This window comes from Amblyomma americanum, chromosome 9 (assembly GCF_052857255.1).
Source record: "Amblyomma americanum isolate KBUSLIRL-KWMA chromosome 9, ASM5285725v1, whole genome shotgun sequence".
NCBI classification, from domain to species: domain Eukaryota; kingdom Metazoa; phylum Arthropoda; class Arachnida; order Ixodida; family Ixodidae; genus Amblyomma; species Amblyomma americanum.
Window position 1 is genome coordinate 132,674,396 of NC_135505.1, and position 144,179 is coordinate 132,818,574.

At 44.8% G+C, this 144,179-nt stretch overlaps 4 protein-coding genes across 4 annotated transcripts; 3 read left to right on the forward strand and 1 right to left on the reverse strand.

Moving 5' to 3' along the window:
- The first annotated feature begins 7,038 nt into the window (after positions 1-7,038).
- Positions 7,039-12,739, forward strand: LOC144104414 (uncharacterized). The gene is made up of 4 exons (XM_077637399.1): positions 7,039-7,202; positions 8,572-8,755; positions 11,638-11,785; positions 12,452-12,739. Exons 1-4 carry the CDS (start codon positions 7,109-7,111, stop codon positions 12,539-12,541), a joined length of 516 nt encoding a protein of 171 aa, XP_077493525.1. The 5' UTR covers positions 7,039-7,108; the 3' UTR covers positions 12,542-12,739.
- Positions 12,740-13,307: 568 nt separating this feature from the next.
- LOC144104415 (ATP-binding cassette sub-family C member 3-like) lies at positions 13,308-68,924 on the reverse strand. The gene is made up of 28 exons (XM_077637400.1): positions 68,752-68,924; positions 57,929-58,105; positions 56,733-56,861; positions 56,017-56,187; positions 54,824-54,955; positions 50,746-50,951; positions 47,301-47,579; positions 44,971-45,145; positions 43,924-44,178; positions 41,726-41,929; positions 41,016-41,162; positions 40,401-40,482; positions 39,434-39,630; positions 37,081-37,257; positions 36,263-36,430; positions 34,759-35,000; positions 31,453-31,741; positions 30,574-30,790; positions 29,706-29,860; positions 27,300-27,455; positions 26,134-26,333; positions 24,264-24,390; positions 23,393-23,494; positions 23,058-23,204; positions 19,491-19,649; positions 17,579-17,745; positions 16,645-16,839; positions 13,308-15,386 (listed from the first exon to the last, which is right to left on the reverse strand). Exons 1-28 carry the CDS (start codon positions 68,803-68,805, stop codon positions 15,275-15,277), a joined length of 4,821 nt encoding a protein of 1,606 aa, XP_077493526.1. The 5' UTR covers positions 68,806-68,924; the 3' UTR covers positions 13,308-15,274.
- A 25,647-nt stretch (positions 68,925-94,571) lies between these two features.
- On the forward strand, positions 94,572-107,898 carry LOC144104417 (uncharacterized). The gene is made up of 4 exons (XM_077637401.1): positions 94,572-94,899; positions 96,606-96,759; positions 99,139-99,271; positions 107,479-107,898. Exons 1-4 carry the CDS (start codon positions 94,755-94,757, stop codon positions 107,551-107,553), a joined length of 507 nt encoding a protein of 168 aa, XP_077493527.1. The 5' UTR covers positions 94,572-94,754; the 3' UTR covers positions 107,554-107,898.
- A 16,370-nt stretch (positions 107,899-124,268) lies between these two features.
- LOC144105545 (uncharacterized) lies at positions 124,269-134,892 on the forward strand. Its single transcript, XM_077638666.1, has 4 exons — positions 124,269-124,492; positions 126,620-126,812; positions 131,410-131,551; positions 134,599-134,892. The coding sequence occupies exons 1-4, from the start codon at positions 124,354-124,356 to the stop codon at positions 134,683-134,685; spliced, it is 561 nt and encodes a 186-aa protein (XP_077494792.1). The 5' UTR covers positions 124,269-124,353; the 3' UTR covers positions 134,686-134,892.
- The last annotated feature ends 9,287 nt before the right edge of the window (positions 134,893-144,179 follow it).

The window sequence follows — 144,179 nt, forward strand, 5'->3', positions numbered from 1 at the left end:
ACATTTATACTCCTGGAGACGGAGAGTCCAGCACTAGAGGCGACCGAAGAGGTTCTTACGACAACCAACCTTAAGGCGTGATGGTCAGTGACGACGGTGAACTGGCGGCCGTACGAATAGGGGCGACGTTTCTGAACGGCCCAGACAACAGCGAGGCACTCTTGTTCAGTGATCGCATACTTCCGTTCCCCTGCAGTCAGCGTACGATTTGCGTGGGCAGTTCCTTGCTCGGTAGACGAGTGCTGGGGCTGTAAAAGAACGGCACCAATGTTGTGTCCACTGGCATTCGTGTGCGGAATTGTTTTGACGTTGTCATCGCAATGGGTCAGTATAGAACCAGATGTGAGAGCCTGCTTTAGGGTCGTAAAGGCGGCCTCGCGGGCTTCAGACCAAACGAAGACAGGGCTGGCGCCAAGACGCTTTTGCAAAGCGGCCGCGATGGAGGAGAAACTGCGGACGAATCGACGGAAGTATGATGCCAGTCATAGAAAACCGCACAGGTCTTTAACCCGCTATGGGCGGGGAAAACGTTGGAGGGAAGCAACATTGCCAGGATGGGCTTTATACCTGTCTGGCTATGACGTGGGTAAGGACTTTGATAGAATTGGAAGCAAAACAGCATTTGCTCGTGTTTAACTAATGTCCGGCCTCGGAAATGCACCCAAAACTTCATCGAGGCAAGCCAGGTGCTCAGAAAAAATCGACGACAAAATTTCTGTCTTCCACGTAACTGGCCCAACTTTTTTTATTGCAGGCCGCGTAGGACGGTGTCAATTATGCGTTCGAACGTGGCAAGAGCATTGGACAGGCGGAACGGCATAACGTTTAATTCGTACAAGCCAGCCGGTGTGGCGTAACCTGTCTTTTCTTAGTCTTCTTCATGCATCGTTATCTGCCAGTATCCTGACCTTAGGTCGAAACTAGAGAAAAATTCAGCACCTTGGAGATAGCCCAGGTCATCGTCAATCCATGGCAGTGGATAATCCTTTCGAGTGATTTTATTTAGGGCGCGATAGTCGACGCAAAAGCCTACTGAACCATTTTCTTTTGAACCAGCACAGCATGCGAAGGCCAAGAACTTGAAGAGGGTCGTATGATTTGGCGTTTTATCAGGTCGGCTGCATTACCTTGAGTAATTTTGAGCTCACTAGGAGAAACGCGATACTCGTGATGGCAAATGATGCTGAAACCATCTGTATGGATGCGACGCGAAACCGCGATGCTTGAGCCCAAAACTTTTGTGTGGCTATCGAAGGAAGGGGCCCGCTTGGTCAAAACGGCAAGGGACTCTTTTCGGGTCGGGTAGACATCACAACTGATCGTAGCTGAAATAGGTGCAGGGGAGAAGGGGAGAAGCATAAGACTGAGTGGCGTAGCTTGATGAGAAAGAGGAAAGAACTGTGACAGGTTGAACAATGCCCACAGAAGCGACGGTAGTCCTTTCGCGCTGAGGAATGAGCTCCGACGTAATGCTGAAGGCAGTGAGAAGTGAAGTTCCACTGGTGAAGCGAAGCAGGGAAGCGACCAGAAAAACCCCTAAGGGAAGTCGAGGGCTAGGTGTGACGAAAACTGACTCGGCGGTTACATGGGCGCCGGAGCCCTTCACTACGGCACCTCGCTCTTCCTTTCTTCTTTCACTCCCTCCTTTATTCCTTCCCTTACGGCGCGGTTCAGGTGTCACCGAGATGTGAGGCAGATACTAGGCCATTTATTTTCCCCCAAAACCAATTAATATTACTATTACCTTTATTATTATTATTATTACATAGAAGAAAGCAACAAAGAGGTTATCTTCGCTTCCTGGATAAAGTGCATGGTCAGTGGTGGTAACGGAGTGAAGAGAAGACAGTAGAGAAGCGTCGAAAAGCTCTGAATCCAGACCACGCACCTCAACCACTTGTTAGACTGAGGCCGCAAGGAGCTTTATTTGCACTGGCAAATATGGCGGCCACTTTACCGAAGAGGAAGATGAGCGATGATTAATATTTTCAGATGAAAGCTAAAGTCCCCCACTGTGCTTGCAATATAGTGGACGTTTCACCTAAGTTTTTTTCACGATTTTTAAAAATGGAGTTTTTGTGTTAGAAGAGCACTTCTTTCGGCATAGCATTGCCAGTGACGTAGTGCATCAGAATACAGCTAAAACATGCTGACTAGCGGGCTGGTAAACTAACATTGAATAGCTAACTTTTTACCTATTACTGTCATGCTCCTTAATTATTGGGAGACATGCTGCCTACAGTATTTGATATCTATATCAGTTCCTAAAATTTCTAAAGCGCGGTTACCCTCGGCGCTGTGGCCCAACAAATTTTGGCTGCTTCGACGCACTGGAGAGGTTGCTTTGCCTGCAAGCTTCTTGAAAGTACATGTATTTTCCCATGTATGTCCCCACACTCCATCTATAGTTCACGTTAATTCTGCATTAGGTGGAACACATCAAGGACATCAGACTTTTACTGCTAAAACCGAATTCTGGAAAAGGAATTCGGCGAACATTCAGTTTTTTTTTTCACTTATGCCGTAAACGTGAAACCTCTTAAATCTACTGCCGTCAATTTATTTCCTGCTGACTTACTCATTTCGAACTTTTTTTTATAAAAAGCCGCCGCACTAGCTAATGATTTCGCCCTGGTCGAATTTCGACCAGGGCGAAATGCTAGAGGCCCGTTTAATGTGCGATGTTAGTGCACGTCAAAGAACCCCAGATGATCGAAATTTCCGGAGCCCTGCACTGCGGCCTCCCTTATCGCCTGAGTTACTTTGGGACATTGAAACCTCATAGATCAAACCATGAACCAAACGTATTGAAAAATATCAATGTAATATGCCTTGTGGTTAGGCTGCTCTTTAGGTGCTGTTCGCTTGATGATTCATCACTATATATGACAGCACTATATATGTAAAATTAGACTCGTTAACCACCCCTTTGTTCACCCACCCTTAAGGTCCTATTAGCCCTCACCAATGATGAACGCTTTGCCAAAACGAAACTTTGTCTAACACCCTGAAGCTCCCCCTCCCTCGCTAACTTTGTTTTTGTTGTCTAGAAACAAACCTTCCTGTTCTCGCTCTACACTGGACTCCTCAGCTGCTGCCGGTCAAGTTTCCCTTTGATGTACGTAAAATACTTCTATCTTACGAGGCGGCCAACTTAGTTTTACGGGCCTCAACAAAGAATAAAACGCGTTTTCCAACGTCTCCCGAAGTATATGACATCTGCTCTTTATTTTTTCTCCTTTTCGCAGCGAAATGAAGATCTGCAACGGCACCACGGAGTTCGAGAAGACACTAAGTGCAGACTGGGACAACAAATGTCCTGTCCAGCCGGGCACTTACACGGCGCTCTTGACCACCGTACTCCTCGACGTCCAGGCAATCAAAGACTACCTTGGGGTGAGTTCAAACGTCAATAAACTGCCGTTGCCATCGACAACGGCCGCAGGATATATGCGACTGTCCCACTAGTTGCGGCATTTAGGGATGTCGGAAAGGAAACACTGATATCCAACAGCAGCCTACATCATGATATTAGATACCATAGTGGATTTAATTCGCGCAGCCGTCTGGACTGCTTTGATGCTATCAGGCTGACCGTGAGGGTCATTCTTTCACGCACGTGTCGAAGCGTTGGCAAGATTTTATTCATCTTCGCTACCCATACGGAGTGCTAACTAATTATTATTTACGTAATGAAAGAAGAAAAGGCGAAATTTTGAGCGGCAGAAAACCAATTATTGCTAAACATAGGCATGTAAGTTTCGGTTTTATTCCAGAGCCTATAAAAGCGGAATAAGGCTCGCACGAATCCAGTTCTCTTTTTTTCACGTCTGCTTGAGATGTCATTTGCAATATTTAGAGGTTTTTTTCAGTTATGCTACCTTTCGTTAATTCCATCGAACGCTGTTATCCAAAAGCAGGATGCCCAGATTTGCAGTACCTTCATAGTCCTTTACGAACCTTTGAGACCTCAACTCCAGGCATCAAACTAGGTTTAGGAGAACGACACATATTCTCTAACACTTATATTGCGACCCGAGGCTTTTCATCGTCACCTTGGCTACTTTTTCTTTATTTTTCTAGGACGGCAATATTGTAGTCACACTGAACGTTGTAGGCAACGGCCAAGTTCTGGAATGTGTGTCCTTCCCTGTAACCATTGACGTCGAGTAGAAGGCAACAGCTTAAACTTTAGTGGAAGAACGTCACATGCGGGGAGCTACCTGTCTACAAGCGTAGCCTCTCACTTCACATGCTTCACTGCTACGTATCTACTATTGTCTGTTCATTTTGCGCAACTCTGCCAATAAATATGCTGCGCTTACAGAACGTGTTTTTTGCTAGTTTGAATAGTCTCTTACGCTAATTCATCACGCTGAACTACTTCAAGTCAATACAATGCTCTTGAGAGGTTTCTGTGTACATAGGCAGCATGTAGATCACAGGAAGAAATCCTAATCTTCAGGGTGGCTACAAAAAAAAAAGGAGGAGGGTTAACACGGGAGGAGGATGGGATGACGTGTGTGAGGCATACGCAAACGGAGGGTGGTTGGCAAGGAAACTTCCCTAAGGATGCTTACCGTGCAAGGAGAGTACCGCAAGAGGGGAGTGCGAAACCGGGAGGTGGTTACTGTGGGTACCATCTGGAGGGTGGTTACCACGGGGTGGGGAAGGTATGGCGAGAGAGGAGGAATGCGGAATCGGAGGTTGGTTGGCAAGGAAACATCCCTTCGGATGCTTACTGTGCAAGGAGAGTACCGCAAGAGAGGAGTGCGAAACCGGGAGGTGGTTACTGTGTGTACCATATGGAGGGTGGTTACCGCGGGGTGAGGAAGGTATGGCGAGAGAGGAGGAATGCGGAAACAAAGGCTGGTTGCCACTGAAAGATCTCGGAACAGAAGGAGGAGAGAGAGCAATACCTCAATTGCTATTGCTGGGTCTCCCTTTACCGAGTGGTAACCGTCCTTTTATTATTTTATTCTTTTCATACCCAACAATTGCTCATAGGAGCATTTTTGATTGGAAAACGGTTTATGAACACAATTTTTTCATATATTTGAAGATTTGACTAAAACAATCAACAAATCCGCAGATCTCCCGTCGGCAGGCTTGCATTTTTTGTTTTGCTATTAACGCTTTTGCTATCGTCAAAGGCGCGCGCCCCCCATTGGTTTCCCATGGTAGTCGTTAACTGCTCGATGCGAGGAATGGAAAAACTTTAAAAGAAGGATTTTGCTACGCATCGGAAGATTTGGCCATTACTTTCAATATTTCCATACCAGTAACTAATAATTTTGAATATTCAGTATTTTTGTCCCGGACTCCTGGACATGGATACAGTTCAAGTTCTTTCCGGTGTGCCTCCGGGCACTGTTTTAGCTCCGCTCCTCCTCTTGGTATTTATAAATGACATAGTAAATGAAGTTGACGTTAAAATTCAGTTGTTCGCAAATGACTCCGTGCTTCACCAAGTGTTCTACGACACTTAATTATATTTGCTAATGCTCTAAAGAAAGACGCCCAGTCATGTGACAATTGGCAGATTGTATTTAATTCAGAAAAATAGTAACAATGTGTGTTAAAGACAGAAAGTAGGTTTTTTCATACTCGCTTAACAACACCGTAGTATGCGGCGCTACTAAAGACCAATATCTGGGAGTAATATTTTTTTAACTTGACCTGGACAGCGCTAGCGCGGAAAATAACCACCACAGCAATGCAGAAGGTGTTCTTAAAAGAACCTTTCGACACGCCTTGTGGGCATCACATTTATCCGATCAACGTCGGAAGATGCAAATACCTTTTTGTTCCCGCACACGAAAGGTAATATCTGCACTATCGACATGGTCCAAATAAAGGCGCAACACTTTCTTTATAATCCATACAAGCACAGTGACTCCACCCACTAAACTTTTTCACTGCGCAGGTCTTCACACGTTTACCAGTCGTGCAAAACAGCTACGATTAAAATTTCTGTACTTACTACTTTACAACTCGATCAAGCTAAATTCTTCGAGTTTTATAGACAACAAACATACGAGAGAAACCATACGTATGCTCCCAAATAGGCTACAGGAATTCTCCTGCACTAACAGCTCATTCTGGCATTCTTATTTTCCGCATACGGTACGTGAATGGAATCGACTAGAACCATGTATTACAAGCCATCCAACATTTTCAAAAGTTGCAGAACTTGCAGAGAAGGCAGTTCTTTCTTTTATGCACTGTTCATAATAATTGTTTATTAGCAGTTGTATTATGTCCCTACGACCACATTTTGTAGCGGTTTCAAGATAACAGCCACATAAAAAGTGGTATACATCAGTCACCTCTTCCAACCCACTCTGGAAGAACCCCTTTGAGGTTGACAGTAAACCAAAAATAAATAAATAAATAAGCCTCTTTACATTCTAGCAGTTATTATTCCTTTCTTCTGATTAGCTTAAATAACTCATTACTCAACAAACAAATGATCATAAAGTTATTCACAATAAACGCTGGCTCCAATTACTTATTCTTTCTCATGTTTTGTCATTTTTGAGACCAGTCGACACTGATGTGCCTGCTGCTCGATCGGAAGAATTGAGCTATGATATGAAACGTCCCAGCGGAGAACATAACATCAGGTTTAAGCTGAAACAACGACTGCATTCCATAAATCTTTGCACGTGGACTGCAGAGGGAGTTCTGAATTCCCAGAATGACCTCAGGGGAACCCGAAACAATATTAAACAATGGGCTTGAAGAGCGGAAAGACAAAGCACAGCTCGACATCCGTTTTCAGGTCGTAATATTCAGGACTGCAGAAAGAATACAGGTGGCATGAGTTCTATTCGAAACATCCGGCGCTCTTCGTGCTTAAGGAGGTTTTATGGCAGGCAGTTAAACAGCATGGAGCATGCTGGTGAACTGGCTTCTGCTGTCCAGATGGTAGACGTTCTACGTGAGTCTCTTTATAGACCGGTAAAGTTTTCAGAAAAACATTGTTAACAAAAACACAGCTAGCTCTATCGTGAACATTTTCCGCCTATGCATGTTTCCGTTCAGGTCGCCTTTAAAAAGGACTCTCTGGTGCACGCTGAAACAATCCAGCTTTTTCTTCGGAAATATGATCGCCATCACCCTTGTCGGCTTTCTTGCAGCAATAAACCTCGCAGCTGGCTCGTCTCAAAACGAAACGCCGACTTTGACTCCATGCCCTGGTAAGCGGATATTCTGAGTTTTTTTTTTGGGTGTGTGAGCTTTTAGTGGCGTTGTGCACTTGGTGTAATATGCTAAAATCACACAAGACTTCGGGCTGAATTGAAAACAGGGTTTCTGTTCTGCCTTCGTAAAATTGAAGCCCATTTTTCCATGGCGCACTCTAAAAAAATCGGTGCTGAGATGGCCGACTAGAACCAGTTCATTACCATGGATCTTTCTTACAATAAGTGTGGTCAACAACAAGTGAGCAGATAACTTTAAAAGCTCGGCACATTCTAGTACTGTGCACATCACCACAATGAATTCACAATGATGCAGTCATGCGTGACGATGGTTGTGAGAATATAGACGTCTTGCTGATAATAATCTTACGTCTGTAGCGGTCTTCATTCATTGTGCACAAAGATCACGAAGATTGCAGCTGATGCATCGAAATCACTTGGGTTCATCAGACGGCACCTCAGTTTCTCCCCTCCCTCTATTCGCAATCTAGCTTACAAAACTTTCGTCCGAACCAAACTAGAATTTGGCTCCCCAATTTGGAATCCACATCAGGCTTACCTAATCGATAGCCTAGAAGCCATTCAAAACCGTGCAGCCCGATATATTTCCTCCAACTACGACACCTACTCCAGTGTTACCAATATAAAATTATCGCTTGACATGGAGCCTCTGACGCATAGACAGAAAATCGCCTGTTTGTCATTATTTCATAAGCTATACTTCTGTTTTCCTTCGCTTCGGGATTCTCTTCTGCTTCCACCTTTCCGAACATCACGCCGCCTCTTCAACTCCATGAGCATTCTACGTCTGCACGGCTCTTCAAACGCATTCAACAAGTCATTCCTGCCTCTTGCCATTGAAGAATGGAATTCATTACCAGACTATATTGTAATAGAACGCGATCCATATAAGTTTAGGCAGTTGCTGACATCCCATTTGAAAACATGATGTGGATAATTTCTTGCCTGCTTCTGTTTGCCTCTGTTTTTTCTTTACTGTTGCTGTTTTTATATTTTGTTAATGCTTATTTAAAGGTGTTGCATATATCCTGCTGATCACTGATTGTGTCAATGTTTGACAGTGATCTACTTTGTTGTTTTCGATGTTCCGCCCCCCTTATGTAATGCCCCTTCCAGGGGTCTTTAAGGGCCAATAAATGATGATGATGATGATTTCTTCTTCGCATAACTGATTCTTTCTATGCTCTGATGCAATAATCACCACTTAGAAAACAATATACATGACCCATGGCATACGTCCTGGCGGAAAAACACAGTGACAAAAAAATCCGAGGCAGATATGTGTTCCGTAGCTGTTTATTTTCAAATATCTGCTGCATCCTACATACTGACTGTTCTATCACAGGCGAAAGTGACCCCATCTTAGTGATCCAGAACATAACCATCATGAACGCTGAACTCGGCAAGAAGGTGAAATTGAAAGCTGATATCCAAGTCACGGCTCCCTTGGACTCCGATCCTACTCTCTACGTCTCTTTCTCGCGGCCAAACGGCACAGAGCTCGCCTGCCCCGACTACATCTCGAACTGGTAAGCAGACTGAATTTGCAAACTTCACCATGAAGAAACTGACTAAGTGAGCTTGTTAGTGTACTGGAAATAGTTCACCCTACCTCTTTCCAGTCATTCGACCTGTGCCCAATCCGTCTCCCTTCAACCAGGCGCACCTGGCTGTAGTCTCCCCGACGGGGCGATAAACTAGCCTTTGTGCTCTAAGCTAAGGACATGCTGGTGGTTTAGTGTGCGACTGATATAAAGAGGCGGGAAATATTATTTTCGTTTCTTTTTATTTTGGCAACACTGCTTTATCTCTGCGCAAGAACCCGTAGTGCCAACTTTTGGTGCAGACAGGGCACTTTTTCTTTATTTTTTTTCCTGCCCAAAATAATCTCTGTCAGCTAAAGAGAGCTTGTTGCTCTTTATGCGGTGCGTACTGGACAATTTTCTTTTTATTTCTATTTTTCTGCCCATGGCAATTTATGTCACAAAAAGACAAAGTGATGGAAGGTAGGGGGGTTAACTAGGCAATGCCTTGTTTGCTACATTGCACGAGTAGAAGGAGATGAAGGGAAGGAAAGAAAGAGGTGACATGAATGGAATACAAGATCACACTATGCAGAGTGTCCGTGGCGGCCATCGCATCGTTTATATAAACACAGGAGGCACACAGAGTTCTAAATAGTATAGTTCCTTGCGTCCTGTCCTCATCAACTCTGGTAAAGCGAAAGCAGCCGGAATGGGTTAATAAATATATTGAATTAAGGGATAATTAGAAATTCGACACATAAATAATCCAATAAAGCAGTAACTGCATGAAGCGATGCACGATGGTAACGGCCATCGCCTATCGCTGTCGCTGATACACCCGCACGAAGTGACGACATTTGGCGACAAAGCGGTGCGTTTCGCCAGTGTTACTCGAATGCGTCCCCTTCAGCGTTCCGTCCTATCGCGTTCCCACAACAGCATAACTGCGCTAGTATCATTTTTATGACTTTAACAAGTCTGGAACACAACACATGCAATGCAGAAAATCTTTGTTTGGTTAGGGCACAGCGTGACTGAGACTTCGTTCATGTCTCAGTCGCACTGTGCCTTCACAAAAGAAACATGCTCTTCATTTTAAAGAAGACCGACACAGATATCTTTCACCCTGTCTCAGTCGCACTGTGCCTTTAACTGCTGAACATGTACCGACTAGCTCAAGAAAGTACCGTTTTGCAATACGTTTTCTTTAATAATACATTGCGTTTTGAACATAATGTATGGACAAGAGCAACAGTGCAAAGTGGCCCCTACTACTGCCTTTCTCATGCGCTGAAACCTATAACGAGTGAGAGGCACACCAGCAGCACCCTTTTCTTTTTTACAACAAATACCAGGCTATCCCCGAGGTGTTCCGGTCATGGTTGATGACGGAATGATCGCTGGAAATTCCTTCGCTCAAAGCGTGCCAGAAAAGCCAACCTGGCTAGAAAAATAGATCGCAATTCACGTACCTGCAGAGCCCTCTGTTACTGGATCCGCTTCGGGGCAATGGGTGAAAATTTCAGTGAACCCAGACGTTTAGTGACGCGATGAGTGAAAAAATTGTTCAGGGACCTTCAGCTCATCACGCGTAGCCATCTCGCAGCATGTCGCCGCTAAGTAACACATCATGCTATTATTGCTTAAATTTTTCATCATTGTAAGTTACCTCCCTTAGCAAACGGACCAGCTGCCGATTTTTGTCAAAGGACATTTAGTTCTTGATGGGCGTTCTATAACTTGGGCTGGCCAGCAAATCCTTTCGGTCAGAATGCCTTAAATTCCAAAGCGACAATTTCACACAACGCAATACTAGGCGATCTTCACAAAGAGCTAGCGCCCTTGAATTTCACCCAAGCAGCGGCCTTGTCAAAAACGGTTGTTTTACAGCAAAACCCCGTATGACGCACGTATTCGATGGCTGGCATCAGATAACACCATCTATTATATTCGATTCAATTGGTAAGCACTTAAAATGTGTTCATGCGAAAGGAGCGTGCTCCAGTCAAGGACGCCAGTGCGTCGCGACCGCCATCGAACCAATTAAAAACTGTGTACTCAGTTGCCATTCCGTCAGTGTGCGCAAGGTCTTGGGTCCAGAGCGGACACCGCGCAACCGCTGGTTCTAGGCATGCAGACCTTCATTTCTAACAAAGAATATACTTGCGCAAAGAACACAGGACACAACCAAGTAACACATACGACAGGTACAGACCGCAACTTCCAACTAGTTTATTAAGAGCAGGCAACCAGTGTTGGCCAACAGAAAGATTACAAAGCCAAAAGAAAGATATGCCATGTGGGCAGTTCATACCAGCATGCCGCCGCCAAGGGGGCTACCGGATATCATTATGTCCAACGGATATGATACTTCAAACATAACAAGCTAAACATAATGCCAAAAAAGAAACTGAAGATTCATGAGGTGAACAATGAAAACAGGGGATATGACATATCTTAGCAAAGTAGTGTCCAAGATGCCAAAACAAAAGTCAAACATGATAGTGATACCTGTCAACGGGTAAACTATCCTCGTTGCAAAAGCAGTGTCAATAAAGCAAGTGTGAAACGCTAAAAACACTAAGCCACAGAAATAACAGCAGACCATCATTGTCAATAAATAGTGTGAATAAAGCAATGTCAATGAAGCAGTGTCAATAAAGCAAGTGTGAAACGCTAAATACACTAAGCCACAGAAATAACGGCAGACCTTCATTGGCTAACTCCTCTGAATAGTCATATGCTCAACGATTTACATTTTCTGCGGCACCCCAAGCACACAATACGAGACAGCCAACCTATGTCGACGTCAAAGCTCGTGGTCACTGCAATCGCTTGCGTAAGAGTTTTGCTCCATGTGGCTCTTTTTTTACGTAAATTCACAGCGTACTGAAGCTCTGTGGAGGCACAAAGATCGATGAGATACTGCTTAACCGTGACTGGGACAACAAGTGTCCCATCGAGCCTGGTACATACACCGCTATGGTGGCCGTGCGGATCAACGATGACGAAGAAGCCGAGGAGTTCATTGGGGTGAGTTCAAAATTGCGTAATAACCTACTCTCGCCGCCAAGCTAGACGCCGCTGCCCTACGCGGACAGTTTGCCGACAGTCAGCCTTTGTGTCGTTCTTTATAGAGTTTTTAATGCTTCAAACCAAGTTTTCTTACAACTGTAGAAGGGCAGAAGTTAGTAGCGCAATAACTAGTCAACTTATTTATCTCAGTTTGCTCGGGACTTATTACCTGTAACTGGTAAAGCATGACTTAAACCGATTCAAGATTGCACACCAAGACACGACATTAAGTTTGCAAATCTATATCGCTGTGACAATAACGGTAGTCATTACGTCCCAGGCTTTATGGAAAGCTTTCTTCATTAATGAGAAGTTAGTAGCATGCTGTTGTCCACGTAACCTGTTTCAAACGACATGTGTCACTTCAAGGACCAGTGCTAACAGAGATCCTAGATTATATCATGATTTGTTCGGAAAACGATCTCCAGCAGTGAAGAACAAAGTAAATTATTGGACGTTGACGGGGTACTGATGGGAATGTCAATGTTCTCAAGGATAATATGCTCTCTGAAGATTTCACGACAAAAAGAAATGCAGACTGGAGAGAAAAACAGGCGCTGGTGTTGTTGCCAAAGTATTGCCGTCAGCCGGCAGATGATCAGAGCTTGTTCGTTTAAATTGCAGGATGGAAACCTCGTCGTCACGCTGCTCATCGAAAACGGTGGAAGCACGGCTGACTGTGTGTCGTTTCCTGTTTACGTAGAGAAGGACTGAAACGCAACGTGACGTCGCTGCCTACGTGGCAGTTCTCCGCAAAGTAATTTCAGCGTTATATCGAACACACCTGATCACATGCAAATGTTCCTCTTAGCGGTGTGCATTTGCTCAATGTCACGACTTTTTTCTTACATAAATAAAGCAACCTTTTGTGGGACTGCTGGGCAGACATACTGCTCATGCTCGCAGACGCGAGAGGCCTTTGCGGTGTGTTCTGAATGACATTGTTGACCCATCTATTTCCTCACTGCACTTTTTCCCTTAACGTATCTATACAGTCTCTCCAAAAAACATGTGACAGAAGTTCTGAGTGAGACGTTAGTTCCTCTACTGGTGTGCTGACAGCCTTACCTCGCCTTTCTAAACAACGTTGTATTAAATCGTGTGCAAACGGTTTGTGCTGAATCTACCGCAAAGACTTTCTTTTTTAAACTTTACACGCCGATTTCACTTGTAAAAAAGTGGCTTCGTGCTAAGGGTGTGTTTTGCCTACGTCAGTGAACTCCCACCTGCGTCAGCAGCCACAGTTTATTCATCATTGCTTTATGCTTTGTTGTGAGGCCGTGTTTTCTTGGGCGGGCATACTTCAACGGATCCTTAAAAAGGACATTGAGGTCACGCCTTATACTAAAGATTTTTGCCTACAGTGCAAGATTCTAAGGTTTCATGAGAACTTTTTGTGCTCATGTGACTGTTTAGACTGTGTATGAGCCACATGATTGATCGCCACGCAGAGCCCCCCCCCCCCCCCTTAACCGAAGTCTCTATACAGAGAGCAGTATGCTTTGATGTGGAGTGTACATGCTGTGTAAGGTCAACCTGCCTGCCTGGCTGCCTTTACCTGATGCACGTGTGTCTCATGGAAATGTTATGCGCAGGCAGAGTGACGACCGGCTGCTGGTTTGACTATGTAGGATGGGTTAGTGGGTTAGGTTAGCTTAAGTAATGTTTGAAGCCTGGCAGTGTTGCACTTTCGTACAATAAAAGAAAAAAAGAAGTGGCTCGGTGACCTGGTGGTAACGTGTCTGAGTCGGGATCTAAAGGGCATAGGTGCGATTCCCATCCCATCCCAATTTAAGTGATAAACCGCTCATACGGTCGCCAACACTGACAAAGAATTTTGTCCATCCGATCTTCAGTCCATACCTGACCGCGACGCCATGTTAAGCTAAAGAAGCACAACACGTTGATATCTCCAAATTTGGCCAGCCAACCACAAATTTCACTGTTGCCAACAAAATGGTGACCTCCAAATTTAGTCCTGGCCAATTCCAAAATTTAACCCGGGCCACTCCTGAAATTTGGCCTCGATCGATTTGACCCATAATTGATGCACAACCCTAATTGCCCACGTCAAACACGATGGTAGCCTCCAAATTCGGACTTGGTCATTTCCAAAAATTTTTCCGGGCCAACGTTAAAATTTGACCATGACTGATTTGCACCAAAATCGATATGCAACTATAGTCGACCATGCTAAACTCGATCGTGACCTCTAAACTTGGCCCGAGCATTTTCTAATATTCAACCTTGGCCACCCCAAAAGTTTACCTTGGCAGATTTGCCCAAAAACCAATGTCTAACGCTAACTGACCATGCGCAACCCAATGGTGACCTCCAAGTTTGGCACAGGCCATTTCCAAAATTTGGCCTGTCACCATTACTCCCGATTTTTCACTCTAAATCTCAGTCTTAAAGCCTTCGCCTCTTTTCCGAAAATGTCTACCAAGTCTTGAAGCCATCTCGCGCCGTCAGCTAAAACAGCGATGTCATCATAATGTATCAATCCTGGTACGCGAATTCCTGGCCCCTTCACCACCACTATTCTGTAAACAGGGCCACCTGGGGAGCTTTTTCACAGCATAACAGGAGGATTTCACAGCTTAAAGGCCTTCCCCATACATTGTGGTAAAGATGAGTACGTGATGAACTTCAGCAGATCTCACGAGGATTTTTAATAAATATTGCATTCAAGCACCCACTAAGCATTGAGTCTTAGGCTTTGCAACAGCGCCGTTTGAGGACATCTCTCGTTTTCAAGTTTATAATATAAATCCAAACCCTTTTGCACACGAATCTGCAAGGAGTCAACATAAACTTATATAGGCTTTTGTAAAAGCTGTTTTGGAAACGGCCCGATGTTTTAAGCACCGGAGCAACGCGACACATCTTTTCCAAGGTGGTACACATTAAACTCTTGAATGATATATGTTCGTCGCAACTACTAGCTTAAAGTTTGATTCTTATACTATAACAATTAATTCAGTACAAATTGTGAAGCACTCGCATCATGAGATTCTTAGAACACGATGTCTCGTTCCCTGCATAAACTACAAGTATTTTAAAAGATGGAATTGTAGGCATTGCAAGTCTTCGCAAGATGAAATTAGGAGAAAAACACATTCAATATCTGCTGTTCTGTTGAGAATAGAAACATTGGTGAGGAGGAAAAGGGACAGGAGTCACCTGTACCCTAATTTCTATGACGTGAAACATCTCACGAACTCAAACAGTTCAAGAGAGACTCACAGGAACCCGTTCTCAAGGAGAAAAAAAAACAGCGCGTATGATTGGTGAACAGGAATCGTCATACGTTATTAAAAGGCACAGGTGTGTCCACAAAATATCTGGCGAAATGGGAAGGGGTGCATTGGAGATGAAAAAAATAGGGGTTCTAAAGAGTAGTGGTTGGCGACCATGAACGATGTACTTATAACATAGGATGTTGTGCTAGGCCAAGCCCGCATCCTTGGCCATGCCGTGAAAGATGGAGTTCTCGGCAGTCAGGAGACTGGCTGGACTGCCGAACTCAGCCACCCTTCCCTGCTCCAGCACCAGAATCCTGCGTAGTTACGATACGAGGCCTTTAAATCATGAAAGTCATCATGCAATGCCGGAGTTCGCGTTGAAACAAAAAAGGACCTCCGCCAGACATGCTGTGAATCGGAGGATTACTAGCAAAAAAAAAAACTAACTATTGCACATAAGGTCTTTATTTAGAAACGTAAGCCACAAAATGAGATTTCTAACACAACTTACTGTGATATATACTACGCATTCGTGAATACGTTTCTGGCTAGTTTAGAGAAAGCTATGACTACTTTTAAGACTGACAGATGCACCAAATCATCTTCGTCACTGGGTCAATTATCATACTGCCTACTGTCCTATGACAAGAGGGGAATAAAAGTCAACGAAGCCAAATTTAAATTTTCTAGTGTTTCCTTGAGATTAATTGAATGTACGAAACAACTTCTATCGTTATGTACAGATACCATGCCGCGTCAAACCGCATGACATCAGTGAAAATACTTTCTATGAAGGCACAATGTAGCACTCTGACTATGAAGCCCCATTCTGCGGCCCTATTGCTCCTCTGAAACTGGTCGACTGATCCAACTACTCCATCAGCAAATGAATGAATGCATTAAATGAGCAACTGTTCTCAAAACACAGATTTTCACACACTGCAACCCTGCACCACTACACTTCTGCCATACTGCATGCCCACTTCAGCACCCCTTCTCGCTCACTACCACCCCGAACTTTTCATTTTGAAACAGAACCAATGCCATAACGATGTCAGCGAAAAGTATACAGCGAGAAGAAACAGTTAATGCGGTGAGGAGGTACAACAAAAAATGTTCATGACAATAAACATTCTCAATGTCATGTTCATACTCTGTCAAGAGTATACCAGCGATGTTACATACCATACTAAAAATTTCTTCAGACAAAAAAAATGCTTATTTCCGATCCTTTTTCTTCGCAATAGCCAATAAACACGCCCAGTATGAAAAAAACTGAGGCTATTTTAGTTCTTAAAGTTTCGTAAATCTCGGCAACACTTTCCTTGCAAAACTTTACTCCTAAAAAAATTCTCAGAACGAAACAACACCGCAGTCAACACGCACGAACCACTTGTTGATATCAGTGCTAGGCGACTACGACACGAAGTAATGCTGCAATAAATTTGTTCTCGAGTGCGCATATTCTGCGAACTTTTGCTGCCCACTGTACACCTGAAGAGTATTCTAGCAAGACGACTTTTCATGCTAAGTCGACACTCCTGCACAAACAGAGGAGACACTGGAGCTTACCTGTCGTAGTCCATGATGGTATTGAGACGATGGGCGATGGTGAGAATGGTGGAGCCCGCAAACTCCCGCCGGATAGTCTGCTGGATTAGCGCATCTGTCTCAAGGTCCACGGCCGCCGTCGCCTCGTCCAGCACAAGCACCTTGGACTTGCGCAGTAGCGCCCGCGCCAGGCAGAGGAGCTGTCGCAGACCCACACTGTGCAAGGAACACATTGAGAATTTGTGGAAAACACGTTAAGAATACACTAAAAACGCATTTAGAATTTGTTGAGAAATCAATGAAAATAAATTGAAGACACAAGAGTACGTTCAGCCCGTTGAAAATACATTAAAAACATTAAGAATGCATTCGAGGTAAGTTGAGAGTACGTGGAAAATTGAGGCATGAGCATGCTGAGGATATTCGAAAAACCGTGAAAAACGCCAAGAATGCCCAGAGAATATGTTGAGGACATGCTTAAAGCAACATTAACAATGGAATAAAAATATACTTTGAATTAGTTGCCGTAGTTCATGATGCTGGATAAACGTTCTTAATAGCTGCACCTTCAGCTGTTATGAGGGGTAGAATTCAGGTTACAAAAATTTAATCCAGTGCGGGGATAAAAACGTGAGAGAAAAATGTAAAAACTAAAATTTACGGCAGGACTACAGGCCCTTCCCTGTGAGTAGAGCGTTTGAATTGACCCAGAGGTTCCTGAGCATAATGGAATAAACTGAATAGAGGAACTCATTTACCATGCTAACACTACAGCCACATAAACAACAGAGGGGTAAAATTTGAGAACAGAAAATAAAAGCGAATTCAACTGAAGCAAAAAAAAATTGAGGCAAATGTAACAGTGACAAACTAAAGAGCAAACAACGCAGTGACTCTCAACTGAAAAAATAAAAAATCAGAAAGCAGTTGTGAAATGGAGAGCAACACGGCAGACCTGAAATTCTCTCCGCCCTCTTGGACTTCGTGCTCGAGGCCCTTGTCGAGGCCAGAGATGAACGCCTTCAAGTGGGACAACTCCAGGGCTTCCCAGATATCCTCGTCACTCTTGGTCTTGAATGGGTCCAGATTGGTGCGCACGGTGCCCGAAAAAAGCACCGGGTCCTAGGAGAACAGTCAGCAGAACAAGGAATGACGACAACGCGCTATAGATCTAGCTTTGTTCGCCGATGACCCTAGATGAGTGGTGTGCCATACCGAAATTTTCCCTATCTAATCGAATACGGTGAATAAGAAATGCCTTTGAATAAGAAATCGAATATCGGATATCTGTGCAGGCTAAAAAAACTCGGAAAAGCATAATTAAACAAGAGTAGACTCACACAGACTGAGCCTCACACGTATAGAAAACATGATATGGACAGAAAACGATCCGAAGCCCTATGGGGAAGCTCCACGGCACAACGAAAAACTCGTGACCAGTGCCCTGTTCTGGCGTGCTTAACCGCGAAGCAAGAACAACGCCGGAACAAACGAGAGGAACGCCCAGTGGCATTGGAACGGCGAGACTGCACACTAAACAATTTCTCACCCTTAAGGGTGTAAATCAGCTGTCCCCAGACGAGCACCCTTCTCCTATTGTTCGCTGCCAGAAAAGTGTGCAGAGATCAGCACCCTTAAAGAAGGGTGCACTTCATGATACTTTAGAGGATGCAATGGTTGCACCATCATTAAAGGGTACTATTTTTCCATAACACCTCTACAAATTCATGTTGGAAGGGTGCTCCACATTGATCCACCCATGAAAAAAAATCCTTCGACTGATGCGCACCCTCTAAACTTTCATTCCGTGCACCCTTTCTTAAGGGTGCTGATCTCTGCATCCTTTTTAACTCCCAAAAGGGTTTTCGTCTGGGGACAGCTGATTTGCACCCTTAAGGGTCAGAATTTGTTTAGTGTGTGCTTCTTAAAAAAACGATGAGCGATGCGCTAGTCGGGGCCCGAAAGCGGCGCACAGCTGGGTTCGGATGGTTGGCGAAAGCGTGGCCATTAGCCGCTTTCAACGCCGGATGGCGGCGAAGCTCGGATACCTAAACTACGCTGAATGGCCATATTTTGGCTTAGGAAGAGGAGCCCTACTACCGTCATCACGCCTGCCGTTACACGCACGTCAAAGATGCGCGGTTTACGATAATCGTCCAATATGCAGGGTTTTTAGTGCGTTAGTACTATCAGTGCCTTTGGTGAAAACGTCGGCGTGAAAAGGCTCGCAGTCCCTCTGGGATTGTTAAAAGCGTCTGATAGGCCATCGCCTTTTCACAAAGTGAAAGGTGTGCGAAAGCCCTTTTGTGAAATTTCGCATGAGGACCAAGCTAAGCAGTGTCCGAGTGTAAGCAGTCCACGCGATAAAACAATTTCTCCGTTCTGGTGATGTCGCTGATGACGTCATTGCCGGCTAGGCAATCGGGAGCTTTCTGGATGGCGCCGGTGTTTTCCTCCGGTGAGGCATCCATGCTATAGCGTAAATTAGATACGCGCACAATCAATCCAGAATTGTTTGAAGTAGGTGTTGATGGATGGTGGTTCTGAGCCACATACCGATGCCCTGAGCTAGACTGTGGGTGTTCAAGGTGTTGATTAAAGTGCTCCCTTCCCTAAAAATTTCTTTAATTATTTGGAGTACAGAATTTTGTAACACACGTGAAAATGATTTATTCCCGCTGTCAGTGCCTTCTGCTACATTATTCCCTTGTTTGAACAGAGATGACGTATGCCCACAGCTTCACAATGCCATGCAAAAACAAGAGAAAAGCAACAAAAAGAGTTTCTCAGTTGTGCATGCATTTATTAAGAGCCTGCGTAAACAGCAGGAAACCTGCCTGCCCCCAATAAAGAGATGCGAATCATACCTGCGGTATGATGGTCAGCTTGGAGCGCAGGTCGTGCAGGCCGATCTTGGTGATGTCGATGCCATCAATCAGAATCGTGCCCTGGGCGGGCTCCACGATGCGGAAGAGTGACTGCATCAACGAGCTCTTGCCCGCACCCGTCCGGCCCACAATTCCAACCTGCAGGACGCAGTAAAACAGTCATCCATATGCACAGCAGAAAAACACTGGCAGTGGCTTAACTTGGCTAACCCTGGAATTCAGCGAAAAGCTTCTGCACACATGGTTGCTTATCACGTGGCGTCACATCACCCCATCGGGTGTTCTTAAGGTCAAAGGTAAACTCACAGGTCACCCAACGTCGAAGATTAAACGTCAAATAAGAGTGATGGGTCAAGGTCTGGGGTCAAGGATTCGACACCATAACTGTAGCACATATGGTCATACACGGCTACCCTTGGTTGGGCTGGAGGTCGTTCAAGGTCATTCTGCCGCCTTCCCGAAGACTGCTTTACCTAGAGTAGTGAGGCTTTTGGCTTCAAAAACAGCTGAAGGAGCATTAATGTAACGGTCATGAGCTTTAGCGTCAGCAATTTATGCCTGGGGATAGTGAAAAAAGAATTTGGCAAAAAAATGTGTCACACACTCGCCCCTTGAGATCTCATGGTCGTCATTGGCAGTAATTACTCACAAAAGTATGGCCAATGCATTGCGTGACCCTTGGATAATGTGGTTAAGATAGATCCCTGTGAGCACATGACAAGCATAAGACCAAGAACGAGAAAAGGGTTGTAACAGCTGACGCCGTAATAGGGTGTGTAAGAATAAAGGATGCAGCAGGTCACAGGACCTACCCCTAAAATCAGAGGTGTACAAAAAAGTTAAGCCTGCAATCGCCTCCCAATTTGGTACAAATTACAGTATTTACACATTTATAACGAGACAACGGATATAAGGAGAAGGCAGAGTTTTAAACCGTACGAAAATTTTCAATTGGCGGCACCTGGTCGTGCGTAGCTCATGCGCTATTCTGGAAGAAAACATACTGACACACAGCGCGCCAGATGAGCTTTAGAGAAATAAATCTGTTCGGAAGGTGTAGACTTACCGGGAGGTCGCGTCTTAAGTGTTTTGCTTTTATGCGACCAATGTATTTATATGTTACAATTACAATTCGTTTTCAGCCTGTTCAATATAACTACTGCAAGGTATGAAAAAAATGGTCACGACGAACAGAAATACGGAAGCTACCATTACGTGGATACTATAAAAGCCATAGCACATCAAAAAATGTGGGCGATGTCATCGAGCGCAGCAAATCCTCCTGTGCGTGAAATTAGAAAGCACTCGCTCACGCTCCAGCGGCTGGTGTCGCTGGCATGCTACTGCTGTTTATTGCTGACAAGTCCCTTTACCTTCTACACTAAACTCTCTCAGAGGTCTAATTCTGTTTCTAAACGGCTTGCGCAGCATTCTTTCCTCGTCCATAGCCACCTTCTACTTTCCCCGTGAGTGCCGCGCGGTCCAAAGATCATCACTAAGTAAGCTAGCTCCTGACAAATTTTTATCCTTGTGAAGGTTGCTGCAGCTTTCTTTAGCAGCGAACAACTAAACCGTGCTATATTCGCACCATGGTCCTGATTATAAAGCGAGATACGTTCTCAAACCTACGAAGTCAGGTTAAAGCGCATTATATTTGTGTAAATACGGTACACTTCTGGGTATGCCGATGATGATAAGCGCTATCTAGCTGTCCTTGTGGTTCTGCAGTTTTTGCATGCAGTTTGGATGCTGCTACACCCAGGCAGCTGACGATTGTGTTTTGGTTTTGGGAGGGATACATCGAGTGCCTTGTGCAGTGTGAAATATATGTTGTGTTGCTGTGTTGTATTGGGTTTCATGGCACATAAGCCACTAAGACCACCATGCGCCAAGCTCAAGGTATGAGATAAATTTCCTGAACAGTTCTTTAGAAATGGTAAAAATCATCAGTGGCCACCTAAAACGTTGTTACTACCTAGTGATGACCACGGAATATTTAGGAAATGGCTATTAAAAAAGCTTTCTGGTGGGTCGGGTAACCTCAGCAGCCATCCTTGCCTGAACAAGGATCTCGAGGCTCCCAACCACAACAGTGCAAAATGCATTGGCACGGACGTGTGCATCTTATCGAGCAACTCAGTTGCATGCAGTGTTCCTAGAGCGTCCTTCCTATGTCCGACATGCTTGAGGCTCTGGCTGCCCGCATACATGCAGTGCACAGAGCATGTCACTACACCTCGATTCCACCCACGGCCATCTCGCAACGCAACTGATGTGCGGCACCACAAGTGGCGGCTTAATCCTAACTGCTGCGGCTGCTGCAATGCAGGCGCGAAAGGATGCCGCACCGTGCTGTCGTTTCAGTTGTGAACTTCAGCGGCGTCTCAAGCCGCTTGGCGCAGTCATATGCCCCAGTTGATAATGAAAATGTTGGCACCGGGATGTACATAAGGTGGTCACCTGACCACTGAAGCGTTTTGGCAACCAGCACCATTCGCCGGGAGGCTTCACCCTCAATGGCCAGCGCTGTAAAGCTCAGCCGAGTGGCCCATAAAAGTGACTACGCAATAAGTACATGAATATCCACTACTATCTGAGCATAAATCTGTTTGAACATTCATGCATAAAAATTGTGCATGCCATCCAGAGAGCTTTGCCAACAGGTGAGGTGAAGAAGGCACCCACTTTTGTGAACTCGCAACGTCATACGAGCGGTAGCGAAATGCATCTTGTGGAGGAGACAGTCGCAAAATGCACTAACAAGCTGGGAAACGAGCTCCAACTACAGCAGAAAAATTTGGAGGATGCTTAAGCTTTGGCTTTAAGAGCAGGACGCGACAGCGTGTTGCAGCATTGCCAAGGAAATCCACGGAACGCCATCGTCCTTCGGACCCCTTGCCCGGACAATTTAAGAAAAGGAAACATATCTTGGTGGACACCCGAACCACACCGTAAGGCAAGGAAAATGAAAATAACTTTTTTAAGGAAAGGAAAGGACGCCTGTATCACATATCTCAGTGGACACCCGAACCAGGCTGTAAGGGAAGGAAATTGAAATGAAAATTGGTTTTAAGGAAAGGAATGACGCCTGTCTCACAATTCTCGCTGGACACCCGTACTGCGCTACTGCGCCGTAAGGGAAGGAAAACCCCGTCCCTTACGGCGCGGTTCAGGTGTCCACCGACATGCGCCATTTTTCGCTGGCGACCAAAGACATGGACGACACCGGCTCTTCTGCGACACGGGCTCCTTAAGGCTGTCGCGTAAAAAGGACAACCAATGAGGAACTAACGAAAGCGGAAAAGGCAGAGAGATCGGCCTGAGGAACGAAATGATGGGAATACAGTTAAATAGAGCATGGCGCAATATGAGCCTAGAATGCGGAAGGGCACAGAGAAACACTCGTGTTTCGCTCAGCCTTTATATGCTCTTTTACTTTTGTGCTGTGATCTATTTGACAATAAAAACCAATTCAGCCTACACTATTACTGTGGAATTGGGGCTGACTTTAACAGGCTAACTTTTCGGCAAGAGTCAAAAGAACACCTTCTCGCCCGGGTGGACAGAGACCGTGATGTCCTTGATGGTGAGCTCCAGACCATCACGGTAGCGCGTGGAATAGTCCCGGAACTGCACCTCGCCACCCTGGGGCCACTCTTCGGGGAGCTTGGCCTCCGGAATTTTCCAAGCAGCCTGCGTACAGCGTCACCGCCGGAGACATTTGACAATTCAATATACAAAGGAAAAGCTGTTACTAGTTACGCGTGGCAGGTATAGAACTCTCTTAGGTCAACACCATGAGGAAGAGCACAAAAAAGGCATGTTAACATGTGCTGTTAATGCGGTGTAACATGAAAAGAAAAACAACGTGCACTACTCACCTCGGTGGGTGACAGGGAGTACTCCATGATCCTCTCGACCGCCACAATGTTGGTCTCAAACTCGCAGCTCATGCGCACCATCCAGTTCATGGTGGCTGTGATCTGGGAACGACAGAGATGGCCCATGATTCAGAAAAAGCATTCGTATGCACAGTTCAACCCAAACCAATTCATTGTGTAACCTAACACCCAGCGTGTAGTCTCGGGCAAAATAAAAAATAGAGAGTCGATATCTATGTGCAACTGAAAAAGTGCTACCATAAGGCTAGTTCCGCGTACGGTTAGCATCCGTCAATAAAACTAGGCACACATTGACATTCTTAGCAGCGGGTAGCAGTTTCGTTCTCTTCTCGGGCAGTGTTGTACCATTCGAGGAATTTCTCCTTTTTCAGGCAATACAAGGGGCAAAATTTTTGAAAAGAGAACATTTTTCCGAAGTTTCCGTGAAATTTATGACCCAGAATTGCCTCCATTTTTCAAAAAGCGACGAGGTTTTCTAGCTTATGTAGTGAAGAAGGGCCAGAAATAGACTTTTGACCTAATCGAATGAATTTTTGGTTACGGTATGAAACATCACCTATCGCATGCAATCCTTATCAGTGTTATATCAACATTTTATGAAAAAACAGAAGTAGATGCTAAAATTATGCTAGGACGGTGCCTCTCCCATGTTCTACAAAGTGCGCACAACGCTAATCTGATTCATGGGTGCTCACACAAAGAATAGTTGTTCCTTTTCTTTACTTCGAAAGATGTCGATTCAATGTAAGCACAACGGTCTCAACCAACGACATAGAGTTTTGGTTTCATTACCACTTGCAACGGTGGTTCAAATTATTAGTTTCTTGCTTGATGATCAAATAAAACTCACTGAGAGTGCGTAGGAGAGAGACAGACCGACTAGGCCACCGTCCAGGTGTTCTCTGCCAAAAACAGCAAACAGTGCCGCAGACAACACAATCAGGTTGCCACAGAACTCGAGCCGCACGGCAAGCCACCTTGAAAGAGAGAGAAAGAAAAACAAGAAAAATATGAAGAGATGCATAGCTCCTCCTCTCGTGGTTCCTTGATGCAAAACTTCACGCGTTTTTTCATGGCCAGATTTATTAAGAAAAGAAACAGTGCAGGCGGCCACATTAGTGTGTGAAAGAGCAGCGCCATTCAAGAATGCTATGTTTCTTCTGACTTGGTATGCAAAGTGCACCCTACTTTTTTTTCTTTCAACTTTGTGTTGCGTTCACATTTCAAGCATGTGAACATCTTAACGCTTGAAACATTGCATGAATGAGAAATTTTAAATATTGAAACTAAAGCTTGAACTACATTACAGTCACCAGATGAGCAACTGCCTTTTCTGATGAACTAGTCATGCTTCCCTGGGACATCATCAGTGAATAGAAAATTTGTATATCAGAAAGAAGCTTATCTGAGCCAAATAAAAGAATAGACAGATCTTGCATTTATGCAACTAGTTCCCCTCAATCGTTTTTTTTTATGTTCAGAAAAAAATAAAGCCTGAAGGGCAACTCGGGGTATTTTCCTGATATCTTTGTCTAATTATTGCGTCACATTAACTCAATTATTGTGCCTCCGGCGCGACAAACCGCTTTTCTAAATACCCAATGAACACATTATAAAACAGCGAGAACAGCAAACCGGACCTGAAATTGTGTCCGTGGCCATGCACGTTGCTCCTCTTGACGCAGCCATGATGCAGAAACATTATTAGAAAAACACTCATACGCGCATTCAATGGCTGAAATTACTTCAGTGGTGGAAATGAAGTCAATGTTCATAAAATGCTTACGGCGACTATCACTCAGCCCATAACGTTTGCGCTAGATTTCATGCTACATTGAAAATTATTGTGATGCGGTAGAAGCGTTACCTTCCAAGAAAACGTTCGACGGTCTACTTTTCGAAGTGGCTTTCACTAAGAAGCGCCTTCTTAACCGTCAACTTTCTGGAGGGATTTTCGCCTTTTCTAAAGAGTTATTCGAGACACTATACGGCACAACAATGAGGAGAAATTCAGGTCTCTTCCGCGTCGTTTTTAAACCGGCTGTATGTATTCTTTTCTTCATATCTACTATAAAGCACTGCGCCTGTTCCGAACTGTGCTGCGCTACAGCTGACGGAAACAGACGAAGATAAAGCACCTTTGTCTCGTATCTTCAGAGTTTCAATTCTGATTCATCTTTCCTGTCTAATAACAGCCCACAAAAGAAAGTAACGTTCTGAGTAAAAGCTAAGGTGAGTGAAAAGCCAAATGCAAACTCGACGAGCAACAGACGACCCACACCCGAACGCCGTCTGGAAAACAGCAGCTCCATTTTTTTTCCTTCGTTATGCGGAGGTGTGTACAACTACGCTTTATGCCTTGTCGGTCGGCACAGCTATTCATCTAGCCACCGTAGGGTAGCAGCGTCCAATTATTGTTTGTGAGGTCGCAAACACAGTGTTTAGCGCAAAAATCGCCTTAACTGAAGCTACGGAAACGGCGATTTTTAAAGCCATTTTGCTCCGGAATGAATGGTTGTTTCACCATCAAACTTGGTGTAAATAATAGAAACGAGGTCGAAAACCTACAGGAAACATTTCATTACAATGCGAATGCCGAAATACCCCTAAAGTCGCGCTTTTACGTGGTACCCATGCCACTCTATTTACACTCCTGTCTAAAATCGCTGTCTTTCATGCAGTGCGAAAGGTGGACGAGTGACGGGTGTGTGTGGTGGCACCTGTTGGAGATAATGGACGGGTAGTAGCACATCTGGTTGCGGTCGATGAGCTGGTGCGACTCCTGCACAAAGCGCTCCTGGGCGCCGTATGCTCGGATCGTGCTGACACCCGACAGCGTCTCCGAGAAATGGGTGTAGGTGGGTGACCGCGTCACCGACTCGAGACGCTTCAGCTGCCGCGAGGTGGCCACGTAGAATGCCTGCCACCAAGAACGGAAGAGAGAGGAGTATGATTACCACAACATACATTTAGGTATGGTTACTAATGCATGACTGTAAAACTACCCAATTGTAATAACGAACAAACTCCTAACACTTACCTGAGCTACACCTGTCTCCGTTCGAAAAAAGAGAACAGTTTACTTTTCATTTCTTTAGTATCGGATAAAAAGCCATTACAATTAATACGTGAGAGTTTCCATCTCTACATGTTCGGTTCAAATCCCATGCTTGTGATTCATACTGCTTTGGCGTGCTTGGGGCTGTTTTACTCATCAGAAAGTTTACAGGCTTTGCAGCACGCAGCTTCTATTAATGTTAAGCATAACTAGGGAAATGAGGCATTAATGACTACTGTAGATTTTGTCCCGCTATACCTTCCTCAAGGGCATTGTGCTTACCGTCGGTTTATAAATTGTTGACTCCTGATTTAAAACATCTCAGTTGGTTTTTAAGGAGGTTGTAAATCAATAAAATGTGCATACTTTCTAAACAGGGAGAGAGAGAGAGAGAGGAATAACTTCTATTTGCACCCGTCAAAAATGACGGGGGAAAAGGCTTTAGTCTATACCCCCATTCATTCCCCTGACCGTCGGCCGGAATCCCTTGGCACTCGACGGCTGTCAGGGTGAGACCGATAACTTTCCGTTGCTCTTCTGCTTCGTGGTTGAGTAATAGGTCCTCCCAGTATTCTACGTTTCTATTCGGGTCGTTATAAGAACGGCAGGTTCAGACCATGTGGACTAGATATGCAATGCTATTGTAGTGTGTACATGTAGTATTAAAGACTTCCGGATGCCATTTACTGTACAGTTGAGAGTTTCTAAACACTCCGGTTTGCACTTTTCTCTACATGATTACCTCTTTTCTACTAAGCTGTTTATCCGCTATATTCTACGAAATCATCTCATTAAACAGAGGAAAAATAAACGGTCACTCCTCCTCACCTGGATGAAGTAGTAGAGGAAAAACACGGGCAACGCGACCACCAGGAAGATGGGCGTAGTCAGGGTGATGATGAACAGCACAGAGATCATTTGCAGAAAATACATCAGGCACTGCCGCACCGTCGTCGGTATTGTCAGGTCGATCGTGTCCACGTCCTGCACCACAGCAGCAACAACCAGAACGGCTGCCTTTCTGTCACCCTGCTGAACTTTGTGTTACTTATGATGTCTATTATTCCGCCTCGAAGTTTGTAGCTAGAGTTGGTGATTATTCAAACGCTGAAACGAAGACCGGCAAGAAGTTAATGGGGACAGAAGTGCAGGATACACACCATGCTGAACACGTCAACATCTGGGTTCAATGAGGAACAATGCAACGACGCGGCCAGTTTCGTCGAAACTTTTAATTTCTGTGTTTATTCTTTGCGGTACACTCGCGTCTTCAGCTATCTCACGATAAGAAATTATCGCAAAGTACTGAAAAAAAATTTATAAAATGGCTTTGTTTTTTGGGTGTGAGGTAGTTGAAAATTTTGAGAAAATTGCACTTGTGATGATGCTGGGGCATCGCGAATACCGTCGGCTTCCTACAGCTGAACACCACCGTCTTAGTATCCCATGAAGAACAGAGATCAGAGCTTTCATTTCGTGCAGCGCCGCATTTCTCTGACCAAAATCAACAGCTTACGTGATGATAAATGAGGTAACTGATTTTCCCAGTTTTCACTTTTTCTGCGAATGCTATCACTCACCCATTCGGCATTTTGTTACGAATTTGCTTTTTACGCAGTAATTTTGAGATGTTCAGTAGTGAAGTAAAACTCTCTATTGTATATCTGCACGTGCAATACATTTTAAAGGTTATTTGTCTAATAACCGTTTTCATGTAAATATGCATGCTAGAGTTTAACGTTTAGTTTCATGAGTACTGGGCATTAAAAAAAACCAATAGCTTATTACGCTAAGAAGAGCTGCAAGTCATCTTTAAAAACTGCAGTGCTGAAATCAGCACAAAATGTTAAACATTTCTGCCAAATGTGGTTACATTTCATGCGCAGCTAACAAAGAGGTTTTATTTCCCGCGCCTTCAACCACAGCTGGTCTGCCTCAAGGCTCTTCTTGAGGGAACAAAATCGCAATAAGACTGTTCACAGCCTCCCTGGATTTTCTCGGATGCTATTTGAACTGTAGCATCACATGTATTGAACACCACTTGGGCAAATATTCAACCAATTGTGGTTACTAGGAGATTTGAAGTGCTGGAAATGGGATTAACAATAATAATAATTGGTTTTGGGGGAAAGGAAATGGCGCAGTATCTGTCTCATATATCGTTGGACACCTGAACCGCGCCTTAAGGGAAGGGATAAGGAGGGAGTGAAAGAAGAAAGGAAGAATGAGGTGCCGTAGTGGAGGGCTCCGGAATAATTTCGACCACCTGGGGATCTTTAACGTGCACTGACATCGCACAGCACACGGGTGCCTTAGCGTTTTTCCTCCATAAAAACGCAGCCGCCGTGGTCGGGTTCGAACCCGGGAACTCCGGATCAGTAGTCGAGCGCCCTATCCACTGAGCCACCGCGGCGGGGCAAGGAAATGGGATTGATATCCAGAAATATTCCGGTTTGTCTGCTCCAAGGCTGTCAAGTGGAATCTTTTACTTCAGTGAAGCCTAAGTTTACATGAATTTACTGATTTTACAAACCCCTTGCCGACTCAAGCAACATAACAAACTTCAGTGCACAGATTGACACTGTGGACATTCCAACTAAAACTGCCAAGCTCTGGGCTAACCTGGAACCTGCAGCACATCTGTCCAGACCTCGCCAAAGACTGTTTTCATATTAATATTATCTTTATTGCTTTCTGTAGCCATTTGTCATCTTGAGTCAGCTGCATTACAGCCTCACACATCACAATTCCACCACGAATAGACTACATTTCTTCAAGTCTTTGTTTAAAGCAAAACCTTTTTTATTGAGCAAGAAACAACCCTTATGTGATCGTTGGCTGATCGTCTGAATGCGTTAGCTGCTTCTATTGCTGCTGATTTTGTTGTAGCTAATGCCTATATAAACTCAATTGGCCAATCTCTACTTTACATTCATAGATCACTGGGAGTGCTAATTCAACTCCTGGCGCAGTGGTGCAGTGGCCCAGTGGTCAAGCGATGTTCCACTGCTTTAGCAGATGCCTGTTTCAAACACAACCAACACTGCCACGGTGGGCAGTTTGCTAACATCCGGTGAAAGGGTTGCCATATGCCATGATGGGCAGGTTGTGATGCTGTCACAAGGTTCGCACGCGTCGCGGGTCACATGTCATGCGTCGCCCGTGAAGGCGTTCGTCATTTTCGCTCGCGCACAGACAGTTGTAATGCTAACGCATTATTAAACTGTGCCAAACCTTAGAGAAACGGTTGACGATGCGACCCAGGGGTGTGGTGTCGAAGAAGGACATGGGCGAGCGCAGGATGTTGTGCAGCAGGCCATTGTGCAGCAGCATGGCACCCTTCAGGCTGCCCAGGGAGAGCGCCAGAGAGCCTAGCAGGATTGTCACACCTACACGCGCACATCCATCAATTAGCACGGGCATGACGCCGGGAGCTCTTGAAACACTCTTGCAAGCACATCAGGTATAGGGCTAGACAGTGCAATGTAATCATGTGAGAACTGCACTCAAAAGACGAAAAAACAGGGATACAGAAACCGCGCCATCAGCTGTGAATGAACGCCATGACAGCCAACAATTGGGAAGCAATGGCGAATTCCTCTTAACGCTTTAAATTGTAAAGTTATTGCAGAACAGTGAAGCATGATGCAGTCGTCTCTTGACCATTTGAAGGGAATTAACGAGAAGAAATAAAAATGCATTTTAAACCTCGTGGTGTTCGAATCAACTGGACCCTTTTTATTGCCCTTGGTGTTTATTGTGTATTTGAACCTTGCAGTCGAACAGAGTCAGCCGGGCACTAAATTAGCGAACAAAAGCGAACTGAACATTTATGATACAAGTACGTCTACATGCTTGTTGGCTATTGTGCCAAAACGAGGGAGGCTAGGCCTTACAGCTGCCTAGTAGGTGGCGCAGCAGGCGGTCCCGCTTGCCAGACCGCTGCATACGAAAACGCTAGATACAGTCGAACATGACAGTGTTGATGCAGCAAATGCGTCAGTTCGAACAGGCTGGCAGTTCAAACGAAGAGGATTCAAGTGAAAACGTTCACTGCGTTTTTCTTCCCCAGATTTACCGCGAACCCCTGTTCTGTTCTTACCCTGCCCAAGGCCAAGTGCACCGTAGACCCCGAGCCGCAAGTTCCGCTTCGCAATGTGCTGCGATTCTTCAAGCAGGTGTGGGTCGTTGCTCCATGCGGTGAGCCAGAGGTTTGAGCCAATGAACAAAGCTTGCGAGGACAGGTTCATAACCAGAATGGGCGCCATCCAGGCCGCACCGATGGCCTCAAAGTAGGCAAAGTACACTCGCCACTTCACCTACACGAGGGAGTCAGTGGAAAAGAGGTGTTGCGTCCCACCACTCCACTACAAACGGACACCGTTATGAGACATCAAAAAAATCAAAAGAAAACAGTCGAAGAGAAAGCTGTACATTCCTTCACTAGGGCTAGTGAAAGAACTGACCAAGCAAAGAGAGCTCTCAAAACAGGCCATGTGCACCCAACAGAAGACCTGCCCATTGATACTCCCAAGATGCAGCCTCATAACTCTTAAATGACTGTGTACATGTGCGGAAGTTTGGCGTACGCATAAATTGACTTGCCTCTTTCCAATAAAATTTTATTGTAGGTTCATCGCCGCGTGTTCCTCTCCTCGCGCTCTCTGTGCTGGTTCAAAAGTGCTGTTTGAAAAAAATATGAAGAGATACGTACCAACTCGCCCCAAAAAAGGCATTCTCCTTAAATACAAAAATACCACAATACGTTTTCTCTATTGCTCTATAAACTAGGTCAGTCGTATTTCTTCAGCGTGGTCATGCACGCCCGCCAAATTCTACCTCCTTGCACCCACATATGCACCCACAAGGACTGCTCACAACACTGAAGAAAAAAACATACCAAAGGGTGTGTTGTGTGAGATAACAAACGAAATTGGTCTGCCCGGATGGTCTTTCAGGAGCAATTATGCGCAACACTTACCCGTCCAGTCTCGGTCGCCTCAGCCTGCACCAACTTTGTGCCAGCCTCCATCGATGCCTTGTGACCGGTCTCATTACGCAACGTCGACTGTGAACGCGATACCGGGTGGCCCGAAATCGACTCGAAACTGGGTCTTGAGCGGCGGTTCCCAGTATGTGCCCTTGCGGTTTGGGTTGGCACGTTCGAGTCCTGGCTATTTCTTTCAGACAGCTGCCGTGACAACTTGCGTAGGAACTCCTTGCGTTCGGACGGCGAGAGCTCCGACGTCGATGCTTGCTGCGACAGCCTTCTGGAAGTGGAAGAGAGCGAACACCCTGTGTGAGGAGCTGAGGAGTTCGCTAATCCAGCTTTTTACATGTTTGCTTGAAAATCCAGTCCCACGGACATTGCGCATAACCTGATTTTTTTTTGTTTACAATGTTTTGAACGGCATTCTAGTGTGATTCACTGGTTTATTTAAAGGATTATTGATAATTTGAATTTTGAATATGAACTGGCTAATAATCTCTGAAATAACTTCATTTAAACTTGTAATAATTAGCGCTCCTATTGTGAATAGTGACTGTCAAAAACATAACGATGAATGATCAACGTGTACATGATAGTTAAATGCTGTGATGAAGGCTGTGAATCAGTTCTGAAGTTTGTGTCTATGGCCATGCATGCTTAGCCGGATTGACAGAACATTTCGTAGTTCATTTTTCTCTCTTTGTATGTAGTAAAATCACTCCATGTGCAACGACACCTATCAATCTCCTTCCATAGCTGCCTGCGCTGTCATCAATGCAATGCGCAACTGCCGCCAGAAGTATAGGAATCAAATCGTGCTAAATTAACGTGGCAACATTGCTTTCAGGATGCGCAGTTTGTAATTTAATACTAGTGCACTATGTAATCCGCACATTCAAGAATTAGGCTGCTTGTATGTATTACACGCCGCACAAAATGGAGTGCTGAAGTTAAGTTCCTTTTTCCACCAATTCACTAGCCGACCATTTTTTCGCACTCCAATAACTCTGACTTCCGATATATTTTGGACCTCGTTGAGAAACTCTCACGTAGTACATCAAAAGAGCGTATGCACATTCGCAACCAATATTTCAGGCCATCTGAAGTCCAACAGTTCGATTTTCAGGACTAAAACAGGCGACAGCAATACTGTGGAGATCGTTTTTCGAGCGATCGTTTGGTTTTTTTCTACAATATAGATGCGAGCGAGCATAGCTGTCACAGAGAACGTGTCTTTCGGCGCCGTGATAGGCGCTGCCTTGGATGCAGACGGTGTCAGTAGGGCGAACACGCTTGTATAGGCTTGGCTATTTTTTGTTCATCGACTCGATATAATGACACGTTCTTCCCTGCCATCCAAGTGCCCTTCGAAGAAAAGCGCGCGATAGCGTTTGAAACGAGACGGCTACAGCGTTCCCCGCTTCCACCGAGTCATACGCGGTTGAGATGACGCCGTCCCCTGTGCGGGGCAGATGTTGGCCGGAGGGGGGCGGGGTGAATTCAGAGGCGCATGCTTAATGTCACACGTTTTCTCTCTCGGTCTTCGCGATTATACAGTTTCTCAATGCTACCTAGACGATAGTGTGGCGCCAAAGTTTATGCGAGTTTCTTAAAAAGCACTTCATCACCTGCGGAAATGCCGAGAAGGAGGCTTCTCACTTTGCTTGGGAAGTCTCAGAATTCAGTACTGTCACCTTTCCTCTAAAACCTATCCATACGTTTCATTCCTAGTGCCCTTCCAAAGCACGCTTCTGTTTACGCCTAAGACGACGTTGTGTGAAGAAGAGCCGATACCTGACCATCCCGCACTTCTAGGGCATTATACGAAGCACAACTCCCAACCCAAAGTTTCACCAGCCACATTCTCGCATATACAGACGGTTCCGTCACTGCAGAGTCATTACATTAGCAGCTGCATCTTATTCCACGTACCTTTCAATACCTCTCGGAGCTTGTCTACCTTTTGTCACCTCTTCTACCACCGCATAGCCAGCCGGCTAGCCGGTATCAACCTGCTGCTACCATCCTGACTCACGGTGCACTCTTCGTCAGTTCCGGGGGTCAAAAGGGGGCGCATATATATATATCCCCCAAAGTCTTCTCAAGAAACTAGATTCCCTCTCCTCTCAGGGCTGTTACCTCATCCTGTAATAAATCTTCTCACTTGGGCCTCTCAGGTAATGAGACGGCCGATCAACTCCCCAAAGACACCCATCGCCCTCGAACCCTTCTGTCTATATGCCATTCCTTTTGACGAAGCCCGTCAGCCCAGTTGCAAACACCTCTCAATCTCCCACACTGATCCCTGCGTTTCTTCTAGTTCCACCTTTTCCACTGTGGAAACGTCTTTCGCCACTTAATAAGGCGGGTTAGGTAGACGGCCCTCTTCTTGTCCTCATCATAACCAACTTCTCCTCATTATAACCCAACTTATACTTTGCATAGCTAGTTATTGATGTTGTAGTCAAGGAGTTATTGGCACGTGCCCACTGCGGGAGATCGCTCAGGACCCAGGTGGCGACTAACAGTTGCTTTAAAAAGTTTTTCAGGTCTAGTGGTGGGCCAGAAACCCCGGTCTTCTGTATCCAGATAGGCAGCTGAGCCGCGATGTTTTCCTATGGGCGCCGATGGAATGATCTAAAAGTGAGTTTTTCACATCTTCCGCAAATTTATTCTAATTTTTAGGCCAGAATGGAAACTTTCAATGCATCTGATCGATGTTTGTCGCGAGAAGAGCTTTATAGTTATGACTGAATACATATTTATTGCCACACAGTAGTCAAGACTAATACGAAACCCGATCCTCCCGTATTCCTGCGCCTCTTCATCGTGGATGAACTGCAGCGCCACCTGTTTTTCTCTAGTTAACATCGTGAAACCCTATGTTCGCGACCATCGCTGCCCTTGGACTGTTCTTGCTTTCGTCATTCGCGACATGACCTGCGGTCACATCACTCTTGTATGGTAACATGAGGTGATGCGGGAGCGACGAATGCATGACTCCCGCTCAAATAGAGTGTATTATTGTCGCTTGCAAACGGAAAGTGGGGAGTAGCCAAGTTCGTTATTTTTAAAACCCGGTTTCGCAGAAGCGTTTTTTTTTTTTGAGCGTCAACAATTGTTCGGACTCTTCGATTATTCGAGCTATTTTCCAGGTCAAGCTGAGTACGAAAAATCGATCTGTGACTAGGCGTCTTAAGTGGGTGCACTCGTGTACCTCACCCCAAAAGAGAAATTTTCAAACGAAAGAACAAGCTGAGAGAGATATGAGAGGGAGAGCGAGACAGGCTTCAGGACATGCTGATCTCGGGTGAGGCGATGTGCAGGAGCAGGTCTTCGACCACGTCGGGGTCCTCCTGAAGGATCGCTTCCTCCTGACTCTCCTCGCGGTGGAACTGCAGCAGAAGCTCGGCCAGGGCCCCCTTGCGTTCCAGCAGCTCCTGGTAGGTGCCCTGCTCCTCAATGCGCCCATCCCGCAGCACAATTATCTGGTCCACTTGCGGCAGGTACGAGATGCAGTGGGTCACAAGTAGCCGCGTCTGCATAGCCATGATCATCATTATCTTCACCTGTCCACCATGTTACCTTAGTCACCTCATCCTTTAGTCGTCACACGATCTCCATCAGGGAGATTAAAAGGTCATGTGACTGAACCCAAGCCCGCCCTCGTGTGAAGCACTTTCTACATTCCATTTCGCACGGCACTTACACAAACTAGAACCCATATTTTATAAACGCTCCTTCCACAATTTTCTGCCGACACTACTGTGTACTCTGTGTTGAACATGGGTATATAAATTTAAATATAAGCGGGTACTTTTTAAGTATTTTTGACATAGTGTGCAGAATCTTAATTTCATGAGCCTCGGCCTGGTCGGATGGGTAGTCCCCAAGAAATTGTATGTATGGTATAAAAACACAACTAAACACAATTTCATTATTTGTGTGCGTTGCGACAGTATTCGAGGCTGTTTTTGCTTTTGCCGGAAGTTAATCGTGCGGCTTGTGAAACGCAAGTTACTCTTCCCGAGCTCTTCCCGTACGTAACCTGCCACCTGCCATGTTTCGGGGGTGGAGGCTTCACCCATACAAATCCGGTGTGGTGACGTCACTTCCCTGTAGCGATTGGGCATTCTCCAGTATGATGTTACTTCCGGTCTGATTACATCACTGCCGAGCTGGTGACGCTCCATTCCTCCTACCGGTGGGATTTCTCCGCTCACGTTAGGTCATTGATGATGTCACTGCCCAGCAGCAAATGATTTTTCTGGCATACCCAACAATTGGGGACAAAAGCACTTTTGAACGGGAAAGACTTTATGAAAGCAATTTTTTCATGTACTGTAAGACCTCACTGTAACAATCAATATATCCATAGATCCCCCGTCGGAAGGCTTGCATTTTTTCTCTATTAGTGTTTTCTACCGTCAAAAGCGCTACCTATTGTTTTTTAGGGCAGTCTTAACTGCTCGATGCGAGCGATGGAAACACTACAAAAGAAATACTTTGTTACATATCAAAAGAATAGACCATTATCTTCAATATTTCTATATCAGTACCATACAGTATCCAGCATTCAAAATTTCGATCCAAGAATGTTGTACATGCTCTTCAGATAGGGTTCTATGCTCTCACATAATGGTTTCAAACTTTGATGGAAGGTTGCTGCTCCACCAGCCATATGATTAGCTTTTCGTTAACTGCTTTGTTCGTCAGCAATTTTTTTATCTCTGTCAAACAACATATATACAGTTCAAGAGCCCAAGTTCAGAAGAGAGAAGACAGGGTGGAAGTTTCACACCTTGTCCTTGAGTACGCCCTTGGGGCCGATGACATGGTCGAAGATATGATTGCTGACGTGTGAGTCGACGGCGCTGAGCGGGTCGTCCAGCAGGTAGATGTCCGCATCGCTGTACACGGCACGGGCCAGACTCACGCGCTGCTTCTGACCACCACTGATATTGATGCCCTGCAGGGGAAGGGGGGGGGGGGGGAGGCAGAAAGCACCACTACCGTCACACCGTCTCACCATCTCACCGCACGCCAAGCGTTAAATTACTAGACACCTTCAGCATACCGTGTACCGTTTTACCGTTAGCGGTAACCGGAATATCGGGAGTCCGCACGCAGCCAATGCGCATGCGCAAATCGCCTTGACGGCGCCAGATGGCACCACGTACCAGGCAGTTGCATACACGTCTGCAGCATGAACCAATGAACGCGTGCCCACCGCCTGTGAGTGGGCTGCCGGTACATCGGTAACGGTAGCATGGTACACGGTACGCTAAAGGTGTCTACTGACGGGTCCAAATCGGCACCGGGTGTTTTGCTCAACGCCAGGCTTCGAGTGCGCGCCATCTGGCGAAGATCTCCGACATGCCACCGTAAAAACGCTTCATGTATGCCGGTCTTCATTCTATCGCGTTAATAGTCAGCAGCACTTCGACGTTCGTTGGTGCCTCGTAAGTTACGCTGGTTTCTTTAATATTACTACGAATCCCCAACTAGCCCATATATATGCTTTGGCTCAACCTGACAGTTCGAACCCTCTGGCCTTCGTACAGATTGCGTTATGGAGAAAGCACGAACTGTCCTTGATGACGTTTGAAATTTCCAGACCTTCCCTCCGATTTCGGTGAGGTCTCCGCCCGGAAGAACGTCCAGGTCGGCCTGCAGGGCGCACTGGTGGAGGGTGCTGTTATAGCGGTCCCACTCCATCTTTCGCCGGAAGAGTATGTTGTCGCGCACCGTTCCGCTCTGTATCCACGCCTCCTGAGCCACATACGCCACCGAGCCCTGCACCAGACACGAGACGAAGTAGGGCCTCATTCGCATCGAGTGGTATTTTTCCGTTAACAGGACGCAGCTACGCAAAAAAAAAGTATAAACAATGTAATTTATTCTTTATTTTTATTAATCCCACAATTGGGACTCTGTCAGTTACAGAGAAGCAGAGGAAGATAAAAAAGGTAAAGAGGTAACTGACAGCCTACCGTTGCCATTGATCATGGCTTTGCCAAGCTAATCATAGATATAGCGAAATATGGGACTACTGCTCCTGCCATTCAACTGCATGCACTGTGCTTAGCAATTATTGTGCCTTCTATCTGCATTAAGAACTTTGAAAGCGTTCAATCACGAAGGGGATTCGAATTGAGTGCTTAGTGCACATTAACATCACATCCCCCAGGGAAAGACGTTGACAGCGATGTTTCGTTTTTAATGACAGCAAGGAAGCTTGGCCAATAAGCATCATCGCTATTTGTTTTTATGTTCTTAAGATGAAGTCAAACACCATTTTTTTTTGTAAATATCCTCTGGCACTAAAAAGTAAAGTTGCATAGACAACATGACTTTTAGTATTTGACAAAAAAGAGCATTACCCCCTTTCCTCACTAAGGTAATACACAGTCCTGCCTGCCTACAACGAATGTAAACGAAACACACCATTCTTTTGTTAGATTCTGATGTTCGAAGTTAGTGGGCGGGGCATAAGTGATCGGACTTTAATACGGCGGAGTTTCGCTGTTTTGTTTTCACACGATCAGCGACAGTCATCATCGGTTTGGTTAAGCTTTGGAGCCATTTGGTGCGTTTCCTTGTTTCTGATAAGTTCTTTCTCAGGTTCAAAAGCAGTAGAAGCAATGCTCGAATCGCGATCAACACGCCAATCATTATTCCGAAATGTGCCTTTAGGCCTGCCGCCAGTGAAGAGTCACTTTTATTTATGGTACCTATGTCAGACAGTCGTGCAATTTACACCCGCAAAATACAGCAATGTCTTGGTCTACACCGCTTGCCTTCTGCCAGGCCGCCGCCTTTGCAAATTGGTGATTGGCGGCACCTTTTCAGTGAAGAGCAGCAGGCAAATACGGCGCGTGGATGCAACAGTGAGATTTCGCTTACTGTAAACGCTCAGCGCCGTTCACGCTTATAGCCCAAGTCTTGGTTCACATAAAAAGCAGGGACACTCGGCAAGACTAGTGTAATATGCTGAACGATATACAGTCCTTGTGGAATGTTGTCGCTGTAGTCGGCGGCAAAAGCAAGTTGCTGCGCGGCACGACCACGCTTCTTGCAAGCGCTCGGATTTGCCGAAATAGGCGCGCATGCTTTTTTCACTTATCAGTATGTAACGTTTAGTCTGAAGGCATCGCTTATCAATCCATGCTGTACAGGTGATAAATGGTGCAACCGAACATGCTGCTCCATAGCAGGACGAGAGCTCTTTCTCAATTTTCTGGCGGTCACAAAAAAAAAAATCCTTCCCGTTCCCCATTCGAAGGTGACAATTCGTGAGTGCACTGCTCCTCTATTCAGCCACGAAACCATTCGCAACAAGCGGTTAAGCATGACCGTGACCTCGATGCGTGCGAAGAACATTTCATGCAATCTTTACGTGGTTTTCTTTTCAAACGACAAAGATGCTGAGGTTATCGTTGTTTATGTGTACATTTCCTCGCCTTCATGTTTGTGGCGCCTGCATGTTCGATGAAACGAGGTGCCGGGTCGGAGGACATTCCCTTTATATGAGACGCGGATTCATAGGACTAATATGCATCACGGCAGTCACTGTGTTTTCGTTCGTACTAAGCGATGGTTCGCTATAAGTGTGGTTTTTGTAGCAAGAAGGTTAATCGAAATCGCATCCAAGTATAGTCCCCGTGCTGCATGAAATGCTCTGCAGTAAATTCTGTACAACGCTACCTCACACTGTAGGTACCAAGCATTCCTTCAGGGTGCATTAGGTGTGTCGCACCCTGTACCACCACGCCAGGACATCCTAGCCTGCTGCATGCAAGCATCTCGGCGAAAATAAAAAAAGAAAGATTGTGTATATTATGCACACAGCATTCAATAGAACAAGACTGGCCACCTACAGCTCCTTGTCTAATAAGCTTTTCGTTCTACAAATGAGTGTCAGAAGAGAAATTTGCATTATAAGTGCAAATGAATTGATGCTTACGCCTACCTGGACATTGACAGTGCCATCGATGCGTTCCATGTCGCCGAGTAGCGTAGAAAGGAGTGATGACTTCCCGGCGCCAAGCTGGCCGACAATGGCCACCAAGGTACCCTTGGACACCTTGACGTTTACCTCACTAAGGACGGGTTTTTCGTCCTTGGTCCAAGCGAAGGAGCCGTTGTGCATCCGGATAGGAGTGTTCACTGCCAAGGAACAAAAAGTATGACAGGCACATCTTTTTATTTTTGCTCGATCACATTTCGTAAATTGGACTTACTCAAAGCAACCAAAATTGTCAAAAATTACCCAAACTCAAAACCAATTCGTTCGTTTCGAATTGTGAGCTAAACTAATCCTTTATTCGCTTGAAAACTGCAACTCTCGATGGTGGTCTGTGTTTCTTCTTGCAAATTAGCACTGCAGAGATGACATGCAAAGACTATGGTGACAGTCTGTGTGCATTCTTTTCACTGCTTTGAGGGCCTAGGAAACAACACCGCATTGTGATGGCATATTTGAGCTTCAGCCGCCTGAAAGACGGAATTGTTGTAAAAACAAGAAACCTTAGGTCAGAACTGAAAGCTGACTGTTTCCCACACCACGTGCACACATAAGCTGCCCTGCAAATGCGCAAAAACCTAACACAAATGTGCGCATATAATGCTCCATGCTGCCAATGAATTGTCGTTACATGAATTTGGGAACAATGCAAGACCAAGCCCACAGACGTTTTGAAGCAGCAAAACGCACATGCGCCCATATCTTTAGCTATAGCCACCTATTTCTACAGGAACCTGTAGCTTTACGCGCGAACAAATCACTATGCGAAGAGTGAACTTCAAAATTGCCCCATTGATAAGAATGTACACTGTGAAAGAGTCACAGCTATTCTTGCTCCCAACTTGTCACAAGGGTCTTCGGCTGACATAACAACATCCAAACCTGAAAAAAGAGAGAGTTCAATCGAGCTCACCATCGTCCTTCTCGTGTGTGACGTACTCGTCGAGCTCCTCGTGGCCCAAGTACTTGTTAATCCTTTTCACCGACACACGGGCCTGCAAGTGAAATGGTCAAATTTGTCATGACAGTAGCTACGACATAATTAAAACACAAAAACGTGCAAGGGGAATTCAAGTAACGTGTCACAAGTCCCAGTGTCAGCTTTTGAGGGGGCTATGAATAAATTGTGAGGATTACAGGTTGGTCACATGACCCGTAATTGCGACTAACAAAGATTCAAGTGTGAAATCACACACTGGTCATATTAAAGCGCCGCCTCAAGACTGCATGATGTCATCACATAGCAACATCACGTGGGCAACTGTGAGTTACGTGAGTTGCTCGACCAATAGTAGTGGGTCTCGATGCCTTGATGACATCATTGCATGCAGTTGGTTTTAGCTGGTCATGCGACTTGGGTTTGTGATGAGTGTGCTACACTGGGTTTAACATCCCAGACCGACACATGGACTGTGAGGTACGCCGCATTCAAGGGCTCTGTGTGCTGATATTGCACAGCGCACGCTTGAGGTGAGCTGGGAGTCCACCAAGTGGCCCGGTGTGTAGTTTTCATCGCTGTCACACTCACCTGGACCAGCATCGAGATGAGCATGGGCAGAATGGATAGCGGAAAGCGGAGGATGTTGAACAGTGTAAGCGAGACAAACGCCCGTTGAGGGTCGAGTACGTTCTGGTCGCTGATCAGGACGTACGCCATGAACGACGTCACCGACACCTAGATTGGAAAAATGGAAAATAAAAAGTGAACGAGCAGACATGCAACGATCAACTGCCAACAGAAATGTACTATGATGAGCGGCAATACGCAACTGTTCATGATAAATAACTGGCCATTATTATTGCTCTGCACTTGGGTGTGCTAGCTGTACACTTGGTACAAAAGTACATCTGTCATAAACACCACAACTTGCACCAATTTAAGCTAGTAAGACTAACTAAACGCTCGCGGTCATAATTACATAGCCCCCAGAGAGCCCAACTGCATGTAGTTTGAACGTCACGATTCCATTTATGTCATTCAAAAGCAAATGTGACATCCCTTTAACTGCTCCCACAAATGGAGGTGCATACATTTTCAAGCAAATTCCTCGTTTATTAGTTGGTACTTATGTCGCATGATCGTCTCCATTTCTTTCGTGCTCAAGTTTGGCACTGCATATGGAGGTGGAAACACCAGAACGAAGACCACACATAAAAACTGGCCACATTCCTCGGTGGCCCCAACCACCCTCCTAACCTACGCTGGTGGAATTCAAGGCCAATGTCGCAGCCGCTCACCAGGAAGGGGGTGGAGGTCCATAGGAAGGAGAGTACGCCCGAGACGTAGGCCATCCGGCGCAGGTTGCGCACCTCGCGGTCGCGGATGTGCTCCACATGCTCCTGGAACGATGGCTCCCAGGCGTACATCTTCAGCACCTTCATTCCGCCCAGGACCTCATTCATCACCTTGATGCGCTTATCCTTGTGCTTCATCTGTCGCGTCTAGGCGGTGGAAGAAACCGCGCGAATGAGAAGTGATTCATTAGCCATTCACTCATCATCATCGTCATCAGCATGACAACACACACTGCAAGGCAAAGGCCTCTCCCATGTCTCTCCAATTAACCCTGTCCTTTGCTAGCTGTGCCTACCCTATGCCGGCAAACTTCCTAATCTCATCCGCCCGCCGTAGCCTTCTGCCGCCCCCTGCTAGTCTTGCCTTCTCTTGGACTCCACTCCGTTACCGTTAAAGACCAGCGGTCCTTCGCAGTATTGGCCCCTCACTAGCAATCAACTGGTCATTCGTTATTTTATTACTCATTGAGGCCAATCAGAGACCTGTCAGTCATTGCCATTTCATTGAAAATTTCTTGGCCACTTTATGGTTATCAGTGATTCATTGGCGATTCGCGGGTAATGACATTTTGATTCAGGCTTTAACATTTCTCTTCAGCCGCTCCTGCATAACCAGGTGGTTTTGGAAACTGAATGAGCAAGCACAAGCTTCACATGAATGTATCCTCTGAAGTTCGACCAAAGCAAAAGAGTTTAGCAAGCAGCCCCTAGTCGACTCGTATGCTTTCCATTGTGCTAATCAAACATTCGACAATTGAACCAGAAATTAGCAGTTATGCCATATAACTGCCGTTTGGCCAAATGAGTTCAGATTACCTACTGTGAGGGTGCAGGTGCAGTTAACTGAGATTTAATCATCCTACTTGCAATTAGGCCCTCAAAATAAATTCAGCATTGGTGAAGTTGTAATTATAGTTCATAATGGAGACAAGTTTCGCAGCATGAATAAAACGCACACAGAAGACAAGGAACAAACAAGAAAGGACTGTGCTGCATTATGAACTGCAACCAACTAGCCCAAACCACCGTGTTACTTCATTGTAATTATACCATGCGAACAACTATAGTGTCTGAAATCTCCCTATAGCAAAGTGGGTTATAACGAAATAACGGGCATAATATAATAATCGCTATTCCTTTTCAATGCTCTCACACAAAACCCTTGTATTTAAAATTTCGTTTTAACAAAAAAAGATTTCACTGATCAACAGATGTAACAAACTTTTCTTTCAAAAATAAAAGCTAACAGGTCGCTTTTCTCAGAACATACTGATTTGTTTTGATGCATGACACTTTGGGGGTCTTCGATGAGGGAGTTTAGATCTGCCGCGACTGCCTCTCACCGTCTGTGACTTCAAACCAAGCCAAAGCAAGTGTGCCAATGCCCAGAATCTGTTGCACACGACCCGCTGCGGATTAGTTGGCACGCTGTGCGTTTATATTGTTTCGTATTTAGACTGCATAGCTGGCTTCAGCGGCGTACATCACTCGGCCATCTTTCTGATGCCGATCGCTGAGCTCCACCAGATGAAACTGCTACAAAAGACGAAGCTGTAGCGTCAAAAAGCTGGTGCCGTCACTAAAAGCAAAACCTCCTGTGATTACATAAGCACGAATGTCAAGACTGTGGCAACGGAGGAGTTACTGGTGACACCTTTGTGTTTGATGTTACACGGACGCATGAAGGCAGCGGCGATGAATGTGCCGACAGGACAACGACACTTCACACTGTTCGTACAACCTTCCGACACTGACTCAAGTTTTGGGCGTAAGGAACCACCTCTGCCGCTACTTCGCAAGGCACAAAGGTGGCAAAGATGGTCTTGTGATAGCTGCTGCTGCTGCTCACAACTGCATACTCTAGTTAAGGAAGGCGCAATAGCTAAGTATCACGAACTTTTGTCTATCGCGTGCCTGAAAGGCGAGGCTTAAGGCTAGTGTCGAGTGTAATAAAATCAGTAATTGTGCGTCTGATTTCAGTTTCTCAGTGTATACAACATAAGCAACGAAGAGTCGCTCTTTACTCAGAATGCAGCTGCCAGGCCGTTAGCAGGTAGCTCGGCTAGGCCTACTGTTATTTGTCCTCGGTGTCCCTTGAAAATGCAACCGCGGATTTTGTCCACAAAGTAGTCTGGTCAAACCTGAAGCTTCTTGGAGTAGGCGGCCAGGAAGGCGTTGATGGGCACCATGAGCACTATGACGCTGAGGCCCGAGAGCACGGCAACGCCCAGCTGCTGCCAGAGGAAGTAGAGCGCCAGCGCGATCTGGTAGGGTGCCGACCACAGCATGTTCAGGTACAGTATTAGCTCCATGAGGCGTTGCGCATCGTTCGACATCAGGTTTACAATCTCGCCGGTCGTCGACTCCTTCTTGGCCGCGTTCGACAGCACCAGGCTCTGCACGCGAGTCGTGAATCGAGCAGTGATTCAAGCCAAGAATCACGGGGAATAATTAAATTAACAATCGAACAAAATTGAAGTTACTAAAGAATCAGGCAAACGGCAGCCAATGGCGCAAGCAACAAGCACGTGGAGAAAGGAACCGGGGGCGAAAGGAATACGTAGCAGGAAAGCACACAGCCAACCAGCTTGAAAACTTTACTCGTACATCTACCTTGAGGCTCACCGAAGAGGCACGTGTAATGAATTAAGCTGCGCTTCATGAAACAAGGAGCCTAGCAAAAGCTTAGACTTGAAAAGAGTCTCAAAAGCTCAGTCGCACAGGCTTGCTTAGACTCACAAAAACTTGCATAGACTACCATGGGCTCGCTGCATTCTGCACGGACATGGACTCGCAGAAACACAGAATAATTTGGCTGTACAAACCGCTTCAGTTAAGACTAACTTTCAGTTGCTATACGCTATTAGAAAAACTTTAGAGAGTCCATAGACAGTCCATAGACTTTTGGCTATGAAGTATACAGACTATCTATGGTTAAGTCCTTAGACAATCATTAGACGATCTATAGATTCATGGCTATACACTTTTAGTGTACTTTTTCTATAGACTATGAATAGGCAACACTCAATATCTGTAGAAAATGGATAGAGTCTACAAAAGTCTATAGACCATTGCTTTAAGGGCAAGACCCTTAGAGCCTTGAGGCAGTATACTGAGGAGCGAGCTCTTGAACCAGTACACAGAGACTGTACAAGGAGGTGCCACCAGGGTGTGCCACCTTTCCTCACCTTGCGGTAGATGGCCGATATGAGGGAAGTACGGATGCGCATGGCGGTGATGTTCTTGAGGTAAGAGTACCGCGAATTCATCAGCGTCTGCACCGATGCCGTGACGAACAGGAGCGCCGCATAGAACACCCCTTTCCAGGCTGGCTCACCTGAGCCCTCAAATCCAATCATCAGGCTGCAAAGAAGGGCAACGTGGCCGGTTGGGAAAAGAAGGGGGGGGGGGGGGGGGTTAGAACTGACTCGCAGAGAGACTAAGCTAAAGATCTGGTGCAAAAATGTCGACCACACTGTGAAACACATGGAGAGGCACTAATGCCTGCCGCCGTGTAGTGTGAAACATCTAATTTTATAGATGCGTTAATAGCACAACGGTTACTTTCATCTACTTCTAAAAGAAAAAAATACCATAGACGTCCTCTGCTCGCAAAAGTCCACTAATATCACGGCGTGAGCTCGTCATAAGTCAAAAATTAACGATCGCTCGTGACATGAGTTGAAGTCATCCAGAGCACTTGAGTACTTAAAAAACTTATCAGCGGCGGCTGCGTTTTTATGGAGGAAAAACTCTAAAGCGCCCGTGTGCTGTGCGACGTCAGTGCACGTTAAAGATCCCCAGGTGGTCGAAATTATTCCGGAGCCCTCCACTACGGCACCACTTTCTTCCTTTCTTCTTTCACTCCCTCCTTTATCCCTTCCCTTACGGCGCGGTTCAGGTGTCCAGCGATATACGAGACAGATACTGCGCCATTTCCTTTCCCCAAAAACCAATTATTATTAATATTGTTATTATTATTCGATGTTTCACTGCATTTCATCAATCTTTGCCGCACGGCACTAATTTTTAGGCTAACTTCCCAAGCACCGAACATATTGGAGATTAAAACTGATGATCTTCCTTTCGCCCTAACTCATGCACCGACGCACCAGAAAAATAAAGAAGGCCGCAATCTATTCTGGCCACGTCACTTGAGCATGCTCAGTGAGAAGGTTCGCCCTGTGCCACAGGGGGGAGGGGCAGCTAAAAACACGCGGTGAGCTGTCACCCCAATCGGTTGCGAGCAGCAATTTTAAAAGGTCTTTGTTCATTGTAGGGTCCACGCATAGCGTTTAAATTTTACTCGAATGCTCACAAACACCACCTGTAAAGATCGGCTGCATTGGAATATGACCCTCAAGATCATTTCAGGGTTTCTTTAATTTTTTTATGCCAGGGAAATTCAACGCCGCACAGAGTTGCGTGCATAAGTAACACACCAGCTTTGTCAAAAACTGCTGCACCTTGCGGTGATTTTTTTGTGAAATAAACACCCCTGGGCTTTTATTTGACATGTCCTGGTACTATTTCGGTGCTATGGTTTTCAGCCATCATGACAAATGAGTGCAAAGAATGAACAGCTAGTGTTTTGTACTTGGAAACTCACTAAATGGCTTTCGTGAGGTATGTTAGTCTCTTTAGGCTGATAAATAATGATTCTCATCCTAGTATTGAGTAACTCCTGGAAGAGTACAAACGCACAAAAAGGGGCAGGCGATGCACTTGGCTGTAGCTAATAGGAAGAAATGAGGTAACAATTACCATTAAAATACTTCATAATGGGAAGGTCTCATTTATATCATGTCCAACATATTTAGACAAAAATTTTGAATATTATAACTTTGTTAGGCGTTATAAAACTATTGAAGTCAATGGTTCATTCTTTTGACGAGTGGCAAAATTTTTCTTTTAGAGTTTTGCCATCACTCGCATCGAGAAGTTTAGACAGCCCTTGAAAACCAATGGGGAACACTTTTGGCGACAGCAAAAATGTCTATAGGAAAAAAAATGCAAGTCTGCCGATGATAGATGTGTAGATATACTGATTGTAGTAGTGAAATCTTATAATACTTGAAAAAAGTGCATTCATAACCTGGTTCCCGTCGAAAAATGCTTTTGACCAGAATTGTTGGACAGGTACCTATTTCACATAACTGAAATAGAAGGACACGTGTCACGGACAAAGATGTTGCTGTATTTTTTTTCACTCACGGCGTATTCTAATCAGTGATCCTATGAACGTTTTCTTGCTCCACGAAACGAAAATTGTGCTTCAGTTTTAGAAATCATGAATTCTTGGCAGCTAAGACCGGTTTAATGATATTACAGAGCTCTGCACCAGATCTCTCATAAAAAAACACATTTGTTATGAAAAACAAAGTACTTTTGAGGATCACTGGAGATGCTAGCCTGATTACCTAATTAGCAGGCCACTGCACATGAGGGGGAAAAATGTGGACCAAAAGCACAAAAACATTGGCGCCACACAAACAAAATAGAAAGACTGCTTACTCACCTGAGCAACTGGGGAGACACAAACTGCAGCGTGTCTTGCACCAGCTTTAAGATACTCGCCACCACAAACATCGGCCCGTAGGTCTGAATCAGGGCCTTGACAATGCTCAGCCGCTTGCGCCGCTCTCTGCCACCACCACCCGCTGGCGAGGCCGAGGTGCCCATCTTCTTCCCGTGGAAGTCAGGCCCCGAGAATTTCACCTCTCCATCATCGAGGTTCGAATGGTTATGGTACGTGGCTGAATTTTCTCCACCCTGCACCGACGGTGAAGACACACCTCTGCACGGTGGAGAGAGAACTGCTTTCAAACTCTCTGGGTTGCTGTTTTGTGAGCTTAGCATCTGTGCACGCATTAACATTAACAAAGTGAAAGCACGGGCACAAACACCACTCTATACATACATGTGCCCTGCTAGTCACGGCATAAGGTAGTCGCATCTAGCATACCAAACTGGACGGTACCAAGGGTAACAACAGCTTAGATAACGAAATGATCCGCCAATAATAAATAAGCTTGCTCATGCCCAGTTTTACTGCATGGATTCTTATTTCTCGAAGCCATGCTTCTCAACCTAACCACACAAACGGTACACGATACGGAAGCTATTGCAGCTAACTCTCAGTTAAGTATGAAATCAAATCCCAAAACACTTCACTTTGCTCCCCCAAATGATACCAAGAAGAATATGAATAAATTGCAATACAACTCCTGCCGCCGTTCGCCCCCAACACCTAAGCCGTATAGATCGGAACATCCAAATGTAATGAAACGTAGACGAACTTAGCAACACCAATTTTTGTGATAATAAGAAATTTAAAAAGTTATGGTCGATTTGCGTACTCAATCCACATACGAGGAGGCGCGTTAGGACTTCGGTTTTAACCTCAGTTCCGGTGTTCAGATCCACTCTTGAGGGATGAAAATTGTTCGGTCAGCGATAATGGGATAATGCCTGCCCCTATATGAGGAATTCCTTATTCTCTATTTTACATCATGTATCCTTGGTGCTCCTCAAAGCAGTTTTGGCGCAGTGGTGCAGATGTTAAGCGATGCGCCACTGCCCTGCGATGGCAGGAACTGCTACCGGTGGGGTTTGTGAGACCCAAGTTTCTCTTTCCGAGAAACCTCTCGCGACCAGTCATTACCTGACCTGCCACCTGTCCCGGTGGAAATTTTGCTCACAATTCAGTGAGTAGGTGCCAGATTGCCTACCACCCGGTGGTCAGTTGGGCAGCCTGCCACAAAGCAGGCTTCAGACAAACATACAAAAATTCAACGTCTAAATGCGCACACGGGCGCCTTTTTCGTTTCCCTCCATCGACACGCAAAATACGCCCGTGTGCTGTGCGGCGTCAGTGCCCGTTAAGATCCCCAGGTGGTCGAAATTACGGCGGAGACCTCTGCTCCCGCACCTCTTTCTTATTTTCTTCTCTCACTCCCTCATTTATTCATTCCCTTACGGCGCGGGTCGGGTGTCCACCGATATATGTGAGATAGTTATTGGGGCATTTCCTTTCCTCAAAAACCAATATTCATTTTTGTTTCATTTCACTATAAGTGCCAGCGCCCTAAAAGAGCTTGGAAGATGCTGAACCAGCTCTTAAGAGTACAATGCGACAGGGTTAGAGGTCTATCCCGCGGATGTCCTCCTTGTCTCTCATAGGTTCATAGATAGCCGGGAGTCCTCATACCAATACTTGAGCAGTGGTGCAGCGGTTAAGCGATGCTGCACCACCGGGGGGCGTTATGAGACCTGGGTTGTTCTTCCTGGATTCTCAGGAGGCTATATTTCTCTCTACCAATGAGGTGACACGCAGTGCCACGGCGGGCAGGTTGCGATTGCCCTCAATTTATCACAATTATTATGGTTACCACCTTCAATAGTGGGTAGGTTGCCACCTACCCACCGTGGCATGTGGGCCACCTACTTTCAGTGCGAAAGAGGGGAAGGACCTTTCTGCCGATCTCGAAGAAGTTCTGATTTAGCAGCTGAGCAGCTGGGGCCAATGCCCCCTGCTTGTTCTTGGACCGTTTTTGCGACTCTTTGTAGTGTTTATTCGATTGTGCCACAGCTGCCCGTGAAAGCTCAGAGTATGATGCCACCAGCGTACAAGGAATGCTGTAGAACATATATGGCGCATAATTTTTTGCGCTAAGGGGATTAGAGTGACATTAAAGAGGAAAAGAGATCAAACGCTCTCTTGTGGGGTGCCTCTAATGCCAAGGGTGAATGTCAGGGATGTAATCGATCCCAGCTGCATCTACGCGGCTCTGTTGGTGAAAAAGGAAGTCACATATTTATAAGTGCAGAAACCCACGTTGAGCTCACAGCATTTGGAGAATAGCCACGTATCGCACACTGTCAAACGCTTTAGTCAGGTAAATTGAAAATGTTGCTTTTGTAAGATGAGAGCATTCGTAATTATCTGCTTATTGAGTTAAACCGTATCATCCTGGGCGGAGAGCATTGACCTGAATCTAAACATGGTAGGAGGAAAGAGATTTTTTCCGTGAGCCTTTTGAAGCGATCAAGGATTACATGCCCTATTAGCTTACCTGCACATGAAGAAGCGAGGGAAATGTAGCTCAATTTGGTTAGGCCAAGCGGCTTGCCTAATTTTGTGATAAAGGTAACCTTTGTATGTTTCCACTGGGGAGGCATGGACCATTGTTCCCAGTGTTGTTTGAGATATTCGGCTAGGGACCTAATTGATTCTGTGACAGCTTGCGTAAAGATTCCTTGCTGACGCTCTCGAGGCGGGGTGCTCAGGGGATGCGGAGCTGATGTACCTCTGCACAGACCTGTGCTTCCGTTATGGAGTTTTTTTTAATTCTGGGTTGGGGAGGCCTCAGTAGTCTCACATGAGCTAGGTTGCGTGCTGCGGTAAGTAGGTTTGAATCAGTATTTGTACTAGGTCCTGCCCCTGCTGTTCGTTGCGGTGGAGCAGGCGTGATCGTTTTGCTCTTTCCTCCTCAGTTTTATATCCTTCTAACAGGTGACGTAGGAAAACCCGCGTTTTTTTTTTGCATTGAAGGTTTCCACTGATACTTTTGCAAATCTGCTTCCATTGTTTCCAGGCATAATTAGCGTTATATTTTATAATTAGTAGAAAGCACTAATCCAGTAGCTCAGAGCCTATTAAAATCGTCTCTTGGCGATTGTATGTCTGAGAAGCGCGAGAGCTCCATCCCGCGGCTCCTGCAGTAGGTTTAGTCAGGCTAATGATGATGATCCCGGTGGCTCTGACCTCAATAAAATCGTCTCATGCAGACTGTATGTTTGAGAACCGCGAGTGCTCCATCCCGTGGCACTTCCCACTCACCGTCGTCTTCTACACGTAGCACAAATCCCTGCTTCCGCACTGATTGAAATGTTGTAAACATTGTCATTTTTTTAAGCTGTAAAAAGAGGCGAGCAGCGAGGGTGAAAAAGTAAAGGCTCACCTGTCCTTGAGGAGCTGTGCAGCGGCCAGCTGCTTCTGCCAGTGGCGTTCAAATGTCGGCACCACCTGGTCGGTGCGGTCCTTGAAGTTGAGCGTCCACAGGTCGGACGTCTCGAGGGGCCGCCGCCAGCCCTGATAGGCGAGCGAGTCGAACCACGAGAACAACAGCTGGGACAGGAAGGACGCTCCGTTCTCTGGGCACTCCTTCTGCAAGGGGAGCAGTCGTCATTCGACGTCCGCAGATGCAGTCAGAACGTGGTGGAAATTATGAGGGACCCTTGAGGCCGGAGAAACTGGAGGTTCCTGACTGCAAAGCTAAAGCTTACTTGCACTCTGGTGGGTATTGAGATACTTTGCGCTACGCTATGTTTGGAAAGCTAACGACATGCTGTCCAAATAAAGAAATGGGCATGGCCAGGGCATGCAGTCAGAAGACCAGATAATCGGCGGTCGTTAACGCAAACAGATTGGATTGCAAGAAAGGGCAAGCATAGGAAAAGGGTTCCGAAAGTTTTTACGGATTAGATGCCCGCCGCAACACATGACAGGGTTAATTGGATGGGATATGGGAGAGAGCTTTGTACTGCAGTGGGCGCAGCTAGGCTGATAATGATGGCAGTGTTGGTAACAATACATGGTCATTCTGTATTACATATCCAAACTACTTCACAGGCTCTAGTGCTGGGGTATTATATGAGGAAGCAGTGAAGTTACAGGTATCAACGAAAGCACTGATTACAGTGGCTCAATGTAACAAGAACTCACATAAACATCACATACTTGATTCACGTTCATAGTATTCCAGCGCAACAGCACATAGCCAAAGAAAAGAAGACGGTAAAGAAGGACGAACACAGCGCTGACTTACAACTGTTTAATCAGAGACGCACACACAGCTTAAATACTCTTAGACCAGCGCATGCGCACACCGTTAAAGAACATTTTTTTTTCCTTTTTTTTCCTTTTCTCCTTTTCTTCCTTTCTTCTTTTTTTCCTTTTTGGTTCTTTTACGGTGTGCACTTGCGCTGGTCTAAGAGTACTTAAGCTGTGTGTGCGTCTCTGATTAAACAGTTGTCAGTCAGCGCTGTGTTCGTCATTCTTATTTTCCATCTTCCTTTCTTTGGCTATGTGCCATTGCGCTGGAATACTATGAACGTGAATCAAGAATACCAACTAGCCCGAGAACTGACTCTACTGAATCCCATACTTCGTCGTCACAACCTAGGTGGAGGGATCATTAATCCGTTCAGAATTGAGTCACCCATAATCTGCAGTGGTGGTGAACAAATGAGTGATCTGCGTATTATTGCTGCTGCATCTAGAAGGAAGGGCAAGTCTAGAGGTTTTGTTTAAATAGACACTTTTTCTTTTTAGAGTCAGGTGGCACCATGCTGCTAAAGGTACTCGTGTATCACGACATATTCCTACTGATTCTGATATGGGCTAGGCAAACATTCATCAGGTAGTTCTGTATAAGTGAGGATATTATAATATAAATCACACGTACTGCACGCAGTTTTAGTGCAAACTAGCTGCCAATTGCGACATGCAAGAGATCGGCACCTGTCTTCATTGAAAAAGGATTGTTGGTATATGATGGGAGCTGAGCACATCACGAGCTGACGGACTAGTAAGGGTATTATTTGCAAACACATCATTTACTCCTGTAAGTGTATTATTATTTAGAATGCACCAGTGTTCCAACTAAGATCTCTCGCTAAATTTCATGAGAATTTGATAACCTGCGATGACAGTATATTTTTGAAGGAAGACAACACTCATAAGACCACTGAAATCATGTGTGAATGTTTTCATCTTTTGGTGTTTGTTATTTTGGCAGAACACCGTACCTGGAATACGAGAACGTGGTTTGGATCCCACCAACGGCATGCGGCCGTTTTTCTAGTACTCTATATTAAATTATGTTTATGGCATAAAATAATTCCACTACTAATTTCTCATTCATCAACACTACTATTTAAAACAAATTAAAAATATAGAATCCTTCCTTTATGCTTTTCATACTTTCGATTATTGTTGGCTTCCCTCATATATATGTCATTGCATTCCCCTCATTCACCTCTACTTCACTGCTCAGTGAAAGCATATTGTGATTGATTCAAATGAAGGAAGGCTGGCGGAAAAAGATTTCACATTCAGCCTTAATACTAAAGTGCTATTTTTATTTTTACACTGTTCCCACCAGGAAGAATTTCTGCAGGTAAAGGGGAGTGACTTCTGCGTTTAAAGCTGCTGACTTCAAGTTATTCAAACAAGCTTCTTGACTTCGCTCAAGCCACCTAAATTTTTCTCAATTATGTTGCACTCACAACCGAGTTGCATTATAAAATATATATAAGAGTGAAACTGCAACTTCAGCATGAGATAGCATGACTCAACGAAGAAAAAAAGGCAATAAAGTTCTTGCCCTCCACTTCAAGAGCAACAACCAAATCAAGACTTACCTATCTTTCTCACAAAGTAAAACCAGTTATGAAATAAAAGAGATTACACAGCAGTAATCCTGCGCTATGTCATCAGGCGTTCAAAGCACCACTTAAATGTAATAAATTCTTGCCTTAAACTGTCATGGAACAAAAAGGCAGATTAGGTTTCCACTCCAGAAAGTGACAGAGATGACGGCCAGTATCAGTACACTAACATAAATTCAGTCTCTTCTAACTTTTTTCGGTTGAAAGCTTCCACCACACCACTGCCCTTCTCTACTTTTTTCTCTACCCAATGGTGCAAAAAGAAATTAAAACAGGAATCTTAACACAAAATTCAATAAAAAAATTTGTACACCAGAGTCTCTAGATGGAACAAGCAAAAATCGAATGTTGTCGACCAAAGCACAATTAATCAATAACACACGGAAATTAATATTGCGAATACGGACGGACAAAACGCTACACATTCTGTCATGCTAAAAGCAACAAATATTCCTCATGGTGGCATTACCTTGCAACCAACCACGCATCAAGCGCGGCAATGCCCATTTTTAGTTAAATTCGACACAATACATCGAAACAAGTTAGCTGTTCTGGACGATGCATTAAGCTCCTTTTTAATCTAACCCAAAAGTAATCCGGCCTGTAGACAAAAGTTGCGTACCACTAGCGCAGGCATTTAAGCAAACACTCAACATGACCCTTTCAACAGAGACAGTTTTTTGTGTTGCAGCATGGGGCATCTCGTCATGCCTACGTTTATTTTCCCCATTACAGGCTGTAACCTGTATATCTGTCCTTTATTTTCCACCTTTTATACGGTATGCATTCATACTACATTCTTGAGTGTCATTCCTTTATTGCCCTCTGGAACGCATATGGCAGGTTCACTCAGATCATGAATGGCAGTTTACCAGTATTTCTCAAGAGAAAAATATACATCTCTATCTTATGGGTACTCACCTATGGGGAATATGGAGGATAAGTTAAAGACAACGCAGCAAGCTATGGAAAAAGAATGATAGGTGTAACGTTAAGAGACCGAAAGCGGGTGGAGTGGGTGAGGGAGAAAACACAGGTAATGACATCTTGGTCGAAATCAAGACGAAGATATTGGCTTGCGCAGGGCATGTAATGCAAAGGCAAGCGTAGCAGGGGGCGGCGAAGATTAGGTGGGCGGATGAGATAAAGAAGTGTGCAGGCATAGGGTGGGCGCAACTGGCAACAAACAAGGTTAATTGGAGAGACGTGGAAGAGGCCTCTGCCCTGCAGTGGGCTTAGTCAAGCTGAGGACGATGACGACGATGACGAGAATTATTATTATTATTATTATTATTATTATTATTATTATTATTATTATTATTATTATTATTATTATTATTATTATTATTATTATTATTATTATTATTATTATTATTATTATTATTATTATTATTATTATTATTATAAGCGACTTCTTCCGTGTTATGTTCAGAGGGGCACTCAGGTGTAAACAAAAGAAAAAATAATTTACAACATTGAGAAATGCGCCTCTCTGACTAGCGTAGCGAAAGAAAGCTTTCGGGGGCGATTCTTGAAAACAAAAGAAACAAACAAGCACAGAGGACAACTGGATCATCCAGAACTTGCTTCTTTGGGCGGCAGCACATCCTGCCTGTGGATGGGCCTGGAGTCGGCGAAGCAGTTAAGCAGGAACTGGATCACGACCAGAGGGTAATAGGCCATGTAGGCTCCGAAGTACAGCGGCTCCCCAATGCGCTCCTGCAAGGACAGAGCCGAGGCGTGGAGGTACAGGGAGTGAAGTGCATAATATGTTGGACGATTAACAAGGTAATCGCGTGATCCACACAGCAAGGCTCTTCGAGAAATGTCAAAACTGGCTTTACTCTACGCAGTTCCAGTCCCACGTACCTGCATGTCAGCAACGAAGTCTGCCATAATGAAGGGCGGCTAATAATTTTGACCACCTGGAATGAAGTTCGGACTCCGCAACCATAAAAGCTGTATTCTACTGCCACTCAATGGTATAACACGGAAGGCATGAGTCGTGGTCTTCTATTTATTTTCGAACCAATTTAGGGGAAACGTTGACTTTCTCTTTCAGTCTTCACTTATTTCAGGCGGTATATAACATATTCATGTCATGTACTATTGGGAGCAAAAGTCTCCAGGACGCGTACCCGCTAGAATCAAAGTCGATAGCTCTGTTATTAGGCAGTTGATCAAAGCCAAACTTGCGGAACTGATAGTCGGACTCACGCGCTCCAGTGTGGTGCAGTGAAAGCAGATGTTCGTTGGCAGGCATGACGCCTATGTGACCGAAATCGATTTTTCCACCTCCTGGAGACTTCTGTCCCAGCTAGTACAACCAACATCCAATGACCGTGAACAGGACAATTGACACATGACTACAAAAAGATAAGCCGCTGGAGAAAAAATGCAAACAGGGTCAATTGAGCCTTCCAAAGACTTTCTTTACACTACCGAGGTACAATTCAAGTGCTGTAGTGTTCACCTTCAATCAGATATGATCGTCTCATTTCCAGATCAAAACAGTTGAAACAAGAACGAGCTTCAACGGTCTTGTTCATGTTTCACTTGGTGCTGAAGGTAGGTAATATACGCGGCGCTTCAAACGCATGCTGGAATATAAGCGATGCAAATGCCACATATCTGGGACAAAACGTGACGTGACGGGCTGCTTTCCGAGTGGCTCATGCCTTCAAATCTTTTTGTGTAGTTCCCTGGTGCCACCGTTAAAGCTGGCCACCCGCACCTACATCTGTTTCGCCACTCGAGGTACACACCGTGTAGAAACCCACCTCTCTGACATAGTCGCCCGCATCGTCGTCGGGTGATGTGAGGCCGTTCCGGAGGTGGGACCGGTACGCCACTATGCCGCACACCGCGAGCAGGAACCAAAAGAAGAAGAGCATTGCTGAAGACTGGCTGCCCCTCCTGCGGCCCACCAGAAGAAGTAGGCCCGCCACCAACTGCATGTGCCGAATCCACGATCAATCATGCATTCGGTACTGGTGGGTACGTGACCGTATACTGGTTGGTTCGTAACAGAACTTTTCGATACGAGAGGTTTGTGACATAACTGGTGGGTACGGGAGAGTTCCGATCATTCCGCGGGCTGATCAACCGCTGCCAGTTCAATCCCTCTGATCACTTTGCCAGTCACACTGTTAATTGATCGATGTGAAGTCTAGGATGGGACTGCCAGCCAAGCAATGCAGGGAAGACGGAAGAAAGGAACCAGTGCTTGCAGCGGACCATCTGCACTGGCATTTTCTCACCGCCGGATGTACCACCAGCTGCTCCAGCGTGACCACTCTTAAGGCCTGGTGACCATTGTTCAGATTATATGACATCAGACAAGGTTGCGTGACCTCGCCTTGTGACATCACTGCAGCATGCTCCAGTCTAAGCCCATCTGTCTATCTTATTTAATGAGCTGCTGGAGCAAAAAGTCGAACAAACACTTAGCCCGTGAACAAATGCCGCAAGTATAAAGGATCAGAGAAGGACTCACAAATGTTGCCAGCTTGATGAAGGGCGTGCAGAAGTAGACAGACGGCAAGGCGACCGCATCCGAGAGGGCAGCATGGCCCGCATAGCTCAACTCAACCAGGGAGATCAGAGAGAGCACAACAGTGATGGCCTTGGGTGTCGAGGGAGTAACAAAAGCGGAAGTAAAATGTCAGTAGTGCGCATTGCTCAACCAGTTATTAGCTATGAACTGCCGAGTGCACCCAACGAAAAACGTACATAGAACGCAGTCACCTGCCTTACTGCGCTCAGACACGGGAAAATTCTTTAAAATTTGCCCTCTTTTACCTCTAGATGCGCCAGGAAACTCTGTGTCAAGTTTACTTTGTTTGACTAGAGTGGCAGAAAGCTTTCTTTGTAGCCAATATGTAAAGCCAAACACGAGCGTTCAAAAATTAATCGTAATGTTCAACTATATGGTCATAACTACTCCAATTCACCATACTTCCAAACGTTCACGTGAGAGTTTTGGGGACTCAGCAAGGCGTGCTTGACATCTCTGATGAAAACTCATTGTCATCGCTGAAGCTACTGCTGGTCTACCTTTTTGTCAACGGCAGGCATACGCCGCAAACCTTCGCTGTTAGTTCCATGGGCACACCTGGTGCTACAGAAAGCAAAAAAGTAGTAAGCTCAATGCCATGTGTGCCATGCAAAGAAACTAATCCCATCACGTTTGGTGCCACTACCAGTCCCCTATATTCTGCGGTTGACACACATCTTTGTAGCAGGACATGCGGCATCATCTGTCACTGAACAGTGTAAGTCTATAAGTACACTGCTTAACCCCGTCCTCTATAATTCAAAGAAATTTGTCCTGTAAACTCTGAGGTTACTGGTAAACTTCCAATAGACGAGGCTTTGCATCCAGTCACTCGACGGTGAACAGTTTAATGTTTCATGAATTTTTTTATGAAGCGGCAAGTTCTCTGCCATTATTTAGAAGGCGACTGGAACAATCCCTGGAACAAATGTACCACAACGCCGACATAGTTTTACTGTTTACTAAGATAATTCCACCCCATTCTAATCAATTCGTTCATGAACAACATGAAGTGCCGGCTCTAATACTTTCATCTGAATTCCAAACTTACACTCCATACCAAAAACACAGTTTCACATTTTTCTCAACAAAGTCTGCAGACTGCATAACAGAGATTAGGTAGCGTATTTACTAACCAGCTTGGCGAGGTTTAGCGCTGAAAGTGGAATCAGGCGGTTTTTGCTCTTCAGCAGCAGGTAGGTCTCGAATGGTGCGGCGAACCATAGGAACCCACAGGGGACCCACACAAGGACTGTGTCTTGGAAGCAGACGCTCAGGTCCGGGTCTGTTGTGTTCCACGTCTGATTGTAGTCCTACAAGAAATTTGTCCGGTACCAAGTTGAGTGTAGAAAGGACCACGCAGACTTCAATGCAAGCAGGATAAGTTTGTTCCAGAAGCCAGCAGTGAATCAAGTCAGTCCTGACAAATTTAACCCCAAAGAAATGGGATCCTAAAAAGTTAGTGTCTCTCCTTTGTATTGTTACTTTGCACAGCAAGCTCTTCCTCATCTTTGTGTCAGAGACCTTCTGAATGAAACCTGTAAAAGGGATTTTAGGGCAGATAGCCCCGGTGTCGTAGTATGTTGTTAATGAAAATTTCCACAACCACATAGTGCACAAATTCAGTTCCACAGGCAAGCCTGAGCTATTTGGAACATCGTAGTGATAGAATAAGCACTCTCGACAATCGGCATTATGTTGTCAAAAGTGTCGGCTGTTTCAACCAACAAACAACAGAATATAAATTAAAAGAAAACGATTACAAACACTAGACTAGCTTTGTGTTACACAAAGATTTAGCGGAGAAAGCTGGCTTCGAACCTGTCAGTCCTCGTTAAGGGGATTTATTGCACGTAATTTTTACCGAAGAAATACCCAAGTTAAGAATAACAAACCAGATGTCTTAATTTGCAACATAGAAGTACTAATCGTCTTGTTTATTAACAGAGTATTTGGAAACGTACACTGACACCCATCCAAATTCACAATTTATCAAATAAAAAAAGTGTGAAAGTTCCTAAGAGCACTCGCTTAATTTTAGGTTTACTGCGCAGTGGTTGGGTTTTTGATCACCATAATGAACTCTGCTCTGCAATTCAAGCTTACCTGCATATATCTACATTCCGGTTCCATTTCAACATCATCTCACCAGCATAACTCCGAAGTTGCCGCTTGTGACATGATCTGATAAATTTGCAGCCATTGCTACAGCAGCACAAAAAAAAAACTTCCCAAAGACCTCGAAAACCACGTACTGTATACGTCACATCAGCGTCGAAACGCTATACTGCTGTGTTCTTATCACAGTGCACACAACCTTAACAAAGAAAATGTTGTTACGCTTCATAAACCTTTTTGTTTGCTTTCTCGTCTGTTTATGCCTTTCAATTACTTCGCAGCTCTATCTTCACTGCAAGCTCTGTCTAGTGTTGTTCAATTAAATGTAAATGGACCAAAGCTGATAACAGCTAATGAAAGTAAACCAACAAAGAATTGAGCAAGCACAGTCTTGCCTGTCAATGCAAACTCATATATCCCATCGTTGTTTTCTGGTAACCTCCAAAACGCCCCCCGGAATATTTTTCAACAATCCTTTTATCTATTGTCAGCATCATTACACCAGTCTCTAAAGTTTCAATTAGAAAATCACCTGCTTTTTCAGCATAAATGAGCTGATGGTCAATAAATGTTAGCATGTATACAATAGCAGCACATTATCAAGATAGGCTTGTCCTAAAATAAGTTATCAACGCCTTATCACTTCTTCCTGATTTCGCAATGCCAGATTGAGGCGTGACCTTCCCACGAGAGTACTGTGCAAGTGAGCTACACTTAGGTTAATTGCACCCAACACTCGAAGGCAAAGAACAATGCAAGGACACAGTGTTAACGGAACCAGCACAGTAGGAAAGAGCATCGCAGACAGTATTACACACAAATATGCCGACCTACAGTACGGCACCCTCGAATGCATTCTTCTGGTCTCATTTTTCTGTATTTCAATGTGAGCACTCCAAAAGCTGGCTAATAATTAGCCCTTCGTTAGGTAAGTGGCTCATTCGCTCTTTCCTTGCGCTGTTTGCCCTCGCTTTATTGCTTTGCATTTGCTTTCCTCAAAGACCAAACACTATCTGCCCTTTCTCGGCTAACATTCCACCTTTGCTTAGGCAAACGCTCCCAATGGCTTTCCTCCTTACCCAGCCGCTTTTTCTCTGCATTATCTCTAGTTATACGTGAAACACGTAGGCGTGACACAGGTGAACTTGGGCAGATTGCATGAATACTGTCCAAATGAGAAATCAATGTTATCACTGTCACGCAGCTTTCGACCTGGAAGAACTTAGTACAAATGGAGTGTTGCGCAAAGCTGTTTCAATCACGATTGGGCCCGATCCTTCTTGTTCCTAAAGTACGACCAAAGAATTTGATTAAAGAGTGCAACGCAAAAAGACAAGGACAAACCAAGAAGTGCACAGGACTGGCGCTGACTTCGAACGGCACAATTTTCTTTTTGAGATGGAACGAGAGGATCCTGGCCTTGCAAGTTGAAATCCCAATAAGATTCGCGCAGGTTATGGCGGCACCTTGCTTGCTCATGGTGGGCATCATGCATGCTCATGGTGCTCATGGTGGGCTCTTTTCTTTCTGCCATGAGCAAGCAAGATGCCGCCATAACCTGCGCGCATCTTATTGCGATTTCAACTTGCAAGGCCAGAATCCTCTCGTTCCATCTCAAAAAGAAAATTGTGCCGTTCGAAGTCAGCGCCAGTCCTGTGCACTTCTTCGTTTGTCCTTGTCTTTTCGCGCTGCATTCTTTAACCATGATCACAGAACAAGACTAGACAGCCACTTTAATGTATTTCATTCCAGTCGAGCGCTGCTACACTCACGCTTAGGAAACCTTCAAATCAAACTAAAATTTGAAGGTACGGAAAGAAATTATATAAAAGCGAGAGAACTTTACATTGACATTTGGTTTAGTCAGTGAGGCTTGATTTATAGAAGTGTGCTAACATTCTCAATACCATACTCCTGCCTTTGCAGCAGTCATTACCCCTTTTTTGTTTTTATTGAGTATTGAGTACTCCACACTTTACTAGGTGGCATCTATTTATATACACTTGTTCTATATTTATGCCTCCTGCGCTGGACTACAAAACCGCAGCTGCAATGCAGAAGCCTTGACCTAGTTAGGCTTTAGTGAAAACAGCTTTCTGCCTAAGTAACCACTACAGAAATGAAGTCTGGAAGAAATTATTTGAGCTTATCGCACTTGCCCGGGCAGGTACAGTAGTTTCCTACGGCCTTTATGACGAAACATGCCACAACTGCGCAATAACCATATTTTTTTTGTCACAGTAGTAAATAGAGAGTCTACAGATAATTTTGACTGGAAGCACGGCACAGGTTATAAAAGACAGGGAACTAGACAGTAGGCAAATTTCAATGCGGCAGCATTAAAATGCACATCAGGAGCAAAATCCACCGTCCAATGTCGCGAAATTCGCTGATTGGTTGAAGGAGGTCACATGACTTTATGATATTACCACAACCTGCCCACCCCGGCAAGCGTCAACCAACCCGCCGTAGCAAGTGGCAATTAAATTAATTATTGTTCGACAGGTGTCACGTAACCATGCGACGTCCTGACAGCATGTCCACTGGGTTTCCAGCAGCCTACTTTGTAGATAGCATTGGAATTCACCCCGAGGACCGTCCTCTGTCACGAAATTCACAGATTGGTCGAGAGAGATAAGACGTCAGAAAGGTTACGTGAGCAGAAAATAGATATAACGTCAAAAGCTCACGTGATGCTGAAAGAGTTTAACAAAGCATGTAAAAATTTGAAATAAAAATCAGAAAAAATTGTTATGTATTCAAGTGTGGGCACCGTCTCAGTATAGCGGATAGCTGCTAATGCAGCTAGCAGTTCCAATATGGCGGTTGTTATCAGTGAAACTTCGCAAGAGCCCACAAGCCGCGACAGAAGATGCGACAAATGTGAAATATAATTATATTGCATTGCGCTCTTACGGTGACTTGACCATCCCCATAGTTCTTTGAAAGCCTTCAAGGCCATGCCAGGACATTTTTTATCGCAATGTGATTTACCACATGTGCATACATCACGTCGCACATTAAATGTAAGTTTCACATAAAGGCATTTCCCAAACATAACGTCATTTTTTCTTGTGCACTGCCGTGCGACAAATATTAGTATTTTTTAATGAAGGCACCGAAGACAGGTACAGTGTTACTTGAGGCCATGGGTGTATGAGAAATTGTTTTCTGAAGATGTTGTAGAAAGCAGTAATGTTGAAATAATTTTACACAAGGTTGATTATAGCTGCCATCAATAGAAAACAGTTTCAAGACGAATGTGAATGAGTTGCAGAGTTCAAGCCAGACTCGCAAGTTGGAGACTCGCAGAATTTTTGCAATACTTTTATACCGACTTCCAGCATCAAGACATCATGAAAAAATGTTTGGGTAACTTCTACAGCTTAACATTTTTATCAACGTATATACGTTTTCGGATAGACAGTTGTCTTGTAGATAAATCTAAAATGTAGCAAGTGCAATAAACAGGGTAATTCAACAAAAGAGGTAGCCAAATGAATGAATTCACAATTTTGTGCGTAAAGTTAAGGTCATGCACTAATCTTTGGCTGAGAACCTCGCGACAGCGCTTAAGCTAAGAAGTTTAAGTTAATAATAACGCAGCGAGCTGTGAAAAGTAAAATGATAGGTGTAACTTTAAGAGACCAAATTGGACGGAGTTGGTGAGGGAACAAACATAGATTAATGACATCCTAGTAAAGCGTAATGCGAAGACAATGTAACCACTGCTCCTTAAGGCTAACGGAATTGATTTGAAGAGAAGGCAACCGTAGCGGGGGCAGCATAATGGGCGGATGAGACTAATAAGCTTGCTGGGATACGGTGGCCGGAGCTGGCAAATGATAGGGTTAATTGAAGAAACGTGGGAGAGGCCTTTGCCCTGCAGCAGGCGTAATCGGGCGGATGATGATGATAATTTTTAGGGCACGGTGTTTATATTTCCTGTACTTCAACAAAATTTTCGAAAAAGCGCGTCATATATCTGCCTCATGTTCTTCTCCGTACCCTTTCATCATGAATCCAATTTAACTCGGCAATCCTCCCAACTTCATGTAGTAATTAATCTTTCATATAATGTGACACGTTTGGTTTGGTTCGGGGTTTAACGTCCCAAAGCAACTCAGGCTATGAGAGACGCCGTAGTGAAGGGCTCCGGAAATTCCGACCCCCTGGCGTTCTTTAACGTGCACTGACATCGCACAGCACACGGGCCTCTAGAATTTCGCCTCCATCGAGATTCAACCGCAGCTGCCGGAATCGAACCCGCGTCTTTCGGGCTGGCAGCCGAGCGCCATAACCACTCAGCCACCACGGCGGCTACATATGATATGATGTGACATGTTAACGATGTTCTGGTATGTTAACAATGTTCATCAAAGCGCTACAATGTCCCTGGATGCATGATAAGGCGCATATAATATGAACTGACCACTCATATTAGCCAATATTTGAGCACAATGACGCAGAGCAAACTAAAATATGACCAATGACCACTTTCACACGTTGGAGGGGAGGCCCTGTGAACTCTTTTGAGCTGATACGTGAAACACTTCTTTTTCCTCGAAATCGAACTGTGCCAATCAGAGCACGAATTCGGCTAAGCACACCAACCATGCAGTCTTGTGTGTTTTACAAGAATGAAATAGTCGCCCGTGCTTGAGCATTTGGAACATGAAATGCGCAGTGCGAAAAGCCGAGCCCAGAAGGAACGCACACATATTCAAGCTAGCGTCTTTTCTCTGTGCTTTCTATGTGCTCGTCTCTCCAAGGTTGTATTTCATGAACAACTTTCCAAGTTCTACCAACCGCTGTGCACTTCAGGAGCTCCCTCTTTCCACTCACTTCAGTGAGGCAGGTGATGTACAGTCGGGGACAAAACTCTGTGGACCACGTGTTCTTCAAACGAAGCCGATAGCTCTACCATTAACCGGTGGCTGGAGATCACAGCTGTGGAGATGAAACTCCAAATTTTGTTCTTTCATCTCCACAAGTGTTGTCTCCAGGCGCCGGCTAGAGGTACAGCAATCTGCTTCGTTCGAGGAACAAATGGTCCACAGACTTTTGTCCCCGACTGTACATATAGGGGCTGCTTCCTATAAGGACTTCGACCTACAGTGCATGATTTAATCGGCTGCTGAGAAATGGCTCTCACCTTTACAGAACTAACACTGTTGATCACTTATGCCCCTTACGGCTGTTTGCAGTTAGTTTTTGTTATGATAGTGAGCAAAATTTCAAAACGTAAGACAACTTCTGAATGATCCCCGCATTAGGAGAGACAGAAGAGAGCTCTATATTTTACCTTATTTGAGCTAAAACTCTAACTAGTTTCACGCACCACATATGCTATGCATGATGCAGTTGTACTAGCAACGGAGTTTTTCTACGTAACCAGCAGACGGCTTGCTGCATGCAATGTTGTTATACACAGTACATCTCTTGCTTGAAGAGACCACAATTTTTCATTCCTGTGAATGCAACTTAACAAAAACGCATGAAAGAATAATGTTTATTGAAAGAAAAATCGACCCCTTTCACCTGCAATTTGAGACCACTCATACAACGATTCGTTGGTAACACAAATCTTGGTAATCTATTAACTAAATGGAAACCGGCCGGGTTTCAGCAAAATATACTAGTGTAGCAAGCCCACAGATAGGCATAGACTCTCAACACCCACCGTAAGGTACCAGTAGTCAACCACCCAAGCGAGTGCTCTCATAAAGGATCACTTCTTGACCAACTCTAAGACCTGTTGCATGACAACTTGAACTGCTGTATTACATTCAAATGTATATAGATGAGTGCGCCTTAGACAGTCGCTGATAGACACAAAATTTCCACTATTTTAACAGCGCTACCTCCAAAAAGCTCGATAATATTCAAAATGCGCGCCTCCCCTCTCCACTTTCCAATTTTACGTCATGAGTATCCTGCAATAATATGGGGGAATAACTGTCTCAAGGCACATCTCCTAGAGCAAACTCCCGCATAGATATCCGACATGAACACCCAGTACAAACAGCACAGCTCCGGCACATATTTATATAATCGATTGTTCATTCACACATTCGTCTAAGTATTTATGGCATGCAACCAACTGCCAGTAAAGGCCTTCTGATTGCGACAGTCATGCACGGCTCATAAAAGCTAGCACGTGAAATTGTCTCAGTAGATCATCGCGTTTCACCGGCGTGATTGTGCAGTCGCACAAAGGGTCACTTTATCAAGACTTGATAAGTGCAGCCAACTCTTCTTGCTAAAGGCTCATATGAGGTTCTTGGATAAATTATAGCCCAAACTGGATCAGCAAGATACTACCTTCTTCTAATTATCCCCGTAAACACCTAGCTCTTTCTATAACACGAGAGAACGAGCACCCCGCCAACGTGCCCAAGCAGATATCGGCCTGTCCTGTCTTGAGTGTGCTTGTCTTCGTCTTTTAGCGCCTGTACGCTTTTTGCGTAAACCATGTCAAGATATCGGTGCTCCAACAGCTGTTGAGTGGTTGCGAAAATTAAATCTGACATGAAATTTGACATAAGAATGGAAGGAAGAGATGTACTTTGCTGCGGCATTTTCCACCGAAACATGAAACGTCTGAGCTGCGGCTAGCGGGAATAAAACGAGAGGGAGTGGGAAAGAAGAGGAAAGAAAGATAGGGATGGTAGAAAGAAATGATAGGAGTTTTCATAAGGTCACTTTCTTGATGGTGCCTCGATCCTTATCAAACGCGGCGACTGACGACGATTCTAAGTTGCCTCGCAACTGCTTGCAAACCGCATGAAAATACTGACAGCTTCATCTCTCTTATTATACGCTTAACATCTTACATTTTCCCAATAGTGCTCTCTCTGCTTACCAAATATCCCTCAGGAAAAAAGTATACAACAGCTGTATCTTACCGGTACTCACCTACGGGGCAGAAACGTGGAGGCTAACGAAAAGAGTTCAGCTTAAGTTAAGGACAACGCAGCGAGCCATGGAAAGAAAAATGATAGGCGTAACGTTAAGAAACCGGAAGCGGGCAGAGTGGGTGAGGGAACAAAGACGGGTTAGTGACATCCTAGTCGAAATAAGGATTGCGAAAAGGGCTTGGGCAGGGCATGTAATGCAAAGGCAAGATAGCCGATGGTCCTTAAGGGTAACGGAGTGGATTCCAGCAGAAGGCAAGCGTAGCAGGGGCGGCAGAAATATAGGTAGGCGGATGAGATTGAGAAGTTTGCGGGAATACGGTGGTCGCTGCTGGCAAATAATAGGGTTAATTTGAGAAACATGGGTGAGGCCTTCGCCCTACATTTGTTGTAGTCTGGCTGATGATGATGACGTAATAAATGTCCATGATTTCAAGTTACGCGCTTACTAACCTACAAAGCTCCCTGTGCCGTGATCTCCTGTGAAAATTCCGTGTGTAATGTTAGCAAAAGGAAGCGAAGTGTAGGTGGATCCTACTACGTCTGAACTTTCAGAAAAGGCGGATAGCTGAGATTAGACGAATATATTTCTACAAACGAAATTAGTAAATAATTATTAACGCTTGTATGCTGTTTAGTTGTTTTTATTTTATCATTTTCACTTTTGCCACAAAACTCACCACCAGCCACTGATTAAGCTTGGGAAGTAAAATGCAATCATGGCACAAAGGTTTCATAACACAAAGTAATGCAATCATGGCAGGCACAAAGGTTTCCCACACAACGTAATGGCACTCACAATCAGAGCTTGCTAAGTATTAACCCGCGAACTTGTGCAAGACCCACAGATTGTCATGTCCTGAAATATGTGCATATCCTGTTCCCGATTATTATGAATAGTTATAGCAGAAGAAGGATGGTTCGCTGGCGAGTTGGTAATAGTAATTCATTCTGTATGGTCCAGAGTGAGAGATAAAGGAAAAAGTGCGTTTCGTCTTTCCTTTGTTTTTCGTCCGTTTCGCGCTGCACCACCACAGTGACCTGGTTATAGCAGTTTCTAGCCAGTCAATAAACCCAAATGCGTATCGCGTTACTGTGCTCCAGCATATATGCTCTAGAGTGAGTGAGTGAAGGTATTTTTTTGTTAAGGGGGTGGCTCTAATATTTAAAGAGATAAGTAGAATGGCAAGCGGTGGTTTACAGGGGATGTAAAAGGCCCACCTCCTTGGCGAAAGGCCGAAGCGAGTTTACCGTAACGCCTTTGAACAACAATTATGCGGTCGGCCCGTTGGCCCAGTACAGGTCTCTTACGGAGGTACTAGAGTATGATCTAGATAGAGCTCCCTAGCTCTGGCGTGTGCCCGGCCTTCCCACACCAAATGGTATGTGGTGGGAATCCCAAAAAACTGATGATTTAACCCGTACTAACCTATGTATGTACTCGAATAAAGATATTTGAAAAATCAACGTGGATTTTCCGGCTGTAATTACTGACGATTGCTACCAATATGTGCTGATTACCTAGCTTGTCCTCTTCAATGTTCAAAGCTTCATGAAATCGCGATAAAAAACGCTTCGTTGTTCTGAAATCTTTATTGCACGTTTGAGAACAGCCTATGTTTCGTTGAGGGCACCCTTCAGTTATTTGCGGGCAAAATTACGAGATCATTGTGGGGTTGCTTGCATATAGGTGATTCTCAACTAAGGCTAGCGGCCAAACAAGAAGTTGCACGCGATCACGATGCGATGCGTTATATTTTTTTTACTTTCTGGAATAAAAATCGTGCATATTGACGTGTATACCATTTCCCACGGCACTGCATCAAACGTTCGAACTTGCCTGAAGTGTTAAAAGTTTGTCAGGTATTCGTTCGCCAACGTCAAATTCAACGCTTCCGAGATCAATAGCCATCAGAACCGATCGCGGTTTCACCTTCGGACAAAAATCTCAGAGCTAAAAAAATTGGTTAAACTCGGAAAAGGCCCTACTAAGCAATGGGCGTGAGCCAGCGGCTGGGCGGCGGCTGAGCCGATTAATCCAGTTCAGTTGCCTATGGTCTTCGTGGCTCCAATAGTGAGCGTCAGGTGGCATTGCTTCGCGCGCAAAAGAGTTTCGAAGCTAGCCCAGCAACTTGAGAATCAGACCTTGCTATTTCTCTCTCCGCAATAGCGCCTACTCATTTTCTCCACCGTTATTTTTCATTTTTCTCCTTTGACCCCTCTTCCTGTTTTCTTCTTTCCCTCTCCTTCTTCATCTCCTGGCCAGCGGTTTTTTTTTTTACATTTCTCACTCCCTCTCGGCAACAACATCCCTCCATTTGCGCCCCATTTTCTACCCCTTTTACCCCATCGCCACCTTCTATTTGTTATCCATCTGTTTCTCCTAGTCGCTTCGATTGGAGACCTTGGGCGGACTTCGCCCATGCGACGGCTAGGGATGCGCTCCCTGTAACGGCTCAATCCGTAACAGCGCTGTTGCAACGGATGTCGCCAAGAGCCATAATAAGTGCTCTTTATTTCAGCGCGCACGATACCCGCGTGTTTTACTGGTACACCTGCCTGTGCCGCCGCACATCATTCATTTCCGGGCATGCCAATCAGAACGCTGGAATCTTCCGGCTTACCCTCAAGCACCAAACTAATCCTGCAACACCCCTTGCACGTCACGACAGCGGACGCCATGTGGATATATGGACACACGGATATACCGATAGCATACGGATACGGACAGCATACGGGTAGCATAGTACAAAACGTTTGCTGCTGTTTTGTACTACTGCCCCTGCGCCACGTCAAGTTGCTGAGTGCAATTTTGGCCCAAGCGACCTTGAGAGTTGTGTCTGTAGCCGCTCTGAAATAAACGAATCGAACAAAACTAACTGCGGATCCTGTTGAAAGCCGATCGTACAACGGCCATTACTCACCCAGAATCGCGACCCGCAGAACGTATCCATGGCACTCATGCCAGACCATGCCATCCCTGGACACTGAAGAAGGTAGAACTCGGAAATGATTAGATTAGCGCTCGACTCGGTGTGCGACAACACGGTCTTCTCTGATCGAAGGAGCTAACTGTGACCTGAATTTATGTTCACAGTTGTGACAGACCCTGGGATAAGAGACAGCCCATTGCCGATGGCCCTCGCTATTTATGCAGGGCTGGAATGTGACACTCGCACAAAGGGTTTGTGGCATCAGGGCCGTCAGGCTCCGCCCTCCAATCACGCCGCGCCCGATAAAGCGCGCGCGGTAGCGTCCGGTGTGTGATTAAGCGTAAACATTGTTGAGAATGGACACCAAGGTCGTGCATAAAGTGAACAGGAGGAGCAATTAAGGCGTGACTAATTCGGGTTTCCCTCTAGGCGCATGAATGATGAGAATTGAGCTCTGCTACCGGTCCAATTATCTAATCTTAACACGAGCGCACACTTTTGCCTCATGAGATACAGGAAACAGTGGAAGGTGGTCACTCCGCGAACCGATTATTCTTCACCAAAAGTATCATACACAGTATACCAACCATTTTGAACATTTTCCAGAACCAGGTCCTGACTTTTATACATTTCATGTATGAGAATTACGTGAACTTTTTTCCACTCATTCTTTCTTAAATAATTGAAGGGCATTTTTTATGTGATTTGCTTTTTTGGTCGTTATTTTTCTGCACATTTCATATGAATTCAATTGCTGTGTATGCCTATTCCCTACTCAATCGTTCCTTGCATTGTAAAGGAGGCTGCTTGATTTAGTCAAGTCGCTCGCTTCTAAAGTGACTTTTACCCGCAGTCTCCTTTATCACAGATGCGAATAAAAAATATTATTATTATTATTCCCACTGAACCAGCATAATTAGCAGCGCTCGTGTATATTATAAGTTTCAACTGTCGAGTAGAAACTATTCGTGATTTTTTTCTATATACATACGTGGATACGCTGTATTTCTTTGTGTAAAGGAACGCTGATGCGAATAAATATCTGCAGTCTACACATGCGCTAAAATGCGGGGTACAGACTGAAAACATAAATGAACAACTTGGCTGCCGCGCGCGCTTCCTTTCCGCTTTTTGCCTGTAAATGTCTCCTCTTCTGAGTTCGCAGCCCTTTGATAATGGCTAAAAATAGCAGCTGGTCACATCAGCGCGTATTCAACGCGAGAAAAAGATTTCATAGTTTAAAAACACCGAATCATCACGACTGCGCTGGATAACAGAGAACAGCACCGGCCTCAGCCTGTTTCTGAAAACGTAATTGCAGGCTAGTTCATGCATTACTATGCGTAGAAAGACAGCAGAGGAAGGAACTAACTTGACAAAACAGAGCGTTCTGCTCCAATTCCGGTACTGTTTTTGAACGTTCCACGGTAACATTGTTATGTACTTTGTGAGTTAGATTCAGGTCCCTCGTTTTTTGAACTGTCTTACAATCAATGTACTTTGGGACCCAGAGATAGAGGTTTATAAATCACTGTATCCGCACATTTACTTCGCCAGTGCGTGAGTTGAGATTGTCAGCTACCGGGAGACGACGAAGGGCCGCTCCTTGTAGGGGTCACAGTAAATCTTTTCTTTTTTTAAGCCCTTTGAGCTGACCCAACTTTTCTAAAGTTACTGTTGCAGCACACCCGTTAAGTTTAGTTTTCGGAGTGCGAAAGCATGGTTCAGTGAAACTGATTTCTCCAGTGATCTGCGGTGTCAGCAGAAAGTCGGTGCCCGGCTGGCTCTGGTGCGTCAGCCTCGGCTTTTTTTTAAATTTCAATGTTCTTAATTAGCATCATCAGTCATTGACTTTTCATTCTTAGCATCTTGACACCTATGAACCTCCCTTTCTCACATTTTTTTCGTTTTTTTCATTTTAATTAATCAATTATTTAAAATTACTTTGTTAACTCATCTGCGCCTATCACACACCAAACAATCATCAGTCACTAGAACACTAAATAATCATAATAGAGTTGTTTTTTTTACGCAGCCCCCAATTATTTCCGACACGCGGGGCCGACTTCTTAGATGGCTTTTCGACTGAACGAGCTGTATGCGCCATCGTGTAATAATGGCCTGAAGGGTGTATTAGAGCGAAAGCTTTACTAAGCCATGTCGATAAGTTCGTGTCCGCAAAACGTGTTCGCAACAGTTGTGAGGAACTTAAAGAGCTAGCGCCAAACGAATGGTTGTAATCGAAAGAGCATGATGTGGGGATGCTGCGCAAAAAGAAATTAGGTAGATAGAGTGGCTAGGTAATTAATTAGAGCCAAAAATGTCTAAAAATAGGGCGGAGGCAGGGCAACGTGTGGCGCCAAATTTGAAAAGCCGGGAGTGTGGGTGGAGCCAACGCGTAGCGCGAAGTTTTAAAGCGAAGAGCGGCACCAAGTTTGAAAACTGAAAATAGGCAATGGATGGAACTTGATTAAGTAAGATAAATAATTGTGGTAATTGAAAAATTGAATGAATTTACAACAGTGCTTAATCGAGTAAATGTTACAAGGGACAAGTGAAGCAAAGAGAGGCAAAAAGAGGCAAAGAGAGGCAAAGAAAAACGAGGAGGCGTCAATGCTTTCGCATTCCTCCAATGCGGGTTACCGCAGTGACCTCAAATGTTTTGTTTTTTTCTCGTGGTTTTGTGAGACAATGTAAATCACTCTACACATGCATGTTCGCGTTTTCCTTCTATCTCTGATTCCCCCTAATGCACCTACGAAATACTACGTTGCGGTGCTTCAGCACTGTCATTGGCAGTCTTATCACAAAGGGTCGGTGCCCTTTGGAAGCTGTTGGCTGAGCTTTTGATTCCTTTACTCCACTGACAAAAAGTAGATTGATTGACTTTTGAACATCATTTCGAGTGCTCTTTCAAGCTTAACGGAATAATGGTGCAGATAAAGTTCCCAGCTTAATTACATCCGCCTTCCAATGAGTCGAAATCAGCCGCATGCGCCGCAGTACTGCATCTGGGCTTTTGTCGACCCAGTGCCCTTACCCTCCTCCTTTACATCTGAAAATCCCTATCATAACATAAGAGGCAAGCGGCAATGACCTCCCACTGCCTCTATGTATTGCTTAGTTTTCTAGACTCGTGTACATTGTAATACATTCCTTATTACTGCTCCTGGGCTGAAAAACAAAGCAGTGGGTTCTAAACCACCTCGTTTCTAACTTTAGCACATCTACGTTTTACGTTTTTTAAGCTTAGAAATTTCAGTGGAGTTACTAAACGTGATGCTGACCGTTCTAAAGCACCCGATGGAACTTCGGAAAAAGTTTATTTAGCGACAGAATTTGAGGCCTGCAGGCCTCCTGTGTCTCCGCACCACCCAACTCACGGTCTAAAGGACCATGTGGTGTGGTTCCATGAGGTACGCGGACCGGCTGAGGGCGACCTTCTGCCTGACCAGGTCCGCTGACCGTAGTGAGGTCTCGGAACCATTTTGTATGCAACAGAATGTAGGTATAAGCATATACTGCTGTGAGCTATAGAGTGGCGTCTTCTTCGTAGGGATGATTTATAAACGACTTGGGAAAGGGCAGTCCTATCTGAGCAATGATTTCCTTCAACTTCCTTGGTCAAAACATGGGTGCCAATGTGGTACCTCGTATGTTTCCTTGTCGGTTGCGATCTGCCTTATAACGAAAACGGACGAAATTTCAGATACTAATATTGAAACTAGAACAATAAAATGAACAGTATAAACATTACAATTCAGTGCCCATCTGACCCAAATTGCAAACAAATTTAGCCGGGCGATTTCACCCGAATTTTTTTTTCTTTTCCGCTGCAGCCTCACTGAGGAGTGAAAAACTTGTTCATCTTATAAATGCTTTATAAAAAAAATGAGTGTTTCGTTTATTTCAACTGCCACTTTTTGGCAACTGTGTTTGCGATAGCTAGCGACGTGCGTTAAGGGTACGTGCAAGTTTCTCGCGCGACAGTTGCGATACGCACTATTCTTCGAAGGCTCTCGTATACTAGTGCCGTATGCATCGGGGCACCACCTACTAATAATAATAATAATAATTGGTTTTTGGGGAAAGAAAATGGCGCAGTATCTGTCTCATATATCTTTGGACACCTGAACCGCGCCGTAAGGGAAGGGATTAAGGAGGGAGTGAAAGAAGAAAGGAAGAATAGGTGCCGTAGTGGAGGGCTCCGGAATAATTTCGACCACCTGGGGATCTTTAACGTGCACTGACATCGCACAGCACACGGGCGCCTTAGCGTTTTTCCTCCATAAAAACGCCGCCGCCGCGGTCGGGTTCGAACCCGGGAACTCCGGATCAGTAGTCGAGCGAGTCGAGCGCCCACCTGCTATTCCACTGTCACGAATAAGATCGTGTTCGAGAAAGTGAAAATCGATTTTTGAGGAAAGGAAATGGCGCAGTAACTGTGTGACTTCTTTGTGGACACCTCAACCGTGCAGTGAGAGGGAAGGTACGAAGGAGTAAGTGGAAGAAATGAGAGAGAAAGAGGTGCCGTATTGAGGAGCTTCGCAATAATATTCAACCATCTCGAGATCTTTCACACGCGCCGATATCGCAGAGTACACTGTCGATTTTTTCGTTTCGCCTCCTTTGAAACGGGGCAACCAAAGCTGGGCTCGATAAACACAGTGGGACGAAGTTCTTCCAGAGCCCTCCCCTAGTACTTTCTATTAGTTAGCGAAAAAAAGACACCGCAATGGTAGGGATGAAGGAGGGTTTATAGGAGAAAGTAGTAGTAAGTGGGTTTTATTAAAATAATGATAGAAACGAAGGAAAAGATATTTGCTAGCCCCGTCATCTGCCATCGATACTGAAGCACCTTAGGTGGGGCAGCGGAAATAAAGCGTAGCAGGCAGAATGTAGAAATGAAATGAAAGTGGTGAGGGGACAGGGAGAAGAGAGAATCTCTGTAGTGGAGGGCTCTGGAGTTATTTCGACCAACTGGGTTTCTTTAACGTGCACTGACATCACGCAAAAGACGTCTTTGTCTTCTGAATTTCGCCTCCATCGAGATACTGCCACCGGGAACGAGATTGTGTAGAATAAAGGAAGGATAGCGCTCAGCCAATGATGCCCACCACCTGACATACCCCGTGTAAACTGCGCGCCCCACACTTGTACCTAGAAACATCTGGCACAAGCTTGGTCTGAGGTGTGTAAAGCCAGACATATCTTGTCCGAGATGTGTTCATCTTAAAAGAAAATTCGGGCAACCACCATGGTCTTCAGGAGACTTTCAAAGGACCTTGTCAGTACACACCCCTGCTGATCTCCCGACTCCTCTGTTTCTGTCTTGATTCATGTCTCCAATCCTAAACATGGTGACATATTGCTTGCAACAAATGCTATGGCAACGGTTAAATACGAGCTACAGCTCACTGTTGTATAAATGATGGATTTTTATGATGCAAGGGCATCAATGGCCAAAGAGCATCATGGCACGATGTTGTTTTCTTCTACTCAAGGGGGAGTGAACGATCCATTCCCCAAGAATTTCATCCTAAATAAGCCGAACACAAGGCCAGGGGAAAGCTTGCACCCCCTGTACCACCGGTGGCTACCCGGCGGATCGAACCCCGCACCTCCCGCATACGAGGCGGATGACTAGCCCACCACTGCGGTCTGACTGCTGTATTATCGGCGAATGAACCTCGGATATCTTTTTATGGCTCAAATCCCTCAATATACTGCCGGACGCTCAAGCAGGAAGGCGCAACTACTTTTCTTCCGAAAAGCCTACGCTGAAGTCTCATCACAACCTTCTTTGTTGCAGAGCACAATTTTCGCGACTCATTGAAAAATTGATGTCGGATACCTTTGTTTTTCGGGATCGACATCCATTAGAACTTGCCCGCAAACGTGTCTAAGTTTGTTGACTGTGTGGCCATGCATCCGCTGCAACACTGTTACTTTCCCTAAATTCCAACCATGACGCCTCGAAATCTGGATAAGTTTAGCTATGGGATCTCCACATGGTTCCTGTGAAAGTGCTAATGCTTGGTTATTAGCGAATTTTTCTATATTTATTTGCCTATGGAGTAAACACCATCCGACCAAGTCGCTTGGCTGTTTGCTCTTAAAAAAAAGTATTGCACTATAGTGTTTAAAGCAAGCTAAACTCAAAATGTTTATAGGACGGGGTAACTGTGAACAGCCACTATACGCTAGTGCAGATATTCATAGCGCCGTTTTGTGCACCACTAGCAGGAATATTGCGGCATAGTTTTGAAAGCAATTTATTCAACAAACACAACCTAATATAAACAAATATGATGATTGTCCCTTTAGAGGATTCCATTACCATGTGCTCAGGCAACCACTTCACATCCAGGAGTTGTTCACTCAGAATGCTCCTCCCACAGTACGTTTCCATTTTATGTCTATCTAATGTCCCTATTAGAGCACTACACAGGCCTCATTCTGGAACCCAGAAAAGGCAATGGCTCAGTGGTTATGGCGCTAGGCTGCTGACCCGAAAGACGCGGGTTCGATCCTGGCCGGGGCGGCCGACTTTCGATGGAGGCGAAGTTCAAGAGGCCCGTGTACTGTGCGATGTCAGTGCACGTTAAAGAGCCCCAAGTGGTCGAAATTTCCGGAGACCTGCACTACGGCGTCCCTTATAAACTGAGTCACTTTAGGACGTGAAATACACATAATCCATTAACAACTTTCTCATTACCGAGCCCGGCGCAAGCCCGACAATCAAATCCCGAACCCAGGCCAGCACCGGTCCAAGCCCGCTGCATTATCACACTACGAAGCCCGGGCCCGAGCCAGCGAATCTCGGCGTAAGGTCCGGACCGGGCACATTCCCGGAGCTTCTCATGAGGCGCGTTTCTTTGGCGGCTTTTTCTGGAGATGATAAGAATAATCGCCATTTTATTAAGGAGATTGTGCTTGAAGACCTGAAGTAGCCTAAACCAATGTGTTCTTCTCCAGTGGCGTTTCCTGTAGCCTAGAGATGTGTTTTTGGGAGTCTGAACCCCGCCATCGGGCTATCATGGAACAGACTGCTGGCCATCCATCAAGGAGCCGAATAAAAGGGTCTTCTCCTGCGGTTTCTATGAGACCTCGGATCTCCATTACGGAGCGGCAACAAAAAACTGAGCAGATAGCAGCGCCTTTTGGTAGATGCGACAAAGTCATTAGCTGATTGCGGAAACAGCCCAAGCCAGCAGTGCTGTGTACTTTGCAAGGCGAACGCAATCATGTTACTGAGTCGTATCAGGCGTTGGAAGGTTCCGCTATGAACACCGCTGTAATGAAGTTCGCTGATAAAATTGGTGTTTGTTTTTTTACTTCTCGTGTATTGATCAACACAGACAAGCGTGCGCGTTCGAAGTTACGTTTGTGACAAGCACTGCACTAGCACTAGCAGCGCACTGTTAGCACTAGCACAGCGCTGTTAGAACTAGCCCTGCACTAGCGCTAGCACTGTTAGTTACGCTGATAAAACCCCATCTACAAAAAACTTTAGTTTTCTCTCATTGTCCGTCAAAAAGTGGTAGTGCTGAGAGCAGTTTATTATAAGCTATTAGAGAGATTTTAGCGTCGCTATTACTTCATTTCAGAGATAATCCGATCAGTAGGCCGAAAGAAAAAGGCAGCATGGTTTATAATTTCTTTCGCATGCGCAAACTGCAACTAAATCCGACGCCCAAGTAGTATAAAATGTTCCGGTAAGTTTTTCTTTTTTCTCAGCCAAAACCATGGCCCTGTTACACCCGTATCGCTACTGGAAAACTCCAAATATACTTCAAGCTACAAGATTGAATGAATGAATGAATTATTTATTGCAAGGCAGGGGTGACATCGGCAGCTCTTGCCGAATTAGAAGGAGGGTTGGGGCCGTAGGCGCACAGGCAATTTATATGCGTTCGTCTTCGTAGCCTTCAGAGCTGCGCGTCGTAAGTATGTCGACGTGCCTTACACTATTCGAAGCAGGCCGCTCAGACTACCGAATGCCGTGGTGACATGTTGTAGTGCCGTGCTTGATCGTATCAGGTCTGCTAAGGTAGTTATGCCATTGTGCTATCTACTGAATTTTGTGTTTCCCGCGTGAGAATTATGGGCAACTCCATGTAAGGTTATGAAGATCTCCTATACAGTGTTCTTAGCAGTGGGTGCACCTATTGTGCATAGGTGCGTCGTGTCTCTCAAGAGACCATTTGTGATGTTTGCACGGGGTGTACGCTGCAGAAGACCTCTTTCGGCCGAGGATAGAGGTGGGGGGGGCGAGCCCCAGGGATGCATCCTCGGCCTCATGCTGTTCACCTTAGCTATGACCCGTATAGCAGAAGCGCTCGAATGGGACACCTTATCCCGCTTCACCCTTAAGCAGATGACATTACTATATGGACGGATGCGCTGGACTGTCAAAACGAAGATAGCGTGCAGACTGAATGGCAGCCGGCTATTATCAGCCTTACAGACAGCTTATACATTTCAGAACTACACCCGCCACCAGAAAAGACGCAGCTGATCACAATAGACGAAAACAATAGCACTAACGCCAAAAAAACGTCAGCCTCCACATTGGGCGACCACCCGCCGCGGTGGCTCAGTGCTTAGGGCGCTCGGCTACTGATCCGGAGTTTTTGGGTTCGAACCCGACCGCGGCGGCTGAGTTTCGATGGAGGAAAAACGCTAAGGCGCCCGTGTGCTGTGGGATGTCAGTGCACGTTAAAGATCCCTTGGTGGTCGAAATTATTCAGGAGCCCTTCACTACGGCACCTCTTTCTTCTTTTCTTTTTCACTCCCTCCTTTATCCCTTCTCTCACGGCGCGGCTCAGGTGTCCAACGATATATGAGACAGATACTGCGCCATTTCATTTCCCCAGAAACCAATTATTATTATTATTATTATTATTATTATTATTATTATTATTATTATTATTATTATTGGCGACCATGACATCACTTCTACAAACGGGCAAACCAAGATCTTGGGGGCACATGTCGCTAGCTGTAACTGTCCTCGCAAATGGATTCGTAGACTCCAGCGAAATAGGGCTCCCGTGCTGCACATGGTCCGAATAATATTGAACAAGGACGGTGGAGAGCGGCATAAATCGTGCCAAACACCCACCAGCGCAGGTGCGGTCTGAAGGATTCCATACGGGACACCTGGGAATGGGTGTTCCGATCGCTACCTCGAAGACATCGAAAAGCTACACAGCGCCACCCTTCGCACCATTGCTGGTTTGCCAAAACACACGAGCAACGAAGAGCTGCTTAGGCTGGTAACCGCACCACCCATACGACCCATCATAGACGCAGCGAAAGTACGCGTGGAGCCGCTGCGTTGGCTGAGTGGTTATGGCGCTCGTCTGCTGGCCCGAAAGACGCGGGCTGGATCCCGGCCGTGGCGGTCGAATTTCGATGAAGTCCAAATTCCAGAGGCCCGTGCACTGTGCAATGGCAGTGCACGTTAAACCCCAGGTGGTCGAAATTTCCAGAGGCCTTCACTACGGCGTCTCTCATAGCCTCAGTCGCTTTGGGACGTTAAGCCCCATAAACCAAACCAAACCGAAAGTACGCGTGGGACAACGGAGGAAGCATAGGACAACTGAATCAACGGGACACCGCGGCCCATGGGGAATGACGTATCACCTCCCAGGGAGACGGCGCTGATCGGACGTAGGCCAAAGCGACCTAACAGTAGGGGAAATACGGTCGCTAGGAAAGTTTTTGAAGGCAGAAGAACTGACGAGACTGCAGAGCACAGTAGACATCTACACGGACGCTGCAGCTAAAAACGAAACGGTTGGTATGGCCTGGGTCTGTGCGCCAGTACCACGACTCAACGACCAGCATTAATGCCACCGACCGGGAGGCTCAATACTATAGTATTGAGCCTCCCGGAACAGGGAACTCCAAATAATCATCGAATCCTAATTGACTCATACGCAGCGATAGCAAAGCTGACGTCGCCAACGACCGAGGACGTGGCGGTCAACGACATCAGGAAGAGATGGAAATGGGTGGGAGTTGTGAGGAACAAACATCCGAATTATATGGACACCGGGTCACACTGGCACGTACGAGGAAACGCAGCCGCGCAAACGGATGGGCTTGATAAAACGCTCTACGCCACAAACCCCAACTTCCTGCCGAACCCGCCAGGTAAAAATCTCTATCAATAATGAATAAAAATCCGGACCCAGCTTATCCGTGTACAGGCTTAAGTGAGAGCCCTAGTCCGGAACTACAGGCCAGAGCCCGGATCATGCCCGCGTCCTCAAGCCCGCGACTAGCCCAGGCCCGCCGAAAGAGTAAATTTTCCGGCCCGGCCCAGCCCGGCCCGGGACTTTCGAGACGGGCCGAGCTCCTGCACAGCTTTATCCATGATACCTCAGAGCTGACATCTAGAGAATGAAACAGTCACTTTGTTCCCACAGGAATTCCGTCGGCAGTTGGGCTACATACGTACACTCACACGAGAGAACTTGTAATTTTAAACCATATTAGCATATTACACAAACGCGAAGACCAAAAAAAATTCTCTCTCTCCTCCTCTGTCCTCCTCCAAAAAAATATTACAAGGAAGATGGTTAACCACGCTGGGTGCCGATGTTTTGACAGTGGATTGGCGTGAGTATGATGAAATCGCCCCATAGCAATGAGGTCAAAAGATATAACAAAGGCTACTCGCTAATCCTTTCTTTCCTTTTGATCCCTTTGTTCTCCTCCCTACGTGTAGGGTAGCCTGCTGGGGATCGCCTGGTTAACTCCCTGCCTTTCGATCTGTCTCCACGGCTCTCTCTTTCTCTCTCTCTCTCTCTCAGTAGCAGCAAGGACTCGAAGAGCCCAGGAATACTTACGCGGTCAGTTCACACACCGACAACAGTGCCTGTTTCCGAGCTTATATATCACAAATATAAGACCCTCCAATTAGTAATAACAACACTAGCTCGTTGGGAGAAGTTATTTCATTCAGTTATGAACCTGTGACTGAAAACACAAGAAACACAAGTGAGCGCTTTGTGTTGGTATTGTCATTTAATAGAAAACCATATTACTCCACTCCGCCGTTTTTGCGCGACCACTCTGCAAATGTATGCGGCATAAATGAAAGCACTTCTGAAGAATCTACATTCCCTAGGGCTGTTCATGGGGCTTCTTTGGTGCATTTACTGCAGGAAACATAATTTGGATAGACTTACTAATCACATGAGGTTGTGTTGCATTTTTGAGATGGTACAGTGAGGCTATTCAATTTGCCTCTAATGGTGAATGTTACAGAAATTCGCCTGTTGCTATCTCAGCGATAAGAACATATTGATACCCTGATCATATCTTCATATTAGAGCGAATGAGATGTTTACTAACAGATTATCTCTTGCCAAAGGTTCGCGCGGATGTTTCATAGATGTTTTCAAATGTTAATACAATGTTTGATATTAGTGCCATTCATGGACGTCTTCTAAATATTTCTGGCTCTCAGGGTAACCTTCAATAGGGTTCTCACGCACGGTACCCGCTGCGATGAGTGCAGCGAATGCTGTCGCGAAAGTCCTGCTGAGGGGTTACTGGATATCGAACGTTGCAAAAACAATAGAATGGCTTCAGGCTGTCGGTCATTGGTTTGATTGTTTATCTTTACGCCTCTCGATAACGAACTTCCTCGAACTGTAGGCCTCGCTGGCGACAGGTAAAAATTGAAAAAATATAGAATAATACCAATGAGCTGAGGAATATTGTGGTGGAAGAGACAGGCACTGGCACTCACGTTACTGTTTGCGCACGATTTACGTTGACCCGCTTTTAGGCAACAGAATATATCACGAGTGCTCTATGAATTACATTTATTGGTTTCAACACGGATTTGCGTTTTATTCTCGCAAGCTACATGCACAGGAATATATCGGGCTGCAGTGCTTGTCTCGTGTATAACAACCAGGTGACTTTACTTCCAAGGTGTCTAAAGTACACCTCCGTATTTATTTTTATTTATTTATTTATATATTTATTTATTCATACTGCCGGCACAGGCCAAGACAGGAGTTGCAGTTTTACAAAGTACACATCTTGTTAAAACGTTTGCATGTAAAATACAATCAAAAGCAGAAAAAGAAACTCTTTGAACATTAGGAATTTTTGCGCGTCACTGACGGCAGGAAAAAAAAAGAAAATATTTGAATAGCGCACAAAAACGTCAGCCGCTGTGGTGCAATGTGAAGAAGAAAGGCGCGTGGCCGTAATAGCAAAGTACAACAATTGTAATTAAGAGTAGGTCCGACTGCCAGAAGTTAAATAAAAGAAAACAGAGAGCAATGTACATAGATAACTTAGAGGGTGACAGGCAACAAGGCTAGTATACAAAACATTTTTTTATGCACTCATAGAATATTCCCGTAGTGCAGCTTCAAAGCCCTTAGTCTCAGAATTTATAACTTCATTGGGTAGTTTGTTCCAGTCATCTATTGTCCTCACGAGAAAAGAATAATGAAAAGAGTCTGTCCTGTGAGTCACTGGTTTTATATGTTTACCGTGTTTTGTCCTTGACTGGACGGAACTGTCTGCTACAATGTACCTTTCGAGGTTTACTTTGTAATAGCCACGTAAAATATGATAAAAGAAAACAATCCTATTGTGTTCCATTTTCTTCTTAACAGTGGTTAAACCAGCCTTTATTCTTAGTTCTGAAACTGACTGCATTCTAGAATAAGCATTATAAATGAACCTAAGAGCTTTGTTCTGCACACGTTCACATTTCAAAATATTCGGCTCAGTGTACGGCTCCCAAATGGGGCTTGCTTAAGTAAATAGCGGCATGACTGTCATTTTATATGCTAACAACTTGACATCTGGCGTGGAATCAGTTAGCTTCTTCCGTAGCGTCCAAAGCTTTCTGATCACCTCATCACAAACTTGATCAACATGCGATGACCAATTTAGATCATATCTGAGACACAAGCCCAAGTACCTGAACTCAGCGACACCTTTTAAAATGACATCATGAATTTTATTATGATGATAATTGTATGATGATAATGCCATGGGTGGTGAATTCGCTTTCAACGCTGGTACTATTGGCGTCTTCATCGTTGTTATTATCGGTATAATCTGCGTATTGTAAATTAGAATGCCGCCAACACAGTCAGCACCATCCCTTTCTTGATCCCATTGTTGATAGATGAGTCATTTTCTCTGCAATAAACTGAATTTTTTTCCTGACATGAGATATGTGCCTAGAACAATTTAGGATTGATATTTAAAACGTCTTTGAAATGGCGTTAAACTACTGTTGTGAAGCTGACATACTCAAATGTTGAAATGCTGTTGTGCTGACGCCAGCTTTATTACTCGAATCGCAGTGACATCTAGCATGTGTTATTTCTAGCACTCTAAGGACTTAAACATTCAAGCGCGAATGCTGCCTGATGTCTTTGTGGAAAACAACTTGATACATATTACATTTACGCTGGAAAACATGTGCAGCAAATCTGCCTTCTAGTCACAATAAAGAATTATTTAATTAATTCGCCATTATTAATTAACACTAATATTGGTATTTAATATTAGTATTGAGTATTATTAGTGTCTTTGAACGGCTTTTAAAAGTACTATTTAATGTTTCCTATGTGTTCATTTGGTGGAGGTATTCTCTTGGCATGAAAATGTTAGCATTCCTTTTTTCAAGTGTATCTTGCAACATAAAATTCTGCACTATTAATTTCTGATTGATTAACACAAAAAATTTAAAAAAACTTTTCTCTATGCTTTTCTTGCTTTTGGTGACTGTTGACAGCCCTAAAAGAACGAATAAGAAGAGACAAGAGTGAGAGTCTTTGTTTTTTCTTCATGAGAATATGTTTTTTAGCATACTTATGTATATAGTTTGTATAGAGTTATTTGTCACAAAAACATTTGGCAGCATTCGCGCTTTGATGTTTAGCTCCCTGGATTGACACAAATAAATTGCAGATGGTAAATATCACTGTCATGCGAGTAATAAAACTAATTCCAACGCAACAGCAATTCAATGGCATTTCAATATTTAAGCAGTGCAGCAGTTGCTTAACAGCATTTCCTTAATAATTCAATGTGAGGATTGTCAAAAAGTATCAGTGATAAAAGAACTAAATATCAACTCAAGAAGAATCACCGGTTTTTAAGAATAAAGCATGGGCCAATTTTCTGAAAAATTTAAGGAGGCCACAATCTTTCCACGTAGCGTTGCAACAATATCTCAGCACAATTTCTTAACGTTGACCGACAATACTTCAACGAATTCTCAACAAACTTTTGGCACGGTTATAAATCAATACAAAGGTTGGTTGAGAACCACGTCGTACCCAAAATATTCGCGAAAAACAGGGTCGCAGGTGAAGCCACCGACATATCTAGCAGCCGTACATATCTGGATCATACCGGTGATAACGTGGCTAAGACTTCACATAAAGGACGCGGCCAAATGTCAAAGGGCGCCTATATCTCTCTCTAGACATTAAGTCTGGGGTAAATTAAAAAGATAAGCATCACAAAGAAGCTTTAAAGGCACTTATGGTTCTATCCAAGGCGTGACGTGGAGCTTGTCTGCCTTTTTTCTCTTGATATAGGTGTCATTGTCTGACATGTACAGCCGTAAATCTTGTATACGTCAACTACAACAACTCAGGGGGCAGAGGCGTTTCGAGAGCGATTGTTCTCTCGATGACGCAGCAGCTTATGAGAGGCGCGTGATGTCTGTGTGATGCTAAATTGTTCCACTAAGAAGGTTTAACGCTTATTAGTGTTAATAATTAAGATACATTAAAGAGGCTTTGAAGTTTGATAAAACTTTCAGCAAGTTTCTCTCTTCCACGTCACTTAATCAGACGGCAGGTGTTGCGACCCTTAAGGGGAGAGGGTTAGGGGTGTTAAGCAGGGCAAATGTACATGTAGAAGAACGGCAGATTCGGCATGTTGGAAATGCTCCATAATATTAAAACAGCGCTAAGCAGGAGTTGTAAGATCAGCGCCTGTGTGTGTGTGTTCCCTTCGTTCTTCGTCCTTGTTGCTTAGCGCTGTTTTAATATTATGGAGCAAATGTACATGGCGTGGCAGGAATATTGTAAAATTCTAGCGATGTGATTTCGCTTTGGGCAGATAAAAGGGCCAGCTGTGTCCGCTAGCTTGCGAAGTGCATCTGAGCTATAGCCCTGTCGTATTGAAAGATTTAGGGGTATTCGTAAGGGAGGACTGAAGTCTGCAATGGCAACCATCGCTGGCCCGCGGGGGATGTCAAAAGTAACATAGTTCGAGTGACATACGCGATCTAATGGTTTTAGAGAAACGTATTTGCACTCGAATTCAAACCGAATGTTTACGCTTCACCAGGAGAAAGGTGTAAAAAAATAATGCGCAAAGATATTTGTACATCGCCTGATGCCAAACATATTTCTTGAGTTTTTAAATAAAACTGTCAAAAGAAAACTACGCTCAGTAGCTACAAAAAGCTATTACCTTGATCTCAGTAGCACGTGCGTTATCGGGAATTCGGCACAGCGTCCAGTCAGTGCCGTTAAGCCTGGCGGCTTGCCACGTTCCTTTCTGCAGCAACTCAGTCATCCTCTTTTGTTACGTCGTGGATGGTGGTGTGCGTTATATTTTAAGTATTCAAAACCATGCGCCACGTGGTGACAACCAAAGGAAACTAGGAGGGCTTGTGCTGAATTCGTGGCAATGGGTTTAGCCATAATTTAGCCATGGGTTTAGCCTAGGGTTTAGCCATGGGTTTTGCCAGAGGTGCAAAGTTTATCTCAAACGGCGCAGCTGACATTTTCAGCACATCATTCCGTGCATCATTCACGCAATAAATGTGCGACCATTCCGGCCATACTGTCCACGCAGTACAGAAGCATCAGAACGGCTCTTAACACATACGAGCGAAGAGCTGTGTTGCACAAGGAACGAAGAATCGCCCGCCTGCAAGGAGAGCTTTCCGAGTATCCGGTCAAGTTGCCAGTTCAAGATTTTGCCACCGCGGAATTCTCTCAAAACGTTTCAAGAAAAAAAAACTGGCATTGGCTTAACTTGGCCAACAATGCAATTCAGCGAAAAGCAAGGACGCTTGCTAAGCGTCTCAGGCTCGTCCATGGCAGCTCCGCTACATGCTCGCGACAGCCATTCTACTATATATACCCACACGACCACATGGCTATGACATGGTATCACATGGTCTTACGATACCCCGATAGGATGCCATCGTGTGGCTTCACATCACCGAATGATATGCTCTTAAAATCAAAATTGAACCCAAAGGTCACCCAATGTCAAAGGTCAGAGGCCAAAGGTCAACTAAACGTCATGAATCAAGTTCAGGTGTCAAGGGCAACACCTCATAACTGTATTACATATGGTCATGCACGGCTAACGTGGTTGGGTCGTTCAAGGTCATTCGGCCTACGCGACGACTGCTTTACATAGTGTAGTGGAGCTTTTCGCTTCCAGACGGCCAGCGCTAGTAGTTCAACCATACCGTAAGTGCATGCTACAAAGTCTCGGTCTCGTCACAAAAAAAAATTACTTTAAATAGCCGGCGAGTACTTCCTTCTAGGCGAACCTGTGCCGCAGCCCGAAATCTAAAGTGCACCCGTCAGTGCCCACAGACAGTCACGAGCAGACAATGAAACCCTTCTCGCCAAAGAAACAAAAACGACATTGTCGTGATATCATAAGTGTGCAATATCGGCCTGATGTGACGCCACCACTTTCCTCTCCCACTAATCCACGCTAGTCCCAGCCACGATTACATGAACAGAGCACCGGCTTATCGGGACATCTGGGGACGGCGTTCTCGAGCGACTGCCCCAGGTGTCCGTTTATCAGCGTCAGGTTACCAGGGTAAAATTCCTTGCTTTTCTAGACGCTCGATGTTCATTCTCTCCGACTACCCCGTCTCGTGCGAACTGCGTCTGAGGCCATTCCCCAAAAACAGATTTAACGCGATACCGTTAAAGGCCTCGTGGTCCAGAAAATCCGGCGTCGGCGTTGTGACCGAAAAATCACGAGCACGGCTGTGGCAGTTGGTGCCCAGAGAGCAGGCAGGGGGGCCGCCTTTATCACGTGGCCTTTTGGAGTCATCACAACCTGCCCACCGTGGTACCTGACAGTTAGATTAATGATTGGTCACTCTGGAAGAGCAATGGTTAGAAAAAGAAAGAAAAGGCAAAATAATGAGACGCCTAACAACAACAGTGAATGAAGAACGATATGCCAGTTTTTTTTCAAGCACCGAGCAAGACACTTAGAAAGCATAAGTCAACTCTTTTTCTGAAGCGAGCGTCACGGATCTTGCACGCACCTGCGAGCAGCTAGTGCTGTCTTTCTGCATTTAAAACCTCGTACGCCGACATCACTCATGAAATGCATACCGCAAATCTGTCAGACCCAGGAGAGCAACCATTACCACTGTCACAACCAGGCAGGAAACGGCTTACGACTTCCAGTCCAAAACCGCTTGGCAAGAGCGCTGTGGGGTAACATTTCCTCCGTTACTCTACAACCGGAACGCACCCAACAGCCTGGCAGGTACAGTGAGTCACAAGTCATGGCATGAAAAGTTCCCGGACTTGGGACTGAGCTCGCAATCAAAGTAGTAAGAGCGACCACATTAACTCACTTCCCACTGACTAAGAGGAGTGGGACGATACTTTAAAGGGAGCCTGAAATGATTTCGATGGGTATATACTACTGCAACAGATCTGTAGATGTTGTCTTTGCGTGTATTTGAGTCAAATTTCAAAACTTGACACGGACGCTATATTCTAGAACTAATTTTTAAAAATCGCTGCTCGCAACAGCTCGCAACCAATTATGGCGACCCCTCACCGCCAAGCCTCCCACCCCGATTACGTAAGAGGGGATTCTGGGTGATTGCGAGCAGCGGCATTTAAAACTTATTTCTAAATTATAAGGTCCACGCCGAGCTTTCAAATTTGACTCGAATACCCATAAAGACCACCTCTACAGACCTGCTGCATTAGGATATTAACATAGAAATCATTTCAGGGTCCCTTTAATACTGGCAGTTCAAAACGTAATGCCTCTCTTTTTTTTTCTCTCCCTTGGAGAACAAAATAATGCTCTCAAATTTCTCACGCTAGCAATAGCATATCTCAAGCGTATGTGTGCCCACTTCCAATTCGTCATACAGATGGCGCCACTATACCAGTACAAGAAAATGGCGTCGCTGTTTAACACAGGCTGTAAACAGCGAGCTGTCATTGAATTTCTTGTAGCTGAACAGGAAATTATGGGTCATATTCATGAAAGTTTGTGTGCCGTGCAGTCAATAAAGCTGTGCACTCGACAAAGCAGCATTGGACTCTGGGTCAAGCCGAATGAGATCTGCATGGTCAGCCGCGGCCTGGGCGACCTGCCACTTCAACCACTCCCGAGACGCTGGAACGCGCCGACACCATCGTCCGTGATTATGGTTCGCCAATTGGCTGAGGAGCTGTCCATAAGGAGAGGAAGCGTGGCACAATCATCGAGGCTCTGGGATACTCCACGGTATGCTCTAGGTGTATTCCACGAAGGCTCAGACCTGATCACAAAAAGTAACGAAAAGTCATTTTTTCCGAGATGCTGCAGTGTTTCAATGCTGAACAGGAGAAATTTTTGTCTTGGATAGTGACGGGTGATGAAATCTGTGCTCATCACTTAGAGGCAGACAAAAAAAAATAATCGATGGAATGGTGCCATCCAAGTTCGCCATGGGCAAGAAAGTTCAAGGAAACTGAGTCGGGGGGAAAATTCATGGTCACTGTTTTTTCTGGGATATTGATGCATTTATCATTTTGGATGCGCTGCCTAAAACCAAGACAGTACATTCGGACACGTACATCAAAGCCGTGCAGAAACTAAAGCAGCGTTACGAGCGTGTCCAATGTAACAAGAGTGCGAGGGAGGTTATTCTCCATCATGAAAACTACGGCGACAGCCCAGCCTCAAAACAGAGGAACCAATTGCCAAATTTGGATGGACTGTATTGCCACATCCTCCTTCCAGTGCTGACTTAGCGCGGTCTGATTTTTATTTTTTCGGGCTGCTAAAAGATGCGTTCCGGGGATCCAGATTTCAGGACGAAAAAATCGTCATTTTCGCCGTGAAGACTAAGGATATATACATCCTTAATCAAAGGTACGCTGTCGTCACCACGCGGACGCCTTCTGTACAGCCCGAGACATGAAAGCTACAAACGGTGTCCGGCTTGGTCCGACGTCTCCCACTCACATGTGTACTTTTTAAACAGTCAAGAAGTGTATTTAGCGTATTAATGCGGTTTGGGTTGCATGCTGCACATAGCCACGGAAACAAATTCAAATAACAATAATGTGTGCGTGTAAAGCACACAACATCTGAAAGATGCATTCATAAAAGCAATTGTACTGTCTGTCTACCGCATTGTTTGAAATGTGTGGTTAAAGAAAAGGTAAACTTACATACTTCCCTCCGTATTCTAATTTCCGGAAATAAATTACCTAGATATCTGTGCGGGACAGCCGGTTACTAAAGAAAATTTAAAGCGCGACAAAAGGTAGGTGTCGAAGAAGCACACAAACTGCAGAACGCGAGGGGCAGTGCTGCTGTTGTGTGTGTTTTTTCATCGTATTTGTTTTCTCTCACCCCTTTAACTTTAAAAGCCTTTAAGAGAAGCTATTACAGTTTGCAATGCCATTTCATTTCGAATTACTTCTTTTTGGAGCAACACCGGTGAGCAGTGGTTTTGACTGACCTAAACTGTTACCAAACCTTTAGGAATGTGTTTTTCAGCAGCGACCACATCACTGCGGTGGTAATTTTTTACAACAGAAAAGCTCTTGTTTCCGGCACGTTTCAATACCGCCCGCGATCAGTGGTTGCAAGATTTACGCTGACTCCGAAATGCGCTGATTCCGCTGATTGTAGAAACGGTGACAGTACCGATCCCAGCGGTTTTCCTCTGTCCCGTAGCCGAAAACGCGGGTTACTTTAATAATTATAATATTAATTGGTTTTTGGGGAAAGTAAATGGCGCAGTATCTGTCTCATATATCGTTGGACACCTGAACCGCGCCGTAAGGGAAGGGATAAAGGAGGGAGTGAAAGAAGAAAGGATAATAGGTTCCGTAGTGGAAGGCTCCGGAATAATTTCGACCACCTGGGGATCTTTAACGTGCACTGACATCGCACAGCACACGGGCGCCTTAGCGTTTTTCCTCCATAAAAACGCAGCCGCCGCGGTCGGGTTCGAACCCGGGAACTCCGGATCAGTAGTCGAGCGCCCTAACCACTGAGCCACCGCGGCGGGTGGGTTACTTTAACCCCAAGTGCTGGCTTTGTGGCGACACAGCCATGGGTGATCCCGTACTAAGGCAATGTAAAAAGGGATCTCCACCGAAGGATCTAGTACAAATTCCTTCTCTTGAGCAATGGGAGGCCGTTCTGGCCAGCTCAGGCCCGGGCATTCAAGCCTTGGTCACTGAGTAGGCCGCTAAGGTCGCCGCTAGCCGTGGTCTGGAGGCCATCTAGCGCTGACCGCCTGCATCTGCACTTTGACGAAATAAACCTTTTCCAATGTATTCGCTTGGTTTATGGTTTATGGGGTCTTAACGTCTCTAAGTGACTCAGATTATGAGGGACGCGGTAGTGAAGGCCTCCGGATAATTTCGACCACCTGGGGTTCTTTAACGCGCGCACTGACATCGCACAGTGCACGGGCCTCTAGACTTTCGCCTTCATGGAAATTCGACCGCCACGGCAGGGATCGAAGCCGCGTCTTTCGGGTCAGCAGCCGAGCGCCATAACCATTTAGCCACCGCGGTGTCTCAATTCCGAGTGTGTACAGATGGAGACGTAGAGCTACCTCCGCAGACGATACCGGTAGCTATAGCACAAGTCGCATCGAAGAAATACAGTATTTGCGACTTCTCTTCAAAATGGCAGCTGCTTTGCTTGCGAATCTATAGCAGCTGAGAAATATCTCCGTCAGGGTTTGTGTGTGTGCGGTTTACACCATTCAGAATCGTTTCCACCGGCTGGGCTGAAGTGCGCACGGCCGACCGTCATTGCTTCTTCTATTCTTTTTTGTGGTTGCACCCAGAACGCTATTGTGTTTTGCTCGTGTCTGCAGCCAGATGCGGCGGCGTATGTGCTGAAGGGAAGTGGGAAACGGGGCCACTGGCTGCGAGCTCGACATACATGTATATTACGTGCGTGAATGCGCACTCTGCGGCAAGAAGTCCGAGAATACGAAACGACAGGACCAGTGTCGATAATGTTCTCTGACTCAGTGTTTCCTCACAAGGGAAGAAAATTGGGCGAGTTTGTAACGGTGAACCATGGTGTGTGAGTGTAGCGCGAAATAGGACAAGGGACAAAGAAAGACGCACACAACACAGGCGCTGTCTTCCTTTGTCCCTTGTCCCGCTTCGCACTACACTGACATATCAGTGTTTCTTGTCTGGGTTCGTGTCGAGCGCTTTCTCGAAACCTTTCTTGACGGGATTAAAGCCGTCTTGCTAGGTGTCGCACCTGCACTTTAAACAGAAAGGAGTAATGAGGGAGTAATCTGTCCTCTAATGCACTCCCTTTTATAAAAGAGTGTGCACTATACAGGGCAGCTTACTCCCTTCTTACTCCCGCATAGGCGTATTCGTGTTTAAAGTGTGTCGCTTCCCGCCGTCAACCGCATGCCAGGTCAGCCACACTTGTGTCCTGTGGTTTATATAATAATTGGTTGGTTTTTGTAGAAAGGAAATGGCGCAGTATCTGTCTCATATATCGTTGGACACCTGAACCGCACCGTAAGGAAAGGGCTAAAGGAGAGAGTGAAAGAAGAAAGGAAGAGAGAGGTGCCGTAGTGGAGGGCTCCGGAATAATTTCGACCACCTGGGGATCTTTAACGTGCACTGACATCGCACAGCACACGGGCGCCTTCGCGTTTCGCCTCCATAAAAACTCAGCCGCCGCGGTCGGGTTCGAGCCCGGGAACTCCGGATCAGTAGCCGAGCGCCCTAACCACTGAACCACCGCGGCGGGTGGTTTATATCGCACCTGCGGTGTTTGCACATTACATATTCTGCGCTGAGAGTTTTTGCCTGAGGCAGAGCAGCACAGCACATCATAATTACGGACGTCTGATCATCGCACGAGCACCTCAATTTGACCTCGAATGGCGTCCCCTGTATCCCGTCAAAGTTGCGAATAGTGGCACCCTTACGGCTGCTGTGAAGCTACCAAGGTCATCACGGGTCAGGATGAAACTCCCCCTCAATTTTCATATATTTTGGTTTTCCGGGGTATAGTTAAGCCCAATAGACGCCTGAAAAGCAGATCCCATGAGTTGAGGACTTCTAACCGCTTCTGTTCGGTGACAAGCTTCAGAAGGATGAACAAATATTATAGGAGCAATGAATAAGCAAGTGCAAGCTGGTATAGATTAGTAGAACACCAACAGAAAAAAAACAGCCTCCGCGGTGGCTCAGTGATTATGGTTCTCGACTGCTTACCCGAAAGATGCGGGTTCGATCCCGGCCAGGGCGGTCGAATTTCGATGGAGGCGAAATCCTAGAGGCCGGTGTACTGCCCGATGTCAGTGCACGTTAAAGGACCCCAGGTGGTCGAAATTTCTGGAGCCTTTCACTACGGCGTCCCTAATAGTCTGAGTCCCTTTGGCACGTTAAACAACCATAAATCAAACCGAAGGAAAGAAACGAGACGAAACAACTGCTTGTTACGTGTATAGTGTCTTTGCTTGCACCTAAAAGCTTGCAAATCTTCTAATTGTTATCAGCAAATTAACAAAAAGCAGCCCCGAGAACAGAGTCATTCTGTTGCATGCCAACGAACCTGTGTAAAACACTGCCCCCGACGCTCGCAAAGCAAACCTGCGCTGCTGACGCATTCACCGCTCAGAGCTGCGTCCCGGTAATCACAGCACTCGCTTGCAAATCCCAGCTACAGGTTGAAGCCGCGATGCAAACAGCTGCTGCTTGCGGAAACAACAGAAGCATGTCGGTCAAGAGTCCAAGGCCACAGGATCTGCTATGGAGCGCTATAGTCGGGCGGTTGCGACACCCCCGAAGCTCAATATCTCTATAGAGGACAGCAGAAGTATCATTCCCGTTTCTGAGAAACTTCATAGCTTAATTGCTGTCGTCGTAAATAGCAGGATATGCCGCTGAAAAGCAGACCCTGTGGCTTGGGAACTTTTGACCAACCCTGCACTATTTGAAGATAGACTGGCGGAAAACTTTAGAAGACGGCATATAAGTGGCACTGCGAGCCGTCCCACAGGCAGAGGGAGTTTTCGAAGTACATTATGAAAGAAAAAAGAAGATACCGTCAGTACGGTTCTTAGACATCAAACTTCTACACCAGAGGGGCTTAGCAGCGGAGTTCGGCCTAGTCGCCCCAGCGTCCGCCTATTATGCCCGTCTATGGCGCATATATCTGCGAAAAGAACTTGAGCTTGGATCCATCCGTCCGCCCGTCCATCCATCCATCCATCCATCCATCCATCCATCCATCCATCCATCCATCCATCCATCCATTCATCCATCCATCCATCCATCCATCCATCCATCCATCCGTCCGTCCGTCCGTCCGTCCGTCCGTCCGTCCACCCACCCATCCATCCATCCATCCATCCATCCATCCATCCATCCATCCATCCATCCATCCATCCATCCATCCATCCATCCATCCATCCATCCATCCATCTATCCATCCATCCATCCGTCCGTCCGTCCGTCCGTCCGTCCGTCCGTCCGTCCGTCCGTCCATCCATCCATCCATCCATCCATCCATCCATCCATCCATCCATCCATCCATCCATCCATCCATCCATCCATCCGTCCGTCCGTCCGTCCATCCGTCCGCCCGTCCGCCGGTCCTTCATCTTTATGGATGGATGGAGCGCCACAGTCTTAGTACCAACATGAAGGGAAGACACCAGGGCTTCTGCTGATTTACGTTAGCCCAAGTATAGCCAGAAAAATCACCTTTGCCTTTTCGGGCCTGGATTGTGTAAACCTTCCAAAACCTTCGCTCTCTATTTTTTTAGAACGGTGCTGCGTATTTATTTATTTGAAACTCAAGGGTCCCTGGCGGGACATTACATGAGGGGTGGGCGCAAGAACAGCGGCTAACAATTAACGCTACATGGGAATCACGACGATGACGTGGCTTCCTCGATGGCAGTCTTGAAATGGGCCGGATCAGGGATTAGTGCTAAGTCGCAGGGAAGGTCATTCCAGTCGCGAGCTGTGTGGACAAAGAATGATTTCTGAAATGTAGTAGTGCGGGCACGATACTACAGTTCCTGTGGAAATCTGATTCATTGAGATCAAGTTTCGGCAGTACACGAGACTTCCGCATGGGCAAACAGGCCAGAAAGTGTCTCCTCAAAATGACGAAATCCTTTGAGGGAACCGTATTCTTTCGATCCTTGTAAGTCTGTCCACTCAAGGTTCCAACGAATGAACAGTGCTTCCCTCGGTATTGGCCAAAAAGCCAACCAAGCATTTACTCAGTTATCGTATCCCCAGAGAGTCGAAGGGATTCTCATGTACATGCGTCCGAATTAATTAATTAATGTGGTCGGTACAAAGAGTCGGTGATTTCATCATAAAAATGAGCATGTTCAGCGTCAAATTTCGTAACCACTCAGCGGTAGACTGATGAGTTAAGGTGATTGGCCTAAGCTTACCTGTTGGACAAGTATCGAAGGTGTTCCATATAGTGCGTGCGAAACCGTGCAGAGGCACGGGCAATGGTATACTTTAAGAAGGAAGGGGAGTGGGGTGCCAACTTTTATCCTACTTTTATCCACAAATGGCTAACATTATTTGAAAATAATCCAATTTCGATTCACTTAGTCGATAATAGCACCACAAAGCAACGTGCAAACTACACTCCAGCTAGTTTGAAGTATTGCACTCAGCCGGAGCCATACTTCGTATTGAACCTTTCCTTGATCAATGCTTCGTCCTTCTACCATTGCTACAGCTCCCGCCTGTGGCATCAGGACTAACGGGGAGCTTTCTGTGACCAACGGCAGACTGGTGAGAGCACAACGTTACAGAAATTTCTTTACACAGTCTATAGAATATCCATAGACTTGTTTATATAGTCTATGGACTGTATATAGACAAACCTTTTAGAATAGTTTATAGGCAATGCAAATACTAGATAGTCTATAGAGGAGCTGTAGATTGATGGTCATACACTTCTAGTGTACTTTTTCTTTATACAGTCTAAAGGTTATGAATAGACAAAATGAAATGTTCATAGGAAGGCAATATAGCCTATAAGAAGTCTATAGACTGTCTAAGCACTTCATGTAGACTATATTGCCTTCCTATCGATATTTCATTTTGTGGATTCATAGCCTATAGACAGTCTAGAGAAAAAGTCTACTAAAAGTGTATGACCAATCTACAGATTGTCTATAGACAGACTATAGACAATCTGTAGATTGATGGTCATACGCTTTTAGTACACTTTTTCTATAGACAGTTTATAGTCTACGAATAGACAAAATGAAACATCTATAGGAAGCCACTGTAATCTATAAGAAGTTTATAGACTGGCTATAGGCCGTTTTTATGAACATCCAGAATGCGGTCCCGCTCATGCAGTTCATGTCTCTCAGAAAGCAAAGCCGCTGCAGCCCATACCGGCCCCGTTCGGTTCGGTTGTCATTGACGCACGACTTTTCCGGCCCCCGCCACTTCCACGTAAGCGGCGGCGCGTGTTTTTATCAACAGCCGCGATCGTCCGTTCCACATTGCGACTATTTCCCGCCAGACGACGCACGCTACGTGTACACTGTCGCGGCGTGGTAACCGAAGCACACAGTTACCCGCATGCCGAGAGCGCTGTTGCGCGAAACGCAGCTGGTGTGGGGGATGCATTAGCCGTACCGCGCGCAGAAAATTCTCGTTTTGTTTCATTTTCTTTCATTGACCGACTGCGCATCCATGGCCCACATCGAGCACTCGACGCTGCTCTGCAGCTTCTACCGAGGTTGCTCAACTGCCATCGTGAGCTTGGCATTTGCTGCGTTGCTCCCATCTTGCTGCGCCCAGCCGTCAGTCATCCGATACGCGCTGAAGCCCTGCTCACGTGAGTGTCGCCCATCCAAGCACTTTGCATCGGAATTCGCAAAGACTGCTAGTACTCGGAGTTGTACAGTCACAGAGCTCAGTTTGCACAGCGTATTTGTTGAGATTTTAAATCTATCGACTGTGTGGATATGCCAAGCTAAGTAGTCCGTCAGTTTTGTAGGGTTTTCTGTAATGCGCTACAAGTTTATAGGGCCATTCAGCTCGGCCTAGTGATGTCTGAGTAAAGGCGATCAAGTTGAGATTATCGTCACCCCCTCCCCACCTCCTCGAAAAAAAAAAAAACAATCGTTTCGTTATGAGCATGCATGCGTCGTAGCGTGTTGCCTGCGAACAACACGGACAAACATGGTTGAACACTAAGGTGCCGAAATTTCCTCTACAGCGAGATTGGCATTCAAGCACCCTGGGGGGGAATTAGCTCACAGCGGTCAAGGTCGTGCCGACCCCAAGAACGCTACATGCAACCTGCCGCGGTGGCTCAATGGTTAAGGCCAGGAAGGGTCGTTGGTTCGAGCCTGTTAGAGGGGGCACATAGTGAACGCGTTGTGGTGTGTGTGACTTAGTGACGTGTGTTTGAGATGTGTACTGATGTCAGAGTAATTAAAAAATAAAACCAAGCATACTTATTCAAATTAAGCGTCAGAAATTGTGCGGCATTATGGTATTAAGGCGTTTTATTGTACTCAAACAAAACGTGTATATGCATATTAGTATGTAGTGGCGTGGTATGTCATGCAGTGCAACCTAGATAATGATTGGTGGTTGGTAATCGGTAATGTAATCGCTAATTGCGATTGTAATTGACGACCGTATTGGTAATACTATTATAGATCGGTAATCAGTGAGAAAAGAGAAAGAAAAGGAATACATGAGAAGGCACGATCCCGTCTACTGTCAAGGCGATCCTTAAGCGACCTCCTAACTTTTGGTGGGTGAAAATTATCCGCACTGACAGTCGTCGCCATGGTATAGTGAAATGACCGTAGAACGAGTATGCCCGATGATCAACATTACTCCAGTACCAGAGTTCTGACACAGCTATAGAAATAACCACAGTTTGTAACTTCAGTTCTACACACCGTACAGACATCAACGTATAATAAAAACGAAGCCTGAATTAACCTCTTTGTGCAGGTTCTCTCAGGTCATGAATGCCATTTTACCAATATCCCTCAAGAGAAAAGTATACAACCGCTGTATCTTACCGGTACTCACCTACGGGGCAGAAACGTGGAAGCTAACGAAAAGGGTTCAGCTTAAGTTAAGGACAGTACAGCGAGCCATGGAAAGAAAAATGGTAGGTGTAACGTTAAGCGACCGGAAGCGGGCTGAGTGGGTGAAGGAACAAATGCGGGTTAATGATATTTCAGTCGAAATCATGAGGAAGAAATGGGCCTGGGCAGGGCATGTAATGCGAAGGCAAGATAACCGCTGGTCCTGAAAGGTAACGAAGTGGATTCCAAGAGAAGGCGAGCGTAGCATGGGGCAGCAGAAAGCTAGGTGGGCGGATGAGGTTAAGAAGTTCGCAGGCATAGAGTGGGCGCAGCTGGCACAGAACACGGTTAACTCGAGAGACATGGGAGAGGTCTTTGCCCTGCAGTGGGTGTATTCAGGCTGATGATGCTGATGATGATGATGATGATGATGACTGCACTGTACAGCGTCCAAATTGCCGCGCTACACCATATCATACCTTTCGTGCAGCTTCCCCAGCCATCGTAATCCGCAACGTAGAAGTGAAGACTCAGATGGACCGCGGACAAGCCATCCTCGCCTTCACTGTAAACGTGAGAAGACCTCTCGAAGTTCCCACGCTGAGAATCACCGTCAACGATGAAGCGCTGAATCGTCCGGAGCCGTGTGTACACGCAACGCGTGGCAGCGTACTTCTTTTTATATTTATTACTTTTTCCCCATCCTCCAGACTACCGGTTTTATCAATGGCATATTCACCTCTATTCACTATGCTGTAGTAGTGTCTTTACCAGTCGCTGGAAGGAGAACGCCGTTGCAAAAAATCTTTAGACAGTCTATAAACATTTTATAGACTACTGTCTATCAAGTCTATACACTCTATAGATAAATTCTAAAGAACAGTCTATAGGTATTCCAAATCCTATAGACAGTCAATATACAATCTATAGACTTATGGCCATAAAATTTTAGTAGACTTTTATCTATAAACAATGTATAGGATATGAATAGACAAAAATAAATTTCTATAGGAAGGCAGTACAGTCAATAATAAATCTATGGACTATCTATAGACCACTTTTTTATGGGGGGCGGGCTGTCGAAATTACTTCATTGTTTGCGTGTACCAACATTACGCCTTCATATGAGGGGCGAGATGAAATGAGTTTATGGAAACAATTCCATCGAGTATCATAATACGCAGGGTATGCCGTGCTGTTGCAAGGGTGAATCCAACCTATTTGCGCTCAGTACGTTGATGTCGCAAGTAACCTTGTGCCCGTACACTGCAGGTGGCCCTGCGGGCCGTGTCTAATGCAAGGTAAAACATGGTAAATACAAGGGGGGTGGTACTGCGCACAAAAAGACAAAGACAAGAAGATAACACAACAGGCGCAGATCTGCGCCTGTTGTGTTATCTTCTTGTCCTTGTCTTTTTGTGCGCAGTACCACCCCCCTTGTATTTACCATGATTGACCGACTAGCCCAACAACGTACGCTCTTAAGGTAAAACATGATTGGGAAACAGTTGTGACCCTAACGTCAGGCGCCTACTTCCGCGGAACTACATGCGTTTAGTACTGTATCAACATCGGCCACCAATGTTAAAATGGGATCCGTCACGTTCGGTTCAAATGGCATATAACTAAAGTTTCCAGTTGTTATTCTATTAGCAGATCTAAACTGTAGAAGATGAATTCCTTCAGCCTTTTATTTCTATCACTGGGTTATAATTTTTACAGTATTTTAAGCTCACTAAATGCCCTTCTAAAGTTCAACACCTAAGGTGCCATCGGCGTAACGGGCTGTTAAATCCCCTGTTTACTGCGGTAAAAACAGTTTAATATACATTCTGCGCCCAGTTTTACCTGTTTTAATGCGAAAGCACTACTTCACGAGGTCAAAATGGCTCACCGGTTTGAGTGAAGCCTAACCTGGGGGTGACCTTGGCCAAACCATAAATAAATAAAATAAACATTGCCACGACTGGGATTCGGCCCCGCGGCGGCGCGTACAGTTCAGCTTCGCTGGCCACTGCGCAAGAGCAATATATGCTACCGCCGCAACCAATCTCACCTCACGTTAACCCGCAACACACTCTCGCGCTGTGCAATGCAATGCACAGCGTCGCCTTCCTCCACTAACGCTACTATCAAACTAATATTTGCGTTTGAGTTTTGTAGCGGTAGTGACAGAGAGATGTTGCGCATGCACCCGTTGCCGTGGAGAACATTGGGGCAGAAACACGGCGCTAGAGAAATGCGCGTTGGCGTTCCGGGTTCGAACCCGACCGCGGCGGCTGCGTTTATATGGAGGAAAAACGCTAAGGCGCCCGTGTGCTGTGCGATGTCGGTGCACGTTAAAAATCCCAGGTGGTCGAAATTATTCCGGAGCCCTCCACTACGGCCCCTCTTTCTTCCTTTCTTCTTTCACTCCCTCCTTTATCCCTTCCCTTACGGCGCGGTTCAGGTGTCCAATGATATATGAGACAGATGCTGCGCCATTTCCGTTCCCCCAAAACCAATATATATATATATATATATATATATATATATATATATATATATATATATATATATATATATATATATATATATATATATATATATATATATATATTGACAACACTGCTCCACAAACGCGGCACTGGAGCGTAGAAGGAAAAAGTTGAAAACGCGCATAAGTGGCTACATGGGTCAATGGACACCTCAATCGCGCTTTCAGGTACGTGGCGGTGATGTCCACCTCCAAAAAAACTATGCCCTTCCACAATATTTCGTGCTTAGTCATTCTCGTCGCGTTGTCGAGTCAGCGCAAATAAACACTCCAAATACTAAACAGCTAATAACAACAGGCAACGAAAGTGCGCTAAAGGTTTCAAAACTTTTTTAGATAACGGCTTCAAAATGACGGCTATAGCTGAGTGAGCAAAATGGGGTAGACCGATTGCGTTCGGATTGCTCTGTCGGCCCTTCTCCATTAGTAAATGTAAAAAAGATCACCTGCGTCATTAAAACTGAATGTCCCTCTTTATGTTTTTCAGCGAGTACAAGCTGTGCGATCTAGTTCAGCGAGACCGCGAAGACAATGCACGAGACTCTTGTAATCTGGACCCCCAAGTATACCACGCGGAGGTCAAAGTGTCTGGATACCAAGCATTCTTCCTGACCAGCGAGGTAAGACCACGCTACGCAAAACATAAAAAAAATGAACGATATAGTAGTTCATTTTTACATAACGAAGACTGTGTAATTTTCAAAAATAGGATTTCTGAGGCAAAAATATGGCTTTTGCGAAATGGTATTGCCAGGGTTGGAGGCGCCAGAAAGCTGGTGAATGATGTTAACTAGTAATCTGGTTAACTATTTTCTAATAATTAACTTTCTAACTATTTTAGTTAGGCGTATAGTTGCCGTTAGTAACCGCCATGTCATTTAATGGAATTTCGAAAACGCGATTATCTTCGCCGTTGTGGCTCGACAAAATTTGGCTGGATCGTTCGAAAATACATGCACTTTCAAAAGCATGCAGGCAATTCCATCCCTCCAGTGCATGTAACTAGTCGAAAAAGCCAAATTTTGTCGAGCCCCAGCGTCGAGGGTATTAGCATTTCGAAATTAAAAAACTGGTATGGCGGCCAATAATATCTAACAGCAGCTAGACGGAAAATTCTAATAGTTAAAAAGTGAATTATTGAAAATTAGTTAACCATCCTAATAGTTAAGACGATTCACCGGCATCCGCCAACCCTGGCATTACCATGCCGCAAAAGCCATAATTTTCCCTCAAAAATACTATTTTTGAATAATAATTAAAGTCTTCCTTGTAACACCCTATATGTGTCATCATAAGATCAGTTTAATCTGCTCTACGATAAAGATCTTTCTGAATGAGTTCCAATTATTCCTGTTTCGCAGTGGCGTTGGCTAAGAAATAATTTTCCGCGAATTTCCAAAGCCCTTCAATCCGTCTGCGTGGTTCACAGCAGCCACCGATAGCGTTTTTCTTTTCTGGGTATCTAATAGACCACCCGCCATCGCTCCTGCGTATTGCTTTTCATTTGCGTGTTTATTTACTTTCAGCCAAATTTTCCACCTCTCCTGTTTGATCTCCAACCAATTTGCCTCTTTTTCAAGCCCTTTACGCTAGCTCTTCTGGATTTTTTTTCTATCCACAAAAGCATTTCCGCCGCAATGGCAAACTACAACTATTCAACAGCTGCATCTCTTGGGCATGTTGACTGTTACCCCTGAATGACGCTATCACATCTTACGCGTTTTCGCGAACAATATGAACTCACTTCCAGATATTTTTGTCAGTTTTACAATGAGTCTTATCCTTTGACTCGGCCAGGAGTTTCACTTAAGAAGAATTTGTGGCGCTGCCATACCATTGAAGGAGTTGGCACTCACATCACCATCATCAGCAGCCTAACTACCCCCCCCCCCCCCCCCCTGCAAGGCAAATGCCTCTACAGTTTCTATCGAAATATCCTCCTCTTTTGCCAGCTGCGGCCACCATATCCCCGCAAAGTTCTCAATCTCATTCGTCCACCTAACCTTCTGCTGCCCCCTGCTACGCTTGCCTTCTCTTGGAATCCACTCCGTTACCCTTAAGGACCAGCGGTTATCTTGCCTTAGCATTACGTGCCCTGCCCAAACCTTTTTCTTCCTCTTGATTTCGACCAGGATGTCATTAGCCAGCGTCTGTTCCCTTACCTACTCTGCCCGCTTCCTCTCTTAACGTTACACCTATCATTTTCCTTTTCATGGCTCGTTACGTTGTCCTTAACTTAACCTGAACCCTTTTCATTAGCCTCCACGTTTCTGTCCCGTAGGTGAGTACCGCTAAGGTACAGCTGTTGTACACTTTTCTCTTGAGGGCGCTAACGCTAGCCAGGTAACCCAGTGCTACCAACACAATATAGTGTAGTCCATGCCTCTAACCCTGCGTCAGGGCCACGTAGTCCCATCTGTTTTATTACATCCGCAACCAAGATTGGCGTGTCGAGAGTGTACCTGGCACTGTGACGAAAATAACAACAAAGTTCACACTATGCAATAACACCATTAAGGCCACCGCCAGCCATTTTTTTTTTTCACTGCAGGACAAAGATCTACCAAACTAACCTGCACTTATTATTGCTTTGGGTCAACCACGGCGAGATTGTTCCAGCAAAATTTTCTGCCCTATCACCGAACCTGACTCCCAGCCGCCGTTCATCACGACTTCCTTATCAACTCGGACGCTTTCGCGGTCTGGCAGGTAGCCATTCCATATTCTCTGCGCCAACACAAAGAATTGTGTCAGTGGCAGCATCCCTGTTTTTCGGGGCAAATATTGGATCTCTTCTGTTTCCTTTTTCTCTTGGCACTTTGGCAGAGAGCTTCTAACCGATGGAAGGGCATCCCCATGCCACCGCAGTGCATGGCTCAGAGCAGCCGATTTACTCTGTGAAAAAAACACGGACTTTAGAAAAGAAAAAAGAGAAAGTAGCGCATTCCGGTGAGCACAGGTGGGTGGAAGTTATGCGAAAAGAGCAGTACGCGAACCTATCACAACATGTGCGATGCAAGGCACCAAAAAAAGAAATACAGAAACTGAGCCGAAGAGCGGCGAAAAGAGGTCAGAAGCTTGAGCTAAATGGAATGCGTGCCACAAACGGCCAACGCTCGATCAAAACAAAAGGAAAAAAGGATCGGAAGTAACGTCACAGATAAGGATAATCCAGCAGGATAATCCACCATTCCATACTAGTTGTGCAATTCTTGTGGCCCAACGAGATTTTATCAAAGAGCGTTCGAGATTTCGCTAATATGTTATGAAACCCATATGAAACAACCGATTACTATGAGGCCCTAAAATACAATACCGTGAGGGCAGACACCGGGCTAGCGTGCAAACTGTCTGGATACTGAATCCTTGACAGAAGGGCTATTCTTCTACGAACTTTTTGAGAAACTGACGCTGCTCCAACCTTGTGCGACAACTTGATTCGACTTGAAATTTCGTCCTTAAGCATCCATCCTAAGCTGTTACGGCAGTAAACGTTGTGGTGGCGAGGACGTGTATTTCCCTAAAACCTGAACTCTTCAGCTCAACGTCATGTTTGTTGAGGCGGATTCTAATCCAAAGCTGCTACCCTCTTTGAAGATGGTTCCTGATTCATGGACCTAACATTCGGCTGTCTTCATTGTCCGAGCAATGTCTTCGCAGTCATAAGTAGCAATCTATGCAATCGACATAGAGTGGGAACGCGCTGACAGGCCTAAGAACAAAATGACATGAGCAATATATTTTACTTGGCGCAATACTGTATAAGCTGGGACAGAAGCAAGGGAGTTGTGCTCCGTTTTTATAAATGCCTTTAATCAACTGGAAATACATCACGGTCCTTTTGTGGCCACTCGTAAGTCGACCCGTTCCCCTCAATAATTGCCATTAATTACTAGCTCACCATTTCTGGACTTTTACTGCACAAAACTAACTAGCGGCATCTGTCGTCGGCCAGCAGCGAAGACCGTGAGATTAAATTAAATTAAAAGAAATTAAATTAAATCAAATTAAAAGAAAACGGAGAGCTGTGGAGATGCAGCGCGAACGTATTGATAGCGATGGCCTACCTCCCTACGCGCTGAAAATATTCTTAAACTGATTCCTGTGCAAGCCCTGACTAATTCTTGCGACCGTGGAAAACTACTTTGCTGCACCAAACATTCGGATTCCCACAGTTGTCCTCTACGTTCAGCGCCATGAGGCCCGTGGTGGCAGTCGTGAAAGCTAAAAGCGTCTGTCAAAAATTCTCCACTCTTAATTTCATGTCGTACTAAGCATTATACGTGGCGGGGATTAAACTGCATGTCCTGCGGCGTTCACTTCACCCTGCTTTTGTGATGCTCGATTTCTGTAAAATTGTATTACTTCGGCCAAAACCAGAGTGCTCCGCTATGTTGAACAAGCCAGCTTCAAAGCAAACGGTCACCTTGAAAAGGTGCCCCCAACACACTGCTGTGTCTAGCGTGCCTATACTTTTCTCAAAATAAAGTCGAGAGCATTTGTACCACTCCAATTGTTCTTAGATAGATTCTTTGTTCCTTGTGCCGTTCGTCGTATTATGTGCTTATCACTAAAGCCACTTTTTCTTCTCGTAATTCTTGGACTACTCTAAAGGAGCTACTCCTCATTTCTGCTGTAGATTTATGTCTTTATTGAGCAACATAACTGGTAAAGAACAGCTTAATATTAACCTGACAATTAGTTCAATCCAAGTTAACAATAAACAATGCATTTTCTATGCATATTTGATTGTTCTGACTATAAGTTTTGAGTTTGCATGAACAATTTCGCGACCCTTTTATACTTTATATCTCGCTTTGTATCATTGCCAAAAGCTTATAATCATGTTTATAAGCTGAAACATTTTTTTATTTTTGTCTGACAGATATTTGCAACTATAACAGCTGTAACAACTATACCAGGAAGTAAAAATGAACGAAATGAATGAATGAATGAATGAATGAATTAATGAATTAATGAATGAATGAATGAATGAATGAATGAATGAATGAATGAATGAATGAATGAATGAATGGTAATACAAGTAATGGTCGTTCTATGTCGAACGTGCCAGAGTTAGCGCTCGACTCCCTTCGATCTTGTCGATAAAATTTGTGGCTCTTTATTGAAGCGCTTAAGCAATTACGCTTAATAACATTGGTGAAAAAAATTTCCTGGTCATGTGGCAGCCCTTCGAATTCCTCAGAGGAGTGCAAAAGTCTATCTCGCTAAAAAATGTACAAAAATCAAACATTTTACTGCCGCATTCGAAAGATTTTTAGAGGTAATGAACATGCATATTGGGTTTTATTCGCAGACCCAAAAATTTTGTATCAATTTTTTGTGCTGCTTAATGTCATTATTTTTCACCAAAAAATGCCGTTTTTGATATTTTTTGATGCTCTTTAGCGACATGGGCAAGCCACATCACATGTTTCGCCGCTTCTCTGCAATATGTACTATCTCAATAAATGGTTTAAAGTGTGACACAACGCAGTATATTTCCGAAAAAAAATTTTTAACCTAAAAAAAATTGTGCTGTGCAGCGTACAGAGGCTTTCCTAGTACAATATAAATTGTAGCCCAATTAATAACTAGTTGCGTTGAAATTTTGCGTAGCGTTTTTTATCGGATCCTTTTTTGTTTTAAGCAAGAAAAGATTTCCGAAGTTCAACGCTGCACCTCGAGCCATGGTTGCCCCGTACCATTACTGAACTGCAAGACACGGCCGCGGCCATGATCGAATCCGCTTCTGTAGGGTCATCAGCTGAGCACCATAAGCACTCAGCTCAACTGGCGGCTAGTAGAAAGAGAAAAGATGTGGCCTATATCTCAATCAGTTATTAATAGTATCAGCACATTAAAGTATAGTTAGCTCCAATGCGCTTGTGGATTAACAAATAGAGATTTTAATCATTGATTTTATCAATCTTGATGGGGTACTAGTGGGGTCATACATTCCTGATAACGCGATGCGACTGAACGTTGAAGCAATAGCAACGGATGCTACAATGAAAACGGGCTGTTCTTTAGCCAAGGCTCTTCGCTTCAGGCTTGTGTCAGCGGCACACGGTCGCCATCGTACGTCGCGTCGTGAGGAGCATAGCCTCATGCAAATACCGTTTAATATATGGTCTAAACTGCGCTTATAGTCGGAGGATAACTGACATATGGTGGCTCACCTCCATGACGGTTTTCAAAGGCCGCGGATTGGCTTGCTTGCATAGGTTCTCGTGTTGTCACCACAACCACCGCCGAAGTCACGAAGTAGCTGACGTCTTGAGCACAGCGCGCTGCCTACAAAAGCCATCTTGCTGCCTCTTTCACAACACCCTTTTTGCGCTGCCTAGCGATCGGCCCATGTAGCAGTGGTGAAGACAGAATTTCGGTTCCCTACGTCATGCGTACTCAGCCGCTGCGATTTAGACGCCGCAACAGCTAGTAGTCACGGCGCCGTGGGTCGATTTTGATTTTCCAGCCGGCCAGCACACAGGCTTCGTTGAAGACACAGAGCCCCCTGGAGCACTCTTATCTCTTCAGTGTTTGCTGCAGGGCGCTTTCTGGGCAGGGAATGACTCTCGGAAACCGGCAAAAGCATGCCGAGCAGTGCAGTGGCGGTAACGGGCAACCATGGCCCGAAGTGCAGCGCTCAAATTCAATTTTTTTTCTCGCTTAAAACAAGAAAGGATCCGATAAAAATAACTGAGCAAAATTTCAGTGCAACTAGCTATCAACTGAGCTACAATAATATTTTTACTACGAACGCCTCTGCACAGCACTTTTTCGACATTCGACAATTCGAAGTTCGACATTTTTTCTTAAATATGATGTGTTGTACCATACTTTAAACCATTCAGTGGGATAGTACATATTATATAGAAGTGGCGAAACGTGTGATATTGCTCGCCAGTGTCGCGAAAGAGTATAAAAATATTGTAAACTGTTTTGAGGGGAAAAATAATAAAAACAGCAGCACCATAAATTTGCGCCACAAATATTTTTGTTCTGTGAATAAAAAGCACAATGCATATTCATTATCTCCGAAAACATATGTTGTTTGACCGGTCAAATTGTTCTGATTGTAACTCTCAGAGCTTTCAATATATTTCAATAATTTTGGTTAACACGATGCTCCTTTGGCGCCGCCACGCAAGTTTAAAGGTTTTCATCAAGGATCTCATATAATTATTAGTAGCAGGAATTGCGATGCAAATGAGGCATGTGAGCACTGACTACGATTTCAACTTAAGGGCAGTTACTGCGAATTCGCAGGAGGAGGAGGAGGAGAGGCGAGGAGGTTAACCGGTAGATGAAACCAGTTTGCTACCCTGCAATGGGGAAAGGGATGAGAGGATATAAAGGTGAGGGAGAAAAGAGAGTGATAAGAAAAAGCATCATAACGAATTCAAAAGTGGCACAAAATTGAAGTCAATCTAAATTCAAGACAACTCAAGCCGCTCTGTTTTGTACCTTGAGGTGACGAATTTAAACCTCTTGTCTTCTGTATACGTACACAATTGCAACAGAAAAAAAATCACGTATTAAATTATTTTCTCGCCATGATGGTTTAATGTCGAATGTCGTGAAATCGTGGCATACCACTTGAACGCCGGATACTTCATTTCAAATAGAGTTTGCGAACGAACTTCGATGTCATTATGTTTTGAGCAGCCAGTTCATTCAGGCAAAAACTGTTTGGCGTCACTGCGACCGAGACTTGCAAAGAAAAAGGGGGCGAATGTGCGCGAATTCCACCCAACGTCCAATACTTTCAGCTCTCATATTCAGATAACTTTTGCGGAGAAAATAAGGAGACATTTGTTGGATAACAACATGCATGCGGTCCCCTGGGCCTTTGATTTGGTATTTGACATAACTCGAAGACTCACGCAAGGTGGACCAAGTGGCAAATATTAATCGCGACATACCGATATCTGAAATTTTTCAGCGCAAACAAAATTTTGATAGTGATTTCAATGCGGCTATATTAGCTAGCGAAATGAAAATTCGTTGGAGGCACTTAGATATCTCTTAACTGCGGGAAGGCGACAGCCATTTGCGACTCATTGCACTGATTTGAATTTGCCGCGCCTATTATAGATGCCGCGAAATTATAGATCTTTAGGTGACCTTAATGTCACGGGACCTTAACATTACGTGACATCACACGGTCACGTGACCTAGGTGGTGATGTAACGGACGGACGGTCACCGCGAGTATGAGCCATTAAAGGCTATCGCCTTAAAAGCTAGTGATTTTTTGTTTGATTAATCCATATATGGAGTATTACAGGGCTAATAGCGAAGGCTACTCCATTCCTGTTCCATTTTACGCGATAGCATATACACACCACGTCCGGTCGAAAAGTCGTCGGCGTAGTCGGCCCCGCGTGTCGGAAACAATCATAGGCTGCGTAAAAAAATCATATCATGGTAATTTGTGGTTCTAGAGATTGATAACTGATTGGTGTGTTATAGACAATGACGCATTAATGAAATCATCGTAATTAATTGATAAAAAAGAAATGAAAAAATTAAATTAGAAAAAGGTGTGTTCAAAGGTGTCAAAGAGCACAGAATGAGAAGCCAGTGCTTGATGATGCCACTTAATAAAGTTTCGGGTGTGTAATTTATCAATTATTTATTGAACAATTCAAGAAATGAAAGATGCCTTCAAGGGTGTAAAACTGCACAGAGTGGAATCTCTAACGCACTGCGCTATCGCGTCAAACTCTTAAGGCGGAGCCTAAGTGTCCCCTCCAATTTTTAATTTCGCTATCCGAGTAACCAAGTTCCGATTAACGTCCTTCCTTCTCTCTCACACGCAGGGCGCGCGCAGCAGAGTGCGTTTCGAGGTTATCGACAAAGGACAAGTCGTGGGATGCTACTCGAATGCCCCGTGACACTTCTCGCTGTTCAAGAATGGCCACATCTTTTGCCTGGCTCTGCTAACACTACTCAACACCCTACACGTCACGGTGGAAGACGGTAGAAGACTATCGATGCGTTCCGAGCTGCGAGAAGACTTTCCGAAGCCGTGGCTACAATAAAGTTGTGTCCAGCAGTGTCCTGGAGCCGCAGCTGTGACAAGACTCCTCGGAGGAACCTGTGATGTGACCATGATGCGCTCTTTTGCTTTATATTATTTTGAGAAATTATGCAGAATTTGTGCTTTTGTACATAAAGAAAATTGCCTTCATAAAGTGCCCGTGTGATTTCTTGTGAAAAACAATGCCGAGCGAAACTTTGTTGTATGCAAGGTTTCCACGGGACAATAAAAACTGCGCGCACCAACTGCGCACACCACCACGACTCCACATGATAGATGATGACAGTGATGAAGCAGGGCGAGGGGGGGGGGGGGGGGAGGGGGGAAGGTCCTGCATGTTAAAAGCTGCGACAACCGCAGCTTTCCGAAGCGACGCTTTCCTGTTCCAGCAGCGAGAACGCATATAGATAGACAGACTGCGACACAAAATGACTTTCCACTGCGCCACGAAATGGAAAAAATTGGCAAGCGAATTTCAGGAACGACTGACAAATATTCGTTGAAACACAACCTTTTCAAACAAAACTGCCGCAGAAAGTCTACACTGCTTTTGAAAACTTGAACCAAGGCCAATAACATGTTGGCGGCGACAGTTTTGAAAGTGTAAACGAAAGGCAGCAAAATGAAAGGGGTGGGATAGAAACGTTCGGCAAGCAGTATACATTGTTTCTCATTTTGAAAGCAGGCAGGCTTTGTTCCCTGATACAAGACATTTTGTGGCTGAAGGGTGGTAGATAAGGATTTCGAAACTTTTATGGGATGTCTTTGGGTTGGTTGGAGGTGGTTGGCGGGATTAAGCTTTTGGACATTGAAGGTGGATAGTGGGGTTGGTCGGTATTGCGTAGAAGCCTTCTGGAAGGTGAGGGTGGATGGTAGGTGGGGGATGAACTTCTGGACAGGCCCACCATTCTGCCCTGCTTCTGGACAGTTAGGTAGGTTGTTTGGTGGTGGATGAAAGATTCTGGAAGGTTGGGATTGGTGGAAGGCAAACGTGCGCGGGTAGTGGCGGGAGGGAGGCCCTCAGAAGTTTGAAGGCGGCGTCACATAGCACCAGACGGAGAGTTTTTGCGCAGATTCAGGTATTAATGCTAGCGCGTTAATAAAAAAATGTTGTAATTGCTAGCACGCCGAAGGAAAAAGTAGCGGTGTAATCCGTGCTACGCCTTGCACCGTTGCTGACCCGTGTTTCTTTGCATAATAAATAAAGGACACGTTTTCAGAAAAAGTTCTTTTATTCATATGTGTGCTTCGTGCTGCCGCCCACGACGGTGAGTAACAGTGTGCGATAGCTGAAGTACAACACGTAATTCGTGCTGGTCTTCTGTTGTCAAGGTTTTCGCCTGGAGCTTAGAAGATCGCACTGTTGGACACCTTCCGTGGTTAAAGATCTCGCCTGTAGCTTCTAAAGGTGACCTGCAGCGCAACTTGTGGAAGGTTTCGCCGATGTCTACGCTATATGGCAGGTCATGGCAGTAAAGTTAGCGAGTGATATGTAAAGAGGCAATCGAAAATGGTCGGTCCATGCGACTGCCTCAAAAATATTGCGCAAAAGCACTCAAGAAAGGCTACTTTACCGTCTTAGAGAAAGTTTCCTTTATGTCCTTGAAATGTAGAAAAATTATGGCAAGGTTCTTCCAACGTTTAGCTGTAATGGTTCAGAAACATTATAAATAACGACAGTAAGCGCAAGTAATAAGTTTGACCAGCGCAAAAAAGACAACACTCTTAGAACGTTTTAGTGCTACCGAGCTCTATTGCATGTATGAACGAAATCAGCAACAGCATGCCACCGTATAGCCTCAGGAACGATAGAGACAGTATTCGTCAAGCCACTCATCAGGCCGCCAAATTTTTCGCTGTGGTCATGGTAGCCGAAAAATACACTGACTTCATAGCTTACTCCGCCACATTGTACGCTCTAAACAAATAAAAATGTTCAATTCACGCACACAACGATCGATTTTTTATACGAGCATCTTTGGTTAGCAGACAAGCGGCGTGCGAGTACTACGTCTTGTACGCAAGTTTCAAACTGCCGGGCAAGCGGTTTTTGCGGCCTCTGGGAACGCATGCGTCAAAAGGAGAAATATTAGTTTCCCTATTGGAAGAGAGATGGCACTAGTGTTATCAAGCAAATGTCGCTCATCATTTTCGAAACCGTAAAGCTGGTGCTGTAATTTTTCCAATGCATTATCAGCTTGCAAACCCGAAGTCCAGCAGATGACTTGATGGCACTGTCGAATGTCACCGTTCATAATGGTGGGCTTTGCCATGCCGACGGCACAAATTACACTCGCCATTGCAAAAGGACGTCAAACTTCTCTCCTTCCTATATAAACGGCGATGTCAATCTTGTGTTGACTGCTGCCATCTGTTGCTTTGCAGCAGAAGCCTTAAAATAACCTTTTTGCGCATGCTCGGAGAGGGCGGTAGTAAAGCGCGCATAATGGCGAGCGACAGGTTAAGTTAGTTACTAAAGGTTAACTTGCTAGGCAGTAAATGTCCCCGTCGTCTGTGAATCCAAGAGCACTCACTATTGATGGAAAGGGGGGTGCTGCACCTATTGCTCTCAGAGTATCGCTCTGTGGTGAAGCCGGAAGATGATGTAGTTTGGCAGATACTACATGATGGATCTCCGGAGTAAGCGACGTCGCTGTCCTACTATGGCATAAACAAAATTTCCCGGAAGCTTATACTTGTGGTTATGCGAATTTCAGTGAGATCTGGGCCAGTTCGAAATGCCTATGCAACTTGAAGTATTCATTAAGTTTGGCCATGGATGCCTAATGCCTGTCGCGTTTATGCCGCTGTACTCGCATTAGCGTCACGAGTAAGTTCTTGTGAGTGGCTTTTGCTCACAACTGGAGTAGCCGCGTTCAGTAATCATTAATGGGGCGTGGCGGTAGAAGAAACTGAGTAAAAACCATCTTAAGAGCGATTAATTAAGCGCTCAAATATCTTTAGGTTTGGTACGTGGTCCAAGGTCTAGGTGGTGTAGGGCTGGCGTGCAGTCACTCCCAGCGATACGGGCGGCCGCTGATAAAAATGGAAGAGAATGAGCTCGAGAGGCAGATAGAGGAAGTACGGAGGGGAGGGTAGCACGGATGATGACGACAACAACGTATTTTCTACGTCCATCCCACTCATAGCAGCAATTATATACAGCTATCTTGCTTGCTGTCTAGAAGGAATATGGCTGAGGCAGACAAGAGCGATAAGGAAAAGATATAGGCTCATTTAGAGAGAAAAGCAATAAATTAAGGGACGTAGTGTGGGTCGAGGAATTGTAGCTATTGAAGAGTGCCATATATTGAGCTGAAGGCCAGTTGGGCATAACAGTGGGTACACTCTGAGCAGGAGGTCGAGTGAGCTACATCTATCGCTGTGACTACTTTGCCTCACGAAAAGACGGGTTATCTCAGTTTTTTTGTGTTTTTTTTACCAAATAGCCATGAACATCGTCTTATGCCGGAAACTAAAACTCCCCTGCTTGCCTGAAGCCCAATGTGGAAGCTGCAATTAAAAGTACTTGTGCTCTGAGAAATACTGTACCAGTGCATGTTGGGAAAACGCAGGCCTGTCGCTGTGAGCCTCTGTGAGTGAAATTGCCCTCTCTTTCTGCCCTCAGGGCTACCCCGCGGCGTCCAAGGCCTGACACACAAAAATTCCGCATGTGGTAGGGGCTCACCGCAGAAGTGACTGCCAAATGACAGCGCCCCAAAAAAGTCACGAGCTTATCGCTTGAAATAATTACGACCAGAAAACACACACTGAAGACCTAACAGCAACAGTCACGTGCACGAAATGTAAGCCCGGGCGCCCGCCCAACAGTAGAGCGCATGTTGTTGGACTGCTCCGGCTACTGCGAAGTCGGGAAAAAAAGTCTTCAAGAGATATGTCGCCACATACCGCGAATGGACTACTCTGAGTAATGACGCTTTCGCTCAATCCACGCTGTGGTCCATCTGGAAGTCTGCACGCTAGGCGGCTAGCATTGGCCGCCTAATGCTATAGCCCTGATTCCATCTCCCGTCTCACGCAAAAAGGCTTTCGTATCGGATCGGATAATTTTAAATAAACGAACACTGACTCACATCTCCTTTTTGCGCGCTCGTGCGATCAATACCTCTTAGTCGAATGAATCGATATCAATGTCTCAAGCCTCGCCACGTGGTATGAGTTGCTCTTGACCCTACTTTCGTTTCCACAAAATATCGAGCGCGCTTATTATATCGTCAAGTATGGAACGTTCCTTCTCTTATAAAAGGCGAAAAATGTGACAAGTCCAGCAATTACGGTCCAATTTTTTTAAACTGCAATAGTTTGGTTTAGTTTATAGGGATTTAACGTCCCAAAGTGATTCAGGCGAAAAGGGACGCCGCAGTGAAGGGCTCCGGAAATTCGACCACCTGGGATTCTTTAACGTGCACTGACATCACACAGGACACGGGCCTCTAGAATTTCGCCTCGAAAATTGCAATAGTGTAAGATACTTTTGCGCTAATATTGAACTCAATGGTCCATTCTTCTGATATGTAGCAGAATATTTCTTTTAAAGTGTTTCCATCGGTCGCATCAAACAGTTAAGACTGCCATTGAAAACCAATGGGGAACGCTTTTCACTGTACCAAAAACGTGAATAGAAAAAAAATTCAAGACTACCGTCGGGTGATCTGCAGATATATTGATTGATAGTGAAATCTTACATTATATAAAAAATTGCGTTCATAAATGGTTTCTCGCTCAAAAATCTTTTTGTCCAGAATTGACGGGGATATATTCACAGGGAGGAAATAACCGCAGGCAACTAAAAAATTGTTGGCACGTATTTTGCGATAGGGCCTCGTTCTCCCAGAAATTCCATTTGGAATCATGTGCTTGTAATATGTGAAACACTAATCACGAGTTAGTTTGATGCAAAAAATTACTTCAAATGCACACGAAGCAAGGCAGTTAGGCACGACAGTCTATCGGGATGTTGCATCAGGAAGAGAATATTGATCGCTGATATGCTGCCAAGCATAAGAGCTATGTGATGACTGTCGTACGACTGTGCGGGGGGTTGTGGTGGAGGCTGCCTTTACAAAGTGGTCTATAGACAAAAGTCTACTAGAAGTGTATGACCATAAATCTATAGATTGTCTACAGACTGCTGTAGGATTTGCGTTGCCTATGGATTGTTCTCTGGGGTTTGTCTATAGAGAGTCTACAGACTTTATAGACAGAAGTCTGTGGACAGTCTATAGACTGTTAAAAAATTTTGTAAGGGGCCTTACAGAGCAGTAGGAAGATTATTGTAGGATAGAGAGAGATGATATGATGTGGCGTGGTTAAAGACTTGAGACAGAGAGAGAGATTCGTTTAAATGCAGCGATCCTTGTTTCACGTGAATATCGTGACATGATCAATGCGAGGGCTCGGTTTTGGACGGCTTCTAGTTCATTGGAGAGATATGCTTGTGAAGGGCACCAGATGGATGAAATATACTCGAGTTTCGGGCGAACGTAAATCAGATAAACGAGTTGTCAGATTTCAGGCGCCGTTGATTTTAGGCTTGGTCGCATATAACTGAAACCGCGTGAGACCTGCGAACGTATTCATTCAATATTGAGCAGCTCATGATAAAGATGATTTCACGTGGACGCCAAAATACTTATAAGATGGAGATCGGATAATTGGAATTGAAATGGGTGGACTATGCTGCAAAACAGAGGTGTGTTCATCAGAGGAAGATATAAGTTGGCCTTTGCAATGCTAACCGGCATGTGCTTTTTATCATGCGATGAATAAAACGTGCCGACGTCATTTAGTAGCGTAGCAGTGTATTCACGACCAGGTACGGTGCTAAAGTCTCAGTTTGTTTTTGCGTTAGCTTGGAGGTCGCTTTGTAGATTTGGAGTAGCAGTCGTGGTAATATTGCGCCCTCATGAACGCTTGACGTTATGCCAGTATGCGATGAACTGCAACAGTTCGAGGCCGTAAGCTACACGAGCAGCTCGAGCCAGAAGAGTAATGTTTGCCAACTACAAGAGTGGCAGGCTTAGCCAGTAGATTATTGCCTGGAACACTGTCAAAGGCCTTAGAAAGATCGAGAAATATGGCATGTAGTTGTACGCGATTCTCTATGTATTGAAGGCTCCCTTACAAACATTTCTTTAGACAACTATAGACTGTCGATAGACTTCTGCCTGCAAAATCTATAGACTGTCTATAGACAAACCTTAGAGGACAGTCCACTGGCAGTACAAATCCTATAGACAGTCTATAGACAAGCTACAAATTTATGGCCATATACTTTTATTAGACCTTTGTCTCTACACAGTCTATAGACTATGAATAGACAAAAAGAAATATCTATGGGAAGGAAACAGAGTATATATGAAGTCTACAGACTGTCTATAGACCATTTTTGTAAGGGTCGTCGTGACTGAATTCGACAAGCTGCGTTTCTCATTATAGTACTTTTCGAAAGTCATGTTGTAGTGATTTAAGGAGGGTTGTTAAATTTGTTGCTATTGCGTGCCCCATGAATTTTGATGGAATACTTGTAAGCGAAGTTGGCCGACAGTCGGTAGCTTTTAAGCGGTCGTCTGGTTTATAAGTGCAAATTATTTTTGCTTCTTTTCAATTCCTGAGGAACATTTCCACCACTGAAGGACTGTAAGAATAACAGGCATATTATTTTACTTCAGAGTGGAGCAGGATTTTTTTAAGAATTTTGTACTAATTTGGTCACAGGTAGCTCATGGTGCTAATTTGAGAGATATAATCAGGTTAGCTATACCGTCATCAGTAATTTTATCACAGTTGTTAGCAGTCAGAAACACTGATAAAAAATAACTTTTAAAAGCTGTCGCATATTTTTTACCTCAACCGGCTCGTCACAATCCGCTGAAAGTTCTTCCGAGTTACGTTGGCTTTCCTGGGAAATGTTTCGCCACAATATACGAAGATTTAAATGTAATACTAACAACCAAACTTTGGGAAAATTTTTGTCTTGAGAGGCTTCCAATATTTTTCTCAGGTTTCTTTTCATTAGGGCGATATTGCTCTCAGGCCTTATGACTGGTAACTAGTTTAGCATTTCTGTTGTTGCGTTTTTTCTTTGTAAAGGTGCATATGAGACGCATATAAATCTTGATTGTTGTTGGTATGCACTACTACTGTGTTCATAAAATGTTGAAGTTCTCGCTTATTTGCTTCCAAGCTTACCACTTTATAATCCGTGATTACTTTTTGAGCAGATTTTTTTAATAGGTAATGATAGACGTACATCAGGAATGCTATGGTCTCTGAAGACGAATAATATGTTTACATTCTGAGTGTCTTCTGGGTTGGTTGACAGCAAAGAAACAACTGTAGTGTCATCTCATGTAGGACATACTGTTAGCGGATGTAGGTTAACACCTACAATTAACTGAAGGAAATGGTTTACATTGCTTTTCTTCTGCACTTAGGGAACTGTTCATTGACTAGTTTGTATTTTGTTACTGTGTTGAAATGTTTTTACCTGTTATTTCTCTTTTTTTCTTCTTTTTCTAACAATGTATAATGATTCTCCTGTGTAGCTGTCTCTGCTAATGCTGCCGACTTCTACAGGTGACGAAGCTTGTCAAGCGGTCATTGCGAACCACTTTTTTTTCGTCACCCACGGTTTTTGTACGACCAAAGCTGAAATAAACTTGGCTTGACTTCACTTGACTTGGATTGAGACTTATGAAGTTCTGACAGTGAAGACCAGTTGATGGTGGGATAGTTTAAATGTCTGAAAAGAAAGACGGTCAGCTTCTTTCGAACTGGCGTTACATAAAGGCGAAGGAAATCGCAGAATAGGTCATTTGCTATAGGGCGGTAGCAAATGACAGAAACTGCTTTAATAGCTAAACTGTTTCCGCGCATACGCGTACCTTCAATGATCTCTTCATGACAGATGAGGGATCATGATATCGTGTTTTCGGCGGCTGAGTGTACACTCCTCTTCCTCTGATATTCAGTCTATCACGATGATATGGGATAAGTTTGGATGTGAGAGAAAATTTTCGGGGTCGTGTACATATCCCGGTGTGGCCACGTTTCGGACACTAACAGGACGTCCGCATTACTTTCCTCGGTAAAGGAGTGAATTTCTTCACTTTATGGAATTGCGTTTCGCATGTTTGTAAAAGCAATGTTCCAGTCCAGAAATGAGCATGGTAAGGAGTCATTACAAGCCGGGACCGACTGCATGGAATTACGTCACTGAACAGTGCGGCGCTATGCGTAGAATGACGAAGCGGGATGTACTCCTACACGCTTTCATATGCCGAATCGCAAGTATAGCATTTGCTTCCTATGTGCAGTTTACCCAATCTCAGCTTCAACGCACATTTTAGTGTCCGTACAAGCGCTAATTGTTTAGAATTCATACATGCACCCTAACCTTCCGTTCTAACCAGACCCGCACTTCCCAAATGGCCAGAGAAAACAGAATTTTTTTAACGCGATGTTGATTGCCTCAGAGCATAAAGGGTATGAAATTAAGGATGATGAGGATGTTTTAATCAATGAAAAAAGGTTGGCTGATGTAATAAATTCAAGGAGGGAATGATTATATGGTCTCTGTGTCCAAGCGATATATAAATCCGGATTGTTCGGTGAGAGACACACACACGCTCGGCGGCGGTGGGTGGAGAACAATTTATGTTTTCAACGGCCATTTGCAAAGTGCGGGTCTGGTTTCTTTTTGGGGATGCAGCAAATAAAAAAGACAATTGAGTAAAAATCCTAGATTTTTCAATTTTTTTTTCTTTTCGAAACCCTCCGGTCTTCATCTTTGTCGTGACAGAACATTAAATCGAAATACCCGGTACAAATTTTGAAAATGGTGTTCTTTATTCGTGTTTGGAGAATATTGTAGGCGAATTCCGCTTCTGATCGCCCATGCACATCGCGAATCCGGCTGGTTTCCCAACAAATGAAAACAATCACATTTGTTCCACCATAAACAAGACGTATCAGAAGACCAGACCTTCCCTTGGTTGCAATGCGTCATTTCTCTAATCAAAAGCAAAAGCATACGAGGCTTAATCGAGGCAAACAAGCGATTAAGCTTTACCGATGATTTTATCAGCCTTTGGCTTTTTCTGCGATTGCTATTACTAATCTAATCGCTTAGCCATTTTCTAACGAACAAAAGTAGAGCGACTGTTATGTCGCGCATAACTTCTGAGATGCTCAGGATCGAGTGCAACAAAGCTATCAATTTTTTTTTGTATACACGTACAATAGTTTTGGAAATTTATTTTGTAAGAAATGTTTTCGTGTAAATATGCATGCTTTATAAAGATCGTGACAAAAAAAAACTTGTGCACACTCACTTTAAACACATAACGCCCATTTGATCACTTTACTCATCAATTAAGCCAGCTAGCCTAAAATAACCTGCCGTCCTCAAATTAGTGCAACAGATCACATATATGTGCCAATTTTGGCTCCATTTTATGCATAAATAACGAAAACAGTCCCCCTTAGCGCTTAGCGCAGATGCATATGCAGTTTCGTACCAATATTTCTTCATAATGCACCCTTCTGACGGTTGAAGCTACTGACCTCCGATCAACGCAACAGAGATGTGTCACCGGTATTTGTAGCTGTGATCTCTTCTTGCAAGGGCTGTCACCTGAGTCGAACTATGAAAGAGAGCAACGTACTAGAGTTCTTCATGTGCCGTATCCATGCGACTTTCATGGCTCCTCAAAGAGTTTCAGAACATACGGTTCCCTCCATTATCTGGCATCATTTGTAATAGGAAAGATGTCCTGTGTCTGTTGTGACAAAAAAGTTCTAGCTGGTAAATACTTAACAACGGCACTTACGAAACTGAGCAGCGTCAGCTGAGGATTTTTCTCAAGACGAGGTTGCGCCAGTAGATACCTTTCATGACAGGGCATATGGTTATATACAGTGTTGGCGGTAACGCGTTACAAGTAACGGCGTTGCCGGTAACGCGTTACTTTTTTCGGTGCCTTAGTAACGTGCTCGTTAACATTTGGGACTTGTGACGGGTAACGTACTTACGTTAAAATTTTTTGGCCACGTAAGGCCTCACGTTACTAGTTAATTTTTATTACAATTGTCCCCCACTCCACCACCTTATTCTAGAAAAAAAGTGCAGACCACCTAAAGAGGTGTTGCAAATAGACAAACAAGTGTTCTCGACGAACCCTTGTTGCGGCTCGCATGCATGCCAGAAAACACCTGCACTTGACGACGCACCCGACTAAAAAAATAGACAGAATAGCCATAAACCATGAAACATGTGCACGAACATGCATTCACACACTGGCCTTCACCTATATCCTCTTCGCAAACGACTCACACACACAACTTTCTACAGGGTGGAAGCATGCCCAGCATTTTGGAGCATCACATTTTTCAGAATTAGTGTAAATTTGCTGAGAATTCAGCGATGTTTTCTTTGCGAAGTTAGAATTGATGATGAAGTGTCATTTCATGTTTAATTTTACATTCATAAAATGGCTTCACCATGTGCCACAGAGTTAGAATCCACCACATGTAACTCTAGAGGCAAATTTAAGTCACTATAACATTGCTAAGCTTCTGCACATTTGCGCAAAGTATTCTCGTTAAATCGGGATTTCGCGTAAAATGGTTTGTTTGGGCTACAAGTTTCATGTGACATATAAACTTTATAAAATTGTGATCTTGAGTTCCTAAGCTGAAGACGCACTAATAAAAATTTATGGCCATGAAGTAACGGCAAAGTAACATGCGGTGCTTTTTTTCGGTAACGGTAACAGTAACGCGTAACTTTCTTTTGTAGGTACCGTAGGGCGATAACGCGTTCCTTTTCTTTTAACCGAACGAGTAACGTATTTATTTACTTTTTTTTCGGTAACGCCTACAACACTGATTATATACACTTCGAGTACTGGTCCGACGTACGTTCGTTAAGTTTTTAATTGCTACAAATTGGGACGACGCGAGAGTAAGACGGGCACTATTCTCTTAACCCTTGTAATACGCCAACCAAGGAATGCGTGATAAACGTTACGAACCGGTCGTATCTGATCTATACTACTCTTTATGTAGCAAAAACGTAAAAAGTAACAAATATATTGGCAAAACATCTCTCACAGCTCAATTAAAAACTAGCGAAATCCGAAAATTTCAATGAGGTTGAGAAAGATGAAAGTGCGCACAAATATAAGAGCGTATTCGGGCGCATACTCAGAATTGGGAGAAAATTTGAAATCTCTTTTATTAGCCGCCGATGCAGCAGTACAGCCATAAATATTTTCGGCTGTTTTACCGTTAGGGATAGTTTTTGAAGTAGGTTATCTTTTAGAAGGCGCCCTGTATCGCAAAAGGCTGCTGCAATAATTTTCTTTTGATAGACTCGCAAAGAGCGACTGTTTCCGCAATAATGTACGGCAATGGAACCATTGCAAATGTACGGTATGGAAATGTGCGGCATAGAAACATGGAGATGTACGGCATGGCAAAAGTTATGTCTGTGGTAGTAGGTACTTGAAAGGCGATTCGGTAATTCTTATTAATTGATCAAAATTTTAATGTTTGGTTATGGGGCACAGTGTATTATCTGGCGCTATCGGAGGCATTGCAGGTCATAGGCGAGCAGAGTTCACAGTTTTCCAAATCTGCACTGTGCTTGGATACATCGAATGTGCAATTAAGCCCACACCGGGACCAACGTGCGAGATGCACCGGAAGTAGTAAGTCTGAAATTCACGCCATCGCGACGAGTGTAAAGGAGAAAAAAAAAACGGAAGAGCGTTCCTAGGGCGTCGAGGCTTACCGGCGCTTTCTCTGCTTCGTCGGAGACAAATCATCAACCTAGACAGGAAGGCGACGCTCCGAGCTCAGAGGCGCGACGGCGTAGACATGGTGCTGTTTTTAAGCTATAAACTGCATGACTGGCGCAGTGTCTGCAGCTTTTCAGCACGATGCGCGAAAATGCATCGGCTTGGTTGACTAGCGAAAGGGGAAAGAGACAGTGGCAGCTGCTGCAGCCTTCTGCGCTGTAATATCACCATAAACGGAGCGGCAGCCCATTGTACCATGTGTGTGCATGACTACGTCGGGTCAAGTGGCCGAGACGCGAGCACCTGACGAGGAGCTCTACTAGGCAGGTGCATGCCTCTCGCAATTTAGACCGTGGGCGTGCTTTTTGTGTGTGTGTGTCAACGAGGTTCCCTCGGCTTCCAGTAGTTAATAATAATAATTGGTTTTTGGGGAAAGGAAATGGCGTAGTATCTGTCTCATATATCGTTGGACACCTGAACAGCGCCGAAGGGAAGGAATAAAGGAGGGAGTGAAAGAAGGAAGGAAGAAATAGGTGCCGTGCCTCCATGAAAACGCAGCCACCGCGGTCGGGTTCGAACCCGGGAACTCTGGATCAGTAGCCGAGCACCTTAACCACTGAGCCACCGCGGCGGGTACTTCCGGTAGTTCCAAACCACTTTTGGCGCATACCGTGCTTCTGTTCTCGTATCGGATCGTTTGGACGTGTACTTACACTTCAAATTAGTGTTTTTAGTGATTTTTGAGGAAAGGAAATGGCGCAGTAGATCTCACTTCTCGGTGAAAAAAAAAAATTGAAAACTGAAAATTGGTTTTCGAAGGAAGGAAATAGCGCAGTAATTGTTTCACATCTCGGTGGACAGTGGAACCGCGCCGTAAGGAAGGAATAAAGGAGGGAACAGAAGAAGAAAAAGGTGCCGTAGTGGAGGGCTCCGGAATATTTTCGACCACCTGGGGATCTTTAACGTGCATAGCACACTGGCGCTTTTTTGCTTTTCACCTCCATTGAAACGCGGCCGTAGCGGCCGGATTAGAACTTGGCAACTCTTCCTCAGTAGTCGGGAGTCCTAACCACTGAGCCACCACGGCTGGTTCCATGTTGTCGTCACCCGAGATTTTTGGAAGCAGGGCTGTTGTCTAACGCCGACATCAAGTTTTGTTTTCGACGAGTCGTATATTGCTTTCGCATTAAAAAAAACATGGCACAGTGCGCATGTACTCCTGCGGTGTAGTCGAGGTGTAGCACAAACAAGACCGAAATTATTTTCATTTTTCGGGAAAAGGAAGTTACAGTTACGATGCAAAGCATTTTCTGCAGTACTGCTCCATCTTATACCGCACAGCAATCTTTTAGTTTTTCTGCGAAGTTTTCTCTTGTCATCCGCACGCTTGCTAACAAACTCATTGTTGGCGTGCCTCCAATCAGCCCGCTATTTTCGTCGATAATAATCCGACGCTTCGGCCACAGGTACCTTTGTCACCCAATGCGTCCCAAGAACTGTCACTCGGGAGAATATCATCTTCCCATTGTAAGCCAATCTTTTGTACTACTAAAGAAAAATTCCCGAAATGTACAAGCTCCGTGTCCTCATTTGAGACAGCCTAAAATACGACTGGTAGTTTTCGCACGATGGCAATTTATTGTACAAGCCAGTTCCTAGCCTACAATAGGCGTTCAAGGCGCTGTTCCCGTGACGGTCAATGCTTTCAGTCTGCTCGCGTTGCCTGTAATTCAAAAATTCCCGCATAAACGAGACGTATGTACGTCATCTATATTACGACTGGATAGACGCCAATGTGCCGTACTATTCATTCAGCTCATGTAACGAGAAAAACATGCACACTAAATATCAATAAAACACGAGCAATAAAATGCATTTCGGTGTTGGTCAAATGTTCAGGGGAGTCCCCCAAGGTGGAGTAGATTTGAAATAAGGGAGTAATTACTCATTGGGCATCCACACAAGCGCAGCCATACGGCTAAACAGGAAAGCTAACCAGCTCTCTCAGAAGCTTCGTAGTTAAAAAAAAAATTCGCCCCGGACCAGGACGAATTTTTCTTGAACCGCGAAGTTTCTGAGAAAGTGTAGGTGTAGCATAAACAAGACCGGAAATATTTTCTTTTTTCGGGAGAAGGGAGCGCCAGTTACGCTGCAAAGCATTTCCTACAGTACGCACCACCTTAGAGCGAACAGCGGTCTTTTAGTTTTTCTGTGAAGTTTTTTTTTTTCGACCTCATGCTTGCTAACAAACCCATTGTTTGCGTGCTTTCCTTTGTATTCGTATGGCTGTGCTCAAACAGATATCGGTCAGTAATTACTCTCTTATTAAAAATACATTTCCAAGTGCACAACCCCAGAAAACATTTCTAAATTGCACAAAAATATATGCTCTTTTTTACAATCACCCAGTTGTAAATGAAGTTCCTTTCTGGCGATAAAAGACGCTGTGTGTTCTGTATGTTCTACTTCATGGGCTATAAGGGCTGTGAAATTAATTTAACTAGTGCACTGGATCTTGAGGTCAAAGTTTTCAATGCTTTCTCTCCAAACGAGCCGATAACTTTCTAATGCGTCAGTTACAAATGCGCATGAACTTCTTTGATCGGTACACCGGTCCTTGTGCGCTGTTACGCAAGAATCACAGTGTTCCTCAGTTACGCAAGAGTTGTGTTTTATTGGTCACCTCTTCGTCACTCTCACATCGAGGGGCGAGCCGTTCGGATCACCACATTTCCTATAAAAACAGGCGTAAGGCGCCGACGCGACTACTGGCCTGTGATAAAGGCAAGGTAGAAAACAGGGCATATCATTTCTTCGACAACAGTGTGCAAAGAGTATTACACCGTTGCCGTAAGTGCGGTTTGGTTTGGGTTGGTGTTTATTTCTTTCACAGTGAAGAGGGAAGCCAAAACAAATGGCGGTAGGCCTGACAAGGCCTTGGCTCCCTGATACAGGCGGCAGCAGACAACTTAAGCACTAATATCAGACAAACAATGACACTAAACAATATAACAATAATACGACACAAACAAGCATGAATTGAATACATGACGTGATGCCTATAAAAGCCAATCAGAAAATGCAATCAAAGTAGCAATACAAATACTTGTTGAAACAGAGAAGACAATGTAATGCATAGGCATCAGTGACAAATTTTATGCCACAGGACGTTTACACAGAAGCCAGACCACCAGTCAAGAACAGCTATTACAGCGAGTATAGGCACCGAAATTATACAGGATGATCAATCAAATATGTTTTTATACATTTTTAAATACCTTTTTTATGTCAAGAACTCCCTGAGCACTGAAAGCATGGTACACTCTCAGGGAAAAAAAAACATTCTGAACATTTTTTATCCAAAGTTGTTTAATTTCACTCTTACTAAAATATATGCAAGTTGGATGGCAAAATAAATAAAAAAAATTGGAAGTGTTTCTATTGTTTGTTGTCGATAAAACCAGCGCTTGAACCATAACGGAAATCTGTCCTTACGCACAAACTGAAGGGAAGTGCTCCGTTGAATTTCCGCCTCTCATCTTAATCACGATAGATCCGGGCACATAAAACCATCAAGTGCATAAAAATTTACAGCGATACGAATGTCCAGGCCTGTCAAGCACCCCGAGTTTTAGGACAGCCTGTATGAAAACATGAAACATTGGAAAGCTCCACTGCTGACAGCGAAACTTCTCGCTAGATTTACTGGAACCTAAAAAAAAAAGGGGGGGGGGGGGTGCTGATTGAGCTGTCTGCCATGGCAGGTGGCTGCTCTAAGCGCTCTGAATCCAGAGCAAACAAACATATCCTTTCGCTGATTGGTGTTCAACGAGTCAATTTCACCCTCAAAAACTGCCTTAACGACAGCCGTAGATCTCTGTTGAGTGGCACTTTAAAATGACGCGCGCGTCAGTAAAATATATATATATATATATATATATATTCAAAATCCACGTGAGCGTAAACGCGTACATCGATTCCACCCACTCCGGTCCCGAGCGACAACCACCCAATACATTTCTCAGCTGGCAGGACGTGAGCGTTTCGTAATTCGTTTCGGAGCCAAATTTCTCGCTAAGGATGCCGAGAGCCAGGAGAAGGAACCTTAGCGCGAAGTACTTAGGGGCCCCATTATCGCCTTGGGACACAAGACTCCCTTCTAGTGCGTTCGCTCACTCTTTCTCGGGAACCCTCTCTTTTCCTCTTCCGCTTTCCGGCGCTTTACATCTTTCTTTATTGGGTGGTATGTGACGACGGTTCGCGAAGCTCGACAGGATTGGAGCACCCACTGTCGCCTCGTCGAAACCACCCCCACGACGTTTTCGTAAATCTTTCTCTTTTTTTTCACTCTTCAAGATGTTCAAAGAAAAGTTGCGTGATCAACAGGAATGACTCCTCCGCGGCCGATGCCAGGCAGCTCTTGCTGTAGTCTTGACTGCCACGTGTTCCGAAAGCTATACTGCATTGAATGCCTGCCACACAAGTCGACGCGCATCGAGATAGAACCATGCGGCGGGGACGATTCGAAAGGGTGTTTTAGTGTTTATGCTTCTGTCGAACGCTTCAGCCGATGTACGGCCAAAAATGCACCTGAAATACAGGAAATCACTCGTAGCGTATGGAGCGGTTTGAATGATCTGCAATGAAGCTTGCGTTCCGGGTAACGTGTCAACCCAAAGCGTGCCCAAAAAGAGGACGGGTGACGTGCGGGTCTCATACAGCAGCTAGACAGTTTGAGGTCCCTTTTTCTTCGGCGACCATGCCGCGACTATATCGAGCAGCGAGTTCAGACTGTGGAGTGAACTTCGCCAACTGCCGTCGCCGGCGCCATGCTTACTGGAGGGCCTTGGCAGCGTAGGGACCCAAGGCGACGGCATTTCGGAAAGATGTGGATTGCTTTGCTCCTCTGCACCTTCGTCAAGCTTGCATCGGGCGACACTCAGAACATTAAGTTTAGGTCGTGCGCAGGTCAGTTGCTTTCTTACTTCATGTGCAGAATGCGGAAAAAGATTTGCAGCATAAATAAAACGTACACAGAAGACCGGGAACGTACAAGACAGCTCCTGGTCTTCCTTGTGCGCTCTATTTATGCTGCGCATCTTTTCTGCCTTATGGACAGCAACCAGCTGGCCCAAACCACCGTGCTACTACTTCATCTACGGAACTAGTCCAACATCTCCAGGCTACTGAGTCTGCATTTGAGCCGTGTAGTTGAGCAGTTACCGCGCGCCCTAAATTCAGGAGGGAGGGCAAGGCTGATGTCGTTAGCCCTGCGGACTTTTGGATCTTCAGAAGTGACGTAAGAGTCCAGCTACGCTTCTGAGAAGCAAACCTTGTGGCCTGGAAACTTTCGACCTCCGCAGTGGCGCATCTTTTAAGCACGTAGAAAGAAGGCAGAGCTCCCGCCATAGGGGCTTTTTGGAAATCACGTACGGTTGACGCTACCATCGCCTCTCCATGGAGGCGAAAAGCAAAAACACCCCGCTTCTCAGTTTTTTTTTTAACACATTAAGGAAATCATTCTGCTTGAGCTCAAGCACTTAAGGCGTTCGGCGCGTAAAAGCGTCTTGATCGCTCGCCGGAAAGGTTTTTTTGGCTGTTCATCTACAAAACTCCGCTTTTAAACACAGGTACGGCGATTATAAAAGTGCCCTATATTTTTCAAGGGTTAGGAGAAGCTTGGTTTGCGTTCTGGACCAAGCAGGACGGCGCAGGTGTTACCCCTGGCACTTCAAAGCTGGGAAAAAATTAGACAAAAGTCGTCCTCGTTACCATGGCATACAGACAACTGAGAATGCCATAAGAACTGGGTTGTTGTGCCCAGAAGTAAGTGCTGCGGTATGAGAACTTTTGAAAAGGTGCATCCATGAATGTTGTTGCGCCTTAGGCTTCCGTTAAAAAAAATTTTAGACAGTCTATAGTATCCCCACTGACTTGTGTCTATAGAGTGTATAGACTTTTTATAGACAAATACTGCAGAGTAGTCTATAGCAATCGATAAATTTATGGCCGTTCACTTTGAGTAGACTTTTTTCTATGTGCAGTCTATAGATTATGAATAGACAAAACTAAACATTTCTAGAAAGGCAACAGAGTCTGTAAAAAGACTACAGACTTTCAATGTACCATTATTATAGGGAATTGACTGGCGGTCGAAGTTGTGATGAGGCCATCAGCCTCCTGCGTCACTCTACGCACTTGAGTGGTCTGCCGAATAGCGTGTTAAGGCTTCACGCCTTTTGGCGAGTTCTAAACTTTACAAACGAATTCCAGCACTTTACCGAAAGCCCAAGGGGCTTCTTCGGTGTTTCGTGCAGTGCAATTACCAATGCGCTACTTTTTGAAAGGCTACATCAAGTCAGGCTTGAGTGTCTGAGCAAGGATCTCAAAAAAAAAAAAGACAGTGGTATAACAAGTAGGTTACCATCGGTGGTAGTTAGCGCTGCAGGTAAATATCCACCCACACCGCATGCAAACGTTTTTTTTTTTGTAAATAAAAGGGAAGCAAATGGTGAAATAAGGAGCAATCTTTTCATCATGTGTGCATTTTAATGTAGTCTGAATATTTCGAATTGTTTAATATCCTTACAGTATTTCTAGCGGAATGTTAACAAAGCAAACTTATCATTTCGATTAATGGCTTCCGCACTCTCCGTTGGGAGTGGGTTTCACTTGTCGGTTGCCTAGAAGCAGTCGGAGAACATTTATGCTGACGAGAAACTTTCCAACAACATGCACCATTGTTTTCTGAGAGAACTAAGAAACAAATAAAACTTGTAATCGTGGTTTATTTAACAATTTTCCTGTTTTGTTTTCTTTTTTGCTCCCCCTGTAATATCCCGAGATGGGATTACAAAATTCTATATATATAAACAAAACCAGCAGCTGACGAAGTCGTGTACTTTGAATATGAGGCAGCTGGCAAAGAACTGAGACATCTGGACAGTATAATTACCTTTAAAGGATATATGTAAAGCCTAGAAACGCTCCTGAAGAATTCTACCCAACCAGGTGAACGCTAAGTAAAGCAATCCATTCATATTTGTGCGGCTGCGATAATTTGCAATTTGCAGCATTACATGTACTCCTTCGCAGATCACCCCAATGCAAAGGACGCGGAAATAAAGAGCGCCGTGGCACGCGACTTGGAGGTCGGCAAGACCTTCAGTATCGACGTCGCCGTAGTCTTCAACAAGGAAATCAACTCGGACCCGAAGCTCAACCTAACCATCTTCACGTCGAACAAGGTCAAAATAGCGTGCTGGGTCAGCTTCAACGCCGGATCCTGGTAGGAATACGCTATATCCGCATTTAAAAGTTCTTGGAATGCGATATTAGCTGCAGGGTTAAATTTCATCCCCGTGTTTGCATACATCCTGGAATATCTCTCTCTCTCTCTCTCTCTCTCTCTCTCTCTCTCTATATATATATATATATATATATATATATATATATATAATATATATATATATATATATATATATATATATATATATATATATATATATATATATATATATATATATATATATATATATATATATATATATATATATATATGCACACTAACTGTCATATTGCGAATTACACAATGCACACATAAATCTCAAGTAGCACAAGTTGCATGCGAGGAATCTAATTTTTTAGGAGAGTCGAGTGAAAGAAGAAAGGAAGAAGGAGGTGCCGTAGTGGAGGGCTCCGGAATAATTTCGACCACCTGGGGATCTTTAACGTGCAATGACATCGCACAGCACACGGGCGCCTTAGCGCAAAAACGCTAAGGCGCCCGTGTGCTGTGCGATGTCAGTGCACGTTAAAGATCCCCAGGTGGTCGAAATTATTCCAGAGCCCTCCACTACGGCACCTCCTTCTTCCTTTCTTCTTTCACTCCCTCCCTTATCCCTTCCCTAACGGCGCGGTTCAGGTGTCCAACGATATATGAGACAGATACTGCGCCATTTCCTTTCCCCCAAAACCAATTATTATTATTATTAGGAGAGAGTCGCTTTTCATTAACTTTTGGGGGCTGGTGTGTGTATGTTACCATTAGTACATCCTTAGCCCAACGCAGAAAGCATAACCAGGCAGAAAATAGGTAGAACAACGGCGTGCTCTCATATTTAACGTAATAATGTCGGGAGATTATACCACCAAGGTTTTGTGCGAAATCTGGAGATTAAGCCGGCCTATTCATGAGGGAAGCATTGTATCGGAGATATGACGCCAGAAAAGTCATCTATCCTCACCGATGACATAAAAGTTCTATGCCTTCATTTGTGGCAGTGCAATTAACACCAATTTGTGCCAATGTCTAGACAGTACATGAGAAGCCACAAATAACGACCTATTAAATAATCGCAAATAATTAATCAATCAGTAAATTATTTCGCCCAAGTAAAAAGGCAGTGGATTATAGAAGAAAAACCTCCGAGGCGAGAATAACACAAACAGCAAAATAAATAAAATAACAGGCAGAAAGAAACAATTAAGACACGAATAAATACAGTCAGTGTACATATTGAACCTGAAATATTAGCACCAACAATTATTCACAAGAAGCAGAAAATATTCCCAGACAGAGCTAACAAACGTCTGCAATACAGGCATTATAATAAAAGCAAGGAACATCAAGGAAAAGCAAGGAACACAGGTTAACCTAATGACCCGAAGTCATGGCACAAAAGGTGCTACTTCATGCGCAGATCATACTAAATACTCTATGTAAAAGGCGTACACAACTGTTAAACACGATAAAACGCTGTAATAGGCTTACAACAGTTAAGGCGATATCAAGGCAGTTATCAGCAATTCTATTTGAAAGTGACGTTAGCGATTCACATAGCATCTGAGATGCATAGTTAGCTAATGGGGTAGCTACAGAAAGGAGCTTCAGTCGGTGCAGTTTGTGCATAGGTGCATAGGTAACAATTTCAGCCATGTTCTTACCAATGGGTAAGGGGTTCTACAACAGTGCAGAACGTAGGGATAGTTGGGAAGACATGCAACACGGCGCCCATCAAGACGGTACGCAGACAACGAAAGGAGAAGACGAAGAGCGCCCCCAACATATGCATTCGTGTTCTTGTCTTATCGTTATTTTTGCCACGTCTATCCATGCGTCGTATTACATAAAGAAATTTTATGGTGCCAGCCAAGTATTCAAGTGCAGCACTGATTGTAAAGTAACAGTACCGACAACACCAAAAATTCTCCTTCCGGCAGTGTTTATTTTCCTAGGATTTGATTCTATACTTACTGTCCGCAGCACCCAGTGACAGATCCTGGTGACAGTGTAAGCGCTGCGTCAATCTATCCACCGAGGAGATCCAAAATGAATGAATTTCGAATTGAATCAGGAACGATCTGTTACATTTCACCTTCCTCAGTTTTTCAATCCTTCCTTCAACCACCCTTTCCATTTGTGCTTTCATGAGAGCTCTTCTGATTGCACCAAATCAACACGGTTTGCTGCACGTTACCAAACCATGGCCGAGATCACCGGGTTGTAGATATGAAATGAAAATATATTAGAGGTAGGACACACTAAAATTATTGATACGAGTCGTTTATTTGATTCGAGAGTGCTGCAAACCTCATCATATACAGATAAGCGTGAGGTAGTGAATCTTCCACTTGATCACGTTCGCTGAGCTCGTCTAAGATCCATGAAGTTTCAGACAAGGAAGGCCAGGGGTAGATGTGTCACCTGTGACTAACTCAGCACTCACCGGAGAGGTACACTGTGTAGCAGCCGTTGGTTTGTAACACTCGCTTTGAAAACAATACTTGACAAACGAACAGCACGTGCTGTTCAGTGTTATCGGTTTGCAGACGTGAGAACCTCGTGAGCTATTGCGCAAAGAAACATTGTAAGCAAAGCGCGTTTGGCTCGCATGACGCCGTGTTTGAAGGTTTTCTAAACAGAAAGCCCGAGCTCGAAACCAGCGAAGTGGCTGGAATGTTTGAACAGCGGTGTTTGACCCGTGTTTGTTGGTCGGTGAACTCTCTCTCTCGCTGTCGCCAAGGCTAGAGAAGCACCCGCTGGGCAGCTCGTGCAAAACCTGAAGAGTTGTGTGCTCTTCCGTAAGAGCAAAATTTTATAAAGTACAGAGCTCAGCCATTGCGCATGAATAAATTATTTCGCGTGGCCAGCTGCACCCCCCCCCCCTCGCCCCCAACCCATAAGCTCCTCTCAAGCAAGAAAAGCAGTTGCACAATTTTCTCTTAATAATGCATTCCAGTTGCGCTATATGCCACGATACCTTTTCCCTCTCGTGTGAAATGTAGTCATGAAAAAAAATGTCTCCTTCCCCTGTCGTGGTGGTAGTGGTTTTATTAAAAAAATAATAGTAAAAAGGAAGGAAAAGATTTTTGCTAGCCCCGGCATCTGCCATCGATACTGAAGCACCTGAGCTGGGGCAGCGGAAATAAAGGACAGCAGGCAGAATGGAGAAATGAAATGAAAGAGGTGAGGGGGCAGGAATAGAGGACAGGGGGAGAAGTAATATGTACAAACTATTTACAGAATAAGAAATGTATCCAGGTTGTGCGCGTGATTAGTTCATTTTAGAAGAATTAAATCACACACGCGCACAGCACTGTGTTGGTTACAACTGGAGTGGGGCGTCCAGTTATTAATCGTTCAAGGTAGAACTCGCGGAGCGTTCGGTCACTGCGTGTAACTACCTGACGGAGAACAGACGGGACGTCAAGCCCGTGTGTTCGAGGAATGCACAGAGGCTCACCAAAGTTCGCTCACGGGTGCGCGCACTGCCCAGCGGCCACAATAGCGTCTTGATGGAGTCTGGTAGTATGCCCTGCGCATATCGCGACGAGCATCGGCGAACGCGGCACAGTGAAGGAGCAGGTGTTCTAGTGTTTCCACTGCACCGCATCCGTCACACACATCACTCGTCGCGATTCCGTGACGCACCCGTCGTTCCCCGGGCCACACGCAGCCAATGCGCGCTGTCGTCGTGAGCCTTTTTCGAACAACGAGGCTTATTTGTTTTTTATTTGTTTTTTCGGCTGTCAGTCTCCATCTTTTGTATCAGCACATTCAGAGATTGCCCAAAAGTTAATGTTTGTCGCTGATATCCAACGCCAATTTAGGGTTAATACAGGAGTACCAAGCCTTCGCGTCCAAATGCGAAGCAATTATTTAAAAGATAATTCATAATCTATTTTCTGTTGTCGAAGAGACACTGTGCGTATTGGGGAAAGCTGCAGTGACGAGCTACGAATTATCGTTAATTTCTAAATGCAAGAAATTTTTAACCGAGCACCATAGTCTCAAGGCATGGTCGGTAGTTTTTGTTTGTTTTTATTAATCAAAAAGCAACTTATGGTAGCAACTTCCGTCGTAGAATTTGCATTACTAATTGCTGTTGGCGCTCGTTCTTTCTTTCTTTCTTTTTTTCTTTATTTATTTATTTCTTTCTTCCTTTCTTCCTTCCTTACTTCCTCCCTCCCTCCCTCCCTCCCTTCCTCCCTCCCTCCCTTCCTCCCTCCCTCCTTCCTTCCTTGCTTCCTTCCTTCCTTCCCTCCCTCCCTCCCTCCTTCCTTCCTTTCTTCCTCCCTCCCTCCATCCCTCCTTCCTTCCCTCCTTCCTTCCTTCCTTCCTTCCCTCCCTCCTTCCTTCCTTCCTTCCTTCCCTCCCTCCATCCCTCCTTCCTTCCCCCCCTCCTTCCTTCCTTCCTTCCTTCCTTCCTTCCCTCCCTCCCTCCCTCCCTCCCTCCCTCCCTCCTTCCTTCCTTCCTTCCTTCCTTCCCTCCCTCCCTCCCTCCGTCCCTCCTTCCTTCCCTCCTTCCTTCCTTCCTTCCTTCCTTCCTTCCTTCCTTCCTTCCTTCCTTCCTTCCTTCCTTCCTTCCTTCTCTGCACCACAGTGTCTACAAACTGTGCAACGGCGCCACACCAATGGAGAAATTTCTGTCAGCTGCTTGGGACAGCAAGTGCCCTATAGCAGCCAAAGAGTACAAGAAAACGGCGGGATTGTTCATACCGCCCATCGCAAGATTGGTCATGGGGGTAAGTGCATTTGGTGGTGTAAGGGGGGTTTCACGTACAGGAGCATCACGTGGAATATAAAGTATGCCCTAGAGGATGACTTCAGGATTAACTTAAACTACCTGGGGTTGCTCACATCGCACAGCACTAGCGCATTTTTTTTTTACACTTCGCCTCCCTTAAAATATGGCTGCCACAGCCCGGATTCTCTCTCGTGACCTCGGAAAAGGCAACTGAGCGCCGAAGGCATCCTGGCCATGCGCTTTTTTCGCGGCAGCTGCAGAAGTTCCGTTCCCGAAAACGGCATGGACCGTGCGAAGCCGATGCCGTGAAGTGTGAAGCCCACCACCTACCCAAACACCACCAACTTCCAGAACCCTACGCAGCGGCAGAAGGAAAGAGCGACAGCGAAATCAAATTCAAAGATGCAACGTGAAGTTTATCAATGTAAAAGGGAAACAGACTATAAATAGCGCCAATGCATATTTGACCATTCCCCAGTTATTTTTTCTTTATTTTTAATAGCGGCGGTTGAATGAAGAACTTTTATTGAGATATCACATTCCTACTGTCAACCTCATCTCTCTTTTTGACCTTTAGGCTTACCTTCTCTCCGTGCCCTTCTGCGAAATCGCAATACAGTCGGACCTCGTTATAACGAAAACGGTTTATGAACAAATAATCGATATAATGAAGGCATGACGATTCCCCTAGAATCTCTGTCAACACGGGCTATAACGAAGCTCCGACTATAACGAAGTAATCGTCCGGTCCCTTCAACTTCGTTATAACGAGGTTCAACTGTATTTTTTAACCAAGCACATTCACCTGTGGCTAAAAGAAAATGGTACTCCTGTCAGCCTAAGCCATTACCGAAACTAAGCCCAGTAGAGTAAGTCCTCGAGATTAGGGCGCTCTCGAGGAGAGGAGAGTTTAATTTAGACAACAGTCAACTCGGACCAACAACTACCGAGCACTTTCCTGGTTTAGTGCACAAAAATAATATTTTGCACTTAGCCAAAGCGATCGAGCTACAGCTCCTCTCAGAAATCAGCGGCAAGGAAGCAGCAAACATTGGTTCCTGATACAGTGTTGGAAAAACCGGCATGATGGTTTACAAGGATAGCTATAGGGCAACAGTATGAATAGAGGGACGTCAAATTGTGGTAGTAGAGAAGTTCAAATATCGATGTGTGTCGAATAATGAGTCAACAGAATATATGAAGGCTCATGAAAAGTAGCTGAAGTAATACTTTGGTTTCAGCTGATTGGTTCATAACATGTAACTTAATCTGAAGACGAAGCAAAATAAAGACAAAATTATAGAGGCCAGTGTACTGTGCGATGTACGTTAAAGGACACCAGGTGGTCGAAATTTCCGGAGCCCTTCACTACGGCACCCCTCATAGTCTGAGTCGCATTGGGACATTAAACCCCCATAAACAATAACTATTTTGAAGACGGTTCTAAAGGAATCAGGTACAAAGGTGGCACATAAAACCGACAGGACCGATGCCACTCGAGAATAGAATGCTGAAATAGCCATAAGGCTGGCGCATGCACAGGTATGCTGTTGGAAAGAGTACCCATCGTGCTCCCAAGTAGTGACCTTTTCAATAATTTTTGAGCAAATAGCAACGCTCTGAGCAGTCTTAAAATTTGGTTACTTTCTCTTAATTGGCTTCTGGCTCCTAACTGCTAAACAATGTTTTTTTCAGGCGGTCCAACCCTTAGAATATTAGTAGTGTTGATGGAAATAGTGTATTCTGATCCGAATATATTTAAATGAATCTGCGTCATGAGGCCCTGCTAAACGTCCATGAAAACATGGAGACCCGTGCCTCAGGACGCAGACAAATAACACGCAGGAAGAACTGCAGCCATTTTTTTTCTTTTTGGTGTGTTCAGGGTAACATCCGGACTTGAGAATTAAATTTTTGTTAAAGCTGAAAAAACAAACTTTTTTTCAACACTGGAAAAGATATATCTGCTTCCACGTGCCTACTAAGGTGTCAGCATACGCCTCTAAGCTCACGAGGTGTACACCTGGAAAAAGATTTCTGCGACGCTGACGATGTTAACATGTCCAACATTCTTGGACAAAAATTTTTAATATTGAAAAATTATAAGGCACTGTTATGAAAATATTGACAGCAATGGTCAACTCTTCTGGTGTGCAGTAAAATATTTCTTTTAAGGTTTTTCCATCGCTCGCATCAAGAATTTAAGACTTCCATAAAAAACCAATGAGGAGCCCTTTTGACGATATCAAAAACGTTAATATACAAAACATTCAAGCCTGTCGACGCGAGACCTTCGCTTATATTGATTGTTATAGTTAAGACTGATAATATATTAAGAAAATGCGTTCATAACCTCTTTCCCGTTCAAAAATGCCTTTGCACATAGTTGTTGGGTACGGTGGTTCTCCTGTTGCGAATGTCATAACCCTGCCATTAAAGGGACAGTGAGGAGAAATTGAAGTTGGCTTGTATCGATAGAATAGCAGCTCCTGATCACGAAAACGCCACTCTTACTGAAAACAAAGCTCTTGCAATGTAGAAAATAGCAAGAACCAAAATACAGGTGTCGCCGCCACAGGCCAATCTCGCAAGTACAAGCGTGATGACTTCCTAGGACAAGAGGCGCCACCTTGGAGGAATTTGCCTTACTTCATGGAAGCCATGTATCTCTGAGGCTGGCAAAGGAAGGTTGCGCACCGCACCGCTAGCCATCAGAAATCACGGAGTCTGCGTTTACGTCAAGTTTCACGTCACTCCGTTCTGAGACGTCATAAGAGTTGCCGTGGCGTCATAAGAGTTCCTGAGTTTGAATCAGGGCGGCGGGAAAAACATTTTCATCTTCGAATCCAAATTTCTTTGAAATAAATGCATCTTTCGCGCCCGGACAAGCGGCAACAAAGCCATGAAATGCCGAACTATCAGATTTTGCTAACAAAAAAAAACGATAGAGTTCTCCTCAGTGTCCCTTTAAAGGCTTGTTTTTATTGCCATGAACTGAGACCAAGATAAATCAGTTACCATGATCCTCTCTCTTTTAATTTTCAGGACGGACGCTTGCATTTGCGGGGCGAATTGATCAACGGGGGCCAGGTAGTCGCCTGCCAGGAGTTCGACGTAACGGTCAAAGTTTAACTCTCTTTTTTCATCACGGCAGAGCCGGGCTTTCACAGCGTGACGATATTTCATAGCGCTGGCACATCAAAGCGACGCCTCCGCCCCTTGAACTTTTCCAGCCGAGTTGCAATAAATATTGAGCTTCATAAAAAACGTATATCTGTCCGAAATGTCATCGTGTGCAACCCGTTGTCGTAAAATAAAAAGACACTTTCATGCCATGTCCTTAGAGTCTGTTCCTTTTTTGGAGTACTGGCCTGTCCGCCACGGTTTGGCTGCCTTGAAGCGTCTGAATGAAAACAGATGTACGGTTGTCAAGCTCTGACGAAGCCGTACTGGAAGAGACGAGTTGCTACTTCCCGTTGCTGCGTTCTACGGTGCTCTAATTGCGGCATACCACAGATGATATTAGGCCAGTTAGACAATGTGCTAAAGCAGCGAAGCTATTTCCGCCGTTAAGTTCGGGCTCAACAACTCATAGCGGTGGAGCTAGATTGCTCTCCAAAGGTCAAAATGCACGAAATACACATGATTGGATTTTGTAAGTTTACGCACGTCTTTGTACCAAGACGAAGTCTCGGGATCATCAAGCTGAAAGCTCAAACCGTTCTCGACTACCGCAACTACACACAGGCATGCATTCCTCCCTATAGCGGATAGCATATTCTACACCGCGCACATGAAATCTAGAGAATCCGCCTCGTATGGGCACCTATGCATGCGTCTCTTCCTGGTGATGAGCGCGTTCATGTAACAGCCCGAGAACTTATCCTACCGGCACCAGTGGAAGCTCATCCAAACTGAGAGGAGGCGGAGCCCATCTCACTCATCTGTTCGCACATGCGACTACATTACCGACTTTCCCACAGAACATACACACCACCCCACAAAAAACACTGTCGAAAGAAGGCGGCATCCTGGAGCCAGATCCAGAATAACACTTTCCCCTATCTTGCGCTAAGGCACACATTCTATCCCACACACTACCCCGCAAATTGTCCTTATTGTGGTGCACATACAAGCCTCTACCATTCCACATGCGAATGCCCCAATCCTCCCTCAGTACCCATCATACCTCATCCCTCCTCCTTCTAGTAGAAACCCGTCCTGTCGAGCACAGACATGGGCGACCAGCATGACCTGATCACCTGAACTACCCAGACAGCTACGGAAAATGGGGGCCTGCACCAAGGGCTCCACCCTCTGGCGGCCCTCCTCCTTACCATAGCTCACAATAAATGTTTTTCTCTCTCTCTCTCTCGACTTTTTGTGATATATGCAAAGCTAACCTTGAATTGCGCTAGTTGTGAGCGATTAGTTGACCAGAAAAAACGAGCACAGTGTGTGACTATCTTCGGGGATTCTTGGATGTTCACTTTCTCGCTCGACAAAATAACCATGCAAATTGCCAGTGACGTCAAAACAAAACAACCCATAGTCGCGGTCCTGAGTGTAAACAACAGCTGTTTTCCAACAATTTAAAGGCGTCGCACGAGCAAATAAAGACACCCATCACCTAGTGTGCCTAGTGGCTTCGGCCACCTATATACTTTCCGTCTTTCCGACTTTGCTAGAGGCAAACCTGGCAATTTTGTTTCTGAAAATAAATTGTTCTGCTGGGTTTAGTGGCGCATAATGAGGCTATACTGCTATCATGCGAAAAATATTTTGCACTGTTTATAGAAACTAATTTAATGGATTACAGATTTTCACACCCTAATACATTCGCCTTCCGTTAGAAACGGCAGGGACAATAATGGGACTATAATGAGAATGTTTAAATTTTAAAGAGAGAGAGACGATCAATTTATTTAGGTGTGACATATTAAGCGAAAGAGATGCGGGTGAGGAGGTACCTCATGTGAAACTTGCTAAGAAAATAAGCCTGGATGACGCTGAGTTCAGAGTGGGAGCTGTGTGTAGATAGCCACGAATATGCGCTTGTAGCGCACATTGGCATCACAGGTCAAAAGGCTTGACCAGGGGGTCGCAGGTGCCCGGATGAGAGTTTCACTGACGAGCTGCAGGACCGCCTTAACCTAACTTTACCACAGTGGACCAGGTCTTAACCTAACTGCGACCGGGGTGATGAAGAGGGCATGAAGGGCTTCCGTGGTATCATCGTGGCAGTCTGCAGCAATTAGTAATAGTTTGCATACATTGCGTGATATGCAACCACAGGCCTGAATTTGAATGCGCAGGCACCTGAGAAATTATCTCCCGGTTTAAAAACTTTTGTTACAAGCTTAAAGAAGCTTGTGCTTTTGTTTTCATTTGCAGTATTAAACAGAAGAAACAACAATTAAGAGGCGAGTTCTGGAGAAATTTCTCCAAAAATATTGCAGAAATTGATCGCTTTTCTCAGTTTTCTCACACTTAATACATATTAAACAGTAATTTAACAGTCAAAAATAGCGCGCTAAAACCGTGCATGACTTAAGAAATTAAGAAAATGAGCGAGTGGCTGCAGAGCAAAAAGCGATGGGCCGTTAGGCTTAACAACTATAGCAGAACGCTGTCCCGAATTGATGGTGATGTTGATGGGCCGCAAAGCCTCTTCGCTTTTAGCTTAGGCCGAACGAAACATCATGCGTAGATGACGCTAAAAGCATACAGAGCATTCTCAACTCAGTTTCACGCACGATTATGGTGAAACTACGTCATTTTGAGAGTTTAAAATATACAGAAAAAGAGATTTGCGTCGACTCCATTTCATACTGGTAGTGCAGATTTTAGGTAGACCAGAAAGACGGCTCAGTAGTTCAAGAAGTTTTAGTAGGGAACGAAAGCATGTACACGCCCAGTAAATCGTTGTTGTTTGCAGCAAGCTATGGACCAAGGCGCTTGGAGCATGTAGATTGGCCTTCCGGATCTTCTTGTTGCTAACGTGTAAATTTTATTACGTCACAAGCTGTTGCGTGAAGTACTAGTCTCAAAGCTTAGAGAAAATCCAAACTAACTGCCTCAATGCCACCAGTTATGATGAGATTGCAAACCATAAGCGATATCTGCGCAATGCACGCGGATTTAGCGCTCCTTGTGTTGGTGCTTTATTTGCCACGAGGAAATACCCCGTTCTGCGCTGCATTCCTGCGGAACGCGTAATATATATTCACCAGGAATTCGCGATCCTCAACCACGACGGACACCACCCTGAAAAGCCGTGAATCACGCTAATTCCACGAGGGAAGGCTCTGGCAGCTCTTGGGTTTCCTCCTTTTCGATGATATTCACTTACACTCGTTCCAAGTACGAGAGACCACGAAGGCGTATGCATATAGAACGCTGGGGAAAAAAAAGCAACAGCTGAAAAGGAACGCTGTCCGTCAGGCACGTCGCCTCGTCAATAGCACGCAGTTCCAATGCCCACGTGCTCTAGGCATTGTAAAAGCAGTATCGGTTCCTCACGCCTGCTTTCGTTGAGGGAGCAAAGATTTAAAAAAAAGGAAAACAATGCCTCGCGGCAAGGAAAACTGCAAGAATGTACAGGTAGCAGCCACCTTGGGCGCTATGACCGGCATCCGAGGCATCCTCGGTGTTTTGTAAAAAAACACCCAGCATACGCCCGTACGTGCTCAGGCTTCACTTAAACCAGCGTCTCTCCCCCTCGCGGACACTGCGAGCATTGCAACAGAGCTGTCCTGGTCTCACTTTCAGTGTGGAAGGGCAAAGGAAAGGGAGGACGCAGTGACGGGCGCAAAAACGTATATTTTCGGCCAGGCAAGAAGAACCAAAGGGGTACACTGGAGCCTGCGCACTTGAAAGCCGGACACTGGCCGTAAAGCGCTTAGTCGGCGAGGGAACAGTTCCACTCGAACTCTTCTGGTACATAGCTCCCGGCTTTTGTTGTCGAGCAAGGCGCCGGACCGAACGTCAGAACTGGGCTGGAAGCACTCATCGTGGAAGTCCCGAAGCAGTCTTCCTAGTAAGTAACTAAAACAGAAGCTGTTGTAGCTTGTTGCTAAGCTTCAAGCACACTGTGCTGCTAACAGCAAGCACAGAGGACTTTTTCAAAGTCCTTACATTAAGAGGTTCCGAGACCAAGCTTCTATCTTGTTTATGCGAAGGAATTAATCAGTCACCAACTTAGTGACTGTCATTACAAGCTCTTTTGAGCCGCTTAATAACGCATAACATTTCGGGAAAAAAGGTTTTGTCCTCACGACGTAAAGCTCTAGTCTTTTATCGTTGATAACTGAATAATAATAAAAAATTCGTCCGAGTAAATTATTTAGGCGTAAATTTTCGCTACAACCCGTGATCTGTCAATGCCCGCGTGAAGGAGCGAGTAATCGTCCCCAGTTTGTATCATCTAACAATCGCAACTCCTCATTATGTTCCGTTGGCTCTGGTGTGCCTCAGGGCTCTGTGTTAGGACCTTTGTTGTTCCTAATATACATTAATGACCTACCTTACTGTGTATCTTTTAGCATTCATTTATATGCTGATGATTGTATTGTCTTTCGGGAAATTAACAGTTCGGACGATACTAATGCCTTGCAACATGATATGAATGCCATTACTAATTGGTGTGACTTGTGGAAAATGGACCTCAATACATCTAAATATAAAGCCTTACGTGTATCTAGAAACTCCTGCAGTCCTAGCGTCTACTACCTAAATAACAGTGCGCTCGAATCCGTCACTTACTATCGTTATCTCGGCATCGAAATCTCTTCTGCCTTACTTGGTCCCTTCACATTACCACCATAATTAACAATGCTAATAGCATGCTTGGTTATCTTCGCCTAATTTTTTCTTCTGCCCCCAGCTCACTTAAAGTCCTCCTGTACAAGACACTTATCCGTAGCAAACTACAATACGCTGCATCCATTTGGGACCCTAGCTCTGCTAACCTAACCTATGCCCTGGAGCTTGTCCAGAATAACTCCGTTAGTTTCGTTCTGCATAACTACCATCGTACTGCTAGCATATCATCAATGAAACGCATGTTAAACCTTCCTTCATTAGCTTCTCGTCGGAAATTTTCTGGCTTTTGCTTATTGCGCAAAATTTTTCATATCTGTCCCAACATTCGTTGCGCATTCATCCCTTCGCCTTCGTACATCGCATCTCGTCTGGACCACTCACACAAGGTTGGAATTGCACCACTCAGGACGAAAACATGCAGCAACTCCTTCATTCCTCGCACATCCAAAGACTGGAACCACCTTCGCGGATCGATTGCCAGCATTTTAGACATTAATAATTTTAGAACCGCATTAGCCACCATTGTATACGTCGATCATTAATTTGTCTGCTTTGCGTTATCCTTTCTGTATTGTATTTATCTCATTCAACAACTCCCCTCTGTAATGCCCAGGCCTTTGAGGATAAAATAAATAAATCAATAAACAGGATTATACATCGACGTCATCAACAACGAATAATTTTCTGTGTTGAGGCGTTGAAAAAAGTAAAAGTGAAATGTATACATACTGTAGAGCATATAGCTATCAGTGTCAGCGCGCAAAAGCTCTGAACGAACCTTTGATTCAATGCTTCCCTGCTTTGGTGCCACAAGCGACATCCAATTCCCGCAATGGAAGCATAAGTCCCCACTTTTGATCGATGTTAAAACTTGAATTGTGAAATTATTCATACCCAACCATTATGGACAATAGCTTTTTCCAACGGTAAAGAGTTTACAAACGAAATTTTTTATGTATTGTAATATTTTCCTATGTCAATCAATATATCCACAGATCTCTCGTTGGTGGTTTTTTTTTTGCTAATAACGCTTTTGATATCTGTATTTTGCTATCGTCAAAAGCGTTCTCATTTGTTTTTTATAGCAGTGTTAATTGCTAAAAGAAAGCGATGGAAAAACTTTGAACGGAAGATTATGCTACTGATATGAAGAATGGACCATTACCTTCAATGTATGTATAACAGTACCTTACAATTTTTCAATATTAAAAATTTTTGTCCAAAAACGTTGGACAAGGACAAAAGGTAAAAACTATCAGCGCCTCATGTGGTCTTGCTGCAGAAACAGTTATGAAATACATGATAATTATGATCACGCTCTATTACAGAAAGCAGGTTGCTACGGCCCGGATGGCCTATGAGTTTCTAAATGGAAATCCAGTTCAAAGTTATTCTGTAATTTATTATCCTGAAGAATGTAGCACTGAAACAACCGAAGAATTATGTCGTTATGGCGCCATTATGAAAATGACCAGTAGACAACGCTATCGTAGGCAAATGGAGCACAGCAGCGATGTGTTCTAGAGAGGTTAGGGTACAGATTTTTGCCTGGAAATACCATAAATAGCAAATAAGCCAGAAATATGTTTGCGCACATTGAAAAAATACGTCCACTGCCAAATTCAGTTCAGTATGCTGCGAAACACACAATCTCTCCGAAAACTATGCTCAGTGACATCTCTATTTTCTAAAGAAATCATTTATAACTTTTTCACTCTTTTCCTCTCATGAAAGGACCTCACAAAGGCCCACCGAGATAGATCCGGAGTAACGCGACCATGACGCATGTGTATGAGCATGACACAGGTGTATGTGCATGACGGATGTGCATGTGCATGATGCTTAGTTGTGCTCCGGTCAGAAAGAGAACATGGCAATGCTTCCTCATCATTGGTTAGAATATGATCGCATGGTCCGCAATAGCGACGTCATTGATTGCCCTCACACTGCAACGAAGAAACAACAAACGCATACTTGGTAAATATATTGATATAAAAGATTTTGTGTGACCTTTTACCCGTACAAATCATGCGATGGACTGAAAAAGCTATTTCGGTATACTTCACCATTTAAGAAAGTATAGACGGCAGCACACTTTGTCCAAGGCAATGGCATCCTTTGTATTACTTCCTCCTTTAGCTGCAAACAGTCTTTCGGCCTGTAAATATACAACGGTTGAATATCGCTTTCAAAGGAACAAGAACCAAGACGCCCATGAATCGCGAACCAGTAGATCAGGTCTGAGGTCTCCTGAACCATGTCATATGCCCATCGGATGCGATTTCCCTTCTAATAACGCTAGTAACCATTTCATCATGCACTCTTCTTCACCGTTCCAGCTACAAATGAGCAGCATTACTCTCAAAGTCAACCATGTACTCTTTTGCCATCCCCCTACACATTCCTAAGCCAACTTGCTCAGCATGTTACAGCAATATTCTAAGCCAGCAGCAAGGTCATCGCGCCTTGTTTATTGAACAGTGCGATCTATTCCTTACAAAAATTTCTTTAGACAATCTGTAGATTATTCATAGACTTCTATGTATAAAGTCTATAGACAAACCATAGAGAACAGTCTATAAGCAATACAAATCCTATAGAAAGTCTATAGACCTATAGACAATGTATAGATTTATGGCCATACACTTTTAGTAGACTTTTGTCTATAAACAGTCTACAGACTATCAATAGACAAAAAGAAATATCTATAGGAAGGCAACAGAGTCTATAAGAAGTCTACAGACTCTCTATAGACGATTTTTGCGAGGGATAAGCCACAGGCTAAAGGGTTAAACCTAACCCGGAAAGCTTCTTTGTTGCATCGCTCTTACAGCAGTGTCAACAGGGGCGGGGAAATACGGGCGGCTAGATATGCAGCAAAACCTCAATGGGGAATGCAAGAGCGCGTCACAGACATGCCACTGGCGCTGGCGAATTAGCCGCTAGCACTCATCTAACGACAAGGCACGCAGGGTGATGTCGAAAGCTTCATTGCAGCTGCCCCTTCAGACAAGACCTGCGGTCGTCGGCCGGCAGCAGACCAGGGTTCGGAGCCTGCATCGCGTGGTCTTGACCGCCAGTGACCTCCACGCCGGTGGCGCCCTCCCGCTGAGGAGTGCCCGCACCGTCTGTCGCAGCCTCGCGTCCAACAGCAAAAGCAGAACCGTTCGCCCTCCTCTATATAACCGTCGGGTGTCTGCCGACCTGTCTCCATTGCTACAGCCTCTGCTCCTGGCCGTCGTCACGTGCTGAGGACCGTAGCAGTTGAGACTTCCTTCGGTGGTTCGAGAGCGCTCTAGAGCTCCGGGACTTCCGAGATCTTCACTGCCCATCAACTGTACTTTCAGGGACAAACAACAAGGTAAAAACATTCGAAATCTGTACTTTCTATTCGCTGTTTTCTGTCTACTAGCAAACAGGAACATGTTAAAGCATCTTATTATTAGCAACGCCTTGCGATTGGCGTTACTACAGCAAGACCCGGACATTATCGTCACTCCCTGTAAGGTGTAGATGCCAGAAATGTAAAGAGTAAAACAAGACGGGATCGGAGGCTCAATAAATCAAAGACGTAATTAGTAATATAGATTCGCACATGAAGAGTCATATATCTATACAATGGAAAGCTACAAAAAAAAACTGACTTGTCCTGTTGTCAACCCGACCCCTCCAGCTACTCGATCTACCAACTGTTGCTACCATAACACTTACTAAGCTAGCAAGACGAGGCCGAATCGATCAATAAATATGCTGATGCCGAGAAGGTGTTAGGCCAAAGAGGAAATATCCAATACACTGTGGCGCGGCTAATTCAATGCGCACTGAAATAATGTCATTGAAAAGCGATAGAAGGTTTTTTTTTTTCAAAAGCAAGACTTTTAAAGTGCAACAGCTTCCTCATTTGAAAGCTTCCTAGCCGTCCCAGAAATCCTTCTTCAGACCAGCGGTTTATGGACGGCGTGACGTATTTATGCAAACAAGATAGAGCGCGTCCTAACAGTTTCTTACGACACATTTTTAGATTCTTAAATTGAGCTTAAATTTGATAGCTAAAAAAGCATGTGGCACCAGAAATTACCCCACGCTGTTCAGTAAATTTAACGTACGCTTTACAGCAAACTAAAGGAGGTGCCTGTAATGTTGCGGAACCGGAAAAGTGTTCTCAAAATGGCTTCAAGCTCAAATTCAGGTTGGCCTGTATTTATGCGGTACAGCGTTATAATCACAAAAATGGCCACTCTGATCGAAAAACGGGCTTTTATAAGCTTGAAAAAGAAAAAAAAACAACGAAATGCAGGTGCCGCCATCACTGAACGATTTTGCAAGTAAAATGCCTGCGTCGACGCAGTTTTTGGGAGCGGATCTCAGAGGCTACGCTACCTTGCCATTCACTTCCAAAGGACGGCACCCAGCTCATTTTGGCGTCGACGCCATGAGTTTAAATCTAGTGGCAAAAAAATATTGAAATTCAATTTTCGCATCCAGAAATGCGTCGCCTCGTGCCGGACAAACGTCAACATAGCCACAAAAAACATCAGAACCAATTTTGATTGAGGACAATGTTTGGACGGTGTTGTCGTCAGTATCCGTTTAACCTGTTCGATGTCGGTGTTGATGTTGGTCTTGAAACCTTACTCATAGTTTTCTTGTACACAATTGATCAGACATGCCGGCTCAGCGATATTCTGGTTCTATTCAAACTTGAAAATGAACAGCAGAGCAAAAGTAAATACACGCACAGCAAGGTGGTAACCTCTGTTTAAGCATACATGTGTTCCCTTCTTCTCTCATGCACCATGTAA

Excerpts from the sequence above, each read along its gene's own strand:
- LOC144104417 (XM_077637401.1), top strand. The coding sequence starts at position 94,755 with ATGGCCCACATCGAGCACTCGACGCTGCTCTGCAGCTTCTACCGAGGT. Across the intron at positions 96,760-99,138 it reads GCGCTGAATCGTCCGGAGCC|CGAGTACAAGCTGTGCGATC; the intron begins GTGTGTACACGC and ends TATGTTTTTCAG. Across the intron at positions 99,272-107,478 it reads CATTCTTCCTGACCAGCGAG|GGCGCGCGCAGCAGAGTGCG; the intron begins GTAAGACCACGC and ends TCTCACACGCAG.
- LOC144105545 (XM_077638666.1), top strand. The coding sequence starts at position 124,354 with ATGCTTACTGGAGGGCCTTGGCAGCGTAGGGACCCAAGGCGACGGCAT. Across the intron at positions 124,493-126,619 it reads TAAGTTTAGGTCGTGCGCAG|ATCACCCCAATGCAAAGGAC; the intron begins GTCAGTTGCTTT and ends ACTCCTTCGCAG. Across the intron at positions 131,552-134,598 it reads TCGCAAGATTGGTCATGGGG|GACGGACGCTTGCATTTGCG; the intron begins GTAAGTGCATTT and ends TTTAATTTTCAG.
- LOC144104414 (XM_077637399.1), top strand. The coding sequence starts at position 7,109 with ATGATCGCCATCACCCTTGTCGGCTTTCTTGCAGCAATAAACCTCGCA. Across the intron at positions 7,203-8,571 it reads GACTTTGACTCCATGCCCTG|GCGAAAGTGACCCCATCTTA; the intron begins GTAAGCGGATAT and ends GTTCTATCACAG. Across the intron at positions 8,756-11,637 it reads CCCGACTACATCTCGAACTG|CGTACTGAAGCTCTGTGGAG; the intron begins GTAAGCAGACTG and ends GTAAATTCACAG.
- LOC144104415 (XM_077637400.1), bottom strand. The coding sequence starts at position 68,805 with ATGGCATGGTCTGGCATGAGTGCCATGGATACGTTCTGCGGGTCGCGA. Across the intron at positions 16,840-17,578 it reads GAGGGCGGAGAGAATTTCAG|TGTGGGTCTGCGACAGCTCC; the intron begins GTCTGCCGTGTT and ends TTCCTTGCACAG. Across the intron at positions 15,387-16,644 it reads ACCATCATGGACTACGACAG|GATTCTGGTGCTGGAGCAGG; the intron begins GTAAGCTCCAGT and ends GTAACTACGCAG.